Source organism: Monodon monoceros, unplaced genomic scaffold (assembly GCF_005190385.1).
Source record: "Monodon monoceros isolate NGI ecotype Baffin Bay Population unplaced genomic scaffold, NGI_Narwhal_1 Super_Scaffold_11, whole genome shotgun sequence".
In the NCBI taxonomy this organism is placed as follows: Eukaryota; Metazoa; Chordata; class Mammalia; order Artiodactyla; family Monodontidae; genus Monodon; species Monodon monoceros.
In genome coordinates, this window is record NW_021703767.1 from 105,292,299 (window position 1) to 105,409,443 (window position 117,145).

General features: G+C 41.4%; 3 protein-coding genes across 5 annotated transcripts; 2 read left to right on the plus strand and 1 right to left on the minus strand.

Annotated features, from left to right (window-relative positions):
- The first annotated feature begins 24,741 nt into the window (after positions 1-24,741).
- Positions 24,742-65,911, plus strand: RARRES1 (retinoic acid receptor responder 1). The gene is made up of 6 exons (XM_029214125.1): positions 24,742-25,174; positions 51,564-51,626; positions 54,034-54,217; positions 57,728-57,864; positions 65,466-65,528; positions 65,608-65,911. Exons 1-6 carry the CDS (start codon positions 24,893-24,895, stop codon positions 65,755-65,757), a joined length of 879 nt encoding a protein of 292 aa, XP_029069958.1. The 5' UTR covers positions 24,742-24,892; the 3' UTR covers positions 65,758-65,911.
- Positions 65,912-69,826: 3,915 nt separating this feature from the next.
- Positions 69,827-112,579, minus strand: GFM1 (G elongation factor mitochondrial 1). Of its 2 annotated transcripts, none has more exons than XM_029215278.1 (18): positions 112,362-112,579; positions 110,891-111,043; positions 109,898-110,030; positions 109,245-109,449; positions 107,157-107,273; positions 103,431-103,581; positions 99,805-99,959; positions 99,148-99,232; positions 96,686-96,823; positions 94,809-94,910; positions 93,044-93,100; positions 89,944-90,081; positions 88,970-89,052; positions 78,474-78,636; positions 76,717-76,861; positions 71,935-72,095; positions 71,103-71,156; positions 69,827-70,945 (listed from the first exon to the last, which is right to left on the minus strand). In XM_029215278.1, the coding sequence occupies exons 1-18, from the start codon at positions 112,470-112,472 to the stop codon at positions 70,814-70,816; spliced, it is 2,283 nt and encodes a 760-aa protein (XP_029071111.1). In that variant the 5' UTR covers positions 112,473-112,579; the 3' UTR covers positions 69,827-70,813. The 2 variants fall into 2 exon arrangements, with proteins under 2 accessions (XP_029071111.1, XP_029071112.1); XM_029215279.1 differs by lacking the exon at positions 112,362-112,579 and adding an exon at positions 112,129-112,148.
- Positions 82,677-88,954, plus strand: LXN (latexin). Of its 2 annotated transcripts, XM_029215281.1 has the most exons (6): positions 82,678-83,177; positions 84,511-84,573; positions 85,690-85,867; positions 86,184-86,320; positions 88,269-88,331; positions 88,601-88,932. In XM_029215281.1, the coding sequence occupies exons 1-6, from the start codon at positions 83,049-83,051 to the stop codon at positions 88,697-88,699; spliced, it is 669 nt and encodes a 222-aa protein (XP_029071114.1). In that variant the 5' UTR covers positions 82,678-83,048; the 3' UTR covers positions 88,700-88,932. The 2 variants fall into 2 exon arrangements, with proteins under 2 accessions (XP_029071113.1, XP_029071114.1); XM_029215280.1 differs by having other exon boundaries at positions 82,677-83,177; positions 88,269-88,954.
- Positions 112,580-117,145: the final 4,566 nt, after the last annotated feature.

Here is a 117,145-nt window from a genome sequence, read left to right on the forward strand (position 1 = left end):
CCTTGCTGGAGGCACACTTGGGCAGTCGACGCCCTGAAAATTTGCAGGAAGGAAGGCAGTGGGGTACAGGGACGCAGATGGGCAGGGAGGGCAGAACTTGAACTTGTCAATACCAGCAGCCCCCTTTTTTTCCAGACAGAGGGTTGTGAACCCGCCTGGGGATGAGGCCTGGTGTTATGGAAACTGAACTTAGCTTCGCGGGGCTGACAGTTCTGGCCCAGGGCGGTATGTAATTCTGGCTCGGCCTGGGACAGGGTCCAGCCAGGCCCAGCTGGGTGGAACCCAGGTCTGGGTGTGAGGGTGGTCTAGGGAGTGATGGAGGTCAGGTGCCACCCTGAGCGGTTACTGGTATGGCGCCTCGTGTATCTGACAGGCGTGAGCTGTAGGCAGACAAAATTGACGCCCACTTTATTTTCCAGGTGACAGTGCACCCCTTTGGACTTTTCCTCTAGGTTCCATGCTTACCTCTTCTGTGACCTCACTCTGCCCCTCCTCCTCCCTCTAACTCTCTCGAGGTTACCCCTTCACTTAAAACTTTGCTTCTGGTAATCTGGTAAGCCGGGAAAGTTGCTTTAGTCCCTGCTGGAGTCAGTATTGTCGGTAATCCCAAAGGAGGAGAGGCGTCCCCAGCGGAGACTCTGGGTGGGCGGGTTGGTCTTGCTTGCCGGCGGAGAGGGTGGGGATTGAAGGTGCACCCTTGGGTGGGCCCACAGCGATGGTACCAGCTGAAATCTACAAAAATGCTTCATAGACCGTGGTTTGTTACTGTAGTGTTCATCATGGCAAGCTGATGGCACCAGGAGAAATGGAGCCCCTGGCCAGTGTGAGTCGTAGCAGTGCAGGAGGGGAGACCCTGGAGGAGGAGAGAGCCCGCCTAAATTGATGTTTACAGATTGAATTTCCAGAGGCTTAGGCAGAGGAGTTCTCCAATGTCCTGTTTCCAGGCCTTGCTCAGGAAGCCCTGTATTCATTCAGGAGACCATCCTTTAAGGTTTTCAGATGAGCTTATGAGGGGGCAATCTTTAAAAGTCCAAAGCAGATGCATCCGGGGCCTTCAGCAGATGTGTTGCTTTGAGTGTGTAATCCGGGAGCAGCGATCTCTGGGCACGTGAATGCCAGCAGGGCATTCTGGGGTGGAGGTTTTCAGATGCTGCATCTTCTAAATTCAGCCTTCTGTTGTACTAGTTCTGTGCTACGAACCTTGCTTCCAGAGGACTCTTAAGCTGTAGAACATTTTAACGCGATGCCACAACACAGAGTGCTGCCTTGTAGATGGAGCTTGCAGAAGGATCCCCGTGACCCTCTCATCTACGCGCCCGCCTTCCTGTGCTTTGGTCGGAGGAATTCTTAGTGTGATGATATAATCTGTGTGTTGGGAAAGTGTTCAAGATTGAAATGCCTTAGGCAAATACTTAAATGAGCCAACTGGCAAATTGAGGGGGTCATTGTACTGTGCTGGAGGTACGGGGTGGTCGTGCCCCAATTGTGATAGAAATGGCAGGTCTAGTTTGGGCATTCCTACTAAGAAGGGAGTACCGGTAGTGATCTTTGATTCATCTTGCTCTATGTGTTTTTTAACTTCAATTTTACTTGATCAGATTTCAGAGCAATCTTAGTGTTCAAATGGGAGGACCCTGAGGTGAGGGGTGGTGAGGAGGGAAAAGCCCGCCGCAGGTGCTGGGAGCGGTGGGAGGGGTGGGCGTGAAGAAAGGGAGAAGTGGGGAGGTTTGTGGTTAGGTGTGTTGTAGAGGGTGGGAGTGGTAGGGAATGTAGGTTGAAGGGAATTCTCTGGAGAAAAGATCAGTAGGCAGAGCTCTGGGGAATTATATAGAGCTCACGGGCAAAGAAAATACTAGTTAATAGTAAATTGTTAATGCTAGTTAAATTATCGCTTGGAAGCACAAAAAAAAAGTTGCTTGGAAACTTTCTAAAATGCTTAGAACTCTGCTAAGTGCAGGGGAGAAAGCAAAATTGCTTTGCTGCAAGATGGGGAAGACTGAAAAGGTAACTGAAGACCTGGTTATTGGTGGCTTGAAAGATTGGTGTCAGAAACTTGCATCAGCAGGTTAACATCCTTCACTGCTTTCAAGCTTCTTACGTGGTTTATCTGGAGATGTGTGGTATTTGGGAGAGGTCTTCACAAAGACTTTAAATGCCCATATTGTGGGCTTTTAAAGTAAGCTTGAGATTTTGGAGTGCACTTAAGATGGTGAGATGTACTCTTATGGGTTTGCAACATTTTTTTCCACTGAGGTTTTGCAGTTGAAAACTTGAGCAAAGTGAAAATGCAGTGATTTCTAAAGGAATTTTGTGTTACTTCCTGCCTTATAAGCACATCTCTTCTTTGTGATGAGTATTAGAAACAGCAAGAGTTTTTACTTTTCGTCGTCATTGTGACAAGGAGAACCTAATGACTTTTTGTGATCACTGTAAAATTACTGTAATATTTGGTAGCAAACAATCCATGTAGGCTTGCTAAGGTTACGGTTAGTAATCCACTGTATCTTTAGTTTGAATGTTTGTGTTTTTTAAGTGATAACCGTATTAGAGGGGAAACTATCAGCCAAAATCAGTTTGGGAAATAAGCAAAATTGGGGATGGGGAGGTGCTTTATTACTAGATTATGGTGTGTTTGTGAAAATTCAGGGAAAGATCTGAATCTTTGTGATAAAGTAATACCAGTGGCTTTTTTTATCATGTCCCTCTTCCCATTGAATTTCACTTTGAAAATTTTAAATCCCCAATATTTATACACTTGGGATCTTTCTAGGTTCTCTTTTTAATGTTTAAAAATATGTTGACATGATAGTTCAGTTCTTAACCCGTGATTTGGGCGTGATACAGTAACTGTCATTGGTATTTAAAGAATACTAGTCATGCGTGTATGGGGAAATGGTAAGCTGTTGTGAAATTGAAACTGTATAAGTAGGAGAAAAAAGTACTTTTATGTTGGGAAGTATGGGAAGAATCAGTCTTGTAACACCATGTATGTGACTGCTAATCATTTTTCTTCCCCTTTACAGCATGAATAAAGGTTTGAGTTCTAAACTCAAAAAAAAAAAAAAAAAAAAGAAAAAAAGCAACAATCCTTGATAGTTTTCCAAATATTTGAAGAAAGATAACAAAAATCTTATATAAGATTTTAGCAAACTAAATCCAGCAATGTATTAAAACCTAAGAAATAAAGTGAGGTTCATTGCCAGAATGAATCAGTGGTTTAGTTTCAGAAAATCTATCAATGTAGGGGCCAGTTAGCATGTTAAAAAAGGAAAAATACATAATTATTTCCATAGATCTGGAAAACTCATTTAACAACTTAAAACCCATTTATAATTAGAAAATAAACTCTTAGCAAAGTAGGAATAGAAGGGAAAGCTCATGACCTCATAAAAGATGTCCTCCAAGAAATTACAGCAAACATTATACCAAATGATGAAACACTGGAAGTGTTTCCTCACAATCAAGAAAAATTCAAGGATTTTCAATATCAGCTCTTCTATTTAACCCAAGGTTTCAGCACCCACAGTAAGACCAGAGGTGAATATAAAATGTTTAATGGTTGGAAAGGAAGAAAAAAATCTTACCATTAATTGCAGACAATATAATTGTTTATGTATGTATTTGTTTTCTGTTGCAGGGTAATAAATTATCACAAGTATAGCAGCTTCAAACAGTACACACTTATTACCTCATAGTTCAGTAGAATTTTGTTCTCTGCTCAAGGTCTCAGAAGGCAGAAATCAAAATGGCTCCCTGTTTCTATTCTCAGTTGGAGCTCAGGGTCCTCGTCCAAGCTCATGCAGTTGTTGGCAGAATTAAATTCCTGTGGTTGTAGGACTGAGGTGTCCATCTCCTTGATCATCTGGGAGCTGCTCTCAGCTCCCAGAAGCCGCCTGCAGTGCCTTGCCACATGCCCCGCACTATGACAGTGTACTTCCTCAAAGCCTCCAGGAGAGTCTTTCCTTTCCATGTGCTAAGACTGAGTCTTGTATAATATAACAGTAATGGGAGTGACTATCCCATCATCTTTACCGTATAAAATAACCTATTCAAGGGAGTGACAATTCCACCATATTCACAGATCTTGCCACACTCAGTGGAGGAGATTACATGGGGGTGTATATCAGAAGGTGAAAATCTTGAGGACTTTCTTAGACTTTTGCCTACCACAACACAGAAAATCTAAGAGATCCTTTAAAACTATTATACCTAATATGACATTTTAACAGGTTGCTAAATAATAAAAGATCAACAGATAAAAAAACAAAAGTATTTAGACAAGAGTCAACTAATAAAAAATGTAATAAAAGAGAAGTTTCCAATCTTAATACAAAACAAAACAAAACCACCAGGTATTAAACTAGGAAAAAAATTCTAACAAAAATAGTACATGATCCAGGGGAAATTATCAAATTATAATGAAGGACATGAAAATGAAATACACCTAAACAAGTAGACATATGTACCACAGTCACAAATGGCAAAACTTAATATTTTTGTTTGTTCATTCTGTTGGGTTATTTTTGACCAGGCCACGCGGCCTGTGGGACCTTAGTTCCCCAACCAGGGATGGAACACAGGCCCACAGCAGTGAAAGCGCCAAGTCTTAACCACTGGACCACCAGGGAACTCCCCAAAACTTCATATTTTAAATAAGTCAGTTCTCTCCAAATTAATCAATAAATGCCTTGCAATTCCAGACAAAACCCCAACAAATTTTTTTCATGGAACTTGTCAAGTTCATTCTCAGATTAATAGCAAGTAACAAAAGGAAAAGTACAGCTAAGAAAAAAATTGAAGAAGGAGGAGGAAGAGAAGGAGATAGGGACTCACACTTCTGGATAATATAACTTACTAAGAAGGAGACACTAAAATAACGAGTGCCAGGTGTCTGTAAAATAACAAGCGCAGATAGACAAATCAACCAAGGAACACATTTACATGCAGGTCCCCACACGTGTGAAAACCCCATTCATGGCAAGGGTGGCATTACAGTTTAGACCAGTGAATGATGCTGGGACAACTGGCTGTTTATTGGGGGGAAAAGTCACTTTTTCACCCGCACATACTAAATTATGGATACTAGGGACCCAATGCGGAAAACAACATCTTAACACAGGTAGGAGAAAATAAGAGCCTATTCTTATGACATCTGAGTAGGAAAGGAATTTCTTCAATGAGATAAAAGCACAAACCATGAAAGAAAATCTAACTCTGATTACATTAAAGTGTAAAACATATGTAGAACAAAAGTCAGCATACATGAAGTGAAAAAAGCAATCCATAGACTGAAAATGGTTTTCAATACCCATACTCGACTGTGTCAACGGGGCTCCACCGCTTGCTTCCACTGGGTTTATCAACGGAGAGCCCAGCGGAGTGGAGGCAGGCAAGTGCTCTGAGGTCAGAGCATCTATCCTCCCTGTATCCGTGGATGTCCCCATGACTGACTGTGACTCTCAACCAAAGACCGCAGCTCCTGAAAGAGCCCTCTCCACACAGCATCACTGTCCCCAGCTTTCTCCTCTGCTCCACTGCCTTAGGGGTCCAAGGGCCCCACTGTTAATAGCCCTTATGGTTTCCTTAAACCCTGCCCACACCTTATGTATACTCACTTCTGATCGCCCAATTTAAGTTGGCCATCTGTTCTCCCCTGGGACACGGACTAGTAAACCTGGTACAAATGCTGCTGTTAATGTGGTGTAGCCCTGTTAAGCAAGTTACTTAACCTGTCTGACTCCAATTACTTCATCTATAAATGGTGCAGCCGTGGGAATTAGTTAATATGACTTACATAAGCTCCACAGCACAGCATCCAGCACATGAGCAGACAGTAACGGTTGCTATTGCTGTCATAATGGTGGTGGTTATTACTGATGTTACTGCTAGTATTTCTTCATTGCTACCCAGTGATGTAAGTAGGACCTAACCATAGCTGGGCAAAAACACCAAAGCTGAACCTGAGACAGGATTCCTAAAACATAATTTGCTATCCGACTTAAAGAACTTCCCAGAGTTTTCCTAACATCACCATCATAATAAGTGTTTCACGATTTACTATTTCCACACTTTTTACGAGGTAGTATTACAGAGAGTTATCTTCTGTCCACTTATGATGAATGGGCCAGTCCAGTTCCTCTCTGGCAACAAAAGAAGCCTTCACTATTTGCAAAGCCAGGCCCCACCAATCACTCACATTCACCAGACACCTGCAGGTGTGTCAGCCACAGCAGTCAGCGATGCACTTGCAAATGCAGGGCTCCTTAAATAGCAGCCAACACAAACCAGTGATGGAGGCCAGCTGGCACCCACTCCTGCACCTCTGCTGGCTGCAGGCTTCATGGGTCAATTCTGCCAACCAATGACCATGACATTGGTCCTTACATACCTAATGACACTCATGTCCAGACAGATTCAATTTTATATACATATTTGTTGAATACTACAAGTTACAATACAGAATAAACGCTTTAATTGTTATGACATGTTGAGCTATTTGAAAAAAATTATGCAATGGGAATTGTGGGGAAACAATGTAGTAAACACTTGGTTACCTTGCCCCGTGGAGAGGGAGGGACATTCTAAACTGGAGGGACAGTTGAATGTAGGAGGGACATTCAAATCATGTATATCTCTTAATTTTATTTTTAGAGCTTATTTACTCCACCCTAATTATATTTGCATGGTGTCTAAGATCTGTTGCCATGTTAGAGCCTTAGACTGTGTGAAGGGTAAAGGAGGGGACCTTCCTGGGGTGATGGACGTGCTCTGTACCTTGATTGGGGTGCTCATTATATGGATCCATACATTTGTCAAAATTCTTGGAACTGCACATTTAAGACCTGGGCATTTCTCTGTAGGCCATAGCTCAGTTGTAATCGAGGTTATATGAACAGGTAGAGGAATAGAAAAGTTAAAACACAAGTTCTAAGAGGATACATTTGAAAGTATAATATATCCCATGGTACCAATTTCTTTATGTGACAGAATAAAATCTTGGAATACTAAGCAAATCGATCTGAACTCCCCAGGGGTTTACTAAATAATTTCTGGTGAGAGGAGGAGACTCAGAGACCTGTGAGTGACCAAAGGGAGTCAACTGACCATTAGGGCTTTGCAGGGAGTAAACCGCCAAAGTAATTATAGGGTCAGTGCCTCAACTATCTGTGCTCATTCAGGTGGGGTTGACCTGGTGACACCCTCGCCTTTTTGGGAAAGGCTTCAGCCCCTAAAGTGTCTTTATTTTTCAGGAGCATATGTTCAAAGTCATTGTGGTTTACCCCCAAGGGCCAAAACACAGTGAGATGGATTCCTAGGTGGCTGAACAAGAAAACTACAGATTATTGACTGACAGCTTGTTGTTACTCTAAAAGGATGTCTCAGTGGTGTGCCCCAGGGCTCTTTGTCAAACAATCAACAATTTGGATGAGAGCATAGAAGAAGTGTTTACCAAATATTCAGAAGTCACACGCAGGGGTGAGACCACCAGTAAGAGATGCTACATGCTCACAATTCACATCACCTGGACAAGAATGATGCCTGGGCCCAAGCCAAAATGTTAAACTAGAATAAATTAAAAAACAAACTGCCTGGGGCTTCCCTGGTGGCGCAGTGGTTGAGAGTCCGCCTGCCGATGCAGGGGACACGGGTTCGTGCCCCGGTCCAGGAGGATCCCACATGCCGCGGAATGGCCGGGCCCATGGGCCATGGCCACTGAGCCTGCGCGTCCGGAGCCTGTGCTCCGCAACAGGAGAGGCCAGAACGGTGAGAGGCCCGCGTACCGCAAAAAACACAAAAAAACAAAAAACAAAACAACAACAAAAATAAAACAAACTGCCATTAGTTCGAAAAAGCCAATTGCCAAATCCAGGGTGACAGCGGGGAAACCAGACTTGAGGGAAATAAGCCCTATGGTTTTAATTGACCACGTGTACAGTTATGAGCCAATGGTTGTACAGTTGGTAACAGATTGACTGCATTGACAGGTCTGCTGGACTCAACACTATTGTCTCTGGTTCCAGGTGCTGCATTTTACGAGTGACATTGACAAGCTGGAGTGTGCCAGAGAGGAGGGACAGGGTGGGAGGAGACACCTCATTCTACTACCAACATTTTAGGAAACACATTGCTTAGCCTGAAAAAGGGTAGACAGTTACGGGTTAGGCCCTTAACCATCCTGATTTACCCAGGACTGAGAAGGTTTCCAGACACAGAGCTTTCAGGGTTTTGTTTTGTTTAAAAGATATTTTTGATGTGGACCATTTTTAAAGTCTTTATTGAATTTGTTATGGTATTGCTTCTGTTTTATGTTTTGGTTTTTGACCACAAGGCGTGTAGGATCTTGGCTCCCCGACTAGGGTTCGAACCCACACCACCTGCATTGGAAGCTGAAGTCTTAACCACTGGTCCACCGGGGAAGTCCCAGAGCTTTCAGTTTTAAAGCTGGGATAATCCTAGGCAAACCAGGACAAGCTGTCACCCTAGGTCGAGGTGACAATGGGGTAAGAGGTACCAGGACATACGACTGCTGATTTCCAAATATTTGGAGGGGCTTATTCTCAATGGCCCTCATGTGGACCAGATCAGTGGTAGAACTTACCCAGAGGCAGAGCTGAACTCCAGGTAAGAAAGGCCCTGAGATTCCCAGGGAACTTTCTCAGGAGAAGGAACAGCACAGGACAGGTCTGCATGAGGAGGTAGTCATGCCTCCTGGGGCATGAAAACCCTTTAAATACACACGCACCAGAAAATTCATCGTGGTCACAACCTCTGCATTCAGTGATGCTTTTATTATATTAATATGTATTATATTATATATCATTTTACATATTAATATATATTATTCTATTACATTAATCACAGCAGTGTCTTGATACATTTGGAAACTGGGAGACATGATTTATCCTTTCTATACGGAATGCTCGGCTCCCAGCTCCCATGCAAGTCCTCCAACCCCCTCGCCACTTCCGAGTTTGCCATCCACAGGGGAAAGGGTGAGGCTGGATGTTGCCTGAGATTCCTTTCAACTCCAGGGCTCTGTGTGTCCTGGGCTTGGCATCGTGCTTGAGCTACAGTAAGTGCTCAGGAAATGGTGGTTACCACTTCTCATCATCATCGTCGGTGGCAGGGAGCATGCTCACTTCCTTTCCCAATCACTTCTTTTCCTTCCCAGACACCATGCTGCCTGAGGCAGAGCCCTTGCGGGTAACTGAGTTACCAAAAACCTGACAGAGCCCTCGCTGAGTAAGGGGTTTGTTTTCTCACAGAAGAGGAAGTCTGGAGATCAGCAGCTGCAGGGAAGTCACTCAAGAGGCAGGCTCCTTCTTTCTTCCTGCTCCAGCTTCCTCAGTGTGCACCTGTTGTAGCAAAGTGGCTGCTGCAACTCCAAGCCTTGTACCTGAACTCCAGGAAGGAGAAAAAGGGAACGGGAAGGGCATAAGAGCACCCCAGCTGAGCCAGACCCCTTTTAAAAGCCATTCCTGGCAGCCCCATGCAGAAACTCCTTGGATGTCATCGGTCAGTACTGGGTCACACGGCTACTGCTGGCCGCAAGGGCATTGCCACGGCATTTAGGGGACACATTGCCACCCTGAACGACACTGAGATCTGCTTAGTAAGGAAGAAAAGGAGGACGGATATTGGGTAGGCACAGAATGCCTCAGCCACCTCTGGGCATATACACTTGTCACCTCCCTGGCTGTCCCTGCTCCTTGGGGAACCAAAAAACCCCCAGTCCTAATGGCAGGGCCGGAGTCCGCAGCCCCAATAGGAGGATGAAGATGTCAAGAAGAAAGTGAGTACAGGCTGCCATGCTGTGTCTCGGCAGGGCGCTCCGTGACACCCAAAGCAGAACTGGTCTAAGTTAACCCTGGGCCCAGGGAATTTTGGTTTGTGACAACAGCACGGTTGGAAATGGTAAAAGGATTGGGGTAAGTCTTTTTTTTTCTCAAGACTGGTGGAATTGGCATAACTGTTAAAAAGAATGTTCTACCAGGACGCTCTGTTCTAAAAACAAAACCAGAATGACTGAAAAGTGAACCAAGAGGAGGCAGGCCTTGTGCAGAGTGAGGAAGGTTAGTTACATGGTTTGTGCAGTGATGAAGAAACACAGAAGAGCTAGTCCTGGTTAGATGATTCTCCCTGGCTTGTTGTCTGCCAGTGCCTGGAAGGTGCCAGTGTGCGTACCTACATTAACCTGGTAGCTCCCAGCACCCCCCCACACAGGCACCCAGATGAGAAGGCACGTGAAGCTGGTTTTGCATCACCCCAGCCACAGGTTCCTAATCCAGCCCTGCTTGAAGCCTGGTCCCTGGACCCGAAGCAGCATCGCCAGCAGCACCTGGGAACTTGGTAGAAATGCAAAACCTCAGGCCCATCCCAGACCTACTGGGATTCTGATATATAGGCAAGTTTGAGAATCCCTAGCCTAGGTCAGTGTCTAATAGCAGGGAAGTATTCAATAAGAGTTAACTGGTCTGTGGTTTTCTCCCATATAGCTATCACAAGAGAATTACTAAGCCAGTAAAAAGTTAAATCAGTACTATCTAATAAGTTCAGAAAGAGTTTAGGGTGTTCGATGAATTAGGGAAACTCTCTCTATAGGCCTGCCATTGAACTTACATTTCTTAAAAAAAAAAATTTTTTTTAATTCGAATCACAGCATCTGTCTTAAAGGTCATAGCAAGAAATGATTTGCAGAAGTTTATTTCATTAGAGTTTTGGCACCAAGTATAGGGATAAGATGTATCCAAAAGTTCTGCATACTCCTAGCATTGTCATAGCCCCAATTAACGAGACAGGCCCCAATTTTAACATGGTATCTGTTATGGGATAAATTGTACTCCACCCACCCCTCACCCCAAATTCAGTCCTAACCCCCAGACTTTAAAGAGGTGACAAGGTACAATGAAGTCATTAAGGTGGGCCCTAGTCCAATATGACTGGCGTCCTTATAAGAGGAGGAGATTAGGACACAGACAGGCACAGAGGGAAGGCCATGTGAGGACACAGGGAGAAAACGGCCATCCACAAACCAAGAAGAGAGGCTTCAGAAGAAACCAGTACTGCCAAGCCTTGATCTCAGACTTCTAGCCTTCAGAATTGTGAGAAAAATGTTTGCTATTTAATGTACCCAGTCTGTGGCATTTTGTTAGGGCAGGCCTAGCAGACGAATAACGTTATACAAAAGACTCATGATGAAGTTGGGCCTCTCCTGGCACTTATGTGGTGGTAGGCATTTGTGCTGTTCCAAATACTTTCAGCTCCCTACCTCGTGGGGAACGTCATGATACTGTACCTTCCCACCCTCTGAAGAAGTTAGGCATGGCCATGTGATGTGCTTTGGCCCATAAAAGGTGAGCAGAAGTGACATCACTTCCGGCAGGAACTTCACGAGCCTGAGGACAGTTGTCTCTGCTCTCTTTCCCCTCAGCCACAGCAAGGAACAGGCTCCTGAGGAAGCTGTTCCATCAGCTTGGCCCCGGTTGGCCCCCAGCCAACCCAGTAATGGACTCATAGTGAGAAAGGCAAGTAAACTTTTGCTATTTTAAGCCCTGAGATTTTGGCATATTCATTATTGCAGGGAACCCAGACTCTCCTGACCGCTACATCAGTTTACTCACCATTTCAAATCTGAGTCCTCTCATTTACCCAATTTCAAACATTCAATTGTTTTGTTGAATTCAGTTGATAGGCCTATCCATTAAACCATTGATGGGGGGGGGAATGGATTTTTTTAAATCTAAAATACGTGATACTTGCATGCTAGTAAGAGGGCACAGGGCTTCTTACAGAAGGTGGGAAGATGTCACTGAGGTTAGTCCCAAGAAAAGACAATTTAGCAAGTCTCCCTGCACTGGGTAGGCACAGCTAAAGGAGGGTACAACCACCGTGTTCCAAACTGACAGTTCCCTCTGATTATCATCGCATTCATCCCACACCTGGCGTTTTACACAGAAGAGACTGAAGCCAGTTTGGGTGGTTGAGCTGGGACTAGACCTCATTCCTCCTGCCTCCCAAACAAGAGCCCTTTGCGCTACACTGTACTTGTTTGTCCTTTAAGAACCAAAAGACAGGACCTCCCTGGTGGCGCAGTGGTTGAGAATCCGCCTGCCAATGCAGGGGACACGGGTTCGAGCCCTGGTCTGGGGAGATCCCACATGCTGCGGAGCAACTAGGCCCGTGAGCCACAACTACTGAGCCTGCGCATCTGAAGCCTGTGCTCCATGACAAGAGAGGCCGCGACAGTGAGAGACCAGCACACTGCGATGAAGAGTGGCCCCCGCTTGCCACAACTAGAAAAAGCCCTCGCACAGAAACGAAGACCCAACACAGCCAAAAATTTTTTAAAAAGTAATTAATTAAAAGAAGGCTCAACATTAAAAAAAAAAAAGAATAAAAAGACAAGAATCTCACTCTAGCCAGCAGTAGTAGCTCCTTATCCTAAAACCTGGTCATAATTCTATTACCAATGAAAACTATTTTGCATGAACATTTGTTTCCAAAAATGAATATTCCTATGATCCAACTTGTATGCTTTTTTCAGCCTAGGTGTGCAGAACTTCTGAGGAACCTCTAAGAACAAATCCCATTTCTGGGCTACCAGGTCTTCCACCTTTTGGCTTTACCCCAGGTAGCCCCCTGGCACCACTCCAGCCAGCCTCACTGCAGCCCCATGTTTGCTTGCTCAGAAACCCCTTCTGCCTGAAACAGCCTGCCCCTTGATGTTCTCCCAACTTGCTGTCTCTTCTAAACCCACCACAAATCCAGCCTGTCTTGAATAGTTTCCTGCCTTGAAGATCCACCCACTGCATCATTACATTCTAAGAAACACAACCAACCTCTGTATGTATATAAATTGTCTAGGCAATTGTGTTATCTATGTATTACTCAGATGATTTACTTATCAGCAGTTTATTCTCACTATTAGATGCATGCCCTGTAATGTACCTGTGGAAAGAACGGTAAGGAGGGAAAGAAAAGCAGAATGGAATGTGGGTTTTCTAACATATTGTTGTGTTATCTAGGCTGCCATACATGGGCAGATGCCTTCCTCTGTGGTGTGTGAAGTTGGTTTTGGTTTCACTGATAACATACTCTATGCAAGTTTGATTGGTGAACAGTAGTGTCATTAACAGTTTCATAAGTCAGTTGCTCCAGGAAGTTTATGGTATACAAATATTAACAACTACTGGAGATTTTTCTTAGAAGACTGTAAAATTCTACGATTATTGCCAGGAAAAAACACTTTAAATTCCTTTATTTCACTCTGTAATGCATATTCTCAAATAGGAAGGAGTAAACTTTATAATTTCAGGTTTAAATATTTTTTGCTTGGGAAATTAAAACGGTCCCAATTTATAATTTATTTCACATCACATTTTACGGATCACCGAATAGAATGTTAATTCATTCTCAGAATGGCAAACATCCTGTCTTAAGGGAGTGATGGAAAAACAAAAGGCCATGCCAAGTTCACCATAATATGTATAACTGGTCTACAGTGATGTTGTGTTCTTAACTAGCGTGACATGCCAAAAATGAGGGCTTACTTTGGAAAATTGCAAAATCCTATACATGCAATACTGACTGTGTTCATTTCATTACATTTTATAAAACTATCTGTTGGCAATTGTGTGTCAAAATGGGTTGTCAAATCTTTGCAAGAGAAGGAGTTTGGTTTTTTTTTCCTCAAAGCTACACAATCTAAATTACTTTGTTTCAAATGTGAAACATGGTGGATTTTTAAAGAATTGTTTCATGCCCACAGGTAAGTGGAGCAGAGAATTGCATAACAGTTCTATTCATCTGCTCAAGCTTGGCAATAACTCCGCATCAAGAGTGGTCCAGCAGAGAGGCTGTCCACACTGTGTGCTTTTGCTAACACCAGTGTTGAGATCTACGTGTAATCTGAGTACAGGCTTCTGCTTTAGAAGCCACCAGTCTCTGGTTAGCCTAAATGCTACTCACACAGTGTCCTAAGGCTGTCGAGTTCCTCCTGCACCAGAGTTGGCCCACGGGGACCTAAGTCCACTCAGGCTCATTGAGATGTGGAGAGAGTGCCCCCCACAATACAACTAAGACTTTATTACATTCTCCCACGGCCCCCATGTTAACCAGAATTAAGTGCCGCTTTCACTAGTGGTGCCAGAGGCAGCCTGCCACTCTCTTCCAAAAATTAAATCTTTCAATTTAGTACTAAAGATTGAGTGCTTCCTTCAGTATTCTTATCTTAAAATAAGATAATCCCAACTTCCCTAACCACAAAGTCATATTTTCCGGCCTTAATTAGCTTTGTTGCTGTAACCTAAACCCCTCCAGTCCATCCTGAGTCTCTCTGGTTGTGGCACATACAAAATGGTGCTTGGAGAAAGAATGGGCCAGACCTAAGTGTGAACCCCTTCCCTGACCCCTCTAGGGATACAACCTTCGGCAAGTCACTTACCTCTCTCTGGCCCCCAGTTTACCCCTCTAAATTGTGGGGATTAAATGAGATAATTCCGTTACGGAAAGTATCCAGCATTGTGTCTGAAACACAGCTCCCCAAAATACTACTTTCTTTCTTTCCCCAAATCATTATTGTAGTGAAAGTCAGTTGTCTATAACTACGTGTCTAATGTGATCATCACCAGCCACAAGTGGCTATGTATATTTAAATCAATTAAGATTAAATATGATTTAAGATTCAGTTCTTTGCACTAACCAGATTTCAAGCATCAAGTAGTCACTTGTAGCTAGTGGCTACCATATTGGACTGTGTGGATGTAGAACATTTTCATCAGAAAGTTCTATTGGATTGTGCTGGTTACTGTATTCACTTGGATTTCAAGGCTTCCAAACACATCCACGTCAGTCTCTACCTAAACTGTGTCATGTGAAATCTGTAAGGCCAGATCTTAACAAACGGCACCGCGAAACAGAGGAAAGCTTCAAGTGAGCTTTATTAGGGAGCGCTCCCGGGCGAGGTTCACTGGTCCGAGAGAAAGGGGCCAGAGAAGTCGCACCCGGGCGAGGGTTGGGCAAGATTTTATAGGGGAAGAAGGGAAAGAGGTGTGGTGAATCTGGGAGGGCGCAGGGTATTCCTTATTTGGTGGTCTTTTCGGGTATCCTGGGGGACTGTTGGTCCCGCCCCTCGAAAGGCGGGAAGGCTGGGCTGGGTTCAAAGTCCCCAGGTCAGTTCCTGGAACTGGGTGGTCCGGAATGTCTCCAGGGCAGTTTCTGGAACTGGGTGGTCCGGAGAATTTCGGTCTGATGCAACCTGTGAATCTGATTGTGTTCCCCTGCCTCGGGCCAGTTGGCCTTACAAAATCTTTCCTTGGTTAACAGGAATAAATGCAACCACTTTGCTTCCTATCACATCTCTTTTATTTTTTTAATTTTTTTTGATGTGGACAATGTTTAAAGTCTTTGTTGAATTTGTTACAATACTGCTTCTGTTTTTTTGTTTGTATTTTTATTTTTTTTGGCTGCGTTGGGTCTTTGTTGCTGTGCGTGGGGTTTCTCTAGTTGCGGCGAGCGGGGGCTACTCTTCGTTGAGCTGCGCGGGCTTCTCATTGGGTTGGCTTCTCTTTGTTGCGAAGCATGGGCTCTAGGTGCGCGGGCGCAGTAGTTGTGGCATGCGGGCTTAGTTGCTCCGCGGCATGTGGGATCTTCCCGGACCAGGTCTCAAACCCATGTCCCCTCCATCGGCAGGCAGATCCTTAACCACTGCGCCACCAGGGAAGTCCCCTGCTTCTGTTTTGGTTTTTTGGCTGTGAGGCATGTGGGATCTTAACTCCCTGACCAGGAATCAAACCCACACCCCCTGCATTGGAAGTGAGGTCTTAACCACTGGACTGCTAGGGAAGTCCCTCACATCTCTTTTAGAAAGAACCTTGTCTCCAGTTGTGTGAGTCTCACTAGATTCAGCTAGAAATGCTCTCCTTGACCCTCACAGATTCAGAAAACAATTGTCAGCTGTCCCACCGCAACCTAGACCTACATCTAGTGCCCTTGGCACTGAAGCCTCTGCCTTGCCCTTGAGGGTCTGGTGGGGTGCGGGCATGACACTGAAAGCTCCACTGGTCTTCCTCCCAAAGCAAAAGGCCATCTTTGGGGACTTGCTGCAGCCAGTGTGAGCCTCAGGGAGCTTATGGACCCTGTGTTGAGGACACGGGGAATTCCCCCACGAGTTCCAAGCACCCTCAAAGGAGAGATAAAGAAGCCAAATGTCTAGGACAGCGGATGGAGTGAGCAGGGCTTCTGTTCTTTCCATCACCAGTAAAGTGTCTCCCTCCAGGGGTTTCAGGAGAGACGTTGTGGGCCATGGATACAGCATGGAAAATGTGCAGGTTTGCAGGGTGAACCAAAACAGAAGACAAGAGGTCACTTCGAGCATGCTAGATGCAAACCCAAAGAACCAGGTGAGCTGCACAACGCTTTTCTCCACAAGCATTTCTAGTTCCACAGCTTGGAGATAAGGATCATCTCCGTCACACCTGAGCTACGGTTAAGCAGCTTTCAATAGTCAAGGATTGATTATCCATATTCTCCCAATTCCACCGACCTTCACCTAGGTCAGTGAAGAATAAAAAAGCAATAGAGAGTCACATTTTCTGACTTGCCAATAGCTCCAATAAAAGATGAGATTAAGAAGGCTAAAAGTAATAGCTAAGATTTTATATAATGACCCAGCAGTTTTTAGTCCCTACTATCTCTTCTTATCATTTGTGAAAAGAAATCCACAGCTGATTGCATTCCTTTCAGGATAACACCCAGGGACTTCCCTGGCAGTCCAGTGGTTAAGACTCTGCACTCCCAATTCAGGGGGTTCGATCCCTGGTCAGGGAACTAGGTCCGCATGCAGCAACCAAGAGCCCACATGCCGCAACTGAAAATCCCGCATACTGCAACTAAGACCCGGCACAGCCAAATAAATGAATTTTAAAAAAAAGATTACACCTAAATTTTTAAAGTTAATAACAATAATCTCAGTCATAGCCATTACTGTGAAGTGCTTTACTTATGTGTAGATATTAGGGCACGTGAGCCTCACCAACGACTCTGTGAGGGAGGATGTACCCCCAAGGCACGGGGTGGGGGTGAAGCAACTGGCCTCAGCTCACACTGGTGCAGCTGTGCTTCAAACCAGGCAGCCTGGCTCCAAGCCTGAGCTCTGAGCCGCTGTGCCATCTGCAAAGGAAAACAGAAAGGAACCGAAGAGTTACAGTTTGAGTTAGCCCCTCCTGCCCCCAGCTCCCTTCCACTGTTAGCAGCTTCTGACTGTCCTTCTTAGAGATGTTCTGTGCCAACATCAGTGTCCAGAAAGGAGAAGTTGTGGCATTACATCACATGTAATGGCACATAAACTCACTCGCGTACAAATAGGGGACGTCTTCATTTTTTTCTAGTTACTGACATAGACTTTGCTCTCCAAGCCTCCATGGCGGGAGAAAAAGTTGTCAATAAGGGTACTCGGGCCTTTGCGAGAGATCCCATCCACCCCGGTGGTGCTGCCCTGGACCTTCCTCTGAGCCATGGCCCGGGTTCCAGTCTCTATCTTAGGGATTCCTTCTCCTCTAGCAGGGTCTTTTCTCCGTCGCACTCCTCCTGAGTCTGCTCTTCTTAGAGTAGAGCCTGAGCGAGTGCAGCTGACAGCTCTCCAGCCTGGGCAGGTCACTTCGCATCTGGGCTCACGGCCTGGCTTGGCCCCTGTGGCTGGAGAAGGTCCACAGCCAGGCTGGGAGTCGTTGGGGGAAGGGTGTCCCTTCACCACCTGGTTCAGCCTGACGCTGGTGGAAGCTGCCGATACGGTCTCCTCAGGTTAGAGGCAGCGGAGGTGTTCCCTGTCCCTGGCACAAGCAGACCCCCAAGGGCAGCCTTATAGCTCTTTGGTTCCTGCAGTAGTACCTGCCTCAGCAATCCGTTAGGAATTTTTCAACTGGGGCAGCAAAAGCATGCTTCAGTTGGCTTAAACAATAAAGTTGGCATATTGGCTCCTATAATGGAAAGGTCTGGATAGGGCAGGCTTCAGGTAGGCCGGGAGCCAGTAGGTCAGTAATATCCCCAAGGACCTGGCTTCCTTCTGTGCCTCACCTCGGCCTTCATCCTGAGGCCTGCTCGCCCGAGGATGGCAAGATGGCACCAGCAACTGCTGGGGCCACGGCTTCCTCTCAAAGTCCCAGCAAGGGAGGGAGGAACATGCTGTCTCAGAAGAGCGAGGGAGCTTCTCTCCAAGATCCCACCAACAGCTCCTCGTGACTCACTCGCTGTACGGTCAGGCCATTCAAGATGGCTGTTCTCGTGCTCTCTGTACATCCCCTGCTTGACCAGTCCCTGCTTCACTCACATCACCAACCAGTCCTCTTAATTGTAAGGCTTAATCGGGAACTGCCTACATGCTTGCCTCCTGTCCCAGGCACTGGTTTCCCTGGTAACAGATGAGCCAACTTGATGTTAATTCCCCCCATAAACTGTAGCCTCCTTCTCCCCAGAGCAGTGAAGATTGCAGCGGTGTCTTGCCTACTGTACACAGTGGGGTGTCACTCCAGGACCTTTTGCTTCAGACTTGTAAGTTTCCCCTATCTGATAAACTGTTGATGTCTCTGTCGCTGTATCTGGGCTCTTCCGTCTCATGGCTGGGCAACTCCAAGGCTTGCTGGCCTGTTGGGTGCAGCCCAACACTTGCCCAAATAGTTCCCGAGCCTATGCCTGAGCCCCCTACAACGACCAGGGGTGTAAGGGTGGAGGGGGAGCCCAGTCAGCGCCCCTGGAGTGAGATGTATTCGGCAGCACTGGAGAGCGGCAGGCAGTGATGAAAATCAGAGCTGCATCACCCAGAGGAAGAGGGGGCACTGCTGGGAGGCATCAGGTGTTTTCCTCCCATTTTATTTGATAACGCATTTTCACAGAAACATGATAGTGTTTACAAATATGTCCGCAAGAGACTGCTGGTAAAAAACCTTAAACTGAAATTTTCATCAAAAATTAATTTACAAGACCCCCCTCCCAGTTGTCCAAAGGGGTCCCAGGGTGGAGAATCTGGACAGTGCTCTGGGCTGGATCTGTGCAGAGATAAACTTTTCAGCTCTTCCAACTTCTGTAACCTCAGATGAGCCGAATGCCCACTCGACTCCACCTATTCTCAGGTGTATTCTCAGGGCTTGGATAAATAACATGGGGCTGCAGGTCAGGGAACTGGCCCCTGAGTCCTCATCCACACTCTCTAAAAGCCAGCAGAGCTGGGAATAGCCATGACAGCCGTGTCACCATGCCTTTCTTTCTCTGCACATCATGACCGGGTCCCGTCAGGCCACTGGTGAGGGTACTTCAGCAAGCCTGTGTTTAGCCACCTCCAGGGAAGATGCATCCCAGCCCCTCCTTCCTGGAGGAGGGAAGCCAACAGTCAATGCCTCTCGAAACCCTCCCATTCAGCTCTCTGGCCTGTTATTACTCAAAGGCATAGGAAGGGGCAGGTGCAGATACTCAGGGCTGCTAAATGCCTCTACTTTGCACACTGAATAGCTGCCAGTGCCTGCAATCTGTTCAATCAGAGCTCAGGTCTCTTGGGCTCAAGACTTTGACCGTATTAAAATGACTGGGCCTGAGGCAAAAGAAGGGTGTTGGAAGGGTGAGGTGCAGAGGCAGGAAGACAAGCCTGAGCTGTATGTATAAGGTGAGGTCAGGCTTGCTCTGACTATGCTGAGTGATAGAATTGTAACGTCCCTGTAGAAATGGTGATGAAGAAACTGATACGAAGTGCATTCATACACAGCATTTCATTTATGTAGTTATTTAGAATGGGTAATGCACGTTAGAAAAAAAATACTGCGAAAGGGTATATAGTAAAGTTTCTCACACCCCTGTCTCCCATCTTATAATTGCTAATTTCTTATGAACCTTTTCAGACATCTTTGCACGTTTCCACATTTATGTACTCATATGTGTATGTCTGTTTCTTTTTAAACAGTAGCGCACAATTTGCCCTACTCTACACCTTGCTGTCTGTTAACATTATACCTTAGAGACAGTTCAATATCTACACGCCTGGATCTCACTCCTTAATAGTTGTACAGTATCCCGCTAGATGGAAGTACCGTAATTATTCAGCCGTGGGACTTAGATTTTTTTCCAGCCTCTTACTCTTCATTCTTTCCTAAAGTTTGTACTGATGCCCAAGATGTGCCAAGCACTGTTCTAGGGATGGAGAGCAGAAAATAAGATATTTGAGGAATTTACAATCCACATACAGAGAGGAACATTCTCATACATCTGTGTACATGTGTGAATGTATCATTTCTATAAACTATAGAGGTATAATTGCTGAGTGAAAAGGTACATGCATTGCTAATTTTGATAGATATTGCAAGTAGCCCAAGAAAATGTTGTATCAATTTCCTCTCACTCTCTGTTCTGAATATTTTCATGTGATTAAAAGTCACTATAATTTTTTATATTTCTTAAACTAAGTTCTCCATATAAAAATGCTCACAATCACTTGAGCAATGGCTAAGAAACTAGGAAACATGACATATGGGACACTCTTGGTGGGGGGGGCCAGACCCTGCTAACTAAGACTTTCCTCCCTGCCTCCTGCAATGCCAAGAAGGAAACACGGGGGTGGGAGGTGGTACATGTGACCCAAGAGGACAGGCCCTTTGGAGAACATGGTGTGCAGTTAACAGAATCGCCTATGCACATGCTATCTGACAAGGAGGAATACACACACACACACACACACACACACACACACACACACACACTGTGTAGGAACTGAGAAAAAAAATATTAGTGATACCTATGACCTAGGCCTGAATTCCTTAGTATTTAAAGAACTTCTACAAATCAATTAGAACTCCAACAACCCCACAGATAAATGGACAAAGGACAAACACAGTTCTCAACGAAGGAAGTGTTCTGTGTTCCAGAAAATCTGTTAATAAAATGAACGCTGTTAATTAAAAACTTTTAAAATGTGTGTTTCTGATCAACATCAATCTGCCCCAAGTGTAGTCATTACCACTATTAAAAACAGCTGGCCTCAGAAGAGTCCTCTGCACTCAGCCAGCCACACTTGTTCCCCTGGCCCTTTCTGTGTCTGTCTTTCTTCCTGTGTAAGACTTTCTGTGACTCACCATCTCATAAGCACTGATGCTGCCATCAGCCATTCCCACCCTCCCCTCCCGGCCTTGGTGACAGATTCCCACTTGCCTGCTTCTATCCACTCTCCCTGCAGGGACCCCGTTGGGGCTCTGCCCAGATCCCCAGGATCCCTTTCCCTGATTCTGCCCCTACCACTAAGTATGCTTTTGCTTCCAATCTGAGGTACCCGCGACACTTCTCAGGAGGGCTGTCCTGTACGACTGCCCCTTTGTACCCAGAGAGAGAGCCTGAGTGCCTGGATTATGTTAACCAGGGTGGCCCTTAGCCAATAACCCACAGGCATAGATATGGAAGCCCAGATCCCCTGCCGGGGGAGGAATTCATATTCCGGAGCTCCTCTGCTGACCAGGTGAAGTTACCCTTCTTGTAACTTTGTCTGAGATCCTTGCTTGCTACCCTTTTTCTAGGTCCTTACTGGTTTCTCCTGGGAGTGTTTCCTTCATAAACCACTCTCACATAATCCTTGGGTGTCCCAGCAGCAGGCTCTAAAGGCAATGTAAAACAAAGTCTTCTTCCTTAGTAACAAAATCCTGATTTCTTTTTTTTTATTCTGGCATGCAACTTCTCCAAAAAAAAGGCTACATTTCCCAGCCTCCTTTTCAACTAAGGCTATGACTAAGTTCTTAACAATGAGATATAAGCAGAAGTGCCCTATAGGACTTCTCAGAAGCCTGTAAAAGGGCACTCTTGCTGATGGCTAGAGCTTGTCCTATACTCTGAGGATGGGGGCACACCCTCAGATGTGGGAGCAAAGATCTGGAAAAACCCTGGGCCCCTAACAATGTCATGGACCTGCCAAAACTAACCACAGATTGCCTACAACTTCTTTTATGTGAGATAAGTTTCTCTCCTGTTTAAGCCAATGTCATTTGTTTTCTTTGTCCTATGTGGCCAAGCCTAAATCCTAACTTATAGACCAGACCACCGTAATAGAGGCTGAAAAAAGGCAGATGCGAGCTTCCCTGGTGGCGCAGTGGTTGAGGGTCCGCCTGCCGATGCTAGGGGACACGGGTTCGTGCCCCAGTCTGGGAAGATCCCACATGCCGCGGAGTGGCTGGGCCCGTGAGCCATGGCCGCTGAGCCTGCGCGTCCGGAGCCTGTGCTCCGCAACGGGAGAGGCCACAACAGTGAGAGGCCCGCGTACCGCAAAAAAAAAAAAAGGCAGATGCTTGCTTTTCCAGCCTCCCTTTCAGCTAGGGTTTGCTAGTGTGACCCAGTTCTGGCCAACGAGATGTATGGGAAGGTCGGGTGGGGAGAAGGGTGGGGGGAAGAGGTTCCAGAAAAACAAATTTTCTTCTCTGATGAAAAAACAAAACAAAAACCAAAACAGGTGCATGATGTAGAGCTCTCTTGCTACCCCGGCAACCTACTCTGTGCTACCTGCCTTTGGTTGCAGCGTGTGACGATGTGGTGTCTGGAGCTGGTACAGCCATTCTAAAATTATGGAACTACTGGTCAGTCTATGGACAAAAAGCCAAACAGCTGAGGAGAGCTGTGTAGAAGGATGGAGAGAGCCTGAACCCTTCAAGCCATCCCCGAGACCTCCCACTCCACACCACTGCAGAGTCCACAACGTTAATCAGTTTTCCTGTGGTTTGCAGCTGAAAGCAGCCCAACACCCACTGGGGCTGAAGCACTGAAACAGAGTAAGGAATACTTAGTCTTTATAAGACCTAGAGGTGATAATTCTCAAGAAACCTACTACTATTACCCCTTGGAGCGGAAGATGACTGAGTTCTGGGAAGATAATTATCTGCGTTAGACTGCCTCTGAAGGCAAGAAACAGAACCTCCAGCTTCAAGGAACATAATAAATAAGCTCCAGGATCAGCTGATCTGGGTGCTCAACAATGTCATCAGGAACCCAGTCTCCTCCCCTCTCTCTGCTCAGCCATTCTTCAGATGGGCTTCATCCCCAGGCTGTTAGCAAGATAGGGGCATACGGAGTCCGCCTGCCAGTGCAGGGGACGCGGGTTCGTGCCCCGGTCCGGGAAGATCCCACATGCCGTGGAGCGGCTGGGCCCGTGAGCCATGGCCGCTGAGCCTGCACGTCAAGAGCCTGTGCTCCGCAACGGGAGAGGCCACAAGAGTGAGAGGCCCGTGTACTGCAAAAAAAAAAAAAAAAAAAGATAGGGGCATACTTCCACGCGGCACACCCAGACACAACAAGGGTCTACCAAGTCCTGCATGCTCTGCCCCCTCTCCATTATCCCTCAGACTTCGCATCCTGATACTTTCCTCCTTGCCCTCTCCCTCCAGCTGCATTTTCTTGCTCTTCTTCAAACATGCCGGTGGACTCCTGCCTCAGGACCTCTGCACTCGCTGTTCCCTCCACCTACAGTGCTCTTCCCATACATGTCCATCTGGCTCCCTCATCTCCTTCAGGTCCTAAGTATCACCTTCCCAGCGAGGCCTGCCTTGACCACACTATTTAAAATTACAACCAACTCCCCATCCGCTTTCAGGCTTAATTTTTCTCCAGCATGTAACTGCATCCATCATTCCTTTGCCTCTCTGATTGTCTGGGCTCCCCTTGCCCAAAAGGTGTGCTCCAGGAGTACGGAGATGCTTATCTGATTACCCTCTCTTCACTTCCCCCAGGGCCTAGCAGAGTATGTGTTCCATAAATTTCTGTAGAAGAAAAGACAGACAAGAGATGGACAACATCCAGAGGGAGAAGTGGGGGAGGGAGGATGTTTTCAGAGGTGGTGACCCCATCGCATCACCCCCTCCCCAGGCTTCCCCCGGCATATTTCATCCAGAATCGCACATGTGGGGCCTCAACCAGTCACTGGCAAGGAGAAGGGACTTCCTTTAGCTCCACAGTGGGGCTGGGGTCAGCAGGTGTTGGGGAGAGGTGGACCCCTGAACAAAATAAAGAGAGGTAGGAAAAAGGATGAGGGGAGTGCATCTACCTCCTGGTTCTCCTGGGCTTTCTCTCTGTGGCCTAAAAACAATGGCCATCTCATCCCTTCACTGCCAAGCGACTAAAAAGAGTCGTCAACCCTCACTGCTTCCACTGCCCTACAGCCCAATCCATGCCTCACTTCCCTGGAATCTGGCTTCCACGCCCATCTGTGCCGCACCAGGGTTATCAATGTTTCTAAGTCCACTGGGGCCTCTGGGGCCTTATCTGGCTCTGCCCTGCTGGCCAGGGCAGCCTCCTCTCCAGCCCCAGTTCTCTGGCGACCTGTCCCACTTCCAAGGTCATTGTACTATAAGGACCCCCAACAATGCCGGCTGCGTCCCGCCCCCTTCTCCACCTGTTTCCAATTTTCATCTTCTGGGAAATGAGCTCCAAGCCTTGGAGAACTGAAGCAGGTTTGCTCTGAAACCCTAAGGGCTTCGAAATCACAAAAGCCTCCGGGGAGAGAAACGAGGTCCCCAAGCTGGGTTGGGGGCGCGGGGTGGCGCCAACCCGGCCGCTCTCCCTTGGGGGAGGAGCGTCCACTGCTCCCCTCGTCCCCCTGCCCGCGCGGCCCCAGCGAGATACCCGGGCTCCGCGCCGCGGAGGCGCCGCCGCGTCCGCCGCGTAAGGAGACGGGGCAGCGGGAGCCCAAAGCGTAGTGGGGCGGGGCGGAGGGGCCCAGGGGCTGCGGGAAGCGCCGAGAGGGTGCGGCCGAGCGGGACCCGGACTCCTTCCAGCCGGCCGCCCCGGGGGCGGAGGGGAGGGGCCCGCGCGGCCTTATTGACTCGAGCGCCGGCGCAACCCGCTCGAAGCCCCGACCCGTCGAGCGTCGCGCCAGCTCGCGCCCATGCAGCTCCGCCGGCAACCGCTTCCCGCGCCCCAGCCGGGGGACCCGTACCCCGCCGCCCCGCTGCTCGCGCTGCTCCTGCTGCTCGCCCTCCAGGGGGCGGCGGCGGCGGCGCCCGCGGGGTCTGGGGAGCCCGAGGACTCCGGGTGGCGTCAGGACGCGGAGCTCCCGCGCGGGCTCCTGTCGCAGGCGGCGCGCGCGGCGCTCCACTTCTTCAACTTCCGCGCGAGCTCGCCCAGCGCCCTTCGAGTGCTGGCTGAGGTGCAGGAGGGCCGCGCGTGGGTGAGTACCAGAGCGACACAGTGGGCGCGCGCGGGGACCGGCCGCGAGCCGCGTGGGTGGTGACGCCTGGGGACGCGCGCCTGTGCGCCCGGCGGCGGATCCGCGAGGGAGACTGTGATGCGCCAGGCCCCTGCTGGGATCCCGGCTCGCGCCTTGGCGCCGGGAATTGTTTAGGCGTGGAAAGGCCAGTCAGTGCGCGGAGTCAGTAGAAAGCTGGCTCGTTCTTTCTGGCATTTACGAGGCCATAAAGATTTTTTACAGGGCAGCTCCCATACCTGGGAAAGAGGTGCATGGGGAAACTGAGGAACAGGCCCAAAAGGCAAGGCTTGATGTTTTCTGCGACTACCCAGAGTTGGTTGCTATGGGGTGGTCACGGAGCATTAGTTCAGGGCGGAATTTCCAAAATCTAAGCCAGTTTCCAGGCCGAACCGCTGACGTTCCCTGGTTAATTGCAGGCCATCTTGCAAGGGCTTCAGGAGAGTATTGCAATTTACGCGTTGGCCTGGGCAAGAACCTTCGTAATCCTGGCGTCTGCTTTAATCTAATGGGAGTGAGTGAACCAGGGCTGTTTTCTTTGTGAACGGAGTGAATAAGAACGTGGCAGCTCGTTCGGTTGCTGATTTCAAGGCACTGGCTGTAGGTACCATTTTGTGCCTGTGGAGCTACGTTGCTTTCTTCATCAAGTAGAAGATTACGAAAGTTACAGAACTACACTTAGCCTGTCCCAAAAGTGACGATGCTTTTTCCAGTAATCCTCCAATATTCCACGAAGCCTGTAGACTCAGCCTTAAGGAATCTAGAGTTTAGTAAATAGTGTAAATAGAATTTTAAAGAGTGGCTGTAGGATTTTTCTTTAAGACTGTTCTAGACGTGGTGTTAAGGGTGTGAGAAAGCCATTTGGAAGTTCGGCCTTGGTTCTTTAAAGACTTAACCCTACACCCAGCTTGTCTAGATTTATTGAATGGTGAAATAAAATTTTTCCTAAAAAAAGGCAACCTGTGCTTGTCACCTGTTCTAACAGATCTTGCTGTGTCAGGGAGGAAAAAGTTCAGTTTACCAGCCCAACAGAGAAGTGAGGGAACAGAGCTTGAGAACTTTCTATCAAAGTAAGGGAGTCGCCACCTCCCAGAGCCCAAAGAGGGGCCCCCCTGAATATTTCCTCCCTGGTTATCAGTGGCAAGGATTCCCTACAGAAAACCAAGCTCAGATTTCTAAAGTGCACCAGGAATTTTTCAGGTCCTAGGAATTTTTTTTTCTTCCAAGACCATAAAAATAATTAAATAATAAAATAATTTGCATTTTCATGCATTTAGTTAACCTCTTATTGAAAAAATAAAATACTTAGCACTTTTCATAAAATAAACTAAATCCAAGTGAGTTAAGAAAAACTTCCTGTGTTATCCACAGAGAGCTCAGTTACTGTTTTTGTCTGTAATAATATAATCCTGAATTTCAAAGGGATCTCCTTTTTTGGCCTAAAAAAGCTGGGAGGGATAATCAATAAATTAGAGGCAGGTATGCATGAGAGGGATGAGGAGTTAAGAAGTAGAAGAATCCAGGACATTGACCCTAAGAAAAGGTACCTTCCTCGATCATCTGGTTTACCTTTACATTTTCCTCCCAAAGTGATTATAAATGTTTTAACATCAAGGAGCCAAGGAAGAGAACTTAGTGATTTTCAGGGTCAAGACTCTAGAGACTAAAGTGGTTTCAGTTTCTCCCTGGAATTCAGTGAAATTGCTTGATTGATTGAAACTGCTTGAATGAGGAGAACAGGCACCACCTGCAAGGAGCCTTCAATGCAAGGAATTTCTGCTTCAATTACAAGAGCAGTCATAGCATTGACAAGAGGTGGAAAATGATAGATCCTCAAAACTCTTTATCCAATCAGTGCATTATTAGAGTGAGCACTGAGTTGCTGGACAATATCTGTCATTACTCTAGGACTGACCCGGGGTTAGCAGGTGGCTGGGTGGGCGAGAGAAGTGTAGCTGATAGCATCCTTCTCCATCCTCAGGGTCAGTGCATCCCTTTGTATTACAGATGAGAGGCTGGGACCAAGTCAGGGTTTTTCAAACTAATGGCACACTATTGGGTTATGAAATTTATATAGTGGTTGCAGTTTTTTGTTTGTTTTGTTTTAAATGAAATAGTTTGGAATACAAACTGTTTAGAGTGCATTGCAGAAGACAGGGTAAGTAGTGCCTCAAAATGTTGCAAACATATATGTATGAACTGGGTCATTATGAAGCATGCAGTTCTTGCTATGTGTTTCAGCTGAAAAAATTTTGAAAGCCAGTGAACCAAATGATTCTTAAGACCTCTTAACAGCTCTGAAATTCCTTGATTCTAAGTGATTTTTCGGTTCTGCCACAAACCCTCATTTTAGGAACACCGTTGCCCTCTAGTGGTAAAATGTAGTAATAGCTGTGGTAGTAAATGCAAGGAAGTATTGAGAAGAAATCAGAGCTAGCTAGCGAGCTTGCGAGCATTGTTTTGTTTAGTTTACTAATTGTAAGGAGAGATCACAGACCATGACTTGTGTTCCCTCATTGCCCTTGTCTGATGACATCTCTTTCCTGACCATACACTACCTTTCCACGACCAGGAGGCTCCTATTTTTCTGATGCCTTAGGACCCAGAGCATGGAGGGGTGGTGTTGAGAGCTCCTATGCTACCCAGGGTATCCTAGATCAGCCCTGCTCCCGACGATGTGGGGCTGTCTCTTACACTGAGACAACTATCCTCTGGCCAATCGTAAGTCCTACGACAACTGCCCCTGCCCCAAGCAGCCAGTGAGAGGCCAGCCCTTCCCTGGCATTTAGAGAGACTGGTGAGATCTTTGTGTGCACAAACTTCAAGAGAAAGGCAACCCATTTGAAATCAGCCCTTGCTTAGGGATTGCTCACAAGGACCAGGCCAGGACCAGTAGTTGGAAACATATCAATAATTGAAACAATTGACCAAAGGTGGGGCAGGAGGGAGTTACGCCCAAACCTTAACTGCTTCAATTTAAATTAAAATCAGTAAATATAAAACTATCATCTATCTTCTTGTGTAGGGCAAAGGCCATTAATTGGCACTCCTTGCAGTCTTTCTAGCGAGAAGACACACCCATAATGGGCATCTGTGATTTCCATTTTTGTTTCCTTACAGTGGAGGGAGCACTTGCAAAGAATACAGTTCACGATCCTCTCCTTTCACTTTTTTTTTGACTTTTCTTGCCTAACTATGACTCACCCATACGAAATTTACCAGCAAGAGTTTTAGAGACTTGATTTCATCAATTCTTTCTACTGCATTTAACTTGGATTTTGTGGACATGACATCTTTTTTTGGTGCCCCCTCTTCACCAGAACATTTAATTATGCAGCTAGGTAATGAGTACACCTGGCATAGGTAAGTTTGGGAGCAAAACAGCTGACCTCTGGTGAGAATCGGGCCGCCCCAGCGCAGGTGGGCTGGGCTGCTGCCCCCCCCCGCCCCCGCGCGCCCGGTGTGTCTGAAGGCGGAACAGAGCCGGTCTGATGAGCCACAAGGCAGCTGGGTGAGCGCCTAGTCTACTAAGAAAAAGCTTCTTCTTTTATCCCTTTTCAATCTATGAAGCACTTTAATGCAGCACAATTCATCTAATTACTGCTCTCCTTGAAGGCTTCTCTCCATTAATGTCAATAATTTAGAGGTGATGGTTCACAAGAATAGGAAAGCAATACATCAAGCCGACCATAGAAATGAAAACTGGAGACTGAAGAAGGCCGCAATGAATATGGAGGGGAAAGATAAGTGATAAAACCCTTAAGTGAAAGAATCTCTGCTTTCACGCTAGCAAGGCTCCTACATGCTTTTACAGCCCTCATGAAAGAACAGTAGCGGGTGGCTGTCGGCAGGATGCAGGTGGCTCTCCTCAGCGCCCTCTGCCGTGAGGATGAAACATAACAATCCTGAAAGCACAGAACCGAGGCCCGCGCCCGCCCTCCTTTCCGGGCACTGCCACTGATGAATTGGCACAGGTGCCCCCAATGGCTCCGCTCACCTCCCACCGCGGCGCCCACCTGATCTTCAGGCTCTGATTGTAGAGTCTGGGTCCAGCATGGGGTGGGAAAGGCCACTGGCCCTGAGGGTATACTTAGGCCTTGGCCTTCCTGGCGCATGTCCCTCAGTCGCTCAAGCCAGCTGGACGTGGATGAGCTAACGCTTTTAACCAGCCTGTAAGAAGTTGTTTTTGAACAGCAAATTTTTTTTTTTTTTTTTTTACCAGCCCACAGCATTTCCACTTGTCTTGCCACACGGGGAGTCATAGCCAAGCGTGCGTGTGATCATGAAACATTAGTAGTGATCCCAAATAAATTAGGCCACCGTTGGTGGGTTGTAAATTTAGCCATCAGGAGTGTGGCTTGGCTGCACACTCTTCCTTGAACGGCCTCAGTGGTTCTGCTGCAGATGGAATGTCAATAGCCCTAGAATGACTAATCTTAATGAGACAAGGAATGTTAAATCCACACACACATACACACACACACATGCACACACACAGTCTCCCAGATCCAACCTGACCCTTGATCTCAATTCATCAGCGTGAATCACCCTAAAGATTTATTCATACTTTCGCAGCCGTGGTATTTATTTGCCTTTGTGACGGCCCCTCAGTTGAAGAGGTTTGCACAGAGCTGGTCCCACAGTAGCCATAGCAGCTCCCCACTCTGGGTTACTGCTTAGGATGGCCCAAGACGCCTCTAGCCAGTAAAGTCGAGTTATGAACGAGTCTTGTACCGTAGCTGTGTACGAGATGTATATGAATCCACAACGGCCCCAAGAGGAGGTGCCAACACAGAACACTATGTAAAGGATCACAGGTAATTTTGTATCTGTATTAGTTTCACTGCTGTAACAAATGACCACAGACTTTGTAGAAAAAAAACAAAACAACTCCCACAAATTTATTCTGTTACAATTCTGGAGGTCAGGAGTCTGAAATAGGTCTCACTGGGCTAAGAGTAAGGTGTTGAAAGGGCTGCATTCTTTCAGAAGATTCTAGGGGAGAATCCATTTCCTTGCCTTTTCCAGCTTCTAAAGGCCGCCCGCACTCCTCCATCTTCACAGCCAGCAGGTAGCACCTCCTGAATATAACATTACTCTCCCTTATAAGGACCCATGTAAGGACACTGGGCCCACCTGGATAATCCAGGATACTCTGTCCAACTCAAGATCCTTAACCTGATCATATTGGCCACATCCCCTTTGCCTTGTAAACATGTTCACAGATTCCAGAGATTAGGATGTGGACATCTCTGGGGGCCATTACCCAGCCTCCCACACCCAGCTTCCGGGTGGCTGCGAGCTCATGCAAGTATTTACCACACTGCCGAACACGTGCCTCTACCCAAGAGGTGGCAGCACTGGCTGATCTCTGCAGCCTTGGTAACCTCCTTACCCCCAAACACGCCCACCCTCCACACCCCGTGTTGGTACCTGACTGTAGGCTGCTTTGTTCTCTTGCCCTGCATGTGTGTCAGCTTCCACAGAGTGGAAGGCCTCCCTTCTCTTTATCGCCACTGTCCTAGCATAGGGACCTGCTAGAGACAAATATGAAATATTAGATGAAAACAAAGGTAGCTGGAAGGGTGCTGGGACCACTGGGCATCAGGAACAGGAGGCTGGGCCAGGCCCCGACCCATTCCCAGCCCTCCTACAGGAGGAGGGAGATCGAATACCTCAAATCTCTTACAACCAGCCTTTTCTAATTTTCTGAGCCCCACCTTGGGCTAGAGGGGAAGCGAAGGGGAACACTGCCTCTGGCCACTTCTACCCTGGCTCCTTTGGAAGAAGGGTCAAGAACTCGTACTCAGAGTTGGCCACACAGATTAACACACAGTATTCTGTCTCTTTTTCTCCACTGCTCCTTAGCCTGATGAAGTGTCCAGTGCAAAGATCTCCTTGGACCCCACAGGATGGGGCCTGATCTGGAGGTCATTGACTTTTGTTCCGTAAACTGCAATTGCCTTATCTGGCATTGCCCGAGAGAAGGAAAATGCAATGAGATAATTCCAGGATCTAATATAATACGCTGGTGTTCTCTCTGTCCAGAACATAAGAGCAGCATAGCAATTTTTGTCCACAGATGAGTTGTTTACTTGTCTCCAACTAAGCCTGACTCATGAAACTAACCTTATAAAATGAAGAAGTTTGCTTTTCCCGGAATGGCATGACATTTATGTTTTCTTACCAAATGTGGAGGCTGGAGGGGACATTTAGAAACCCAGTCCGTTAGGCCAGTGAGGCCCACTGTGTGCCCGAGGGGAGATTAGCATCACCATTCGAGCTCTTGACAACTGGTCTGTCCCCACTGCCCACCCCCTCAATGTGGAAACATGAAGTTTAAGGCTGTCATCACCGGCTCTAAGGTCACATGAGGGAACCATGCCTAGGAACCAGTGGCAGAGAGAAAAAAACAAGAGACAGGCTTCCCCCAAAGCACAGGGTTTTCTGTTTCCTTTTTTTTTTTTCGCTGCGGGGCATATGGGATCTTAGTTCCCCAACCAGGGGTCAAACCCACACCCCTTGCAGTGGAAGCGCAGAGTCCTAACCACTGGACTGCCAGGGACTTCCCAAGGGTTTTCTTTCTGTAGATGAGCTTTGGGCAGAATCTTATCTTTGGAGACTCCCAGAGTCGCGGCGTTTTCGTGACCCCTGTGGCATCCGACAGCAAGGTTTCTCTGGGTACCGTCCCTGCTCTTACATTTGCCCTAGGTTTTTGTTGTATTTTTTGAGTGCGTTTAAAGGGGGTGTTAGGTTTTTAAAATGGGCTTTTAGAATAATAAATACCTATTCTCCATCCCTTATCAAGCCAGTACTCACACCCAGTATTTCAATGACTTAACTTTAAACAAGCAAGCAAATGTTGTATAGTATCTAATATAAAGATAGTTGGACACGTGCTGGAGGAGACATCTCTGATCGACTGACATGAAAACAGAAGCTTTGTGTTTTACAGAAGATAGCTTTGTACTGAAAATGAGACATGGCTTAGTAGAGTTGCTATTGGAACATGTAACTTTTAACTTCCTGGATATAAATGGCATTACACGGCCAAGTCGTTATCCGTGTAGCAGGAAGGAAGGAGTGAATTTTCTTCAAAAATGATTTAAATCCAGACTGCCTTCTCCACATGTTCCTGCTTGAAAAACAGCACATGCTGTGTTGCCACGGAGTTTTACCAGCTGCACCCCCTGAAGCAGAGGGTCAATCTGTCCCATGAACTTCCTAAATCATCATGACCTGATTTGCCAAAAACTCCAGGTGGACCAAACTTTGAGATAACATTCCTCCGTTTCATTTAGTTTCACGATACCCTCAAACCTTTGGAGAGGATTAATTGTCATGTCCTTAATCTCCTGCTCATCTATCTTCTAGTGACAGTCACTGGAGCTACTTGTTACTTCCTGTCCCTCCCTCTGGACTTCAGTGGTTCCACTCAGTGTCTAGAGAGAAGTTCTCAAAGTGTGGTCCCTGGACCAGCAGTAGTAGCATCAGCATCCCCTAGAACTTGTGAAAATGCAGGGTCTCAGGCCCCACTCCAGGTTTACTGAATCAAAACTTGGGGTGGAGCCATCACACTGTGTCTTATTTAGCAAGCCCTCCAGGAGATTCTGTTCCAGCTCAAGTTTGAGACCCATGGCTCTGGAATAAAGTCCCTTAAGGGACCTTCTCTAATCTGGCCCCATCCACTATGGTAACCTCCACTCCAAGTATCCCCGCTATTAACTTGCTCATCTCCCCAGCCTGGCTGCTCACCTGTCTTCCTGAGTGTCCTCGCCCTCTCTCTCCCCAGTTGTCTCCAGCCTAGTCGTCCTGGAGATTGCCCCCTCCTGCGCTGCACTGGCTCAAGCTCCCACTTAAACCCTGCCTGAAAGAGTGCATCCAGGGACTCCTTCCAGAGTCTCAGATCATCGTCACTTCCATACTGTTGTGGATTGTTGTGTCCTCAGAAAAGATACATTGAAGTCCTAACCCCCTGCACCTGTGATTATGACCTTACTTGGAAATAGAGCCTTTGCAAATGTAATCAAGTTAAGATAAGGCTATACTGGGTTAGCATGGGCCCTAAGTCCAGTGACTGATATCCTTATAAGAAGGTCCTGTGAAGATACAGAGAGAAGAATGCCATTTAAAGACAGAGGCAGAGACTGGAGTGATCCAGCTCCAAGCCAAGGAAGGCAAGGATTGACGGCTGCCACCAGAAGCTCGGAAGAGGAAAGGAGGGATTCTATCCAGAGCCTCAGAGGGAGGCCAGCCATGACAACACCTTAATTTTGGACTTTTGGCCTTCAGCAGTGTGAAAGAATCGATTTCTGTTGTGTTAAGGTACCCAGTTTATGGTACTTTGTTATGGCCACCCTAGGAAATGGATACACACTCCACTCCCTGCCTGGTTCTCTCCCTTCCAGAAGGTCTGCGTGGTCTTGTCTATAGGAACTGTGGTTTTAAGCACAGTCCAACTCTCTCAATTCCTCTCTCTCTCCCCCTCCGTCTCTCACACTTCACGCCCGCACACACACTCACACTTCCCACACGCACACCAGGCAGCTTTCTTTCTGCCCTCTCTTAAAGGGATTGACTGGGTCTGTTTGTATGACCTCTGTGCTGTATAAGGGGAGAGCAGGGCTCTGGAGCCAGGCTTCGCTACTTACTGGCTCTGTGACTTTGGACAATTCCTTAACTTTGGGCAAGTGCCTCAGTTTCTTCATCTTTAAAATGGGGATAAGATCAGTATTTACCTCAAAGGACTCTTGTGCTGTGTTAAGTAGTTCCTGGGCACTGTGTTAACCACATGAAGCATGTAGTGAGAGCTCAGTATATATATATAACATATATATTATAGTTTTTATCATGATTCTACCCAGTGGCTAGCAGAATGCTTTATACACAAGTGCTGAATAAATGCTTGACATTGATTAGATAGGGATTTGAGGAACATTTTTTTTTTGACCCCCACCCAAAAAAATCTAGTGAGATGAGTTTTTCCTATGAAGGCGTTCTATGGTACACTTTCTTAAACAAGACTTTAAAAGTGGCCTGTTGCCCTCTGAACTGATTGCAAGGGAAGCCCCCAAACAGAGTGCTGGTCACTCTCCTAAAGAGCCCGTCCTGAGGCAGGGCGGCTGCCTGGGGCTACCCTTCCTCATGGCCTTTGGGGACAAAAACCAAGGAACCTACAAAATCAAGCAAACACACAAAAAAACAGGTTAGAACATAAACCACATCATTGGTGGTCCGTGACTGTAAAGCATTTAGTTCTAGGCCACAGTACGTAAGTCCTCTTTTACACGTAATTAAAAAGAAATGTGTAGCAAAGAGCTACTAATTCATTCCTTCAGGTTATACAGCCATATAGTAGTTTGCTTTGTTTGCCAACTTTTTCTTTACATAAAAAGCTTTATTCCGGAAAAGATTAGAGCAAGATGCTGTGCCCCTGGCTGTGCTTGGACAGGGATGTGAACTTCCTAATCCGTTTGGCATGTGGGCAGTTTGGGCAGCGTGGGGATGGGAGAAGCAGAGCCCCATGATCCGCTCCGTGGGAATACTCCTCACGTCAGGAAAGCCAGACCTGCCTGTCACCTTCCCTGCGACAGCCTAGGGTCTTCAAAAAATGTCTGTGTAGCTTTTCAAAAGATGTCTTTAAGTGAATGGATTAGCTTTGCACCATCTGGCCATCACAACACGTGTTGTCAGCACAGAGGGAGGAACACCTGACCTTGAGAGTTTGGCTTTGGCTCCGTCCCAGGTACGGAGCTTCTAGATTCAAAACCACTCTAGCGGGCAGTTTACCTCACTCTGTAAATCTGATCACACCAACAACATGAGGGACAAAAACACAAGTTTAGGATACGGGGCGGGGACATCCATACCGAGTTACTTCGGACTTAACGTTTTTTAAATAACTTACTATCTTGTTAAAAGCCCATTCATGCACTTGTTGGTTCCAGGTACAAAGCTGAGGGAATAACACCCTCATTACCTTTGCTTCCTGGAGACCCCTCTCTGATGGCTGTTTATTCTCTTTTATCCCCTTTCCCATTGTTGACTGAAAAAAAAAATGCACAACCTAAAAGTTGAGAATTATGATTTATTCGATGAGCTTACTGAGAACTATAGCCCAGGATACAGCCTCTCAGATAGCTCTGAGGAACTACTCCAAAGAGGTAAGGGAGGTGCCAGGATAAGTAGGAGTTTTTGCTGGAAAAAAAACAAAAACGGGCTTCCCTGGTGGCGCAGTGGTTAAGAATCTGCCTGCTAATGCAGGGGACACGGGTTCGAGCCCTGGTCTGGGAAGATCCCACATGCCACAGAGCAACTAGGCCTGTGAGCCACAACTACTGAGCCTGCGTGTCTGGAGCGTGCGCTCCGCAACAAGAGAGGCCGCGATAGAGGCCTGCGAACCGCGATGAAGAGTGGCCCCCGCTTGCCGCAACTAGAGAAAGCCCTCGCACAGAAACAAAGACCCAACACAGCTAAAAATAAATTAATTAATTAATTTTAAAAACCCCCACAAAAACAAAACAACATGTAGTTCAACGTCAAAAGATTACTGCTAATCACAAAAACATCTCAAGCTAGTGATTTTAGTGCTTTTTTGTGTATGGGAAGATGCAAGAGTCTGGGCTTATGTAAATCGTTCCTTTGATAAGCATCTTAAATATTTAGGGCCAGTATCCTGTGTTTCTCCATCCTGAATTCCCCTCAGGGCGCACTTTCGGGGGTTTTAAGCCTGCAACATCCTTTGTTTACTGAAATGGCAGGCGTAGTTCTTTGTCCACAGTGCCTCTTCTTTCTTTGTCCACAGTGCCTCTCCTTGGTCATAAATTTGACCAACATTTGGGAGGCATTTCCTGACCAATTTTGTCCTGTGGCTCTAGGAAAGCTCATTCCTAGATCAGGTGAGGATTCTGTGGATAGGCCACTCAATGTGCTAAGTTTTTTGGATTAGGCCCTGTCGATAATCTAAAATTCTCTGGATTGCCTGTTCTACTAGTCTCTTATGATCCAGGAAATGTTTTCTCTTGTTGCTTCTTCCCATATCTACAGTTGCACTCTTACAATTATTCTATGTAGAGTTATTATGTGATTGATTGCCTCAAGACATTTAGCCATCAGTAGTTTTGTTGGAGGCCTGGTTACACGTTGGGTAATGCAAGAGACAATAATCTCATAAAATAGACAGGATGTAAATAATACACCTGTAATGTTAATAAAGTATGGCAGAGAAAGGCACAAGCCATAAATAACTTGAAAACAACAAGAGAACAAATTAAAACAATGATTAGTATAACTAGTTGTAATCTGGTCTCAATAAGCCACCAAACCCACAGGGGAGCCAGCTGGATAAGCCAAATTCTGGAAGGATCATGTAGAGAGAAAAAGGTAAATGTTTCATCTTTGTTTACAAAGGTCCATTTAATCAGTTTGTTGTAGATCAAAATTAGCGTAAAGAGAAAGATTTTCTGGAAAAAATTAAAAGCCGGTATATTTCAGAAAAAAGTCATAAAATTATAAACCATATTTATCAATTCATTCAGTCCCATGTAATTAATTCCAGTTGATCTGGATGAAGTCATCAGGTTTTCCATTAGGGTTTTGTAACTTATTACTGAGTCCAGTGGTATGATCTAAAAGTTATCAGAAACAAATTTGTCAAAAGTCATTTTTACGAATCCTCTTGAGAATCTTCATTTTATAAAAGCATCAGAGTAAAATAGTGATTGTCTATAAATGACAAAAGACTTAAAATGGCATGGTTAAAGATCTGTTCACAGTGTAACTGACAAGAAACTTGGTTATTTCTGTGTCATATGACATTTTAAGATAACAACTAGAATTATAACTGATAACATTATATCAGGACATATCAGATTTTTAGGAATTCCATATAAGTTTTGGAATATCTATATTAATGACATTTACCCATAAAATAAGAAGGTTTTATCACACTTATTTGACAATGTTTCCCGTGTAATTTAACATGGCAAATAAACCTAATTAGTTTAATATCTCTCCTTGGGATGTTTCAGGGGTCCTTTGAAGCATCCCAAAGTTAGTTGGAAAGTCAAAAGAATCTTAATTAGAATTTGATATTTGGGAAGTTTGTTATAAAAAAAAAAAAGTCAAGTTTTTAAAACACTTGGTCAAATAGGATCATAGGTCACTGTGAAGCAAGTTATTCACTCAACCAAAGTGACAGTAAAAGATTTTTAAGGCAAATAACAGATCATTTAGAAGGCAAAGAAACTCACAATCTGTTACCAAAAGTATTTAGTTCAACATTCCAAGAAAACTCTGTTCTCTTAACACAGAAAACCAAACTCCAGTCCTGCACCAGCCCACCCTGAACAACAAAATTCACTTACCCAATTAAATTCAATCCAAACCCAGCCTGACCATGCATGGAACAACTTTTTCAGAGCTGTCTTTCTACAAACCTTTCACACTTTCTATATCCATTTTAGTTTGTCACTTATTTTTCCGCCCTGAGACAACCAGCTCTAGGACAAAATCTCTCTCTTCCCTTAACAAAATGTACTTCCACTCCTCATACCTTCTTTGCCAAAAACACTCATCCTACTTCCCTTGCATACTAGATCATGTGAACCTGGAATTCATTCTGGCCAGTTTCCTTTATACTTGGAAATATTTAATTTGTAAGTGCTTACTAGTTAATTAAATGGAGCTCTTTTATAAGTTTAATTTTGATAATATTTTCCAGAGGTAGAAACACCTATATGTGTAATGTACACACTGACAAAAACAAACAAAAATAGAGATCTCATAGCTTCACTTTAACACTTAGTTTTGAATCATGTATTACAGTATAAACTTACTAGTTTATAAGTAAGTTGGAATAAGTCAAATTTATTTTCTCAGATGACCAAGACTTTACTATTGATATTTGTGGAAAAGACTTCTAAGATTTGTATTTGTTCGTGATAATCCCCTAAGGAAGCTGTGAATTAGATTTTGAGCGAGGGAGCCTTTCCAATGGTTTGAGTTTTAAAAGGCCATTTTTTCCCTTTTTTTTTTTTTTTACTTGTATCAGGTTTTACCTGATTAAGCGGATTAGGCTCAGTCTCAGGTCATTGTAGCTTATCTACATTTCTGATTTGTAGAGATTTGAAAAACAGACAGTTGCTTTTAATTCCCCAGAGAACAGATCTGCTGCCTAAATTATACTAGAAGATTGATTTGTCCAAAAACATTTTCTTTAAGTTGCTTTTTTTGTATCAGTGAGAAGATTTCCAACTAAACTGAAATTCAAGAGTTCTATGTCCTAGAATTTTAAGCTTTTATTTATCATGCTTTCAAAAGTTTGCATAAGGGATTCAACAAAGGCCCTCCTTCTAGAGTGCACAGGTTAAACCTAGAGCAAGAATCTCCATTATTGTTTGTATTGGCCCCTGAATATTAGCACTCAGTTTTTATTTCATATTGTGTGGTCTCAGGTAACCCTGTTGGTTTCTTTTAGTATGTTTAACTAATATTGTCTGAGGGGCAGATTTATATGCCCTGTCTTATACCAGGAAGGGGGAGACATAGTGTCTGTCTTACAGTATAATTAGGGAAAAGAGATGCCACCTTATAAAGCCCATTTAAACATACCAATTCATGTAAGCTTTCATCTCAATTCTATCAACTTTTATACCTTTAGCTTTAGTTTCCTTTAGGACCCCATCAATAAGTCTTGGTCTTACAAGGAGTCTTAGATGCTTTTCCTTTTTTTAATCTCCCAATCATTTAATCTATTTTTGTATAAAAGGCTCTGGGGTCCCCAGTGAAGGGCTGAGCTGAGGGATTCAGGCCCTTTTGTCAATCTATTAACTTGATTAATTGGCCTAACTGTCGCCCCAAGCAATTGCTGGTCAGGTATCTCAATGTAATTCCGCCCCCGCCCCCCAGCCTTTATATATATAACTGGGGTAAATAAAGCAGACTTGTTTGGGGCCTTTTATGTTGGGGACCAATAGGGGTCCCTTTAACCTACCCAACCTTAGGTAGTGTTGTATCAAAACCTTTTGTTTTAATCCCATTAACATCTGTTTTATTTATCCCATTTCTTAATAACCATCTAAAGATTTTTATCCTTTTGGAAGGAGTCCCTTTAAAACTTCCACCTTGCTGGGAAGAAGTCTCTAGACTTTCCCCTCAGTTTTTTCTCCCTGCCTCCCCATTAACCTAATTTACATTAGTTAACCTAATGTTTTTATTAGGATTTGTTAGACCCACTGAGGGGAAGCAAAGGCCACAAATAAGACTTCCCAAACTGTTTTTTTGTTTGTTTTAAACTAAGGGAGTGGGACTTCCCTAGTGGCACAGTGGTTAAGAATCTGCCTGCCAATGCAGGGGATATGGGTTCGATCCCTGGTCCAGGAAGATCCCGCGTGCCGCGGAGCAGCTAAGCCCGTGTGCCACAACTACTGAGCCCGCTCTCTAGAGCCTGCAAGCCACAGCTACAGAGCCTGCAAGCCACAACTACTGAGCCCACGTGCCACAACTACTGAAGCCTGAAGGCTCTAGGGCCTGCGTGCCGCAACTACTGAGCCAACATGCTGCAACTACTGAAGCCCGCGTGCCTAGAGCCTGTGCTCTGCAACAACAGAAGGCACTGCAATGAGAAGCCTGCGCACCTCAACGAAGAGGAGCCCCCGCTCACCACTAGAGAAAGCCCACGTGCAGCAATGAAGACCCAATGCAGCCAAAAATTAAAAATAAATTAAAAGAAATTAAACTAAAGGGATTCTTTTGATTAGCCATTTTATATATACATATACCTATACATCTCCACCTTCTGATTTGTTTTTTTTATAGGTGCCAATAAACTATATAATAAGAGCTCTCTAAAAATTTACCAATTTTGAATTTCTCCAATTTAAATGATCCATCATCTGGCCATTAACAAGATATATCTTAATAGTGACTCAAACTAGGAAGATGAAAGAGGCATCCCCACAAGAGAGTGCAAAGCCTACACAAGATACAGAAAGTTTACTCATGGGAATCCCCTGGCAGTCCAGTGGTTGGGACTTGGCTCCTTCACTGCAGCGGCCCGGGTTCAATTCCTGGTCAGGGAACTAAGATGACGCAAGCTGTGCAGTGCAGCCAAAGAAACAAGAAAACTTTACTCCCCAAGATAGTCAAAGAAGGTAAAGACCTTTGTTGCACAGGTTAAGATGACAAAGCCCCTGAGAGTTGGTACAGCCAGACAAAATGACTTCTCAGAATCCCAGCCTATTCCACCGACTGCCAAATGTGCGCCATATGTGTACTTTCCGGTCATATGGTAGTTCTATTTTTAGTTTTCTAAGGAACCTCCATACTGTTCTCCACAGTGGCTGTATCAATTTACATTCCCACCAACAGTGCAAAGAGGGTTCCCTGTTCTCCACACCCTCTCCAGCATTTGTTGTTTGTAGATTTTTTGATGATGCCATGCTGACCGGTGTAAGGTGATACTTCATTGTAGTTTTGGTTTGCATTTCTCTAATAATTAATGATGTTGAGCTCTTTTCATGTGTTTGTTGGCCATCTGTATGTCTTATTTGGAGAGATGTCTATTTAGGTCTTCTCATTTTTTGATTGGGTTGTTTGTGTTTTTTTGATATTGAGCTGCATGAGCTGTTTGTATATTTTGGAGATTAATCCCTTGTCAGTGGCTTCATTTGCAAATATTTTCTCCCATTCTGAGGGTTTTCTTTTCGTTTTGTTTATGGTTTCCTTTGGTGTGCAAAAGCTTTTAGGTTTAATTAGGTCCCATATATTTATTTTTGTTTTTATTTTCATTACTCTAGGAGGTGGGTCCAAAAAGATCTTGCTGTAATTTATGTCATAGAGTGTTCTGCCTATGTTTTCCTCTAAGAGTTTTAGAGTGTCTGGCCTTACATTTAGGCCTTTAATCCATTTTGAGTTTATTTTTCTGTATGGTGTTAGGGAGTGTTCTAATTTCATTTTTTTACATGTAGCTGTCCAGTTTTCCCAGCACCACTTATTGAAGAGGCTGTCTTTTCTCCATTGTATATTTTTGCCTCCTTTGTCATAGATTAGGTGACCATAGGTGTGTGGGTATATCTCTGGGTTTTCTATCCTGTTCCATTGGTCTATATTTCTCTTTTTGTGCCAGTACCATACTGTCTTGATTACTGGAGTTTTGTAGTATACTCTGAAGTCAGGGAGCCTGATTCCTCCAGTTCCATTTTTCTTTCTCAAGATTGCTTTGGCTATTTGGGGTCCTTTGTGTTTCCATACAAATTGTAAAATTTTTTGTTCTAATTCTGTGAAAAATGGCCTTGGTGATTTGATAGGGATTGCATTGAATCTGTAGATTGCTTTGGGTAGCATAGTCATTTTCACAATATTGATTCTTCCAATCCAAGAACATGGTATATCTCTCCATCTGTTTGTGTCATCTTTGATTTCTTTCATCAGTATCTTAGTTTTCTGCATACAGGTGTTTTGCCTCCTTAGGTAGGTTTATTCCTAGGTATTTTATTCTTTTTGTTACAATGGTAAATGAGATTGTTTCCTTTATTTCTTGATGATCACAAGAGATTTCTGTGTATTAGTTTTGTATCCTGCAACTTTACCAAATTCATTGATTAGCTCTAGTAGTTTTATGGTGGCATCTTTAGGATTTTCTATGTATAGTATCATGTCATCTGCAAACAGTGACAGTTTTTTTTGTTTTTTTTTTTTGTTGCAGTACATGGGCCTCTCACTGCTGTGGCCTCTCCCGTTGCGGAGCACAGGCTCCGGACGCGCAGTCTCAGCGGCCATGGCTCACGGGCCCAGCCGCTCCACGGCATGTGGGATCTTCCCGGACCGGGGGCACGAACCCGTGTCCCCTGCGTCAGTAGGCAGACTCTCAACCACTGCACCACCAGGGAAGCCCAACAGTGACAGTTTTAGTTCTTCCTTTCCAATTTGTATTCCTTTCATTTCTTTTTCTTCTCTGATTGCCATGGCTAGGACTTCCAAAACTATGTTGAATAATATTGGTGAGAGTGGACATCCTTGTCTTGTTCCTGATCTTAGAGGAAATGCTTTCAGTTTTTCACCATTGAGAATGATGTTTGCTGTGGGTTTGTCGTATATGACCTTTATTATGTTGAGGTAGGTTCCCTCTGTGCCCACTTTCTGGAGAGTTTTTATCATAAATGGGTGTTGAATTTTGTCAAAAGCTTTTTTCTGCATTTATTGAGATGATCATATGGTTTTTATTCTTCAATTTGTTAATATGGTGTATCCCATTGATTTGTGTATACTGAAGAATCCTTGCATCCCTGGGATAAATCCCACTTGATCATGCTGTATGATCCTTTTAATGTGTTGTTGGATTCTGTTTGCTAGTATTTTGTTGAGGATTTTTGCATCTATGTTTATCAGTGATATTGGTCTGTAATTTTCTTTTTTTGTGATATCTTTGGTTTTGGTATCAGGGTGATGGTGGCCTTGTAGAAAGGGCTTGGGAGTGTTCCTCCCTCTACAGTTTTTTGAAGAGTTTGAGAAGGATAGGTGTTAGCTCTTCTCTAAATGTTTGATAGAATTCGCCTGTGTAGCCACCATCTGGTCCTGGACTTTTGTTTGTTGGAAGATTTTTTTTTTTTTTTTTTTTTTCAGTATGCGGGCCTCTCACTGTTGTGGCCTCTCCCGTTGCGGAGCACAGGCTCCGGACGCGCAGGCTCAGCAGCCATGGCTCACGGGCCCAGCCGCTCCACGGCATGTGGGATCTTCCCAGACCGGGGCGTGAACCCGTGTCCCCTGCATCGGCAGGCGGACTCTCAACCACTGCACCACCAGGGAAGCCCTGTTGGAAGATTTTTAATCACACTTTCCATTTCATTACTTGTGACTGGTCTGTTCATATTTTCTGTTTCTTCCTGGTTCAGTCTTGGAAGGTTGTACTGTTCTAAGAATTTGTCCATTTCTTCCAGGTTGTCCATCTTTTGGCATATAGTTGCTTGTAGTCTCTTATGATCCTTTGTGTTTCTGTGGTGTCAGTTATAACTTCTCCTTTCTCATTTCTAATTTTATTGATTTGAGTCCTCTCGCTTTTTTTCTTGATGAGTCTGGCTAAAGGTTTATCAATATTGATTATCTTCTCAAAGAACCAGCTTTTAGTTTCATTGATCTTTACTGTTGTTTTCTTCGTTTCTATTTCACTTACTTGTGCTGTGATCTTTATGATGTCTTTCCTTCTACTAATTTTGGGTTTTGTTTGTTCTTCTTTCTCTAGTTGCTTTAGGTGTAAGGTTAGGTTGTTTATTTGAGATTTTTCTTGTTTCTTCAGGTGAGATTTTATTGCTATAAACTTCCCTCTTAGAACTGCTTTTGCTGCAGCCCATAGGTTTTGGGTCATAGGTTTTCGTTGTCATTTGTCTCTAGGTATTTTTTTTTTTTTTTCGGTACGCGGGCCTCTCACTGTTGTGGCCTCTCCCGTTGCGGAGCACAGGCTCAGCGGCCATGGCTCGCGGGCCCAGTTGTTCTGCGGCATGTGGGATCTTCCCAGACCAGGGCACGAACCCGTGTCCCCTGCATCCGCAGGCGGACTCTCAACCACTGCGCCACCAGGGAAGCCCCTTTCTAGGTGTTTTTTGATTTCCTCTTTGATTTCTTCAGTGATCCATTGGTTATTTAGTATCATACTGTTTAGTCTCCATGTGTTTGTGTTTTTTACAGTTTTTTTTCCTGTAATTGACTTCTAATCTCATAGCGTTGTGTTCAGAAAAGATGCTTGTTATGATTTCAATTTTCTTAAATTTACCAAGGCTTGATTTGTGCCCCAACATGTGATCTATCCTGGAGAATGTTCCGTGTGCACTTGAGAAGAAAGTGTATTCTGTTGTTTTTGGATGGAATGTGGTATAAATATCAATTAAATCAATTAAGTCTGGTCTAATGTGTCATTTAAGGCTTGTGTTTCCTTATTGATTTTTTGTCTGGATGATTTGTCCATTGGTGTAAGTGGAGTGTTAAAGTCTCCCACTATTTTTGTGTTACTATCAATTTCTCCTTTTATGGCTGTTAGCATTTGCCTTATGTATTGAGGTTCTCTTATGTTGGGTGCATAAATGTTTACAATTGCTGTATCTTCTTGGATTGATCCCTTGATCATTATGACCTCCCTTATCTCTTGTAATAGTCTTTATTTTAAATTCTATTTTATCTGATGAGTATTGTTACTCCAGCTTTCTTTTATTTATTTTTAACATTTTTATTGGAGTATAATTGCTTTACAATGGTGTGTTAGTTTCTGCTTTATAACAAAGTGAATCAGTTATACATATACATATGTTCCCATATCTCTTCTCTCTTGCGTCTCCCTCCCTCCCACCCTCCCTATCCCACCCCTCTAGGTGGTCACAAAGCACCGAGCTGATCTCCCCGTGCTATGCGGCTGCTTCCCACTAGCTATCTATTTTACGTTTGGTAGTGTATATATGTCCATGCCACTCTCTCACTTTGTCACAGCTCACCCTTCCCCCTCCCCATATCCTCAGGTCCATTCTCTAGTAGGTCTGTGTCTTTATTCCCATCTTACCCCTAGGTTCTTCATGACATTTTTTTTTTTCTCTTAGATTCCATATATGTGTTAGCCTATGGTATTTGTCTTTCTCTTTCTGACTTACTTCACTCTGTATGACAGACTCTGGGTCCATCCACCTCACTACAAATAACTCAATTTCGTTTCTTTTTATGGCTGAGTAATATTCCATTGTATATATGTGCCACATCTTCTTTATCCATCCAGGTTTTTTTTTGATTTCCATTTGCATGGAATATTTTTTTTTCCATCCCCTCACTTTCAGTCTGTATTCAAGTTAATGAGTTTCGTGCTTTTCTATGCACGGGAAGATGCAGGAGTCTCGGCTCACTGAAATCATTCCTTTGATATGCATCTTAACTATCTAGGGCCAGTATCCTGTTTTTCTCCATCCTGAATTCCCCTCAGGGTTGCACTGTAGGGGCTTTATGGCTGCAGTATCCTGTGTTTACTGACATGGCAGGTGACATTCTTTGTCCACACCTTCATTCCATTGCCCTCCCATGGCAGCCACTTTGAAAAGGGCTGTTGTATATTCTTCTGTCTGTAAGTGCTCTTATAAAAGATATTGTTGGTGTGTGTGCAGATTTTTATTTAAAACATTTTTGTAAGTGCTATTTTGCCATGCGTTTGTTGCTTCTGTTTGCACTCCCAGCCTTGAGGATCTCTGTTTGTTGCTGTATGTATGGCTAGTTGGCTACCTCTCCCTGCTGCACAGCAACCCCATTTTACCTGCCCACCCCCAAGGGACGCACACCAGATTGCCTCCCACTTCCCACCACACAGATGATGCCTCAAGGAACATTCTCCCACGAGTCCCCTGTAACAGCATCACAGTTTCTCTGGGATACATACCCAGCAGTAGGTTGTTGGATCATAAGGTATGTGCAGTCTTGATTTGACCAAGTCAGCCAGACTGCCTTCCAGCTAGACTGCACCAAGCTACCTCCCCCCAGCCAGGTGGCAGGAAGGGGGACCCCTTCCAGGGCAGTCGGCTCTTGTTCAACACTTGGAAACGAACTGTCGAGGAGACACCCGTGCTGACGAAGCAAGAGACTTTATTGGGAAGGGATGCCTGGGCAGAGAGCAGCAGGGTAAGGGAGCCCAGGAGAACTGCTCCGCCACGTGGCTCGCAGTCTCAGGTTTTACGGTGATGGGGTTAGTTTCTGGGTTGTCTCTGGCCAATCGTTCTGACTCAGGGTCCTTCCTGGTGGCACGCACATTGCTCAGCCAAGATGGATTCCAGCGAGAAGGATTCTGGGAGGTTGGTAGGACATGTGGACTGGCATCTCCTCGCTCCTTTTGACCTTTCCCGAATTCTTCCTGTTGGTGGTGACTTGTTAGTTCTGCGTTCCTTACCAGGACCTCCTGTGGCAAGATAACTCATGCAAATGGTTTCTGTGGTGCCTGGCCAGAGTGGGCGGTTTCAGTCATTGGTTCCCCTATCAGCCATGAACCCCCCAAACCCGGCCGATGGGTTGGCGCTATGCATTTTCTCATTTATTGCCAATCTAACAGTTGTACAGTGGTCCCTCACTGCTTCTTTAGCTGGCACCTCCCGATTATGCGCTTGTGCGCAGGCCTTCAGAGCTCTGTTAGCCCAGGTAAAACATGTGATATGCTTAGAACCACACCCAGCACAGGCCCTAGAGGGTGTCTGTTGTTGTTGTTGTTGTATAAATACAAGCGTCCTTTAAATGATGGTGGACATAATAATGTTGTCCTAATACAAAACATGTATTCTAGTGATTATTTCTGATCTTGAGTGATGTGACTGGTCAGTTGACCTGCTAGTTAGGACTTACATCCACATCTGTCCACCATAAACTTCCCTCCATTTCTGCTGTCCCCACCCTGGTTCATCTACCCCCTCAATGAGCCTCCTGTAGTCTCTGCATTCACTCTGGACCCCTCCTCACTCCAGCACCACCAGTTCTCCATATGTGGGCTAGAGGGATCTTTAAAAATCTCTCATTCCTGTTCGTGGCTTCCCATTTCTCTTAGGAAGAAACTCTTACTGCAGCCTGCAGGGGACGGCCCCTGAGCACCCGGCCAGGGCCAGCCTCTTCCGGATCCTGGCTCCCGTCTTTCTGCCCTCTGCCCCCCAGCTGCTCCCCAGCACCTTCAGCCCCATCTTCCCTCCATGTGGAATGTTTGCCAGCCCCCCACCTTCACCCTGACACCCCAAAGTCAATTCCTTCTTAATGATCAGAGTTCAGCTCAAATGTCACGTCGCTGATCCCCAGACTAGATCACTTCTCCAGTTATCCTTTCATAGCTCTTATGTCATCCATGACCATACAATCAGCTCTACAGCCATCTATTTGAAGTTCTCTTCCTGTCACCTGACTGCCCTGAGGGCGGCTGTGACAGTCTGTTCCCTGTCGTCACCTAGCCCTGGGCTCACACGTTCAAAACTCCTGGGGTAGGTGTTGAACTACAAAGACCTCTTTATCACGGGATAGTTTAATCAAAGGCAGCCGCAGGGAACTCACAGCCCTAAAATGTCCCGAGGAGCGTGAGACACTTTGTCCCAGACAAGGAGGCCCTGGCTGCTTTGCCCAGGGCCTGAGGCTGCCACCTTATCTCGGGAGAACCAGCAAAGCTGCCTCAGGGGAACTTGTGGCTCAGAGGAAGGGAGCCGGGAGAGGCCTTTGTGGGAGAAAAAAGGGCTGTGTCTTGATAAAGGATAAAGTACAACCAAAAATATAAAAGTCTTATTTTGGACAGAATGTAGATGCCTTTAAGAGTGCCTAATTAAAACAAAAGAAGGAGATCAAATCGGGAAGGAAAAATTACTCTTCAAAAGGACAGCTCAGGGAAACTCCCTGGTGGTCCAGTGGTTAGGACTCCGTGCTTCCACCGCAGGGGGCGTGGGTTCGATCCCTGGTCAGGGGAACTGAGATCCCACAAGCCGCTGTACAGTGGGGCCAAAAAAACCAGACAGCTCCATTCAGCTCACAGCCTTGGTTTGGTTAATCCACTTGTTCCTTTCCCTGCAAAGAATAGGTACTGGTACATCACTTTGCCTCCGTGTGTTTTCAAAAAAATGTTGAGTCAGATAATATCTTAAGTACTTTATTTAAAATATGCACAGTTATATCAAGAATGAGGCAGATTTTTGTGTATCCTTGTGGGTAGCAAATAAGTGTGCCCCGTTTATTACCGATGGGAAGATTGGTGGTCCTCAGGATTCTTCTCAGTGTACACACCTTCCCTGGGGGGTTGCAGCCAATTCTGTGGCTTCAACCACCACCTCTACTGAGTGTATTTTTATGACATGCAGCTGCCTCCGGGCCATATTCCATGTCCCTGAGCACAAAGAATGTAGCGCCAACGCTGCTGCCCCTCCTCTTCCCATGAATGGCCTCACCACCCACCCCACTCACCCCCAGCTAGCAGCCTGAGGGGCATCCTGACTCCTGTGTAGGAGGCTGCGCTTAGACTCCTAAGTGGACGGGAAGGGCAGACTCCTAGGTCGTGCACGCAGCAGGCCAGAGGGCCCTAGGACTGGCGCAGCAAGCAATTTAAGCTTTAGACCTGCCGGCTGGCGGAAGTGTTGCCTCCTTTGAGTCTCAGCTGTTGGTGCCCGAGTGGCTCGGGTGAGTGTTCCATGTGTCTCTCTAACTCGGGTGGGGCGACGAGGACACTGAACTTTAGGAGACTTGGAGACGGATGTATGGAGCGCCTTGTGCAGCCACTTTCGTGCAGGCCCTATTTACGCCCTTTAATGATTCACTGCGAGCTCTAGGCAGGAGAAAACCAATGTAAAAACAAGCTAGGTGGAGTCTGTATCTCAGCCTTCCCTAGCCGCATCCTTGGGCCAGACCCTGCTTTCCAGCACAGTTCTTTCCCTCCCTGATGTGAATACGTTTTGTTTTCTTTGTTTTTGCATTTTACTTTTTTTAATTTAATTTTTATTTCATATTGGGGTATAGTTGATTTACAATGTTGTGTTAGTTGCAGGTGTACAGCAAAGTGTTAGTTATACATATATCCATTCTTTTTCAGATTCTTTTCCTGTATAGGTTATTACAGAATATGGAGTAGAGTTCCCTGTGCTATACAGTAGGTCCTTGTTGATATCTATTTTATATATAGTAATGTGTATATGTTAATCCCAAACTCCTAACTTATCCCTCCTCCCCACCTTTCCCCTTTGGTAACCATAAGTTTGTTTCTGAAGTCTGTGAGTCTATTTCTGTTTTGTAAATAGGTTCATTTGTATCATCTTTTTAGAGTCCACATATAAGTGATATATAATACTTGTCTTTCTCTGTCTGACTTCATTAGTATGATAATCTCTAGGTCCATCCATGTTGCTGTAGATGGCATTATTTCATTCTTTTTTATGGCTTAGTAATATTCCATTGTTTTTAGGTACCACATCTTTTTTATCCATTCCTCTGTTGATGGACATTTAGGTTGCTTCCATGTCTTGGCTATTGTAAATAGAGCTGCTATGAACATTGGGTGCGTGCATCTTTTTGAATTATGCTTTTCTCAGGGTATATGCCCAGGAGTGGGATTGCTGGGTCATATGGTAGTTCTATTTTTAGTTTTTTAAGGAACCTCCATACTGTTCTCCATAGTGGTTGTACCAATTTACATTCCCGCCAACAGTGTAGGAGGGTTCCCTTTTCTCCACACCTTCTCCAGCAGTTATTGTTTGTAGACTTTCTGATGACGGCCATTCTGACCAGTGTAAGGTGATACCTCGTTGTAGTTTCATGTTTTGGCTGCCGCTGTGCGGCTTGTGGGATCTTAGTTCCCCAGCCAGGGATTGAACCCAGGCCCTCTTCAGTGAAAGTGCTGAGTGCTAACCACCAGACCGCCAGAGAATTCCCATGTATCCTGCAACTTTACTGAATTCATTGATGAGCTGTAGTAATTTTCTGGTGGCATCTGTAGGATTCTCTATGTATAGTGTCATGTCATCTGCACACAGTGACAGTTTTACTTCTTTTCCAATTTGGATTCCATTTCTTTTTCTTCTTTGATTGCATGGCTAGGACTTCTAAAACTACGTTGAATAAAAGTGGTGAGAGTGAACATCCTTGTCTTGTTCCTGATCTTAGAGGAAATGCTTTCACCTTTTCACCATTGAGAATGATGTTAGCTGTGGGCTTGAATAGGTTTTAATAATGCCAGAAAGAGTGAGCATATGTTGGACTTTTACCCCGACCCAGGCACAGTCGAAGCTCTATTTGTGCCATGTCTTACTCTCCACAACAGCCTAAGTACTGCATTATGTTAACTGGGGCTCCCACAGACTTTGGGAACAAGTTCCAAGTTGATCCCAAACTTTTTTACAAAAAAAGAGGCTTTTGTGACCTTGCGCCAACCTCCCCAGACAGCCTTTTTTCTAGCTTCACTGCCTTCCCTGGAACGCCAGGCCCTGCACCCCATTCCCACATTTTCGCCTGGGCCCCTTGCTCTAGATAAGCCCCCCCCTAAACTGAGTGCCCGGCACACGTGCAGCTCTGGCCACATAGATGAGCTGCACTGTGTAGCTGTTGATATATCTGTTTCCACACAGGAAGTAGGTTTCTGGTCAAGCTGGACTGGATGTTCTGTTTCCTTGTATATCTCTGGTGCCTGGCATAATAGGTGGCAAAAAGTGAATGAGAAGACAGACTTGCTTGTATGAATTCTATAATTTGTATGAATTTGTCATTGAAATCAATGTTTCAGCTTATACCAGGGCTTGTTTCAAGACTGAAAATGAGCCCTAAGCAAACTGCTCTCGTACATGTGCTCTGGGTGCCCCCCGTGCCGTCTCCCAGCAATATCCATATATCCACATGTTTAAATATTCTTTACATAAATAATTGCCACAGAATCCTCGCCCTCCGTTCTCTGGCTTCCCAGAATTTTTTAAAAATCTGTGATGGGAATAGATGATATCTGGTCTACTTCAAATAAGTCAACCCTGTTTGGTTGTTGTGTTCTTGATTCAAGGGGAATTGTTTCCAGAATCTAACTTAATCAACACTATGAAATAACTTCAGCTCCAGGCAGCGGGAGTTTCCTTTCTTCTCTAGAAAACACTCCTTTTACTGAATGGTCACTGTGGTGTTTAAAAAAAAAAAAAAAATGTTGGCCAATAACATAAAGTTCTTCTAAACAGTCAAATATGCTTCAACGATATGGGTATATATGCTCTAAAACTATGCATTGGGTGCACGTGTGGGTGCCCCCGGCCTACCCCAGGTCCGGGTGTGGCTGCTTCCATACTGTCCTTTTGTTTGGCCTCAGCTGAGGTCTCCTCCTCCCAGATGCCTTCCTTGACCACCTTAAGAAAAGTAGCCACTCTGCCCCACCACTCTCTCTTCACCATCTGAAAACCCATTATTTATTACTGGGTGCACCTTTGTCGCTGGATCCCGTGTTCAGCTGTGAGTGGCAGGAGTGGGGCCACTGATGGGGCCCAGCGCCCCGCACAGGGCGTGGAGGGGCACTCCACGTCTGGGGAAGGAAGGAAGGAAGGACCCCGCCTCTCAGCCCTGTGTGCTCACGTCTGTTTCTCATCTAGCTGCTTCCACAAAGCCAACTTGTAGCTTCAGGACCACTGCTTCCCCCTCTCAGCCTCCCTCCTTGTGAGTAGCTGTCAAATCAGCCAGCAGTGTCATGATCAGCCCAAAATTTGGGATCTTTTCTCTTTGTAAAAAATCACCGATTTTATTCAGGTACGAATGCTAGAGCTGCAATTTGCATGTCATGTTTTTCTCAGAGAGCGAGCGGTTCTTGGATATGAAGGTGTTAACAGAGCTTCCACGAGGCTAAAGTTCTACTTCTGTGTTTCAGATTAATCAAAAGAAGGAATATAAAGTTGACCTGGTGTTTACCACGGAGCTCTACAACCCAGAGGTAAGCTGCCATGGTTTGTGAAGTGTGCTATTAACAACTTGTATGAATTTTTTTTTTAAGTGAGAATCTTAATATGTAGTGACCTGGAGGTTTGCCTTTTTTTTTTTTCTTTCCTGCTTTGTTTTCTACTTGTTCTCCAGAATTGAAGACAGCGCTAGGCAGGACCACTTCATGGTCTCACACAGGGTTCCTTTTACCGCGTCCACACAGCCGCCGTCCCCTCCTTCCTCTGCCGCTGGGAGGGCGTTTCACACCCCCTTTGGACCCGGTGCCCCTCCCTAGCACCTCCGAATCCCCAGAATGATTCACTCTCAAATGCCAACCTTCTCTCCTGTCAGCTGGTGGCATTTCTCGTTAGCGGGCCGGCATAGCACGAGGCCACCTCCAGGAGCTTCCGTGCACAGAGGCATTCCGCAACTCAGAGCAGCCCACGTGCGCCGCAGGCATCTTCAGCCTCTCCTTCTGACCCAGCGGGCCACGGTCGCCAAGTTTCCTTTCCCCACCACCTCCCCCTTCGCAAGAAGAGAGGAAACAGCGGACGCATACAGAAATTAGAGCCAGATGGACTTCCCAGGGCTGGGCCAGGCTGGGAGGCAGGAACCGGGGTGGAGGGACCAGCCCAAACCCCTTTGTGTGGCGCGGAGTCAGAGCGGGGGATGAGCAGGCAGCATGGGCATTACGGTGTCTCAGGAAGGCGGAGCTTCGGAGAAGGCATAACGCCTCCGGCTGATGCTTCTGGAAGAAAGCTTACCAGCATTCACAAACAAGCTCTGACAAGAAAACACTACGCCAACTTTGCTAATTAACCTAAGAATTAAAGTTTTCTTAAAGCATAAGGAAGGTGCTTTTGGTTTCTGTGTTGCAAACGGAAGTGTTAGATTAAAGCTAAAAGGAAAACAATTACTAGATTACTTTGACCTACTGTGCTTCTCTGAAGGGCTAGCTAATTGAAATGCTTCCTTTCGGGAGGTAGGGAGAGTTCTTTCATCTTCTGGCAACTGTTTTGATTCTGTGGAGCTGTCTGGGGGGAAAGGGAAAGAAAAACAAAAGGGGACGATACCTATTGCCTTTTCTCTTCCCTGGAAACGGTTTTGACATCAAAAGAGTCCACGTACCAGCCCTGTCTTCTGCCTTTCATAAGCCGCTTCCCCATCGCTCCCTTCACCGTTTTCCTGTATTGCACCGATCATTAGGATTTTAATGTACCACTTAAATTTGCTCTCCTGTAAACCAGCACTACAGGAGAAGACGTTGCCTACTGGAACGCCTATTTCACTTTTTTTGCATTAGTTCAAGGAGGGGGCTTATTTAGCAGATCCAATTTTAAGTATGGTTTCATTGTGGGCTTTTTCTTTTTGTTGTCTTAACTGGGACTCCACCCAGTTTAAATGACTGTAAACGTGAAAAGAACTCAGTTGCTCAACCAACCATGTTGTAACAGGAGTTACAGCCCATGGATGGGTTTTGAGTGCCGCCATGAACTCCCTCAGATTCTAGGCCCAGTGGATGGTATGAGTGAATGTGCATTTTTCTGGGAATTGGTTCCCTGGCTTTTATTGTCGGGTTAAGGAATCAGTGACCTAAAAGAGTGGAGAAGCACCGTCCCAGAAATGAGTTGTACCCTTGATGTCTACTTAAAGCATCCAGCTTACCCAGCTCCATGTGTCTCTGGACTGGAAAGTAAGTGAGGGAGATCCCAGAACACTCAGTGTGTCTACCTTTAAATATGAGTGCAAGCAGACTTCCCTCGGTCACTCAGGTAGTTGAATCAGTCCCATTTGGGTGATCTGTCCCTCCACTTCTTCTAGATTAGACCTCGGAGTAGAGAGATGGCGTTCTCACAGAGCTGGGGCCCTGGCATGACACAAGACACAGCTCAGGTCCTGGCTTACCACTTACTAGCTGTGAGACATGGAGTAGGTTCCTCTTTAAACTTGTCTTAAACTGTAAAATTGGAATAAGAGGACTGAATTCATCAGGCAGCATGAAGACACTGTCATTTGTGTTGATGGGAATCAGCTTCCTTTTGGTTCAAGTCGGCCGGCTTGAGGGCCAAGTAAGCATTATGTTGGTTGGTCCACGGTAGAGAGGAAAGTACCTCCATCCTAGCTAGAGGTTTGAGCCGAGTAGCACTCACAGATGTCAGTGGTATTTCTCTGGAAGAGGCCCAGCATTCTTTCATAAGGGCACCATCAGGAAGCAGGAGTTTTTTAAATGACAGCAAAGACAAGATTGTTGTGTTTGGCTGTGAGCACAGAAATCATTTTCTACAAAGCAAAGCATACTACATATGGATGCCAGTGCATACCTGCCATGTACAAGGAACTCCCCGATCTTACGTGTGTTTTTCATTGGAGTGAGTGGGGAGTGATAAGGAACCATTCTAATTCCAAAATCTTTATTTCAGGAAGGTAAGGAACATCTGGGGAAATGTTCTGCTCGAGTGTTTTTCAGGAACGAGAAACCCAGACCGGCCATTAATATAACATGTACTCGGCTCATTGAGAAGAAGACAAGACAAGAAGAAGATTATCAGCTCTACAAGTACATGAAGCAACTTAAAAACCTCTTGGATGTTGTCAGCATACCTGGTATGAACCAATATCTGGAATTTCTATATTCAGGAGTGCATGTCATTACTATATCTTAAAAAGAATGATCATGGAAGCAACCTAAATGTTCATCGACAGATGAATAGATAAAGAAGATGTGGCACATATATACAATGGAATATTACTCAGCCATAAAAAGAAACGAAATTGAGTTATTTGTAGTGAGGTGGGTGGACCTAGAGTCTGTCATACAGAGTGAAGTAAGTCAGAAAGAGAAAAACAAATACTGTATGCTAACACATATATATGGAATCTAAAAAAAAAAATGGTTATGAAGAACATAAGGGCAGGACAGGAATAAAGACGCAGACATAGAGAATGGACTTGAGGACACGGGGAGAGGGAAGGGTAAGCTGGGACAAAGTGAGAGAGTGGCATGGACATATACACAACCAAATGTAATAACAGCTAGCTAGTGGGAAGCAGCCGCATAGCACAGGGAGATCAGCTCGGTGCTTTGTGACCACCTAGAGGGGTGGGATAGGGAGGGTGGGAGGGAGACTCAAGAGGGAGGAGATATGGGGATATATGTATGCATATGGCTGATTCACTTTGTTGGACAGCAGAAACTAACACAGTATATTGTGAAGCAGTTATACTCCAATAACGATCTATGTTTAAAAAATGATCATCTAAAAATGTATCCCCCAAATGGCAATTTAATTCAACTACAGAATGTGGTACACCTGATTATCTGAACAAAATTCAGAAGTATCCTTTTCCTGTTTTCCCCCTCGAGTACAATACAGTGACTTCATTGAAAACTATCTGTGCCCCTTTAATCTGCCCACTTCTCATCCCAGACGCAGGGCAGGGCAAGAGCCGGACTCTAGGGAGAAGAGATGGAGGTCTTTGCAGCAGGACCCACACGTAGGAGTGCAGTTCTCAGGGTTGAGTCCAGAAGCTGAGGAGAAAAATTCTAGAGGTTTCTGGTGGTGGCTTTGGAAACTTTGGTGATGGGACCCCGTCCAGGGCCTCTGTCGTGTGCATCATGGCCTTCTGCACCAGGGCCGGGCGAGCTGTCTCGGGGCCTTGCTGGGAGGCTGCAGTGGAGTCAGGCTGATCTCATTTTAGGTCCAGAGCTAATGGGCGGTGGTGCCGTCTCTTATAAGAAATGAGCCCTGCCTCTGAAGTGACTCAGCTGAAGTGAAGCAGAGCCCATTTGCGCTGGCACTCAGCAGGGTCTGTGGACAGCAGCTGACACTCGGCACTTACCGGCAAATCCAATCTCCAAAACCACAGAAGTCATCTCTGGACTTGCACTGGGGTATTAAGCTTGACATCTGACCACCACAGCGCTCCCTGCCCCACTGTCTCTCTCTCAGTTCACTCATTTGCCCGGAGACTGTGACAGACCCGCGTCAGCGTGGAGGACCTGTGGTCTCCATTTCTGGCCGCATCTGTGTCCCATCCATTACTGAGACTAAGTGTTCTGAAAAACCCGGAGGTGGGATACTGCACCTTGGCATTTCTCAAATTCAGAAGCTTGGCTCATTCGCATTATAGTTCTCTGACAACTTGGATTAAATCCTGTTCCAAAGAATTATGAAGAAAATTCAGAATCTTACATTGTAGTAGCATTTGTTTATATTTAACTGCCTGAAATAAATGGGCCAATGACTAATACTTAAAATCTACGGTTATTTAGGGATTGGTCCCCTCATTAGCATTAGTTGGGGAAATAGGGTTTTATATATTCTTCTTAAAACACAAATCTTAGAAATCGTATTGGACCCTTTCTTTGAAAGGGTCTCTAGATTTTGGACAATTTTTAATAATGCAGGTTAACTGGATCATGTTAAGTCCTGTATGCCCACAAGGATTATTCTGTAACAGTCTAACTTAATGTGGCTGCTATGAAGCTTTGAAAAAGTTTTTTGCTTAATATAGGGCACGTTTTCATCAACAAAATCTACAAGTTCTCTTGTCACTTTAAATTCAGAGATGTTTAATGGTGCTTATAGCCTGTATATCTAAAATTATCTACTTAAAACTGAAAAGGTTTGGTTTTAGATAAGTTGAATCAAAACCTATGTTGGAGCAGCCAGTTCAGATCTCAGCAGATCCCATTCAGTATTTAATCAATCCAGGGTATTTGACTGTTGAGCAGTTTTCTCTACAACTGCTAAGTGAGAAGATCTAATCCATTTTAGGCTATCCTTGCTCTGCACTGTTTTTCCCCTAAAAAAAGTAGTTGTCTGGTTTTTATGAAGAGTAGAAATTTCTCCTCTTCTAATGAATTCATAAACTTCCTATAGATGAGCCCAACTATATGACATACAAAAGAAAAGACTGGGGACCTGGGGATAACCAAAGTCCGAAGTGACTCTGTAGCAGTGCTACTGGCATTTGTAACTTTCAGTTGTCCTCATTATTCACAGTATTTTGTGTAACTAATTCTTCTCCTGTGGTAATTCGTTTTGATCTCACAAGTTAAACTCCTAGTGGCACTGTAAGACGAAGGAAGTCTGTCACTCTCTCGCTTCCACACACACGACAGGAATTCAAGGCTCAGCTCAAATCTCATCGCTGTCAAGCTGTCCCCAACCTCTTCAGCCCAAAGAAACCTCCCCCTCCCTGTGTCCCCTCAGCTCTCTGATCCTCCGTTTTTCTTAAGGAAGGTGTCAGCTGCATTTCCACAGGCAAGTGGAGGGTAGGGCCTCTCTTTGCATCTCTCACAGCACCCAAGCAATCAGTGAATGCCTTTTGAATTGACTACCACTATAAACCAGCCAAGTCTAGTTCTACCAATACAGAGCAGAATTTATGCGAAAGATTATTTTACTAAGAAGGATTCATTTCCTAATAAGCTGTTCGTATTCCTCACATATTATACTATTATTGGGCTTTAACATACACTATCTCTTTCAAACTGCATAAATGATGGTCCATGAATAGCTCATAAATTACTTGCTACAATCTGAGTTCCTAAAAGTCACAAGAGGTAATTTATTAGTCATTGTATCCCTACCTATAGCAGTATCTGATATTAAGTAGATTTTTTTATAAATGTTTGCTGAATTTAAAAGATTGCAGTTCCAAAAACAATGCCACAGGAAAAACCCACTTGATTTCTTCATGTGGTCAAAAGTGACAGATGCTGCCAATACGCAGATTAGCTTTAACGCCAAGGATCAGAGAAGGACAAAGACGTCTGCTAGATTGTCAAAGACCAGCACATTGACTGTAGACCCAAACCAGAAGGTAATGTGGAGAAGATAACTGATAGATGTTTCCATCTAATTAAGAGATTTTAGATTAAAGGTTTTAGATTAACTTTGAGTATCATTATAGCTCTTAGTTTGCACTTATATTGTACAGCAAATAGCCCTTAAAACTGTTTTATAGTAGCTTTACTTAGCAGGGCAAGTTGAAGCATGTAAGATTGCATACAATACAGAAACAGACAGTCACACTTCACTACTGAAACTTGGAATATTTTGTCCTGAAAACGTCTTAATATGAATGTACTTTTTTGTGTGCCCTCAGATAGTCATGGACATATTGATCCCTCTCTGAGACCCATCTGGGATTTAGCTTTTCTGGGCAGCTCTTACGTGATGTGGGAAAAGACAACACAGTTTTTACACTACTACATGGCACAGCTCAGCAGTGTGAAGCAGTGGGTAAGAAAAACTGACAATTAACTTGTACCACAAGAGATACAACCAATGCAATGTTCTTAGACTAAATTAATGTGAACTTCTAGTTCTGTGGCAAGAGTTTTAATTGCATTTCATTAACTCAATAAATATCTGAATGCCAGGTATGGTTGTGGGGACTGAGGATATAGCACTAAACAAAAAACTCAGTGTAGCTCTCCTTATTGAGACTAATTCTACCAAGAGAAGAAAGACAGTGAAGCGATAAACAAGTAAATATGTGGTAGGTGCTATGGAGAAAAATAAAGTAGGGAAAAGGGAATGCAGGGTATTGACAGAATTAAACTTTAGTCTAAAGCAAGGCCCCTCTAATTTAAGCAGAGGTGACACTGGAGCAGAGGCCTAAGGGAAGTGAGAGTGAGCCACGCCTCCAGAAGGGAAGGCATTTCAGACAGAGGGGACGGAGGCAGCATTGTGGCTGATGGGTTGGAGAAACAGCAGTGAGGCCGGTATGGCTGCAAGAGATTGAGCAAGGGGAGCGTGCCGGGAGATGAGATCGGATGGAGGCGGTCAGTTCATGGAAGGCCATTAGAAGGACCCTGTCTTTTACTCACTACAGGGTTTTTAGCAGAGAAGTGACACGATCTGACTTACAACAGGATCATTCTGGCTGCTGTGTTGAGAACAGACTGTAGATAGATAGACAAGGGTGGAAGCAAGGAGAGCAGTAATGTATTGCAGTAGCCTAGGCAAGGCCTGGTGGTAGCTCGGACCAGGGTGGCAGCAGTGGATGTGGTGAGAAGTGTTTGCATTTTGAAGGTAGACCAGCAGTATTTGTTGATGGGTTAGATATGGATATATCCAAGAATGAGAAAAGTCAAGGATGATTCTTATGATTTTGGCCTGAGTAACTGGATGGAAGGATAGAGTTTTCACTTACTGATTGGGGAAGACTACAGAGGAACAGATTTGGGTGGAAATTAGCTTGAGTTGGAGCATTCTAAATTCCATAACCAAGCAGAGAATTTGTATCGTCATCTGGACATAAGAGTCTGAAGTTCAGGGGAGATGTCTAGGCTGGAGTCATCACCACATAGATGGTTTTTAAAGCCTCAAGAGTGGATGAGATGAGAGAATGAGTGTAAACGGAGGAAGGTTATGTAGGGATTGAGTCCTGGAACACTTCCAACTTTAGAGGGTTTAGAGATATGAGGGAAAAAAAAGTGTTTCAAGGATGAGAACTGACTATCAAATGCTGCTGGAAGGTCAAGAAAGATGAGGACCGAGAACTGCCATTAGGTTTAGGCGAGCTGGAAGCAGATGGAGAGCTTATCAAGAGATGCCTCACTGGCACAGTGTGTGCAAAGTCCTGATTAGAATAGGTTCAGGAAAGAACGGGAGAGGAAGCGGACACTCCATGTCTTTCAAGGGATTTAGCTATAAAGCGGAGTAAAAGGGAGGGAGGGGGCTAGAGCTGGAGGATGCGTAAGCACAGGGTTGAAGGAGGGTTTTCCGTTGTATTTTTAGATTGGGCAATTTAACGGCATATTTATATGTTGATGAGAAAAATCCAGTAGCGAGGGGCAAAGTAGGACTTGTAGGGAAGAGAAGGAAGACTTGTTGGAGTTAACATCTTTGAGGAGATAAAGAGAGGATATGATCGATCCAGGAGATGACTGGACAAGGGCACAGAGTTCACCTGGAGCAAGGCTTTCAATGTGGCACAGATGCTGGTAGGAGGGTGGGTATCACGTGGCGGCCTGTGGAAGTTCTTTCCTGACTGCTTCTGTCTTCTCAGTGAAAAATGAGGCAAAGTCACCAGCTGAGCGTGAGGATGGAACAGGAGGTGAGAGGGGGTGGGAGTGCGTGGATTCGAGCATCACGCAGCACTGCAGGCCTCTGAAGGTCTGTGGTCGCGAATGTAGAGAAGGGCCAGTCACTCAACTGGTGGGGTGCGGACAAGGAGGTGGCTGAGTGGGGGGTTTTGTCAGGCACCTGTCATGTGGAGAGGGAGGGGCACTTCCAGAGTAAACAGTATCAACTACTCAGAGGCAGGCTGAGCCAACCATAAGTACACATTTCTAAAAATCGTTTTCTTCACGGGTGGCTGAAGCAGTACATTCGCCATGGATGGAGAGCAGTGAGTATCTTCTGAGTACAAGGAGTTGCCTGGCGTCCAGCCAGCATTATTCATGCTGGTAATAGCTCGGTGTACCTTTCAAAGGCCACTTGTGAAGCAGACAACTGTTTGAAATGTAGTTTCATTCCTTATCGAAATGAACGTTTCTTTCCCCTATGGAGTGGCTTTGATAGAAATGGCCGTGTAATTGACTGCTGTTACACCAGGAGTTAGGGCACAGCACCGATTCTTTGGCTGCAGGTAAAAAGTTTCTCTCGTCTACCAAGACAATCACGTCCTCAACAGAAGGCTTTTCCTTTAACTGAGAAGTTAGGGGAAATTTTTTGTTGAGTGTAGAAAATGGCGTCAAGATAATAGAACTAATTTTAATGAATGTCAGAGGAAAACTCAATAAGAATAGAGCAACAGGGACACGAGAAAAAATTAGGATCTTTTAATGGCATTGTTTTCCATTCTTCTGCATTTATAAATGACACATCACCTAAGTAAACACCAGGACTTACTATGGCTTGAAAACAGCAGCCCCATTTCTCACTCATTCTAGCCAGTCTGTCTTTCTTTGATGTCCATCATCTGTCCATTAATATCCCTACAAGTGGGAAAGTGGGGACAAATGTAATTGTAGAGCTAAGAAAACAAAAATGCAGGGGGAACAGGACTTTTAGATTTTTTTACCCTGTGGTGTCTGTGTTTTAGATAAATAGTAATTGAAGATGCAGCTGACTTGGTTGGGTCACCTAAGGCAAATGACTTCTTCTCTTAGGGCTATGAAATGAGGGTCAACAAGCTTATTGAATGAAGCCCTCGAAACTAACATAAAGCTAAAATACTGAAGCAATTGGAAAATTTGGATTAAGGCTGATATGCATTTCAGATTAGAGTTTTTTTTTTTTAAAGCCTACAGCACCCAGTATTCCCAGGCGGCCTCCCATCCAAGTTACATAACAACAAGCAAAACAAGCAACAATTTCTAAAAAAGTCACTACAATCAGAAAGTCTAGGGACTGTCCCTGGAGACTAGAAGCAGGACAGTAGGGCTGACAAAGCAAAGACAGAGAAGCAGGGAGTGACTGGAGGTGCCCGTGGCCCAAGGTAGCTCGGGAATCTATAGGGATTATAGTTTTTTCCAAAAGCTTACTGGGTGGGAATTACTATCTCTCCACTCAGGGATAATCCAATTGTGTAAGGCAGTGCAGCCTTATAAACTTCACAGCCCCAAATGAACACAGCCTGAGAGAAGAGTAGGCTAAGAAATAGCTGCAATACAAATATAAGACCCATCTTACCGGCAGTTATTGCCTTAGGACTGAAGAACAGATGTCATTCCCAAACCATGAGGACTAAGCCAAGGGCAGGGGAGATACTGATGGCTAGAAAAAAAAAAAACGGATAAGGACTTTCCTGACACCCTTTAGCCTTTCTTTAATGTGAACTGAGAAAAGTAAAACTGTTACTTTTCCAGCATTGTTCCAAATCTTATCAGTACCAGATACTGTCAGCATCCCAGACTATCTAACCGGCAGCACATCACTGGCAGCCAGCCCAAGTCTTCACCCTAACTAGAGGCCTCCATCGGCCGACAGTACATTACAGAAACCATCGTATCTACCTTATTCTGCTAAGAAATCTACTTTTGACTTGACACCATAAAACTCCTTGAAAAGAACATAGGCAAAACGTCCTCTGACATAAATTGTAGCAATGTTTTCTTAGTCAGTCTCCCAAGGCAGTAGAAATAAAAGCAAAAATAAACAACTGGGACCTAATCAAACTTATAAGCTTTTGCAGAACAAAGGAAACCATAAACAAAACGAAAAGACAACCTACGGAATGGGAGAAAATATTTGCAAACAATGCGACCAGCAAGGGCTTAATTTCCAAAATGTACAAACAGCTCCTACAATTCAATATCAAAAAAAATCCAATCAAAAAATGGGCAGAAGATCTAAACAGACATTTCTCCAAGGAAGACATACAGATGGCCAACAGGAAAAGATGCTCAACATTGCTGATTATTAGAGAGATACAAATCAAAACTACCATGAGGTACCACCTCACACTGGTCAGAATGGGCATCATTAAAACATCTACAAGTAACAAAATACTGGAGAGGGTGTGGAGCAAAAGGAACTTTCCTACAGCTGCTGGTGGGATTGTAAATTGATACAGCCACTATGGAGAACAGTATGGAGGTTCCTTAAAAAACTAAAAATAGTTACCATATGATCCAGCAATCCCACTCCTGGGCATACATCCAGAGAAAACTATAGCTTGAAAAGATACATGCACCCCAACGTTCACAGCAGCACTATTCACAACAGCCAAGACTTGGACGCAACCTAAGTGTCCATCAACAGATGAATGGATAAAGAAGATGTGGTATAAGCACACAACAGAATACTACTCAGTCATAAAAAAGAATGAAATTCTGCCATTTGCAGCTTCATGGATGGACCTAGAGATTCTCATACTAAGTGAAATAAGTCAGAAAGAGAAAGACAAATACCATACACTATTACTTATATGTGGAATCTAAAATATGAAACAAATGAACTTACTTACAAAACAGAAGTAGACTCACAGACGTAGAAAACACACGGTTACTAAAGGGGAAAGGGGGTGGGTGGGGGAGGGATAAATTAGGACTTTGGGATTAACAGATACAAACTACTATATATAAAATAGATATGGACTTCCCTGGTGGTGCAGTGGTGAAGAATCTGCCTGCCAATGTAGGGGACATGGGTTGGAGCCCTGGTCTGGGAAGATGCCACATGCTGTGGAGCAACTAAGCCCGTGCGCCACAACTACCGAGCCTGCGCTCTACAGCCTGCGTGCCACAACTACTGAAGCCCGCGTGCCTAAAACCCGTGCTTTGCGACAAGAGAAGCCACCACAATGAGAAGCCCGCACACTGCAACGGAGAGTAGCCCCCGCTCACCGCAAGTGGAGAAAGCCCCTGAGCGCAGCAACGAAGACCCAACGCAGTCAAAAATAAATAAATTTATTTAAAAAATAACCAACAAGGACCTACTGTATATCACAGGGAACTAGATTCAATATCCTGTAATAAACCATAATGGAAAAAATATTAAAAAGAATATGTATAACTGAATCACTTAGCTGTATACCAGAAACTAACAACATTGTAAATCAACTAAACTTCAATTAAAAAAATATCAACTTTTGATAGCGTATATTAATAACCTAAGCCAACTTATTCTCTACTAAAACCACACTTGTTCTGCTAGGGATCATTCCTTTTTTTTTTAGTGGGGAGGGGAGCAGTAGGGGTAGGGTAGGTCACGAGTAAGAAACCAAATACTTCATTCTGTCTCTAGGAAGATTAAAGTGCTAGGTTATCAGAAAAATGTGACAGTAAATCATCAATTTGGACTATAAGGATTTGACATATGTGATGATTTGAACAAAACCAAGATTATTTCTGAGTGTTAAAAATGATGGCTTCCTGGCAGAGCCTTGCTTGGTGTGGGCAGTGCCCCCTGGGTACTTTGCCAGGCTGGGCTGCGCCATGTCTGGGCTGCAGCTCTTTAATAAGGCCTGGTTTGGTCTAAGGGCGCTTCCCCCTGAAGAAGGAAGAATCTATGAACAGAAACATGAGGTGTGTCTCAGGAGCCTTACTGAGGAAGGTCTTAATTAAATGAAGAGGGTGCCCAAGCATTATAATAATCCAAATTTTTGTTTGGATTATTAAAAAATGGGTAACACTTGGTATTGAGCAGAAGTTTGTCAGATGGACTTGGAACGCCATGATTTGTTTCAAGTCTTTCTTCCTTTTTGCCTAAAATCTGGAGATTGCCATGATCTCCTTAACGCTATTTTCAGAAACAGAAAGAGGCACTGTCCTGAAAAAACTTTATAAGACCAATTTTTTAACTGTAGAAATACATGGTAAACAGACCTTGAGAAAAAGTGCAGGCAGCACAAAAGTCTGAGACGAAAATTACACAGCACAGCAGCCAGCTGTGTCAATATAGTCCAAGGTCAACATCGTCACCAGATAAGAGTCAGACAAGGCTAAATGGACCCCCAAACCCAGCAATGCCCAAGTGATAACTGGAGCCTCCAGAAACTGTTCCTTTAGATAAAAGATGCTAAATTTTCTCTCATGAATTCTGACTTTGCAGCCTGTGTTTTGGATATTTGCTTTCACCATTCATGGGTACACTGCAAGGCAGTAAGGGAAACCTACCCAATGACGCAAAAAAGTACCACAGAAAAGCAGTCACTTTCTGATTGATCCAGGCCCTCTCTTGTATCATATCCCTCCAGTACCCCCTCCACCTGATGGAAATTTCATGGCTTGTAAAAGTCTTCATCACTGTAAGCAAAGGGAAGATAAAACTTAATATCAAGTCCTTTTTGTTTTTGCATATTCTTTTTTTTTATTTATTTTTATTTATTTTTTATTTTTTGCTGTACGCAGGCCTCTCACTGCTGTGGCCTCTCCCGTTGCGGAGCACAGCCACACAGGCTCAGTGGCCATGGCTCACGGGCCCAGCCGCTCCGCGGCACGTGGGATCCTCCTGGACCGGGGCACAAACCCGTGTCCCCTGCATCGGCAGGCGGACTCTCAACCACTGCGCCACCGGGGAAGCCCTGTTTTTGCATATTCTTAGTCTCAATGAAAGCCTGGTAGATTAAAATCATAATCCAAATTAATTTTTTTACTCCTTCTCTTCCATTTTTACTAGTAAAGGGATAAGCACTTTTGTGCCCCAACCTTTTCCCCTCAAAACAGTTACTGTCAAAAAGAAAGCAGGAAATCAGTTTAGTCACTCTTAAAATTTATAGAAATCAAGAGAATAAAAGAGCTGAGGGAGACTGCCTGCTTACCTATAAAATGTGCTGGTTTTAGAAGCAGTGTGGTACAGCATGAAGGATATGGGTGGTGGAGTCAGTAGATCTGGGTTTGAATCCCCACTTGTCACCTACTAGTTGTAACCTCAAGTTGCCTTCCCTGTAAAAGAAGGCTCATAATACATATTCTTGCAAGACAGAATTCCGTAAGAACATGTATAAAGTGCCTAGCAGAGAACCTGGCCCATGGTGTCCTTCTAGAAATCCTGATTGCCCTGCCCCTTGTCTTACTGCCTGGCATATCAGGGCTATAAATCAGCTTGAGGTGCATATACAGTATCTAGATTCCTTAGGTTGTCAAAAGATTCTCCCTATTCTCATAGACCTTAATCTCCATCAAAACCCATAAATATTAAGAGAGAAAAAGTGACAGAAGGACCTTACTAGATTATCATGACAGTGGCAAAACAGTAAGAATCAACAACTTCCACATCTTAATGCAGGATACCACCAAAGGAGATGAGGCTAGAATCAAAGAGGCGGCAGGTGATTCAAGGCACCCATCCACCCATTCAAGGCAGGTGATATAAGACGAGCCTTCCAAATTCTAAGCTAATATAAACCCACACTATCTATCGCACTAACTCTTTCTTTCTTCTTCTAGAAAACAAACGAAGACGCAATAGATTTTGATTATACTGTTCTACTCCATGAATTCTCAACACAGGTAAAACAAAACGGTATATAGAACTGTTTAAACCACAAGTTTTTGCAGATCGTAATATTTTAGAACTCTTATTTCCCAGGAAATGATTCCCTGTCATATTCACTTGGTCTGGTACCCCGGCAAACCACTGAAGGTGAAGTACCACTGTCAAGAGCTACAGACACCAGAAGAAGCCTCTGGAACTGAAGAGGCATCAGCTGTGGCACCGACAGAGCTTAGTAATTTCTGAAAAGCAAAAAAGATCTGTTTATACCAAATTCTGAACAAAATGATTATACTAAATAGCCTAAATCATTATTCTAGTAAAATAGCCAAGGTATAAGGCATTCTAATCATTTGGGAAAGCCTGTGATTACAAGTAAATACTCAAAAATTAAAAGATACTGGGATTTTTGTTTTTCGATTGGTTTGGTTTAGTTTTTAACTGTGGGAGCACATGCAAACTGAACTCTGCTCAGTGCTAAACAGTTACTCTGCAGGTTCCTCGGGGTTTCAGCCCTAAAATGTAAAACCAAGTCAGTCAGTGTACGCTGCAGCTGGACCAGTAAGTATTTTAGAAACGTAACAATAAAACTGACGGTCACATCTATAAATCTGCATTTCTCAATGTTTTGAACATATTGTAGCTAACTATTCTATGTTGTTAAATTGCTTCTACCTAGTATGTAAAAAAGATAATATATTTCAATGAAAGCAAATTGTAGGGAAAATATTACCTGTTTAAAAGGAACTTTACTATTTTTTATGATTTTGAGCAAGTATTCCTTTTAAATTTGATATCTACTTTTAAATGTTTGTTTCTAAATAAAATGTGTTACATGTGTTGGTAGAGATTTGTCTATATAGGCAAAATTTGTGCTAAGCTGGAATTAAAGGATATTTATATATTAATAAAAACTTTACAAATAAAAAGAGTGTCTCAGAGATAAAGCCGAGTGTCTGCAAACATGTATTAAATGGAACAGTGATGTAACTGAAAGTACATAAAGTATTTACAATTTTCATTTGTAAGGACAACTTGGACCCAGTGTTGGCCTAAGTAATTTATAAAAACAAGCACAATATGTACCATTATCAGATTTGTGGAGTACCTCCCCAAGGCAGGAAGAACTGATCCAGGAAATGTGGCCAGCATTTGCCTCTCAAAATTAGTATTTAATGGAATGCTTATACTCACGTCTCAAAACCCCTAGCCGGGTTCCTTGATCAGTAGCTGGTTAGGAAGCATCAGCCTTTTTAAAACATATCAAAATGTTACCTTTATGTCTGTAGTAGAAAACTGAAAAAGTTTATACTAAATAGAAAAAATTTTAAGACATGGACTCTTACAAAATAAAAGTAAGATGAATTATACTGTTACTTTTTAGCAGAGGCAGATCATGTATTATTCTGTTTAAAACCCCAACCCCTCTGCATTCATCTTCCCAACATCCTCTGGATTTAAGGACTGTAAGTTTTCCAAAGCACTGGAAACAATCATTTAAAGAAAACATCAGATCTCCCACATATATGATAATGCAGAGAAAATACTTTCCCTAAGATATCAAACAATCTAGTGATAAACAATGCCAGAACCAAGTAATAAACTCTTCTAACTGAAGTTCCCTAAATATCTTGGAAAAAAAAGTGCCAAGAGCATTATAAGAGCATATTCAATGTCCTGTGATTTTTAATCTTTCAGTGTCACGTTAAGAGCTAGAAAGGGGTTTCAGCTTTCTTGTCTCAACTTTCTAAAAGTCCTCTCATCCTTGTAAAGGCATTTTAAATTAGTGAGATTAGGCTCACAAATGTGATCATAATTCAATCAGGTAAGGAAGCTAAGGTGGTAACCCTTTAACAGATTTCGGTATAATAGATTATGAAGGTGAATTCTACACATATGACATACAAAAAAATTACCTAATTTATAAATTTACAAAACCTATAAGTTAAACCAACTAAAAATTTCTCAATTTCACCACCAGAACATCTTTTCTAGCACAAACTCTAGAACTGCTGACTTGGTTTTACTAATACTGATTTTGCTAGCTAACAGAGGAGAAAAATTACTTCATCTGCCTTGACATAAAATGAAAACCTCTAAATTCCCTAAGCCCTCTTTTATTCATTAAGAGTCTAAAGAATTCTGAATCACTCTGACCCCATGACAGTAACAGAGAGCATCACATTTATTTTCCTAATCTCTTTAGAATTTTCGAAAATTTTAAGACATACAAAATAACACCAGGATTTTGCCTGCATTCCATTTGATTCTACTTATAGTTTTGTTTTTCCTACCTGAGTTATGAATAGTTAGAAGTTAAGCAAGTTCTTTTGAACGTCAATTGGAAGTTTCTATATTGGCCCTTGAATGACAGTGCTTCATGACATATGAGTTTATCTCACTGATTTCTCTCAGCTTAGAAAATTCTATGACCTGTTCTGTGACCTTTCCTAACTTTCAAAGTGCTACAATCACTAGCATGCTGCCTGGCACTTATTTGAAAGGATAAATGAACCCATGCTCACAATAAATTGCCTGTGAAAACATGAACTATTTCAACGATGCATTACAGTTTTATTTGAAGACGCTTTAAGCAGCAATTAAAGCTCTAATTCAAAAATTGACAGTTCTAGCAATGCAAGTAGATGTTTTCTACAAAGGGATATATTCCTACATGTCACAATTTACTACTTACCTGGTGGCTGCCTCACTTCACTGGCATCAATTTTAAGTCTCATCCAGATTTCAAAAGTATTAAAATCTGAAAAATCCTAAAATTTCAGTATTAAATTTTAGTGACTTCACAACGTAAATCTAAGAGTGAGCAAGGAGGCAAGGAATAACAGAAAATTGACTGTACATCTTTAAAGATAAACTTACCAAGCTAAGAACCAATAGCCCAATCACTAACGTCACACAAAAGAATACTAATAATGTGACACATCTGAACAAATCCTGCATTTCATGTTTTGGAGGTACACGTTATACTGCAATGGTCTTTAACCTTGCCTGTATACTAGAATAAGCTGGAAAACTTTTGATCTTGATGCAAAGAATCAGAGTATCTAGGGGTTGGCCTGGGTATTTCTCTTTAAAGCTCCCCAAGTGATTTTTAAAGTGCTGCCAGGGTTGCGAATCAGGGCGCTACTGCAGCAGGCCTAGTGCTGCTACCATTCTCCAACACAAATCATACTGTCTTTAAATTAGCCAACAATCATCCTTTACAACAGTAGTATAAAAGAAACCCTCATTTATGAATATTCTCATTAATTTTTTCCTTTTACAGACTTTGGCTGGTATGTGGTCTTTACCAACTCTAACCAAACTAATGAGTTAACAAAAGATGTGGGTTCTGGTCCTGGATGGGTTCCTATGTGATCCTATTCTAGTTACTCCCACCAGCTGGGCCTGTGTCGTTGCCTGTGAAATGCTGGTGTTGTGTTAGATATCTCAACTCTTTTCTGGCACCGTATCTTCATAACCAAAATGTTTTAACAAGTTAAAAGCACTTCCAAATTTATCCATCTTAGTTCTAATATTTCTGACTGTTAGCAACAGCAAGAGGAACTGTGCTAAATTCTATGAAGGTATTTCCTCATCAGGAACAATATTCAAAGTCAGTGTGAATAGCATGAGATGCTGATGAAATGCCAAAGCAACACAATTTTTCAGGCTTGATGCTACTGTAGCAACAGACATATTCATGGGAAAATGCACTTGGTTTGATAAGTATCATAACTGCATTATCAATTTGAAAAGTTAATGAGCTGTGTGGTCTTAGATAAGTTATTTACCTTACTCTGTGCTTTTGCCTCCTCTATTACAAAATGGTCATAATAATAGTACCTAGTTTCATAGGGTTGTGAAAACTAAAATGGATAATGCATTTAAAGCATTTAACAAATGCCTTGAAAACATTTGCTCAATACTTTTTAAAGGTCTTTTTTTCTAGGAACCTGAAGTTATAGAGCCAAATCTACAAATCAAGAAAAACAAAGGAATTTAAAACAGTTATTTCATGTCTATTATCCACTAAGGGAAAGGACTAGGATATGTCTTTCACATCAGATGGTTTTTGGATGAAGCAGTTCTGCACAATATGGTAGAACTCCCTGGCAATGTCCAACATTCTCTAGCTTAACATTTGTTCTTTCACAATCTCAGTGAATACAATATATGATACATTCCAGCAGACTAATTCAACTAGCATTTAATAGGTGGATGAAATAGACTAGCCACCAACCCTGTAGGTTATTAGTTCCAAGCTGCAGAAACAGTAAAATGAACATAGACAAGAATAGCATATGCAAGGGCCTTTTTTTTTTTTTACCTCACAGGTCTGCAAAAAAGTAACATTTATATTCCTAAAAACAAGCAGTTCAAAATCTGCAGAAGCCACAAATTGAAGCAATCAGCTCTATATAAAACAGCTAGAAATTTAGCTAGCATTAGAAAATCTGAAAAGTGTTCTCCATTTTTTTTTAAGAAAACACTTTATCCCTGTGCCTCATTTATTTCATAATGAAGTTTGCACCTTTTCATCTCCCTCACCTATTTCACCCCTCCTGCCCCTCCCTCCCCTCTGACCACCATCTACTGGGTTGTTCTCTGCATCTGTGAGGCTGTTTCCATTTTGTTATGTTTGTTCAATTGTTTTGCTTTTTAGACTCCACATTTAAGTAAAATCATACACTATTTGTCTTTCTCTGACTTATTTCACTTAGCATGATACCCTCTACGGCTAGCTATCCAGGTTGTCACAAAGGAATCCACTCTTAAACAAAAAAGGTGATGCTCCAAGAAGTGTTATGATATATGCAATTCACTTTCAAGTATACAGCAAAACAACTTGAAGAATGGAATTCCATATGCAACATAGATGGACAACAAACAGAAAAAGCAAATATGACAAATTATTATCCGATAAACACTTAACAAAATTGTTCATTGTTGAGTCTAGATGGAAGGTATATGGCTGTTCTTTGTAATATTTTTTCAGCTTTTCTGTATGTTGAAAATTCTTATGAAAAAATGTGGACGTTTATACATGTTCTAAGCTTATTCAGTATAACAGAAATAAGTATCTTCCTCAAATAAATATTAAATATTATTTTATTTGAGGTATAAAACCAATCAACCATTGAGATATACACAGAATTAACTATGATATAACAGAAGCTCCTGAATATAATAGGAAGGGCTTCTAAAATTACTTCTTTTCAGGCTGAATTTATTCCATGAATCCATTAACATATCTAAACCTTGCAGATACAGTTAAAGTTAGGCAACAAAGTGAGGAAAGTTAGTTCTTGGCGTTTCCTTTTTTTACAGGAAGTTGACCTGTAGCTTCCAAATACTTATTGATAAGGTCTTCTTGTGTAGCTGGTAAACATGGCTGATATCTGCAGTACTCCATTGTATATTCTCCCTTCCCCTGGGGGTTTAACACAAAAACAGAAACAAAAAGCAGATTTTTTTTTTTTTAAACAACTATCAAGTAAAGTCATGAAAAGACAAGATTTCACAAAAATGATGATTTTGCAGGATGGTCTCCTGAAGAACACTGAAGTAAAATTTAAACACTTGCTTACCTCTGTGCATGACCTAAGTTCAGTAGAATAACCAAACATTTCATTTAGAGGGACCTGAAAACATACACAGTAGATATTTCAGCATTGCTTATTGAAAAATATTTGAGAAAAATACAGAGAAGACTTAGTCATTTAATTCCTTCCTTTAGACTCAGGTTTCAACTAACTACTCCTGGTTTAAAAGAATTAAAAGCCAAATAGAAACCTGTTTTTGTTTTACCACAGTAGAAACCCTATTTGAAAATAATTTCATTTGACAGACACAACTAGAAACCCAATCTTGCAGTTTCCCGGAGCAGACGGACACCACTAACAGCCGTCCCTCTCATCCCCACTCCACGCAGCTGCAGCTCAAGCACTCACAAGTGTTTCTTCTGTGAAAATGTGAATACAACTTTCCCTTGGACTCCTCAATGACAGGCCATATGCCAAGGGTAGTGTCTTCTAAGAGGCCTTAGGTAACGTGATAAACCCTTTCTCCCATGAGATTTAAGTAAGCGACAGGCAAGGGAATTAAATATTATCCCAATAAATTAGAACATAATAAAATGGCTATGCAAACAAAGCTATAATGAGAAAGGTAATTATGCATCTAAGAAAATGACATACTCACAAAAGGCCTACCTGAAATGAATCTTATTTTTAGATTTTGCACTTAAAGAGATACTCTAACAGCAAAGTACAGAAATTGCCACATACATATAAGCCACAAATTCAACACTCAGCCATGGAAATGTGCCAATCTGCTGTACAATTTCCAAAAACAAAAGCTAACTCTGATTTCCTCTTGTGGATAATAAAAGCAAGGTTGTCAGTGACTAACAGTACTTACATCTGCATATAGTGTAAAATAGTCCTCAATTCCATCTTGTCCCGTGATTATTCCATGGCGCCGGTTAATTCCTGCAATCACTGGTCCCTGAAATTCATTTGGAGCTACAACTTCCACAGACATAATAGGTTCAAGAATACATAATGTGGCATTTGCCAGGGCTAGGGTTTGAAAAAAATATAAATTGGTTTATTAATCTTTAAACAAACTGGAACTCTTTCCTATCCACATATACAAAAGGGAAATATAAAGTGCTCTCCCAAAGGTACACACATAAATGATAAGGTTAAAATATGTGATCTGGACTCATTTTTCTAGTAGCAGCAGCAGTCACTCTTCTAAATGGAACTTACAGTAAGACAACACTTAATTCTAATATTAGTATGCCCATTACCATATTTTTATCCTAAAAATCATTAGGTTGCAGAAATAATATAAAAGGGTCTTAAAACAACATTCGATCAAGTCCCTTCCCATTTAAATTATGCAGTTGAGGGTTACTAATTCTTTCTGAAATCCTTCGGGAATAAAGACACTATCTGTTAAGCCTCTGACCAAGGTAAATCAATTCTTTCTTGCTGGTCCCTGGCAGACAGTTACTTATACTTGGAGACAATAATCAAGTCATGCCTGAGATATGTCTAGGCTAAACAATTTCAATACCCGACTGAGAATTAGAAAACCAAGTTTCTAGTTTCTGCTCTGCCTCTAATAAGTTATATGCCTTTTGGAAAAACACAATCTGTCCAGGTCATGTTTCTTCACCTACAAAATAAAGACATCGGCCTAGATGCTAAAGGCCATTTAAGCACTAAACCCCAATGTGTTTTTTATGTGTGTTTTTTTAAATTAAAAATACTTATTTTTTTAATCCCACTTAGTACATAACAAGAACACTTCTTACTGTGACAAATGCTGACTGAGGTTGAAAATGTAACAGTGTGGAAAGAATATAAAAAAACTTCAAACACTCATATTTAATTTGGACATTATGATAGTGTGGAATAATACTTCAGCCTCAGACTGGATGAATTATCTTTAAATAAAGACTTTAAGCATAACATGAAAAGGTGACAAAGAAAATGTTTTGTTTTAAAATAATCATAATTTTCCAAGCATCAATTTGTTTATAATAATCTAGTCGGCAATTATTCTCGTATATTCATTAAAGCACTTGTTCTAAAGACACTATTAGTTTAAGTGCAATAATTATAAGAACAGCCATTTAATATACTTGCATTTCTTTGAAATGTTTTCTAATTCAAATCATATCTTAGCTCAGACCTAACTGACTCATTACTCCTAATTAGTGAATTTTGTTCTGAAAAGAGGAATAACTGAACTCTGCAGACTCCTAAGTTTCATTAGCTAAGCCTGCAGAATTCTATGTAGACAGCTAAAGCAGTAGACTAAAAATTCTAGACTGCAGAAGAAGCTCTACTTCTTGTTAACTTCTTGGGTTACCACAACAGCAGAGCTTCCTTGGCTCTAAATAAATGTAATTAATGCAGAAGAAGGTACCCGGAAAGAGAGATGTGAATAGACATATTAAAATTTAGTTACACATTATCTAGTGTTTTCAATAGGTCAGTAATATAAAAGAGCTAGAGTGTGAGACAGTCATATACTAAAGAGAAAGAAGGGGCCAAGTATATAGTGTATAGTATATAATTGTTGAGGACGACCTGTCCAGTTCTGAGTTTCATATTCCCTCACCCTGCTCCTTTCAACTCCCTCTTTCTTCCTAAAACCACCTTCTGATTCACCTAGCCCTTATTCATGCTTTTCTCTGTCCCATTCCGTATGACAAGATACCAGAGCTAAATTCATCCTGCCATTTTTTAATAGTCACATGGCAGCCAAGCCCTACAAGCAATTTTTCCGGAAGTAGAATAAAAAGCAGGTGAAAATACCCACACCATCACAGGACCTTTTAAGCCAAAGTGGTGCGTAGAGATGGTAATGTTTCTATTTCAGTCCCCTAGGGATAAAGTTGATAACACCAGGCTGGGTGCTAACAAGGTTGTGTGAGGAGGTGGTCAAGGGCTAGGCTCTGGTCTGGGTTTAACTCTCAGCTCCACCACTAACATGTAACCTTGGGCCATTTGATTGACTACTCTTGAGTCTCAATTTTCTCAACTATAAGGCCACTGTTGAAGATAAGATATGATAATTCATGTACTCAACATAATACACAGCACAAAAGTGATCCATAAGTGTTATTATGACCACTCTGAGACCAAAAGCTGGCAAATGGGTGGCACTGCACAGTGCTAGGTCAAAGGTAATGTGAAGGGAAGAGGGATTAGCCTTCACTATGCCCAAATATGTGTGTGCAAGTGTTTTCAAGTACATTCTCATCTAATACTTTGGCATTACTATCTCCAAACAGCCTGGACTTGCCCATTTCCACAGAGTTAAGTATGAAGTAGAGCCAGCATTCAAACTCGAAGCCCAGGAGATCAGAAAGGGCACACTGCTGAGTAAAATGAGCTAACATGACTCTGGGTAGGCCTTTATTTCTCTTGTAGAGTAGCTACAAGTTCAATGTTTCTGCAGAGACCAAGCACAGCGGTCTAAAAATTGGCCATAGACAATGATGGCAACGGTTAACATCCATGGGGTGAAACAGTCCCTGAAAGAACATTCAATTTCATGTTTCAGTTTTAGTTACATCACTGATTAATCTCAGGGGCAAAGTTTACATTGTGACTGAAAATAGTTCCAGTTTTCTTTTTTTTTTTAATGAAAACTACGTGAGAATTTGAACGATTTTTCTTCCAATTTTGATAATAGAGAATAGCTCAAAAGTATAAGCTAATCTGATACTAAGCTCATTTATCGACATTTTCCACCCTAAAACTCTCACATGATAATCAGTGGAGGTGTATGCATGCATGAAAAGCTGATTTTCTTAAGAGCCCAGCAAAAATTTCCTTTTACCCTTCTATCGTTCAGTCGTGGAGAAATAAGAATCAGATGATGATACAGCAAAGTAATTCATTTTTCACACTTGCAACCTGTTTATTTGCACACATTTATCTGGCAAAAACCAATACTCCTCAATTCAATTATTATCTGGTGCTTTTCCTTTGCACCCCACCAGGCAATCATCACACATAACAGTATTTGTACACTTAAGTATTTACAAACTGAGTGTACATATTTACCTGTTTAGTTAATATGCATAAACATCCAGACTTTTTTCATGGCTATATATGTGTATGTTATGGGCATATAATCTATATTTATTTATATTTCATATAGGTACAATTAAAAAGGCTGAGGCTCTTTGTTAATTGATTTTACCAATTACCTTGCTTTATGTAGCCTCTATCCAGGAAAGCTACCAATTTCCAGTCAAGAACCAGCATAGAACAGTTGGTGATTTCTAATTTGTTTTAACTATACTTTAAAAAAGTATCACAATGTACACATTTATCAAATCATTACTTTAAATATTTTACAGTTTTGTCAACTGCTCAATAAAGCTGAAAAAAAGAATATGAAGTGATTACAACCAATTTGCCAGTCTAAGATTTATTAAAGTGGTGAACCCCTAGAAGGCAAGAGGCAGGTGTTATCAGTACAATCTGAATCATGCCTAATAAAGTTTTATTTTCTTTGTGACTTTATTTCCCTTTTTCCTATTAATACAACTGACAGACTGTGACAAGGTTTCTAGATCATAAATTTCAAATGCATTTTTAATAGCTAGCTGGCATAAAGAAAATGGAGGATTCTCTCACCCTTTCACAACTGAGAAACAAACCCACAAATTACTAATGGTTCCCATTAGTTTAATTAAAATAAGGAATTAGCAACCTGGTCAAGGAATAAGCAACCTTCTCCAGCCATTGCCCCACACCTGGTCACAGATGCAAACAGACCAAAACCAACAAAGTCCAAAATTCATACAATAACATCCTGATTTTCCGAATGTCTGGAAATGATGTGTTAGGATTAATTTTCTGCTGTCTATTTTGACCCACTTTGACAAAAATATCTCTGAAATGTTTTGTGAATCATAATGTAATTCTCTGCAAAACCCCACTTATGGACATAACTAATGAATTACCGTATAACGGATATGGAAGAGATGACAAAGAGAATGAATTTTCTGGCTCCCAGTTACAACGTAAAAGCCCCCAATGTCAAACTGCTGTGCCGTCATTTGCTTTTCTCTCTTAAAAGCAATGAATCAGATATATCTGCAATTGCTTAGGGTTCTGTTTCATCAGGGTTTTAATAGACATATTATTCTATGTGGAAAAGGCTGACAATTTTAGCAGTTTAACAGGAAGTCTGCACTGAGAATAAGGTTTACTGAATTCTTTCAAATGCCTAAAAGCCTACAATGTCATATATGAAAAAGTTGTTTACAAATTTATAGATTTTTCTGACATCTGAATAAATCACTAAAAACAGGATGACTATAGTTAATGTTTCTTTAAAATAATTCTGAGCATTTCTGTCTTCTCTATTAAAAGTAGAACTTACAGATTATCTATGAATTTAAACTTACAAAAAATACCAGGTAATTTAGGAGAACAAAGTAGGATTTTAATTTTGTAAGAAAGAAAACACAGTAATCTATCCTCACTTTGATTCTATGAATACTTGCCCAGAGCCTATCCATGTTCCCTGGTGTGCTGCTTACTGCTCTGGTGGGGTGGGGGGGATGAGAAGAAGACCTAACCAACACAGTGCTGCCTTCTGCGGCTCTGATGGTCCACCAGGGAAATAGATGCACTGATGTGGCAACTGCTAGACACAGCGTACCTTGTTTAAGAGCGCCTTCTCCTGCACGGATGAAAGAGATTTCATTGGAATCCACCATGTGATACGCTCCATCTTGCAGGACAAACCGGAGCCCAGAGAGCTTGTGACCAGACAGAGGGCCCTTCTCGCAGGCATCCAAAAACCCCTGTTAATGAATGAACACAACTTCTGGAGTGAGTGGGTTTCACTCACAGAAGCATTATGAAAAACCCCCAAACGTTTCAGTATTCAGAAGTGTAACATTTTTATGTATGCTATATTTCATTCTTTAAAAATAATTTTTTTTAAGTTGAACAGCCTATTTAAGTATTATTATTGTGGAATCTAGATGAGCAATCCCTTGCAGAAGTCTCTTACTTAGAGGTGAGAGCTGGTTTGAAAGTGACGCTGAGAGTGCTAGCAATCACTTTCTCAACCTTTTCTTCAAGAATTACTAAACTCTCATGATGCGTTACAGAGACAGCATGATCTTAATTTTACAAGGAGGAAACAGAGGAAAGGCAAATCTAAGAAATTCTCTAAAATAAAACTTCAATCAAAACTGACATCTAATCAACAGCTGTGTCTTAAGCTCCTACTATATACCTATCACTGCTCTGCCTCATTGGCAGATCGCTACCTAACAGCTTTAGTGTTATACAATGTCAGTAAGAACTAAAATTAAAAGCTAATTTCATTTTTCCAAAGCAATTCCTTTTTAAAAAAAAGCAGCTTTATTGAGGTATAACTGATATACAATAAACCATACATATTTAAAGAGTACAATTTGATAAGTGTGCAATTTTTTTTTCCATTCAGTCACTTAAATACTCGTAGAGCTACAATTCAAGATAGTTTTTCATGGCAAGACAATCACACAGCTGCACATGTAGTACAATATATTTCTGACATTCAAAACTGTAAACTCTAAATGCTGAAAAATATCTGAGCTTTCCTTCACTTACATTAATCCTGGAGAATAAAAGATAATTTAAAAGTGTGTGAATGACAAACTATTGTCTTGAAATAAAGTGTAATGAATGAAACACACTAATCACAAAAAATGCTACCAAAATTAATGCTGAAGCCAAAATTATGATCTGTTAATAAAGATTTCTAAGTTAAAAGGTTAAAAAAACCTAAAAATCTCAATCTACAAGAATAGACAGTTGCTAAAGGTTTACAACAGTCTTAAAGCCAGTTGACCTAGAAAGTCAACAAATCACTAGTAACCCATTATATGTGCAAATCACTTCACAATTCCCAAAGAAATATCAGAGTCTTATCTGATCCTTGAGTTTGTGAGGGGTTCGGAATTAAGTACTATATGCTCGGTTTACAAAAGAAAGTGGCTCTGAACACCATGATTTACCCAAGGGCATGTTAATCACTAGCAGAGATGAGGACAGCACCCAGGTGTTGGGAATCTTAATGAATGTACATTCTACTACATCAGTACACCTGAAAGTTTCATAAACCCCTAACACCTACTGCAAATTTCAAGTGCTGATTATAATCAATGAAGTAGTTTCAATTTATCAAGAGAAATACAATAACTATGATTAAGAAACAGAATGACTTCCCCTCATCATCATAGCATATATTTATAGCTCTTGAACTTAATGATTCTAATCAGATGGAAAGCTTAATGAGAAAAAGCAGAACTATAATGAAAATGAACCACAGAAAACAATGTGACAGCAATGTGCTTTGATACCTAATAGACTGTTTCTGATTTTTTAAAAAATGCAATAAAGTTTTTTTTTGTTTGTTTTTACCTTTTCTACGGCAGGCACAAATTGCTTTGGAACATTTGACCCGAATGTTTCATCTGAAAACTCCAACTTAGTGTAGTTCTCTGGGTCCAGAGGCTCCAGTACACCTATCACTTTTCCAAACTGGCCTGCACCACCTGATTGTTTTTTATGTGTAAATTCAAACCTGAAAGTAATTTAGGAAGAAGAAAAAAATCAACATAGCATTATATAATCACCAAAATGAAATAACTCCTACTAATTTAAATGAAAAACCAACTCTCATCATTTTTACTTTTTCCTTCAAATACGATGGCCTTGCTATAAAATTATTATAGAATTTATTTAAAAAGTAATCCTGTCCTTTCTGTTCTTACTTGGAGGTGAGGGTGGGGCACACCACCAAAGTAATCCATGGTTTTAATTCTGCTAATTCTGAATTTCACAAGTAGAAAGTAAAAGTCAACAAATTAAAATAAAAAGTCTGTGTAAGGTTCTTATTCTATTAATAGTAATCTACATTCCAAGAGCTTACCCATTTCTTTCGGAATGCCTCCCTTCCCTGGGACACAGTGTTCTCTCCTTAAATCTGTATGAGGACAATTACTTGAAAATAGGAGCTATGCAGTTAGTTCACTGAGATAGTTGCTATTTGATTTTACAACTTGTACACTATGGATTGAGAAAATATGAGAGAAGGGAGTTTCAGGCGGAATAACTAACACCTGAAAATGATTAATGGCAAAATGATCATGATTAACGTAAGTCATTCAAATAGACACACAGGGCTTCCCTGGTGGCACAGTGGTTGAGAGTTCGCCTGTCAATGCAGGGGACATGGGTTCGTGCCCCGGTCCGGGAAGATCCCACATGCCGCGGAGGGGCTGGGCCCGTGAGCCATGGCCGCTGAGCCTGCGCGTCCGGAGCCTGTGCTCCGCAACGGGAGAGGCCACAAGAGTGAGAGGCCCGCGTGTCGCAAAAAAAAAAAAACAAAAAACAAACAAATAGATACACAGGTCAGTGTTTACTTGAAACTACTAATGACAACATAAATAGGATGAAATAATCACCTTACATGCATACTAAATATATGTAAACACAGGCTACAATATCATTGAAAAAACATTTCATGAGTATCTACTGTTTGCAAGGCATTTTTCCTTTAAACTGAAACCTTCCTCAAGACCATAAGATGTAAGAAGCTGGCTGCTTTCAAAGGTGTCTGCAGATAACTGCAGGTAAATGGCATTAATGAGTGTGTGTTCCTGCATACAGATCTGTGAATGGTTTGGAAGAAGTAAACAGCAAATTTCAGTAGATGTCAGCTTGGAATAAGCAGTTTCCATAGAGAGCCTAAGCGTGAATGTGCCTGATGAACTGCCTTTAAATAATCTTCCAGCAGCCAAGAGCTTCAGGATAGGCTGGGAAACAATGCTGAACGGTTGATTTTCCCGGGAGAGAAACAAACAGCTATCAGAACCGAGAGCAGGAAAAGGAGAAGAGAAACAACTGCCAAATCACCACAGAATTACTGAAGGGATTCCAAAACTGTGGTCCACTGACGTATTTTCTAGTATGCTCAAGTTCTCTGAGACATTTTAAATTTTGTTTTCAATTTGACAATAATATGACATACAACATACTCTAGATCTGTGCTGTCTATATGGTAACCTCTAATCATGGATATTTACATTGAAGTTAAATAAAATTTAAAATTCAGTTCCTCAGCTGCACTAGTCACATTACAAGTGGTCAACAGGCAGGTGTGGAGAGTGGCTACTGTCCGGGACAGCAGAGCCAAATATTTCCATCACTGCACAAACTGCTACTGGACAGCAGTGCCCTGGAGGGCTAGATCACAGCCAAGCAATCCCTGCAGTTTCAGGGACCATGGCTGCGTTTATAATCAAGTGGATGCCAAATAATAGGACACTTATGCGCCAGGCTTGTGCTAAGCACTTTTTATGAACTGTCTTACTTGTTCTTCACCACAGACCCCAGGAAGTAGGCACTATTTTTTATTATTATTTTACAGGTGAGAAACCTGAGGGTCAGAAAAGCTAAGTAACTTGCCAAACGTGATACAGCTCTTAAGTGGTAGAGCCAGGATTTGTACCAAGACCAACACTCTTAATCAAACATGTTTCTAAAAGGCTAATAAGAATATAAACTGATTTAAGCTGCACACGATGCATTCACTTCAAAAGCTGTTAGAAGACACTGCACAAAGTGAGATTTTACTGTAGCTTAAATGGAGAAGTGGAAGAACTAAGACATCACTTGATAGGCACTGAATAGATATGCTGAAGGCAAAAGAATCCATGCTCCTGTGGTCAGACCACTGGAATTTTGTAAAAGACAATTTCATTTTGACAAAACATCATCATCTCTCACATTAAAATTACTGTTAATTAGAATTGTGTTGGTTTTATTGTAGATCTCTGTTTTGTAGATTTATTTTGACTTCATAGTCTTATCAAAGTTGCAAGCCATAGGCGTTTTTACTTAAGTTTTATGTCCATACAATTATTTAAAATAATAATTTAATTTGCCCGATCCCAGAGACCCATAATAATTTTGCTACTTTCAAGGTAACTCATACATTATTCAAGTTTGCAGATAATGACCTCTTGACTTACCACTAATGAAATTTTAGTAAGTAAGATTTCAAGGACTCACATATAGGAATAAGATTCTCTCAATGCAGCTTATTTACTTAACATCTAAATAGGCAGTTTAAAATTTTTAATATAATAATTATATTTTAAAAAGAACCTAAATTGGTATGTGTACTTTTAGTAAATGCCTGATATGTCACAACCTCTGTTACTAGCCTTGATCTACAGAGATGGTAACTGTATCTGTAAAGCTTCAAAAGGGTGATTTCATCTAGGAAGCTCACATATTGTACTCCTCACAACTCTAACTGGTAATAAAACAGATGTTAACTAGCTACTTGTGAAAACTTTAAAATTTCATTATCAGCAAAAAAGCTCTTTCTGGGTAATTAGAATGTATTAGGCCACTCCTTCTTGGACACTATCAAAGGAGCACATAATTCATACAACTAACACACAAATACAATGACAACCTAAGAGGTTGGCTGACAGATGAATGACTCACACACACACCCCCCTGCCCCCGCCCCAAAACAGAAAAACAAGCTTCAACTTTTTATAAAAAGCCTTGAGGAGAAACTAACCCTTTCATCCTCTAGTTACTTGATGGTTGTTGGCTAATATAATTAGAAAGAATGGGAATGCCTTACTACTTACTATTCTTTAAAAATCTACTTACTCCAAATACTTTATTTATAAATAAATAAAAAAGGGTATTTGAGGAAAACAACACATTACAAATACATTTTTGTTAACTTTTTTTAAAAAAAGCAACACAATGTATGTCTACCCAAGAAAGCTTCAAAATTCGTTTTGGGAAAATAGCAAAGAGTCTTTATTTCTAAGCCAACAAGCTACAGTGTCAGTTTGGCTATACATTTGATGGAAAGAAATCTTAGCTGGTAGATCTACAGCAAATCCAAAGAACAGCATAGACTATAGTTTCTTTAAAGCTTACAGGAGGTAATTAAGAGATCTGGAGAGTAAAAATGCACTGCCTACTAAAAGTCTGTGCTTGCTTAAGGAGCTTTAAAAACTGCTTTTGTTAGAAGTTACTTCAATGTAGTGCTTTGTATAAATTCAGTATTTAAGTAAGTTTTAATCCTCAAAGTAAAATTTTCAAAGTGATTCAGAAAGTTGGAAGCATGGTGTGATATTAAAACCTCATCTTTCGAAGATCAGCAAAGGGAGAGGAGTGCAAGTACCTTTTAAAATTCTCCTGACCTAAATTACATAATCCTCCAAATTAACGCTATCGTTTGCAGTCTCTCGTACCCTGATTTGGGCAGAACTGATACACCACCACAGAAAGCTGGGTATGAGCAAGCCTCTTCCTGGCCAGGGAAGGGAAAAGAAGGAATCACAATGACTCACTACCTGGCGCTCCTTTGTACTTTGCCCCGTGCCGGACACCGCGGATAGTGTATAAGGAAGTTGCGCTCGTGCCGGACACTGTGGGTGGTGTATAAGGAAGTCGCGCTCCAGTCTGCAAGTAAAGTAACCATCCTCCTTCCACGAAGAGGAAACTTGAAGCCCCAGAGACTCTCCACTAAGGCGAAGGCCCGAAAGCCCCTCCCCAAGCTTCTGTAAAGGTCAATAAAAGGAAGGATGTAGTCCCTGACAACCCAGCCCAACGACTCCCTCCTCACCCCCCCTTAAAGGAGGAGGGGGCTCTCTCTAAACAGGGACCAGAGAGTAACAGTAGGCGGTAGCAGGGCGGGGCTCCAAGAGCAGCCTCGGTAGGAGCCAGCTCCCAGGCAGCGGCTTGCAGAATCGGAAGGAGGGAGACAGGGAGGGAAGGAGGGAAGGAGGAAGACAGGGAGGGAAGGAGCTGGCGGCCCCGCCCCAGGCCCCGCCCAGGCCGAAGAAGGAGGGCTTACTTTTCCGCCTGGGGGACTCGGCAGCAGGCAGGACGGGGGTGCCCTTCCCTTCCTGTGAAGCTCGAGCAGCCCCACGCAAGCCCAGCCGCCGCTCACCAAGAATGGCAATCCCTCCGACCCACTACCCGGCCTCCAGGGCGGCCTCGGTGGTAGAGAGCTGCATCAACTACCAGCAGGGCAGCCCCCACAAGGTGTTTCTGGTGCAGACAGTCAAACAAGCCAGCCTGCAGGTGAGTCGGGCAGAGGGTGGTGGCGGCACCTGCTACCGTTCCCCCCACCGTCGAGGGTCTCAGCTCCACCTGCTCCTGACTCCCCACACCCCTTGCCCGTTTTGGGCCTCAAGGCTGGCTGTCTCTCTAGAGGAGTTGGCTTTTCTGGGCTTGGGCTACACTCCAGTCTCTGGGGACAGCCCCGGGGCTGTTTGTTGTTTTTACGGGAAGGCAGAGACACTGATAGTTTTTATGGGCCCTGCTACAAGGAAATAGGTAAATGTTCTCAATTGGGGCGGCTTCTCCCCTTTCCCCAAGTGAAACCTATAGGAACCATTTTCAAAAGGATCTTAAAACTGGTGCTATGTTTAGCATCTACTACTCCAATCTGGGCCAAGAGAAGCTCCCGTCTTGCAAAAGATTCTTCACTGCCTGAATTTTAAGATCAATCCTTTATTAGACTCTTAGACCAAAATGAAGGGGTAAACAAAAAGCAACAGAAACTGACAAAGCAGAGTAAAAGTACTGTGGCCTGAAGCTTCACTTCAACCATCCAAACACTACTGCCACTGACTGCTGTGAATGATGGGCCCCCTCTGGCTAAAGGGTTAAATTTAAACTGCTCAAGACCTCAGCAACCACTAAGCTTGTTTCCGTTTTACTAAAATCTAATAGATTTGAGACTGTCCCTTATTTATCTGACAGAAGTTTAACTGCTAACAGTCTTTAAGAGCTGACAGGGAGTAAATGTTATTTCAAAACCACACCAGATAACATAATTAGGTACAAATTCTCAATTACATCTTGATTCAAAAGTGAAATACCTAAACGTCTGTCTAACGGTTATAAAATTTGTTAACGCATCATTTTGCAGGTCCACTAACATACAAAAGCAGTACTTAACATTCTCTAACCACTTCGCGGTAAGCTGCCTCAAACTGGAATTCATCTTCATTGAACACTACTTGGAGGGTACATAAGGCTTTATGAAAAAGCTTTTCAATGGTGCATCCTATTTGTCACCTTAAGAATTAAAATTTTCAAAATTTCTTATGTGGAATTTAGGATCACAGATCCAGAAGTTAGAGTACTCTGATGATTGAAAGTGAATTATAACCGATTTTATTTATATATGCTTTTATCTCACCCTCTTGTTCTCATCCAAAATAACCCTGCTAGAGGACCTGCTAAATTAGATGTCACAAACATGGTGACATTCCTTGGTCAAGGTGTAAGGCCTTAATCATTTACCCCCAACAGTCAGCACCACACCCAACCAGATGAGAATGGATTCTTCTAACAATGTAAAGAATTGAGTTATTGTTATAATAACACCACATTTTCTTAATTTTAGGATATTCCGGGAAGAGGACGAAAGTATTGCCTTAAATTTTCTGTGGAAGAAATTATCCAAAAAGTAAGTGAAATGTCATTTTATTATGAAATAAAATTTGATTCCTAATATTCCATATCACCTCTGCTGATCAAATCATAGGATTAATTTGGTTTTTAAAAGAGTTGTTGTAAAATCCCTGCCTCAAAAAAAAAATGATCACCATACAAAGGTCAGTTTTTACTTTTTGTGTATTCTGAGATACACTTAGTATTTCTATAACACTATTTAGAAAAGAGACTCTATATACTTCAGTTCAAATAAATTTCCTTTAAAAATGTTACGTACTCATAGGCCAGTATGAATTTATGCCTAATATGAACAAGTGTAATAATGAACTCTACAATCATCATCACTTTTTTAATGTCTGTTTCATTCTGTTTTTCATTTCTTTTATTTAAAGAAAGCAAGTGCTTTCTTAGATATTTATGAGCAACAGAATGGCCAACTGATACCACTGTGTTCAGATAAGAATCTTTCAGTAATGGGGCAGGGAAATTTAAAAAATATATACACCTGTCAAATTATTAATGAGACAAACTTAAAAGGAAGGAACTGCCACTTGTACCATAACCATCCTGAAATTTAAAAAAGCTTGCCCTTTTGTTAAGCATAATTAAGAAGAGATACAGGCTAACATAAGGAGATTCATTAAAAGGCATTTGAGCTGCTTGATAGTCATCTTTACAAAGCAGAACCAATGCTACAATCTTCTCATTTTATATTTGGATATAGATTGCAGAATCTGAGTTTGAGAAAATTTGTTATTTCAGGAGGAGAGAGTAAGAGTAATGGACAGACTTAAAAAAAGTAACCAGAGTCTAGAGTTGGTATATAAAGACAGACTAAACTCTGCCTTACAAATGGACTTCCCATTAATACTGAAATACATAGTTTTAAAATGAATTTACAAGATTATGAGACCTTATATGTTATAAAATAAGTTACCTATTTTAGATACCTCTAAGAAAATTATTGGGCCACCACCAGTTAGATACCTCTGGAATAGGTACACTCAAGTCAAGTCTGAAACAACATCATTAGGGGGGGTGATGCTTTAAATGTTATATCTCAAAGAACAATAATCAGTAATGGATGGCCATCTACATGTAAAGATCTTTCACAAAATGTTTCAAACAGCAAGTTACAGTGAATTGCACAGCTGAAGTACTGTACCCTCCAATGGGACAAGATACTGCACCAGAAGTCAACTTCACATTTGAAGGAGAAATTGGAAAGAACCCAGATGAGGAAGATAACACATTTTACCATAGACTCAAGTCTATGAAGGAACCACTAGAAGCACAAAATATTCCAGGTATATAACTATATGGCACGGAAAAATATTTTTTTCGACTTTAAGATCAATATCAATTACCTATGCTCAAAATTGTTAGATGTTAACATTATGCTGGCAATATACTGACTTTTGCAAAAATATTTATTACTGATCTAATTCAACAACAAAAAAAGCCTTGAAACTTTACAGATCAATCTATGGCTTAATTAAATTAATTACTTTCTGTACACATTTGAAGAAAAGTAAGACATGACTTAGAATTTAGATTGTTTTAAAGGTTAATACTGTATATATAAAATAATTCCATTTATCATATAAATGTTTCCCTCACCAGACAGTTTTGGAAATGTACCTCCGGAAATGAAGCCAGTTCAACATTTAGCCTGGGTTGCCTGTGGTTATATAATATGGCAAAATTCCACTGAAAATACATGGTATAAAATGGCAAAAATTCAAACTGTCAAGCAAGTGGTAAGTAATTTCTATAAAATACACTATTAATACATTTAATATTTACTGAAGGTGTTATAATTCATGATTGGATGAATAGTGCCCCTTTAGTCATTTTGTATTTAAGATAGTGAAGTCAGTATTTGAAGGGGAAGTCAGTTATCAAGGCTAGAGAAGGTGAAGCTGCAGTTTCAAGAGAGTGAAGTCTTGAATTATAAATAATTTGGCAATGGTTTTTGTGTGCAGCTTAATACAGATTACTTCCTTTCGCAACCTAAGTTTTGTGTTCAAATTACTATAATCATGTGATACTGAAACCACCTCTGCTTTTCTCCTCTAGTGAAATGGTAGTGTCAGAGCTAGAGATATGGCTGGATTTTTTTCCCCCAGGATCAGCTGGAACAAAAATATTAGCATCTCAGTCTTTGTGAAGCTTGCTGTATATAATTATCTTTTATAACCCATTTAGTCATAATTGACAACCTCATATCTTACTTGTTGCTAGCCTTGTATTTTAAGTCTGATATGACTATTCCAAACTGCCTCTTTCTAGACCTTAAAGAGATTAAAATAAATTCTTTGAGTTTAGCTTTAGTAAGAGGTTTAAAAGAAAAACAAAATATGTCAACTAGTAGTATTTAATGGAATACAAGAAAAATACTCTGTAAGAGAAAAGCACTTTCCATTGGCTTGTTTCAGTTTGTTGATAACAAACTGCAAGGCAGTTGGAGCACCTTTACTCCACAAGCTTTTGCAGCCACTTAGTAGGTAACTCTGGACACTGGAGGACAGGATACCAATTACAGTACTCAGAGTGTAATGCCAAATACCTAGCATCACTATTTATAACACTTTAAGAGAGCCTTTTTCTAATGCATTTTTGTAGATAGCAACCTTGGTTACAACACTCCTATAGGGGCACTGAGGCTCAGATAATTGAGTAGCTGGGTCCACGTTACAGAGGATATACAATCACAATCATGATTTTCAAGCCATGTTTTTATAGCAAAATATGCAGTGTTACTGCTTTATGAAATAAATTTCCTGTAAACCTTCACTAAATTGAAGTTTTAAAGCATTAATGAAAATCCCAACAGAAGAGTTTAACCACTGCTTCAGCGTGTATATATTATATATCTTTACCTATTATGATCCAACACGTAAGAAACCTTCCTGATTTTTACCTTATCCTTAAAGGACATTCTTTGTTGATATAGTCAAAGAAGGGGTTGCTTCAAGATACTATTAAGGAGAGAAGAGTATAGTTTTATTTGATCCTGGGGCCATATTTATAATTACTGTCAACCAAAGGAGCCACAGGAGTTTGTGCTGCCTCTTGGAGTCTAGGGCTTGTTTCAGTACATCAGTTATAAGCCTTAAAGAGCCTCGTGTGAGTACAGCAAATTTCTGACGACCATGGTTTGAAACTCTGTAGATGCAATATTTCTGTGCAGCTGATAGTATAAATACTTTATATGTCCAAAGCAACAAGCAGCATAGATCAAAGCTTTAGTTACAAAATCAAAGATTACATTTTATTATTTTCAGTTTTTTAAAAGAGAATTTCTATTATAAAATTGGTTTCCTTTAGTGTAAACTCTCATTTCAGTAGTTTATCCCTTAAACGATGCTTTTCTGAATAATGGAAACATTAAGGAATTTAAATGACAAATTATAGACTCTAATGTTCTTAAGTAGCTACCACAACTCAGAAACTAAAAACAGAAAGGTAAATGATTTTTAGAGTAACAAATTTTTAAAAAATCATGATTTTAAAATGTAGTTTGAAAAAAATCTTATTTATAAGAAGATAGTTTTTCTGCCAGGCTAAATAAATTATGACATTCAATTTTTAACTTTACTTAAGTGGAAGTATTACTGTCATCTATTAATGAAAGCTGATTCTTAAAATTATCATTTTTGCCAATGATATCAAGTTTTAAATGCAGGTTTTTATATTTTATTATAGCAAAGAAATGATGACTTCATTGAGTTAGACTACACCATTCTACTTCATGACATTGCATCTCAGGTAGAGTATCATTTTCCTTTATTTGATGCTACTTTGAAAATTGAGACTCATTTTGTAGCCACAGTATGCCTTATTAATTTTGACTCTAAATCAGAATTCATATAAATTCAAATAGGCACCAGGTTGAAATATATTACACTTGCAGCAATTTAGCTTGTTTTGTGCTTTCTTTATGAGGACTGTTTTGTTTCTAACAAAATATAAACCCAACTCTGTTTTCTTAAATGTTTTCTGAATTTTATCATAGCATCAGTTTCCTTTACTTGCAGGAGATTATTCCTTGGCAAATGCAAGTTCTCTGGCATCCACAATATGGTACTAAAGTAAAACATAATAGCCGTCTACCAAAGGAAGCACAATTGGAATAAATGAAGACTGTAACATTTGATGAAGTATAAACATGCTTATTAATGATGTGTATACCAGTCTTCATTGATATCTAGCTTAAAGGGTCAGACAAATCTCATAAGTGTCCCTTTGTATAAACGGCCTGAACTACAGAACTATATAGCTTCCATAATAAAGACCATCACAATGTAAAAGTGTCTTATCAACAGTAATAGTGCTATGTATATCCCCTAATAAAAATTTTTAAACTCCAGCCTCATAGTTTATGTTTAATCGTTTCGCATACTTACGGGACAGGGGCCATAATGGTTTCTCTGAAAGCAACTTTTGGCTTTCCTGTGATACAAGGACAGCCATATTCTCTTTCCATCCTCTAAAAAGAGCAGGAGAGATCTTTTTGATATATTTAAATTAAAAAAATAATAAACTAAAGGAAGAAAAATCCTAAGAATCTCAACTACCTTAGAAGCATTCATTTAAATATGATAAGCAAATGATAAATCTTAAATCACTTAAGTACCTTATGAGGATAAATACATGATATTAAGCAATACAAACTGCTTTTACAGATTTTATATAAATGAATTCTAATTTAGACTGATTAATTTATACTTACCTCCAATTCATCTATCCACTAAAACTTTATCTTTGCTCCATTTTATTACATATTTACTGGAATAGTATATGAATCTGTTGTCATAATTTTCTACTATCTCAATTTCAAAGATATAATCAGAACCAGAATTTTTAATCGTAAGTCATATATATTTTGTTTTCGTTCACATACACACAAGACCTTTCCTAGGTAAGCAGGGGTCCCATCTATCCACTTGTTTATCTCCATTATAATGATCTTCAAGTAGTGACTTGAGAAGAAAACAGGCAAGAAATGGCCTGAAGAGTGGGTACTGGTGGGCCGACTTTCTCAGCAGGTTTCTCCCTAAGGTTGTCTTCCTAAGGCTGAGACCAGGATACACTCGACCCAAGGGACCATAACCTAGGGATGGATCAATGGTCTTACTGCAAATCCCCTGAGCCTTGATTCTAGAAGTCTGCAATGTTTTACGAATAAAAAGATTTAGAAACCAAAAGTAATTAATTAGTAACACACACTGGAAGAAGCAGTATACCACATCTAGATACAAAAACCAGAGTGAAGCTTGAAGAACCACTATTAGTTTACAACCATTAGATTGAGAATTATCGACTTTTAACAAAACATAGACATAAATAAAGTGAATTTAACTTCTTTGTTATTCATTACCTGAGCATAGATTTCCAGGTGTAATTCTCCCATTCCAGATACAATTGTCTCTTTGCTCTCAGTGTCAAAGTGAACTTTAAATGTGGGATCTTCTCTTGTAAACCTGCCAATGCCTTTTGAAAATTTTTCCAGATCATTCTTTAAAAAAAGAAAATCATTACACATTTTACTAAGCATGGTAAGCAATGAAATTGTTGAAAAAACTTTAATGAATGAAATCAAATACACGAACAGTTAAAAAATAAAAATGATCTACCATCTAGTTTCTAGGCTATATCCTTTTAATATGAGAGCTTGGATACCACACAGCCAAGACAGCAGGGAATAGCTAACTGAGAGAATTTTCTTTTCACACCAAGATACAGGAGTCCAAGACTTAACTCTATGCCCTTTCCTATTATATTGACAAAAACTGTCCATTTGTGGAAAACTGCCCATAAAGCAGAATCTGTGTTACTGTGTCATATTTTAGAAATCCTATACATAATCAAAGGAATCAGCATGGTTACCAAGATTCTACTGTAGATTCAAGAGGGCAGTTTAGACCCACACTAGGCAAATGCACATGAGACCTCTCCCTTTCAAAACTATCTGCTTGGATGTGGTTTGATGCACCTTTATTCTCCTTAGATGTAACTTCCTTATGTGGTAAGCAGAATAATGGTCTTCTAAGGACATGCCCTAATCCCCCCAAACCTGTGACTGTTACCTTACATGGCAAAGGGGACTCAGCAGATGTGAGTAAGGTTACAGACTTTGAGATGGGGAGATTATCATGAATAATCTGGACAGGCCCAATTTAATTGCATGGGCCTTTAAAAATGGAAGCTGAGGGACTTCCCTGGTGGCGCAGTGGTTAAGAATCCGCCTGCCAATGCAGGGGACACGGGTTCAATCCCTGGTCTGGGAAGATCCCACGTGCCACAGAGCAACTAAGCCTGTGCACCACAACTACTGAGCTTGCGCTCTAGAGCCCACGAGCCACAACTACTGAGCCCACACGCCGCAACTACTGAAGCCCATGTGCTCTAGCGCCCATGTGCTGCAACTACTGAGCCTGCATGATGCAACTACTGAAGCCTGCATGCCTAGAGCCTGTGCTCCGCCACAAGAGAAGCCACTGCAATGAGAAGCCTGTGCACCGCAATGAAGAGTAGCCCCCACTCGCCGCACATGCACAGCAACGAAGACCCAATGCAGCCAAAAAAATTTTTTTTTAATAAAATAAAATAAAAATGGAAGCTGAATGAAGAAAGGTAGTGGAGAGATGGGAAGAGAAAAAGAAGAGACAGGAGATATTTGAAACATGAGAGGGGCTCATTTTGCTGTTGCTGGCATTGAAGACAGGAGGAAGGGGGCTATGAGCAGCCTCTAGAAGCTACAAACAGCCCTCAGGTGACAGCAAGGAAATGAGGACCCCAGTCCTACAACAAGGAGCTGAATTCTGCCAACAATCTTGAGTAAGCAAGGAACTAAACTGTCCCCTAGAGCCTCCAAGAAAGAAACACAGCCTTGCCAATACTTGATGTTAGCCCATTAAGAACTGTGTCCGAATTGTGACCTACACAACTGTAAAATAATACATCTGTGCTGTTTTAAGCCACTAAGTTTTTGCTAATTTCTTACGGCAGCAATAGAAAACTAACACGCCCCAATCACCAATATTAACAGCTATCACATGTGGCTGAAGATGTGTTATGTGTTTTGTATACGTTATCTCAAATTCTAACCACAAGGCTGCACGACAGAATTATCCATGTTTTACAGGTGAGGAAACTAGGTACAGACAAGTTGCTCAAGTCCACAGAGCTAGCTGGGCTTGAATCCTGGGTTAGTCTATCTCCAAAGTCTTTTCCCTTTTCCCTGCACTAGCCAGGGACTCTCAACTTACTAGAAGATCACCCCTGCCCCACTACTGAGATTCAGGGTTTTATGCAGTGATTTCATTATTTGATGTATATTAATTCTCCAGGAAGCAGACAACCCCAAGACACCAAAAAACCTTTTGAATATTGATGCGTTTGATTTCCCTCCATGATTGTGAACTATCAACAGTTAAATATGTCTTACATGAACTCTGGAGTTAGGAATAAAGAAGAATAATATCTTTAACTTCTAGTCCTTCATCTTCTGAAGGGAAAAGCAACCAATCTGGCAAAGTACTTGGAGCAAACTGTGGCATCTCACTGTGGTAAGATGTAAAGCTCGCCTTTCAACTTTCTGAGATAGAGTGACTGAACGTTTCCTGCCACCTCAACATTCTCTTTTCTATAATGAGAAGGGCCTGGAAAATCTCAGTTCCTCAAAATAGATGAAGTAGTTGCTGTTAATATATCCACAAGACAATAAATCAGAATACGTTCTGTAAATGATAGTACCCAGATGACAAGAAATCATAAAATGTTCACTCAATGCATGAATGAGTTAATGTCAATATATCACGTTAAAATGACTGTTATGAATGTAACTAACTTAAGAACTAAACAATTATGTTTCAAGATCAGGACTAATTCCAATGACAAGCAATGCATATGCAGAACCTATTCAAGCAATTTTGGCTAAAAAGCTAAATGACATCAAATCCAATCATAAAACTTTGTATTTGAAAGTGAGTCAAAACAGTCTTGTTTGAAGGCCCTCCATGTTATAGTCAGACATTTACTTCATAATTACCACAGATGTAGAGATGTATTATAATCCATGAGGCAATTAATCTACGCAATATTTTAATATACTTTACAGTGAGGTTTTTCTGCAACTTAGGACAAATGCCTCAGTTGCCTCTCTTCCATCTCTTATGATCTGAATCTAGGAAGTTACTCACACTTAACACTCCAGAGCCAATGATATACCTTTACTATAGTAAAGAGTTATAAAGCACAGTCTCATGAATACTTTAATACCATCAACTTCTTCAAATATACTGTGAAGTACTTACTACTAATAGACTGGTAAATTTTAAAAGGTGATCTGAATACCAAAAAAGGAAATAGAGACCATAAGACTGCTGGTTATCACAAGACACCATGTGCATTGTGGAGACAGACAAAAAAGAGCTCAAGCTTTTACTGTGATATACTGAGCGTTATCAAACTCCTACCTTGTTAGAAGGCTTCACTGCTATTGAAATGACAGGATCAGGAACATGAATTGACTCCTAAAATATTTTTCAAAGAACAGAGAAGAATTCAAATACAGTACCGTATGTGTCAGGGATGGATTAATTTTAATGTTCTCCTTTACAACAGAACAAAAGACAAATACTAGTCAACATCTTAGGGTAGACAAATATATCTTGGTCTGTTTTTCCTTAAATAAATGAATATATTAACATATATAGGTGTCCACTTATATGATCTCCTCTCCTCCCTATAAATATAAAAAATATTTATATTTTTTTGCATAAATATATGCAAAAAATATTTTGCATATATTTATGCAAAAATAAAGCATCTATTTACTTACTTAACTGTTTAAGACCCTTAAGTTTGTTGACACTTTCAGTTTAACATAATCGTTACGTATAATGAATTCAAATGCTGAGATGTGGAATACTTATTAGCTAGTGGCTACATCTGCTATAGCTATCTTCTGATAAGTTATTTAATCAAAATATACTGCCATCACTGATAAGCAGAGAAAGGGACTAGATTCTTTATACATATGATATTCATTTAATCAGTCACAACTCTGAGAGGCAGATATTATTATCCCCATTTTACAAATAGAAGCATTAAAGGCTTGGCAAGAAGAATAACTAACTTGGCCAAGGGCCAGCAGGTAGCACAGGGCAGAGGTAAGACTGACCAGGGTCTATTTGCCTCAACGCCTGAGTACTTCCCACAACCTCCAGTCCCTTCATATAGGTAATGACAAGTTTAGAAAAAGCCTTATCAATAATACTTGTCAAAAAGTCCCCTTATCTAGATCCCCCCAAAACCTTTACAGATTTATGATTTTTGTAGTGTCCTAACTTCACATGTAAAACCATAGACATTAGAGAGTATTTTATACAAAAAAGCTAAATTATAAAATTAAGAATTCATCATATGATACAGGAGCTATTATAGTGCTCATCTGTTAGGCTGGACCAGTTCTTATATAAACAACCCACTGTAAATTCCTTCACTGCAAATCACCTATCCCCTGTGTACTCATATTCGTCCTTTACTGAATGAATTCAGGAGAGGGAGCACCCTCATGAACACATGGTCATACTGTGCAAGAGCCTACTGTCCTGTGGGGGCAAAAAGGGGAGGAGTAAAGGGGACTGAAAGGCAGGAATTGCCCGAGCATGCTCTTCCCTTCAGTCTCCCTCAGTGATGAAAAGGGACCTATGAGTTCCACAAGGCAGGCTGTGTACAGTAAGTGGGACTGTCTAGTTGCATCCTGCCTGCAGGGCTGGGTTCTGTTGTCATGCTGCCCCTGGAGTCTAGCCAAAATGTTACAGCCTGCTCTTACAGTTCTCTAGGGGATTGAGGGAAGGGTCCAATCTCCAGCTGCCGAGTTAATAAGGAAGGAGCACTTGGCTGGGACTAGCCTGATGACGGTGACAGCAATTAGAGGTGTGCCCACAATGGGGAGGCAGATCTCAGGGTAGGAGTCAGCGCTACACATGCCAGGTTACCTGGTGGAGATTTTCCCTGCATGCTAAACCCTGGAGAATGGTAGAATGATTTTACTACGAAAAACCAGGTAAGTTAGCTAACAGAGCACTTGTTTAGTTGACATTAAAAGAGCCATAACCAAGCTACACTTGATGCCCGTGGCACTCAATGAAAACTTCTGTGGTTGTTTTTCTGAAGTACTAAAACATAGACTTTTGAAACGCAAGTGATAAACAGCTTTGAAGTTAAATGACTTACCATAGAAAGGCCACTATTATCTTTGTTTGTGAATGTGTCTCCACTAGCACAGTCAATGCCAAACAATGCACAGATGTCTCCGGCAAACACTTCCTCAATATCCTAAATAAAGAATACAATACGATACTTGCAAGTAATACAAACCAGGACGTCATAACTAAAAAGTAATTGCACAATAAACACATTGTACACAAACAAACGTGGCAGAATCTCACCACGAATTCCACAAAGAAGGAATTAGACAGAATCGATGCAACACCAACAATCAACCACGGCAAGATATACCTTCAACAGGGCCCTTATTTAAACCACACCTCAACTGACAAGATGTTACTTTAAATGGAAACTCCGAGCTATGGCATCTTTACTTGGAGGATCTGCAGTACTGACCGAACACAGAACCTCATGGTTCTAAAGTTATTTCTATAGAATTAAAAAGCATGTAGTATAGAATGGATAAACAACAAGGTCTTACTGTATAGCACAGGGAACTATATTCAATATCCTGTGATAAACCATAATGGAAAAGAATATGAAAAAGAATGTATATATATGTATAACTGAGTCACTTTGCTGTACAGCAGTAATTAACACAACATTGTAATTCAACTATACTTCAATTAAGAAATAAATTTTTAAAAGATAAATTCAAAAAAATAAAAAATACAATTCTATCAGAAAGAAAAAAAGAAAAACAAACAAAAAACATGTAGTACTATATGTGCTGCCACAGTCCAACAATGAGATGTGTATGACAAAGGCATACAAGGAAAACCTGCAAAGGAAGTTTGGGAAAACAAAGGCAGGAGAATGGAGTCTACTGTACTTAAAATAATCTTAATTTCTCACAGATGCAGGCAGTTAAAAAAACACAGGAAATCTAAGAATAAAGCACTGGTGCCTCTAAACTTCCTAGTCTTTTATATTGACAGTTCATTAATAACAGCTGTGGCTGTGAATGAGCAAGTGTGTGTGTCTTGCTTTACTGGTTACACAGCTGTACAGATCGATCTCCTAGCTTCTGGCCCATGAAAGAGCTGTAACAATCACTAATCCCTCTAGCCTGCCCCCTGCTGCCTATCTCAAAAAAGAGCAATGATGTCTAATTTTGAAAGACTGCCTATTCATTTTCCAGGAGATAAAAAAGTTATGGCCACTGAAAATTTCTGAATGTCGTAACATTTTGCTTAGACTAATAAACTTCTCTAGGAATATAGAGCTGAATTGAGAAAGGGTGCAAGAAGGAGACAACCTCACACACTTGGTATTCCTGCCAAACCTTAACCCTATGGACCACAGAAGGCTAGGACAGATTCAGAGCCAATTCAAGAATTCAAGCCATAAGCCAAAGTTTATCTCCCAGACTAGACCTTCAGAGGTTTTAAATGCTCAGATGAATTCTGGCATCAGTATGGCCCTTCTGGGGGTTGGTTCTACTTCCATATTTCAGGAAGTAAATCTACTGAACAATGTGGGAAGTTATGTATGAATTTATTACTCTCATTTACCTTTGAGAACCACAGTTCCACTGTCCTAAAAACCTATTATACTCTTCGTAAGGATAGCTCTTGAGGAAAGTGTTGAATCTTGTGCTCCGAATCTTAGGGAACTAATGTCCCTTTTCCTTAACCTTGGCCACTGAGGAAATACAGCTAACTCACAAATGGCGGTTTTAAATGTGTTCCTGACATTTGCTAATTTAGCCTACACCAAAGTGCCACATGAGAATTGTAGCTCACCTAACTAAAAAGGAAGAAGCTAGGAAAACACATTCAACTAGAAGTGATTTTCTGTGGGGCTCAGGATACCAAGAAGGTAGATATATTTCACTTGCATTAGAGAAATTTCTGATCTCACAACAATGCCCAGGTACTCGCCTCCATCATGTCAGCATGCATGTGAACCAGCCGTTGCACCCGTACTTTCTTTCTCGTCCTCGTATTATAGATGGTATCACCCTTCTTCAACTGTCCTTGATAATTTCGAACATAAGTTAACTGTCCAAATCGACCTGCCTAGAAGTCAAGATTGGATAAGGTCAGAAAGAATAAAAAAGAAACACAGGAATCAAAATTAAGAGGAAAACTTCACAACTACCTTCAAATATTTGCTATCAGTTTTAGTAGTACAACTTATATACATGCTTCAGTTTGTTGTCATAAACTACTTTAATACTAGTTTTGAATATAGATAAGTTAAATGGTTGTTCTTTGATATCAAAATCCAAGATACTACTTTTGCTTCCTCTAAATTATTAGAAAAAGTTTTAAAATTTATATAATAAGGAAGTTATTCCATAAGTTCAGTTTAATACAAGAAGACATAAAAATAAGGTATAATTATTAGAAAGACAACAATGTTGGAGAAACTAACATTGTTAGTTAGACTACATGTTAAAGAAACTTTGAGAGTCACCTGAAAAGCTATACAAATAAGAGTTCTGTAAAGTGACTGAATATAAAATGAATAATCAAGGATCATTTCCTCCTGAATAGTAACACTAACTTATTAGGTAAGTATTTAAAAGTTGCCAATTCTTCCCATGTTAATTTACAGGTTTAACACAATAGCAATAAAAATCAGAAGAGGAATTTTTAAACATTTTATTAGTGACTTTAATATTAGAAGAATGGATAAAAATAGAAAATAACTCTGAGTGATATAAGAATATATTAAATACTCCAAAACATAAATAGTATAAAACTAGCACAAATTAAACTGAACAGCCCATAAGGTATAGTATAAATAGCTAAAATGTTTAATTCATTTGTCAAGAGAAGATAAATGACACATGACAATCAATGAAAAAATATAACATTGTTCAAAAACTGGTAACTAGACAATTGGTCTTCTATTTGAAGGCAGAGGAAATACATTTAGATCCTACCTCACAGCATTCAGCAAAACAAATTCCAACTGGATTAACAATGAACAAAACAAGAAACCCCACCACAAAAAAGTAGAAAGAAAAGTAAATATTTACAAAATATAATCAAAGAGGAAGATTTATAAGGTTAAAGATGACAAAATGACTAAAGACAAAGACTGATATATTTGTCTATGTAAATTTTAAACTGCAAATTGTTTTTTAAAAAACTTTATTAGAGAAAGGCTCATACAAATAAGTAAAACACTTTGACTCTAATTTTAAAAAAGGAAAGACAAAAGAAATAAAGAGGCAACTACAAAAGAGGAAATACAATTCCATAATGAATATATGGAAAAATGTTCTCTATTATTAGGAATTAAGGCAAGATGAAGTATTAAAATACTATTTTCATTTATGAAATCAGTAATGATTTTTAATAAACAATACTCAATGCTGATAAAGATTCATTGAAATAATCTAACATATACATTAATTCTAAGAGTATGAAAGCAATCTGGCAATATATATCATTAAATATTAAAATATTCCATACCTGTTACTCAATAATTACAATTCTGAGGATCCTAAGAAAAATATTCCTAAATATATATTTTTAAAAGCTTTATGCATAAAAATTGTCACTGCAATGTTATTTCTACTTTTTAATTTAAAATTACTTTTTCTGGTTTTAGAAGTAATAAAAAGCATATTGTAAAAATTTAAAAATAAAAACTACGAAAACCCCCCCCAATATAATTCCATCCCAGAAATAACCACTCTTTAACACTTTCAACTTATCCAACTTTTTTCCCACTTAAAATATTATACACAGAAGCAATAACACAACCAAAAGCACACCCAGTCCCCAAATGTTGGTTTCTAATACCATTCACAATTAAAAGAAATCAGGGCTCTTAGAGAAATGGCTGATTCTAGGGCTGGGGCAGGGAATATACAACATAAGCCTGGAGAATCCTGTAGTGCCAGAAAGTAAGGAAGTATTCAAAAAAGCAAAATACGGTGGAATGTCTAAGGGGCACAGAAGCCAAGTGAAACAGCTCCAATGGCCAAAACTGGTCAATCTGGCAACAAAATAAGTAACATACCACTGGATTATAACTCAAAGTACAAAATAAATATCCATGAGTCCATACTGATAAAAATAAATGACTGAATAAATAAATATATGGGGAGAAAACACAATTCTCCTATACAGAAGAATCTCAAATAACTTACATAGATACTGCTCCCTCAAGGAGGAAGAAAATAATTCCCAGCTCTTAAGTGTGGGCTGTGCCCAGGAACCTTCTTCTAAAGAGTCAATATGGAATGGGGTAGAGGGGAAAGTAACTTTACAGTGGAAAAACCTGTAACCAAATATTTCCTAAGTCATTTTATAATAGGAATAAAAGCCTAACAGAAAAGAAAATTTCTATGTATAGCAGTTAAATACATTAGAAAGCAACTTACCTCCAGTTTAAAAGCCAGGCCTACAAATGGATGGGAACTGTCTCTTTTGGGGTTCATTAAGATTTTGGTTTTCTCTTGTGAGTCACTTAAAATAAAAGAAATACACATTTATGAGATGCAATATTTGATATTTCTTTTATATCAATTTGTTTCATCAGAATATTATCTGAGAAGAAACACATGTGTAGTAAACATTTCTGGGCTGATTCATAAGTGAAATTTCACTGAAACGGATCAATAAGAATAACTTTTCCGGCCTTAATTACTGCATTGTGACAGGACCAGAGCAGAATAAAAAACACAAAAATAGTCTGGCAGAAAAAGAAAAATTATCAATGAGAACTTCAAAATTTTTGTTTCTTAAAGCATTAAAAAAAAATACAATTGGTTCCAAATGAGTAAATTTTCTAATGATGTAAACTTTGATAATGAAATAAATCATATTTCTAACTTACAAATAGAATATGATATGGGAAGGTATAATAAATATTTTTCTCTATGCCAAAATCGTTACCCAAATAGAAATGGAGATTGATTTTTGTAAATTATGGGGAAAACCCCACAATCGCAACTACAAGAACCATTCTTAAATACTTTCCCAGTGCACAAATGTTAAAGTCTTTGTGCATAAATTAAAAATCAATTTCCAAGACTTACTCCTGATTGAGAATAGCATAATTTTGGACTTCAGATGGATTTGGGAGGTATTCTAAAACAGCATCTAAAAGAGGCTGAACTCCTTTGTTCTTCAAGGCGCTTCCCAAAAAGACAGGAGTAAATGACCTATTTAGAGTGGCTCTTCGAATTGCAAGCTACAAACGAAAAAAATTAATGATCAGTTTATCTTAAAGTTACATTTTGTGTTTCAGATCAACTACAAAGTGACAAATCAATGAAATGAATTGATACTCTTTGGAGTACTGGCTCTGGTGAAGACTGGAATCAGGTTCTCTATAACTTAAGATCAAAATACAAAAAAAAGAAAAAAAAGAAAAAAGGCTATTTAACTTTCAACACTGCAATTGCTTTCAACACTCCTGGAATGTCACTAACTTTCAATTTGGCAAAAAAAAGAAAAAGATATATACATACACACATACATAGAAAATAAACACACACACAGAACAGTGTAAGCAATATGTTAACAATTGTGTAAAATAGAGGGAACAGCAATATACATACACACACACACACACACACACACACATACACACACACACACACACACGTCTCTGGAAAGATACACCAGAAACTATTAACCGGCAACCTGTTTTAGGGACAGGGCAGAGAACTGGGCAGATGGGAGCCAGGTGGGAGACTTTTTCCTGTGTACCTTTGTATAGTTGTTAAATGTTTAAATGATACGAAAGTTTAAACGATATTAAAGTATCACCTATTAAAAAAACATTTAACTGATTTGTTTTCTTTTTTTAAAGGACATACATACAGGAAGCCAAACAGTACAAAGTGCTCATAAATTAAGGGCCGTGATAGTAACAAGACTAAAATAACGACCTCCTGGTCGCGTCCCAACCCCTCATGCAAGCACCGTCCATGTGTCCCAGCCTCATTCCTTACTGGCTACTGGCCTCAGAGGGAGCAGTGGACCTTTAGCTCTAGCAGCTGGAAGAGGCCAACAGCAGTGCTGTGCTGTGGCCACAACCCACCACTGCAGAAATATGCAGCTGCATACAATTATTTCTCAGTCCTCAGGAAAAACAGAAAACTAGTTATCCTAAAAAGCTTAAAGCAAAACATTTATAACCACAATTTCTAAACATCACAATGAAAAGTAGGATAACAGCTGAGCACAATAAAAGGAGTATAAAAAGGAGAAAATAGGCATGGTAAGAAAGCAATTACTATTTGGAGCTATTTGCCTTTGCTGTTGCTAGGGACCAGAAATGGCTTGGTCACTAATCACTTAGGCTACCCTAGGCCACAAGGTCACGTCTTTGACTTTCCAACCCTCCCTATATGCAACAGTAGGAACATATGAATCTTACCACGCTTAACTTTACATCCATTGAATAGAGAAACACATGAGCATGGTTGATAAATAGAAAAAAGGAGAAATTAAAGCTAACCCTATACCAGCCTAACAAAAGCTTTATTTTCCGGAAAATTTCCCTTACTTTTATTAGAATCACATTCACACTTGAAAACCGTTGCCTTTCCACTGTCCCTAATAACAATATACCCAACAACAACATAGAAACTAAAGTACACCCACGTATCCTGGCAGAAAACAGTAAACAGGGCTAAAACTGTCCTCCTTATAAAGGCCTGCTTGCAAGGCTGGGCCCCTGGCTGAGGCCTGGGGATCTGGATTTCTGGGAGGTTCCCAGCATTCCCAGAACTGGTAAGACTGGTTCACTGTGCCTATACTGTTGTACAAACAACGTGATGTGTGCTAAACACCTACTTTCCTTCTGGGAGTCTGGAATTTGGTACATGCTAGGCAGCGGGTGTCTATGTGACCAGCCCCCAGTAAAACCTTGGCACTGAGTTTCTAATGAGTTTCCCTGGTAGACGTCATTTCACAGGTGCACTCACAACTTTCCGCTGGAGGAAACAGGCAAGCACTGCAAGACTGCACTGGATGCCTGGGAGCTTACGCCTGGTTTCTTCTGGACTTCACCTCATGTGCCTTTGCCCTTTGCTGATTTTGCTTTGTATCCTTTCACTGTAATAAATCATAGCCATGAGTGTGATTATGTGCTGAGTCCTTACTCCTAGTGAATCACAGAATCTGACATATTCCCTTTCATAGATCGAAACCTAACTCTCTACTGTGGTTCCTGAGTTACGGTGCTTGACTTTAATTAAGGCCCAGACCTATACTTTCCTACGTGGTGCTCCTTACTCATCAGAGAGCTGAGGTGATAAGGCCTTTGTGAATGGTAAAGAACTCAAGCTATGAGATATATTAGTAAGCATCTCAGCCTCAATAGGGTTCTTTCCTTGTGCATTTGATCTATAAACTCCCTGAGTGCAATGTCTTACACACAATAATTACTTGTCTGATCTCTGCTAAGGGCACCAAGTGGTTTGGCAAAATAAATATCAGTCTTTTTATGATTTTTATTTTTATGATAAAATATACATAACAAAATTGACTATCTTTACAATTTTTAAGTGTACAGTTCAGTGGCATCAAGTACATTCACATTGCTGTTACCACTATCCACCTCCAGAACTTTTCACCGTCCCAAACTGAAACTCTGTACCCACTAAACTTCCCATTCTTCCCCCCCCACAGCCCCTGGTAACCACTATTCTACTTTCTGCCTCTAGGAATTTGACTATTCTGGGTACCTCACAGAAGCGGAATCATACAATATTTGTCCTTTTACGTCTGGCTTATTTCACTTAACGTCATGTCCTCAAGACTCACCCATACTGTAGCATGTATAAGAATCTGATTCCTTTTTAAAGCCAAAAAATACCCTCCATTGTATGAATATACCAATTTTGTTTATTCATCCATTGATGGACATTGGGTTGTTTCCAACTTTTGGCTATTGTGAATCACGCTGCTATCAACATTGGTGTACAAATATCTGAGTCCCTGCTTTCAATTCTTTTGGGTACACAAAAGTGGAATCGCTGGATCATATGGCAGTTCTAGGTTTAATTTTTGAGAAATCACCATACTGTTTTCCACAGTACATGCATCATTTTACATTCCCCAGCAATGCACAAGGGTTCCAATTTCGCCATATCCTCACCAACACTTATTTTGTTTTTTAAATAATAGTCATCCTAATAAGTAAAGTGGTATCTCATTGTGGTTTTGATTTGCTTTCCCTAATGATTAGTGATGCTGAGCATCTTTTCATGTGCTTATTGGCCATTTGTTATCTTCTATGGAGAACTGTCTATTTACAAACTGAATACCAGTTTTAGGCAGGGATCTCCTCTTTATTTTTTAAGAGCTGAACAATCAAGTAAAAAAATCTATACAGCCTTCCAAATAGTACAACAGGGTACAATTCTAATTTATCTTCTTTCTTCTTAATAAGACTATGTCCAAGATGTTGGCAGTGTATCTTTTTTCCTAGAACTATGACTCCTTTCCCATTTTACATAACTCACTACTTAAAAAAAGAGAATAATTTGCCATGTCAAACATTTTTTTAAGAAACCAATTATGTTAACAGCTTTGCTCCGATTTCATTAATAAAACCCCTGCATAAAAGCACCATGTCCCTTCCCTGCAAAAAAAAAACAAAACCAAAAGCCCTCTTTTTTCTTATTAATATAATTTTGAGAGCACTTGCCTTTAAATCAGAAATTGAGGGAATTTTTTCTTCCAGAAACATCTCACCAAGTTGCTCATCTGAATTAGCAACACATTCAATCAGCTCCTGCCGGTGGTCAGCTGCCGCCGCCCTGAATTCTGCTGGAATTTCCCCATATCGAACAACCTGACTAAAAGTAGAAATGTTTTATTTTGCTACTTTAAGAATATTCAGTTAAATTGTAAATCAACTATACTCCAATAAAGGTTAATTTAAAAAAAGAATATTCAATTAAACATAAGCACCAATGAAAAAGATAAACTAATGGCCAAAATATTTTTTTAGATAAGAGCTCTGATATATTTGCGTTAAAATCACAAATAAGAAAAATGTGAATCTTTAAAATTCAGAATAGTGGGCAAAATACTTTAAACAAGCAAAGCAAACTGCTCAAGGTTGTACTACTAGTAAACAGATGAGCCATGATTCAAAGCTAAACTGACTCCAAAACCCATGAGTACAGCTGACCTTTGAACAACACAGGTTTGAACTGCACAGGTCCACTTATACACGGATTTTTTTCAATAAACATGAAAAAATATATGTGTATAACATTGTATACAAAACTTGTATTGAAGTGGACAGCCTATCATTATATAGGAATAAGTGATATTTAATATGAAATTAATGTGTTAGTTTTCTTACTGTTTTATAACTTTGCTTTCAAAGAATTATATCACCATACAGTGTGCCTTTCTCACATAATTAAAGAAACTGTGTATCATCACAAGTAATTTTTTTTAAAAGTCACAATGCTTCCAATACTGTATTATGAATATGATTATATGATATGCCATAAAAAATTCTATAACGACTCACTCATTAGCATACAGACTAGGCTACTGCATTACATCAATTACACTAGGCTACCATAAAGCAACATAGCGCTGCTTCTTCCTTATCAATGTATGAATTGTTATACCTGTATATAAATATGAATTTCTCTTCATATCTTTTCATTTTTGATATCTAGTGTTAGTAATACATATAACATCTACAGTGCTTTGACTCATATAAGATTTTACTGATGTAGGTATTACTTTCCATATTGATAAATACAGTACAATACTATAAATGTATTTTCTCTTCCTTATGATTTTCTTTAACATTTTTTCTCTAGCTTACTTTATTGTAAGAATACAACATGTAACATACAAAATATGTGTCAATCAACTGCGTTATAGGTAAGGCTTCCAGTCAACAGTAGGCTATTAGTAGTTAAGTTTTGGGGGAGTCAAAAGTTATACTTGGATTTTCAACTGCACGGGGGGATCAGCACCTCTAACCCCCACATTGTTCAATAGTCAACTGTACTTGAAAATTCTATTAACCAAATTAATCAGAATATCACAGTCGGGACTTCCCTGGTGGCGCCGTGGTTAAGAATCTGCCTGCCAATACAGGGGACACGGGTTCGAGCCCTGGTCTGGGAAGATCCCACATGCCGCAGAGCAACTAAGCCCATGAGCCACAACTACTGAGCCTGTGCTCTAGAGCCCACAAGCCACAACTACCGAAGCCTGCGCGCCTAGAGCCCGTGCTCCACAACAAGAGAAGCCACCACAATGAGAAGCCTGCGCACCGCAAGGAAGAGTAGCCCCCACTCGCCACAACTAGAGAAAGCCCGCGTGCAGCAACAAAGACCCAATGTAGCCAAAAATAAATAAAATAAATTTATTAAAAACTCCATGTATCAGTAGTTTTCATAATCTTTAAAAAAAAAACAAAAGAAGAATATCACAGTCTCTGACAAGCAGGATTAGAGACTTGACTATTCCTTTTCATTAATAGCAATTTTTAACACAGAACACTCCATTCTGTAGTTTAAAAAAAAAAAAAGGTTACTAATTATGACAGACTCTTCAACCTTGACCTCAGTTCTCCATCCCTCTAGGGGCCAGACAGGTAAGAGTCACAAATAAAATACAGAGAAATGGATATACTTGATATTTAGAAACATCAGTCTTAACATTTTAAAAGGATTTCTTTAAAAATGGAATCTAACGTCGAAAAATAACAAGCTTTTCAGAAAACACATTCCTGGGGGAAAAAAAAAGGGAAAAGAAGCCAATTGCAAATAATTGCAAGTAGTCAGAAAATAATTCTTATTGTCCTAAAGAATGCTCTTCAGAACTTAATTTCTTCCATTCTGGCAAGCTCCCTGCTTCTTAGTCTTTCACGTCAGAATCTTCCTTTCAAAATGTACATACCCAGTAGTCTAGGGCTGGGAAAGGGGGCAGGTATGTTAAGAAGTTCCACCTGGGCTTCCCTGGTGGCGCAGTGGTTGAAAGTCCGCCTGCCGATGCAGGGGACATGGGTTCGTGACCCGGTCCGGGAAGATCCCACATGCTGCAGAGCAGCTAGGCCCTTGAGCCATGGCCGCTGAGCCTGCGCGTCCAGAGCCTGTGCTCCGCAACGGGAGAGGCCACAACAGTGAGAGGCCCGTGGTTCTGATGTACAACAATGTTTAAAAGCCTCTGCTTCAGTAGACAGAAACGTGTGCCCTGGTAATTCTGAGGAAGCAGATTTATTCATTTACTTAAAAATCTTTTCTGAGTCTCTATTTTGTACCAGACAGTTCTAGGGCTGGGTACACAGCAGCGAATAAACCTGATAAAAATCCTTGTCCCTTACATTCTAAGGAGTGAGAGATAAACTTTGTTGTCATTACTTAGTTGTCAAACAAAAGTAAGAGTGAGAAATGCCTTGTCCACTGAATAGGCTTGATCTTTTTCCCTACCTACAAGACAGTCGATAAGGATAAATTCTATATATGATCACAATGCCTTTCACCCACCTGCCAGACCAGCAATCTCAGTTCCATAGCAGAAAAAGGAAACCCCTAATAAAGGACCTTCGGAGAGAACTGCCAGGCTACTGGGTCCACGCTTCAGAACAAAGGTTCATTTATGACTCCCCAAATTGTCTAGAATAGTGCCATTCAAACTGTGGTCTGCAGACCTGAAACATCAGCACCACTTGGGAGCTTTCCAGAAATGCAAACTCCAGGCCCACCCTACAGCTACTGAATTAGAATCTGTAAAGGTGAATCCAGAGATTTATGTTTTAATAAGCTCTCTAGGTGACTTTTCTGAATGCCATGGTTTGATAACCACTGCGCAGTTACAATGCTTTGTATGCAAAGGTCTCTTCAAAAGTTGGTTGACAGACCAAAACCATTTCAAAAGTTACCAATTTGCTTTTAGTATTGCCTAAACCACATGTATACAAGTTTTAACTTCTTTTATACATTAATCTTTTTATTTTTGTAATCCCATGAAGTAGGTAGAGGAAATATTTATGATTCCTATTTTCTTCCCAGTTTTTATAATAATACCCAGAACATAGTAGCTGTTCCAGAAAAGTCTACAGAATGAAAGAATACATGGATGAATGCATGAACAAGTAGAAGAAGAGATATTACATCACTAGCCCAAGCTGAAGGTCTCCTTTCACCACACCGTGTATATCATAATGCAATATAAATATATCATCCAAAGAGTAACATACTCTCCCTTGGAATGAATACTAAGCAAAATGGGAAGTAACTAGGATTAAAAGCATTAAAACAAAATCATCTTAGAGGATATTCTTCCAGCCACATTTCAAAAAGAAGTTTATATTTAAAGCACTCATCCTTTTCCTTCTCTTTGATACTTTTTAAAATATAAGATTTTAATAGAATAGTATATTTTTAACACTTACCCAAAGTCTCCATCAAAATAGATGGCTCGTTCCTCAATAAGATCTATAATACCTTTAAAATCACCCTCCAAACCAATGGGTAATTGCACAAATGCTGCATTATGACTTAGTTTAGACCTGAAAAATAAAAATACATGTTTACCCCTTTTTTCCTCCCCAAATCCCTTTGAAATGACAAAATAAATATAAGAAGAAATCAATGGCAGATCTGTGGAACTGATCAGCAGGTCAGAGCGGAGGATACAAAAGCATTTGGGAACAGACTGACAGCCAAACTCACTGTGCTCAGGAAGCCTCAACCCTATTCGGGCAACAAAAAGAACTGTAAGATACATATTTTCCCATCAGATCCCCAGAATACCCTGGATCAGAAACAGAAGAGGGGAAAACAGGTCATTGAGTGGTTGGCCAGAAAATTAAAGGATAGTGGGATAATTGTACCCACATCGCATTCTTGGATCAGCTGACTCTAGTGAAGCTGAGTATAGCTATCTGAAAAGGAAGTTCCTTAGGGGGAAAACCCTTAGAGTGGGTATTAAAGTCAGACGCTCATCCTCGGCCTGTACCCTCAATCAGGCACAACCACCGAAGAGAAATCAGACTCACTGGCAGGAATTTACACTCAAGTAGAAATATGCTCTAGCTAACTATGCTCTAGATTCTAGGTACCCATCTATAACTATGGATAGATAACTAAGAACCACCAAATATCTGAAGGAAAGCAATAGCTTGCAAGAGAGGTGGGAGCTCAAGAAATGGTACTAACCTCCAAGGAGAAAGTTACTAGAAGAAAATAAAATGTAAAGATCTAAAAAGGAATTACCTCTATTAATAAAGATGTCACAATAAAAGGAAAGTTTATAGAAATTAACTACATAACTGCTGGGATTAAAAAGAACAAAAAACAGGCTAAATAAAAGAAGGGATGCAGATGAATACCAGATTAGTGAGCTGGAAGACTGACCTCAAAAATTCTCTCATAACCCAGTGAAAAATTAGAAGGAGACAGAAAGTATGAGAAAGTATGGTAGAAAAGTTAAGACACAGAGGCCAGATTCAGAAGTTTCAAGATCTGTTTAATGGGAGCTACAGAATGAGGTAACGGGTAAAAGGGAGTGGTGCAAAGAAAGAACCAAAGTAGTCAAATAAATGCTGAAACAGAATCTGCCTGGAATTCAGGAAAAAACTTGGTGCAAAGAGACCATCTATTGCCAACCACAAGTAAAATATAATTAGAAAAAAAAAGTGAAAACGTTTCGTTATCCCAAGTAAGTATTACAAATGCCCAATAAAGAAAAATTTCACTCCCATGTTCTCAAAAACATCACTTCCATCAGAGAGCACACAGCAATACTGTCAGTTAAAGTTCCTCAACACGGTATCTTCTGTCATCAGACACATCACTCTTAGTCTCTCCACTACCATAAACCTTACTGCCTACATCCATCAGCTCTGCCATGTGAAACTTGGGTAGGAACTGTACCGCTACATTTACAGATCTACAAGAGGTGAAAAGTGAAACTCCGACTCTTTTCAAAGGCTGTGTGAAACACGCAGTATTGTGCAAAATGTAAAATCATATCAATACCACTGGGTTATGTCTGATTCAGAAAGGAAGTACTGCTGTTGTCTTAACAAATATGTTAACAAATAAAAGCAAGAGAATATAGCATACTAATTTAAGTCATTAATTAAAATTCCTCAAATGAAGGTTAAAATTGAAGATAATCCTCTAGCTTTGTCTAAATAAATGCACAGTACTTTTAGAATCTACCCTAGATTATAACTTCTCTAATTAGAGCAAAACACTACAAATTGCCAGATGGTTTTCTGAATTCACCTTCAATCTCCCTAAAATTTAAGTCATACTTCTTCCATTTTACAGAGAAAGTAGTTGATGAAATCACATCACAAACCAAACTGCGGACCTTAAGTGTTCCATTTACTATAAGTCATACACATAGATGAATTTTAAAAAGGAAAAAAAATTTAAGGGGATAAAGCTTAATGACACTGAATTAACTGTCCTTCTGGATGTGAGGTTTGTTATCCGGATCATCACCCCCGCTCTGTTCTAAGGTTCAGTACCTCATTTGCTGCAGGGCCCTGGCTGGGTTGGAGCCCATTCGGTCGAGTTTGTTAATGAAAGTTAGAAATGGAACACTGTAGCGCTTCATCTGACGATTAACAGTCATGGTCTGGCACTGCACCCCTCCAACGGCGCACAGAACAAGGATGGCACCATCCAGCACCCTCAGGGCTCTTTCAACTTCTATTGTGAAGTCCACGTGCCCTAAATGAGACAGAGAACTGTGTCGGGGTCTTAAAAAGCAGTATGAATTTTTACAACATGTGCAAGTAAAAGTTCTTCTATCTCTGATCATTACGTATGTCTTCTAAATAAAATATGAACTCCTTAAACCACCAATACTGTTCACTTACCATAAGGTTCAGGGGCTCAACAAAATCACTTCGAAAGATACTAGGGCATGGGCATCTTTGGAATCAGCTGCAACATGTAAAAGGCAAGAACATTCCTATTCACAATTTCTTTGCACTATTTTTCAAAGAAACCACTTAAAGATGAAGTATTCTAGGTCCCAAGTCAGATTTCTCTAATAGGGAATTCACAGTCACACTTTTGAGTATTATTTTATACTCAAAAATGAGCTAGATCATGGTAAAGAACTAAATATGCCACTGCCAAAACAAGCTGCAATAAAACCAAGAACTTAGCTCACCAGGAGTATCTATAATGTTGATATTGACATCTTTCCACATGGTATAGGTGGCCGCTGACTGAATAGTGATTCCTCTTTGTCTTTCTAGTTCCATGGAATCCATGACAGCACCAACTCCATCTTTACCTTTTACCTAAACACAAGCACAGCAATTCAGATTTCTCTGTCCCTGCATTGCAAGAAGGAAAGAAATCTTCACAGATGGAACCAGAACACAGATAGTTAACTGATGCAATTTTCAGAGAAACCAAATTGTCAAACCACATCATCTCATGGAGTGGAAAACTGATTACAGGCTTTGCCCTCTATTAACCCTAACCCTTTTTTCATTGCCATTTTTAGCAGCTGCTACCACTGAGCATTACCTGGTCTTAGAGCCATCCTTGCTCCCTCTGCACTGTTCCTGCCCACCAGCCCTGTGTTAGTCTGTGAGCAGATATGCAGAGAAGAGATTTTTCCCTGCTGTGTTTCTTGTGGACTTTGAGGTCTGGGTGGGAAGAATTCAGCTTTTAAAGTCTGTGGTTTAATGAGATGATCTTCATCTGAAGTAACATTTTTAAGTGGAGAGTTGAATTACTCAATAATATGTAATGTCTTCAGGAGAGTTTCAAGATTTTCTAAAATAATTCTTTCCTGACATATGTATTTTTTAACTATTAAACTCATTTTAAACCCTTTTTCCACTTAACATTATAAACATCTCTCTATAACATTTAAAAGTATGTAAACATTATTTTAATGGCTGCTTAAGGGTACATCATACTGACTTAACATTCTTAAAAAACAGCCTACTCAGTATACCCACAGTGATGGTCTCTAGAAAGATTCCTCAGAGCAACATTTCAAGCCAACCCGATCTATCCATTTTGTGACTCTGATTAAAGATCCACTGTTACCATTCTTTTAATCTTTCAGGTTTGTAAAGTTTCTTAAATCCTTATAAAACAATTAAAACCAAGGTCAAACTAATGGCATCAACCATGAACCACATACCTCATGCATTTTTGCAATTCTGCCAGTGTAGTAAAGCACTCGTTCTGTTAATGTAGTTTTCCCAGAATCAATGTGAGCTGAGATTCCAATATTTCGTATCTTTTCATTAGGTATCACCCATGATGAATACCATCGGCAAATCTTCCAATTAGCCTGAAAAAATAAGAGAGCTCAATTCAATGCACTTTTCATGAGAAAACAGTGGATAATTAGAAAGGGTTTAGTGGACATCTTTCCTCCAAGAAATCTCAATGGACACAAAACGTCATATGTGATTGTCTGAAAAGGCAAAAGAAGGAATGTCTCAACCTGAAACTCCTGTAACCAAAGAAGAGGCTGCAAGAGAGAAGAGAAAAGACATACTCTTAAAAATAAATAAATAAGTCAGAAAAGATATATTCAAATTAATTAATTAAATAAATAAAAGGGAACAGATACTTTTACCGGATGGCACAAGTTTGAAAATATACACTGGGGCTGATAAAATCAGAAAAACTGCTCCCAACAACTACTTTAAAAGGAAATATAGTTTTTACTCTAAATTTTACTTTGATTTTTTCCCCCTTCCTCCTTACTGTAGTTCACAGCTAGCAAGGACGTTTGAGGACTTATATGCTCTATGCAGTGGTGCCAATAGCTTCAAGGCAGCCCACAAAAGGTCTCCAATTCCTTTTCATCCCCAAACAATTAGTAACATTAAAACAACAACAACAACTTTATTTTACTCTGGTGGTGATGGGGAATCCTGCATTTATGGAAACAAGACACCATATAAATCTCTCTATATAGGACTGCCCATCCAAAATGCACTGCAGCCACTTCTGGGAAAAAGGAAGAACTTGGAAAACCTGGGTAAAATGGAATCTGGGTGATCGGCACTTGGTTGATTAAATCCCACGGATATCAGCGAGCAAAGCAAAGGAGGTTTGCATGACAGGAAAGGCTCAACTCCTACCTAATCCTAGTCCACTGCGCTCCCCGCGCCCCGCACAAAAGGCAGACACAGAGCCAAAGAAAGGTACTGGGAGGGTCTGGCTCCAGATCAAACAACCCAGGGTCAGCTGAAAGAGGGATCAGTCAGGCCAACGACACTCTGTAATGAAAAGAGCACGGCATAACGAGTCAGAAGCCCTGGATTCGAGCCCTAGACACACTAATTTTTCTCGAGTGAAGGTTGTCTCGACCTTCACTCCAGTCACCTCTCCTCTCTAAGTTATACCAAAAATAAGAGGCTTAACCGTAAATCGGAGGCCGCCGAACCTCCCAGCGCACCGAGACGCTGCTCATTAATAACCAGCAGCTGTGCAGATACCGAGGGGCTTTTCAGCGCTGAGGTCGACAGCTCACATTCGGAGCTGTCAGTAAGGAGGTGCCAGGGAGGGTAGGAGTGTCACTTCCTCCCTGGCTCCGGACACACCGCAAGGTCCCGGGAGAGTCCGTGGTGCGGTGTCGCCCCGCCGGACTCCACTACCTGCTTCCATTGCCAGCACAGGGCGGCGGGGACCCGCGGGAGCGGCTGGCTCTCCACAGCCGCGGCGGCGGCGGCGGCGGCGGCGGCGGCGGCGGTTCCCAGCAGCCTCATGCCTAGCGCAGAACAGACGCGAAGTTCCCGCAGCTCCGGCTCTGCCCGGCAATCAGCACCACTACCACAAGCGTTCAGAGGCACGCCGGCAACCAGTGCCGGAAGAGAACTTCACGTGCTAAGGATGAGAGGGCGGGGAGAAAAATAGAGAGAGGGAGAAGCTTCCGGTTCTCAGAGCCGAGCAGCACCCTCCGCTGCCAGGATGCCCTCTGCCGACTAGGAAGAGGAAGTGCAGTCACTTTGCGGAGCTAATCAGGGTTTTGGCACGCTACCAGAAAGATGCAGCCTTTAAACGTGGTTGTTTTCCCCATACAGCAGAGTGCAGAGACGTTTATAATAGAATTTACGTTAAAAAAAATGCAAAATTGTTATCTATGCTACTACAGAAATATGAAAAAATAATTGATCTATAGGATGACCTGTAAAGAACGTGGAAAAATAATGAACTATCTACAAGTGCTTTTTCTCCTTTCAAAATGTTCCGCCTTTGTTCTATGTTAAACATTATATGTCCAGTCCATATAGAAGACAGCATCCTTGAGGATTCCACTTGGATCTCTTAGAGGCATCTCGAACTTAATATGTCCAAAAAGGAGCTAATGATCTTCCACCAAAACCTTCTTCTGCAGTCTTCATCCGATAAATGGAAACTCCGTTCTTCGAGTTGCCCAGACCAAAAATGTCACTTTGAACCACTCTTTGACTCTGCTGGTCTAGTCTGTCAGCATATGCTATGGGAACTACGTTCAAAAATAGATTCAGAATCGGCAGCTTCTCTCCACCTCTCAAAGCGCTGCTATCTCGAGGGAATTACTGTAATAGCCTAACTGACCTTACTGCTTCTGCCCTGCGACTGCTCAGCCTATTCCCAGCACAGTAACTAAAGGGATCCTTTTAAGCCTGGCCATGTCATTTTTCTACTGAAATCACTCAACTAGTGAATTCACTGTTGCTGTCATCTCTACTTTTGTGTAGGCTTGAAATTTTTCATAACTAATTTTTTTAATCTGAAATTTTTAATGACCTTAAAAATTTTAATAAATTAAAAAAAATTAACCTTCAGAATAAGCACCTACATTACAAGGTCTTGCTTGAGCAGCCACACCAGTGTAACTCTACTTCACTTGCTCATTTTCCTCCAGACACATTGGCCTCCTTGCTGATCCTCACGTGACCAGAGCCTGTGCTCTCCTCTGGATACCAGCATGGCTCTTTCCCTTACCTTCTTCTCTCTGTTCAAATATCCTCTATCAGTGAGGTGTTCCCTGACCAACTCTTCTAAAACAGCAAGCTCTTCCCTATGTTCCTGCACTACTTCATTTTCCTTCAGAGCTCTTCTTAGATACACCCAGACATTTTACATAGCTGTCTGTTGTCTGACTCTCCCAATGAGAATGTAAGTTCCACAAGGACAGTGATTTGGTTTTGTTAATTGCTGTACCCCCTGCTGTGCTAGGTGCTCAATAAATATTTGTTAAATGAATAAGATCAAATAAATGGAAATCAGAGTAAATTACAGGATACAAGGAAAGAAAAACCAGAGATTCAATGATGAATTTTGTACTTATTTTTTGTATATCATCCATGTATTAATTTTTAGTAAAGGATTTACTTTGATGAATCAATCCATTAATGTTGAATACTTTTAAGTAAACTTTTTTATTTGTAGGCTTTCAAAAATTTAGTCTTTATAAGCCTGTGTATTTGTTTAAAATATGTAAATTAAATAATAATTATGTAAATAGTAATAACATTAAGGTTTTACTTTAATTTTAAGATATAGTTACGTTAAATAAAAAAGTGTATCTGGGGCTTCCCTGGTGGCGCAGTGGTTGAGAGTCCGCCTGCCGATGCAGGGGACACGGGTTTGTGCCCCGGTCCGGGAAGAACCCACATGCTGCGGAGCAGCTGGGCCCGTGAGCCATGGCCGCTGACCCTGCACGTCTGGAGCCTGTGCTCCGTAACGGGAGAGGCCACAACAGTGAGAGGCCCGCGTACCGAAAAAAAAAAAAAAAAGTGTATCTGTTACTTTTGAAATTACTTTAACAAACTAAGTTTCCTGAAGTAAAAATTCATACTCATTGTCCTCTGTGTGTGTATATATATATTCATATTTTTCTGTAATTATTATACCAAGTATATTCTTAATTATTTTTATTAATCACTTTTAACCAAAGTAATAAACTTGTTTTCTCCGCAGAGGAAACTAGAGGACAAAAGGCCAAGAACTGTCTAGCTAAATTTTTATATGGGTACACATTATAGATTACTTCTGTTAGGTTTTAAAGTGGCAAAATACACATACATTATATCATTCAAACCAGTTACACATTCTATTAATTCATAGTCATTTTATAACTTTGCCATAACTTTGCCAGTTATATGTTATAACTTTTATATCTTATCTTTATAAGAATAAAGATAAATTCAGTGAAGGTCCTGATTCACTGCAGTAAGGGTCTAGGTCAAACCTCAGTAGAATCTCCAAATTGCCCGAGCCCGACTAGCCTAAGACCATCATTGCCTTAGTCCATTCAGGCAGCTATAACAAAAATACCATAGATGGGGTGACTTGTAAACAACAGAAATTTATTTCTCATAGATCTGCAAGGTGGAATCAAGATCAAGGTTCCAGGAGATTCAGTGTCTGATGTGTCCCACATCCTGGTTCATAGGCAGCCAACTTCTCACTGTGTGGGCACAAGGCAGAAAGGGTGGAGGAGCTCTCTAGGGTCCCTTTTACAAAGGCATTAATCCCATTCATGAGGGCTCCACCCTCATAACCTAATCACCTCCCAAAGGCCCCACCTCCAAACACCATCACATTGCCACACGTAGGGCACCATCTGATACCAATGTGCTCCTGCCACTGCCCTGTAACATTAAAAGATAATGAAGTCCTAAAGATAAATAATGAAAACCTATCACTGAGACTGAAAGTTACCAGGAAAATCACTAAAGTAGCAAGGAGCCTAAGTTTTCAACTTGGACTTATTGTCAAGGCCACATTCACAAAATAGTTAATATCCTTACATTCCCCAAAGACCCAGCGTTCCAGAAAGATCAGTGGTTGTCAATAAAGAAAAAATAACATGTGAACTACAAGCTATGGCGAGCCTTCTTTTTTATACTAGTTGACTTCAGAATGAAGATAAAAATAAATTCTGAAAAAAGTTAATTTCAGCATCGTGTGAACATAAAGAATTAACATTTAATCTCCAGATGTCACATATTTTGTAAGTGGCCCCTTAGGAAGCACTGTGGCGTAGGAGGAAATATATATCTAATTCAATTTTAATTTGATTTCTACGGTAAACAAATTGAGATGAAAAAAGCATCTATGAATTCTCTGTTATATGATGCATAGAAGTTATACTGTTTTAAGTACAATTATTTATTAAAATGTGTTTTCATATTTGAATATAATGATTCAAGTTAACTTCAGTGTAATAATTCAGGCAAAAGGAGAATAATTACACTGTCTACCGGGATTTTGCTCTGTCTAGGGAATTTATGCAGAAGTGTTATTTCAAATGGATTTCTTATGATAACTTCCCAGTATGTAATAGTATGTTATTAGTATACTAAATTATCCATAAGAGGAAAATTTTAACATCTTTAATACTTGCTCAATTGCTTTCCATTATAAAAAATGAATTGACACATATGCATCTTATTTTAGTGACTAATTAAAGGCATGAAACACTGACTAGTAAAATTAACAGGATATGATATAGAAAATTAGATGAGTATAAGCACAATCACACAATTCTACTTCCAAAATTTAAAAGGGAAGATATTAGGATTATATAGAGTGATAATCGATTCTGTTTCTTCCCCCCTTGAAACAACAAAAACTTAAAAGTTAAGATTATATATTCTCACAAACTTCATGCCTAACTTTATAAAAACAGATTAATGCTCGCATTCTAGAATGAAAAAAACCCAAGAGCTGAATTTTTAAATAGTATACTTAAAAAGGGAACAATTGAATTATTAAGTACCTTGCTCAAACACACTTCACCTGTCTAAGAAATTTTGAGACAATCAATCATTCAGGTTTGCAGAATACCAAATGCATTTTTCTAAATGTCACAAAAAGGCCGAGCAGAGTTTCTCCAAGGACACTGCAACTTTAGAATGTTAACCGTGGAGATAGATTAAGCTGTCTGTGAGAAAGGAGAACAGAAATATGCTACCTTAAGATGTTAAAGAGAAAGGTCAATATAAAGTCTGTCGAATGTTGAAAATGTAACACAGAACAAAAAAAGAATACACTGTATAAAGAAACGATAAGAAAATTCATGTATATTAACAATTTAAAATCTCTTTGAAAAGGAACTATTTGATTATTCTTTATGTTCTTTATCAAAACAATAACTAATTTTTTGTAAAAGAGTACTAGTATAGTTTTGCTTTATTTAAAAAAATTCTTGGGCTTCCCTGGTGGCACAGTGGTTGAGAGTCTGCCTGCCGATGCAGGGGACACGGGTTTGTGCCCCGGTCCAGGAAGATCCCACCTGCCGCGGAGCGGCTGGGCCCGTGAGCCATGGCCGCTGAGCCTGCGCGTCCAGAGCCTGTGCTCCACAACGGGAGAGGCCACAGCAGTGAGAGGCCCGCATACAGCAAAAAAAAAAAAAAAAACCTTTAAGCTAGCTGGCTACATAACACAT

Bases quoted from the DNA above. Each gene is read 5' to 3' on its own strand.
- LXN (XM_029215280.1), top strand. From the start codon at position 83,049: ATGGCAATCCCTCCGACCCACTACCCGGCCTCCAGGGCGGCCTCGGTG. The intron at 83,178-84,510 runs GTGAGTCGGGCA...TCTTAATTTTAG, and splicing joins TCAAACAAGCCAGCCTGCAG to GATATTCCGGGAAGAGGACG. The intron at 86,321-88,268 runs GTAAGTAATTTC...ATTTTATTATAG, and splicing joins TTCAAACTGTCAAGCAAGTG to CAAAGAAATGATGACTTCAT.
- GFM1 (XM_029215278.1), bottom strand. From the start codon at position 112,472: ATGAGGCTGCTGGGAACCGCCGCCGCCGCCGCCGCCGCCGCCGCCGCC. The intron at 99,960-103,430 runs GCAAGTGCTCTC...TTTCGTTTGTAG, and splicing joins CCTCAATTTCTGATTTAAAG to CTTGCAATTCGAAGAGCCAC. The intron at 94,911-96,685 runs GCGAGTACCTGG...TTCTTTATTTAG, and splicing joins TGCATGCTGACATGATGGAG to GATATTGAGGAAGTGTTTGC.
- RARRES1 (XM_029214125.1), top strand. From the start codon at position 24,893: ATGCAGCTCCGCCGGCAACCGCTTCCCGCGCCCCAGCCGGGGGACCCG. The intron at 25,175-51,563 runs GTGAGTACCAGA...TCTGTGTTTCAG, and splicing joins TGCAGGAGGGCCGCGCGTGG to ATTAATCAAAAGAAGGAATA. The intron at 65,529-65,607 runs GTAAAACAAAAC...CTTATTTCCCAG, and splicing joins TCCATGAATTCTCAACACAG to GAAATGATTCCCTGTCATAT.